We start from the raw sequence: 142791 nt of genomic DNA, 5'->3' as shown, positions 1-142791 counted from the left end.
GGATCACGCTGGGACATGTGCTGCTATATTAAACCATGTGGATAGCATGTACCTTAGCAGCAACAGTGGTGAGGACCCTCCGCCATAGCCCGTAATGGAGGCAGCAAGTCTTCAGCTCTTACTGTAGCGGACCACAGCCCGACAATGGTGAAGGTTACTGATGTTTCCAGAGGCCTTGAGGCCTTTATTCATGTTCAACAATGAGTCTTATTGACGAACATAAATGTATACTTTACAACCAATCTCCAGAAATCACCGTAATATGGAACAAATAAGACATAAATGAGCTCTTACGAGTGTAAACATTAATTAGATGACATTCAGCTATACATGTGGACATTAATCACAACCTTTTATCTTTCTTAAAAGGCACAAATAAAGGCTTAAATCTAGCATTAAAATAACCTTACTGCGTGGCAGTTTAACCATTCCCATTTTTAGCTAACATTAGCATCTTTTTACAATACATTGAATCACACATTTACAGGTTAATTAAGATAAAGTCACTAAACATATAGCCAAAGCCCAACAAAACACAAAGTACCTTGTTCCCCTTCCAGCTAGGTGCTTAGCCGTTCATAAAGTGACTCTTGTACTTCCGAGAAATACCTTCTGAACACCGTTACCTTCAGTCAATTAACATACTTTTAATGCAAAGTCGTGTTAAGAGATGTGCATCTACTATCTAGGTCTCGCCGGAAGGGCTTCAAAATAAAGTACCCAAAATATACAAAGGTACTTACAAAATAAAGGCACCCTATTAACATAACATTTTCAGGGTAATTTAAAGCAGCAAACAACTCTTTATAATGTGAAGATATGGTGAAGTAAAGGCTATCTGAGCAGTGAGTAAAGGCGCTCTCTCTCTGTGTGTGTTCCTCTGGGGTACAAGAGCGGGTACAAGGTAAGCCTCAACAGCACCACCAGGACCCAGTATGTGGTGGAGAGGAGAGGTAAGGAAAAACAACTAAAAAAGGAAGCACGGATAAATTATAAAATAAGAAAAACATAACTTAGGAGACAGGACGAGACGTGACAGTTTGTTTACTTAGCTGGTCCAGTTGTGCGTGCATGTTAGTGGATGTGAGTCTCTCTGTCATGTCCCACTGGCTAGCTATTTGCCGCCTCTCTGCACAGCACTCATACTGCTGATAGCGCCATCCCAAAGCGTCGTCACAGAAGAGCAACGACCCCCCCGGTTAATGCCGTTAGCCCTGTCAGTCTGTCACTGCTCGTCCTGTTTGCGACGTTAGCTGCTAGCCACCAGCTCAGCCGTCGCCATGTTGAGAGCCGTGTGGAGTCAATCCCCCAATCATAGATTTGCTCTGAAATATTAATTCATCACCTTCAAACTCACATTTACTAGAAAAGATAACCACAAAATAACAAAAACAAAGATACATTTTAATACAACTTCTTACAAACAGTTTTCTGCCAACAACTAACAATACAATGCAATACAGAAACATGAAATTCTATTTGAAACAACTCTCCAGTGCTGAGGGTGAAATGAGTGGGTGGATCCTGTGATTAATGCTGCGATGAGACGGTACAGAGAGTGGAAATTTCAAAGCAATTTCAATAACTCATTGACAGGCATTGAAACCAGCCTTGAGTTGTGCTTCCTTCGGCTCATGCACAGCTTCAAATCTTTGTCCCTTTCTCATCATCACTGTAGGACAGCAGCATCTGATTAATATGCAGCTGAAATGAACAGCTATCTTCGTCAGAGAGTTAATAATAAAATCGTCACACCTACATTATATGTCCTGTTTTAGGGCAAATACGCTATTAGCGCAGAACGTGAATACACTGGATACGTATGTATATTACGGTGAGATAACACAGTAATTATCACTTTTGTTACGTTTATTTCATTTCTTGCTCCGCAGTGTATTTACATCATCCCAAAATTGGCATACAATTAGATAAATCAGCCATTACGAAACCAAGTGAACAACATTTCAGCACCTTTCAGAGGGAGAGAGAGCTGCATTAATCAAGATACACTTAATTATGTCGGGCTTAGCCTCACTTTAAGTGCTGCTATGAGTAATGCGGACAGATAATGCATAAACCCCTCAACGCATTTTACCTCTCAGAGTGCCTGTTGTCAGGAAATGAGGCCCCAGATCTGTACGTAGCAACGTGTTGACGCGGTCTCGTCACGGCAGGAGATGGAGTCGTCTGGTTTTACACTGTATGTGCCGTCAGAGGGTGAAACCGGCATGAAATCCAGCCGTGTGAAGCAGGACAAATAGCAGGAGTCACACCTTCACTTCAAAAGGCAAAGAGTCAAATCTCACCCGGCAAACTTCGCTCAGGTGCCTCTGACTGTGGTGACAATTTGGCTGCAAATCACCCACTTTACCTTGTCGTATTTCAAATAAACCTTCACCAAACAGGTGTGTTAAGGCACAGGTGACAATAAATAAAGAAAATAGTGACATGAAGGGCGCCAGTTTCCTACATTTGGTCATGTAGGTTTCCAATATGACCAAACACGATTTTCATGTATTTAAAAAAAACGTCTTCAAAGTCCATAGAAATATATGGCGACACAAACTAACCTGTTTCGTAGCACAGGAGTCGTTAGACGTGTTCATTCAGAAGGCCGGGGAAAAGCCCACATGCTCTTGAAAGAATCAGCCGAGAGAACAACAGAGAATGTCCAGTGGCTTGACTATTTTTTCCCATCTCATCATCAAAGCAGAGGAGACCCCCCTAGTTGCCCATCACATCATGATTGCTGCAGAAAAGTGAACTAGAAATAGAGAGAACATGATATGGAGCTAAATGGGCTCCACCTGATTAAACTGAGTTGCAAATTTCCAGTGGAGATAAGGACATAAGTGAAGCCTAGAGAGCCCCATTCGAGGGCAATCTCAGTGTGAAATAGAACAGTAAAGTGTCTTATTATCCCAAAACATATTACAGTTAATGTGTCCATGATAAAGATGTTCAATATACTTCAAACAACTTTATCATGGACACATTAATTCTAATAGATCCCACTCTGCGTTGCATTAACGCAGTCGTTATAGTGCTCGGCATTGATCACCAAAATTCCTTTGAATTGGGTATCCATGCCATATTTTATAGGAATTAAAACACAATATGTCATCTGCATTGTCTGTTAGATGGTGTATTTCACTTGTTTTCTTTCTTGCGAGTGTTTAGTGAGAAATTGATATCACTCTCATGTTAGTGACATAAATATACAACTGCAGAGAGCAGACAGTTAGCTTAGCTTAGCATAAAGACTGGAAACAGGGAGAAACAACTAGACCTGGTCTGTTGAAAGTTACAGACCAACATCTCTAAATCTTGGGCGGTTTTCACAACATGTTATGGTCTGACAGGTTGTTTTTTTGCAACTATTTTCTTGATTCCCTGTTTCCAGTCTTTGCCCTAAGCTAGGCTAACATTTAACGCACAGATATGAGTGTGGCGTCAATCTTTTCATCTAACTCTCAGCAAAGGAAGCACAAAAGCGCATTTTTCTCCAAAATGTTGTCCTATTCCTTTAAGACTGGCATGTTTACTGTGGCTGAATCTCTGTGTAGCTGCTCATTATTTTCCTGGCTGACAGTGCCTATTCAAACCATGCCATCACAAAACAGTCTTTTGCAATCGCGGATTAAAATACATGGCAGGCTTTTTAAAAAATCATCTGCAATAGAAATAAAAAAGGAGCTGTGGCAGCATAGAGGCCAAACGGGGGGCGCACAAACCGCTCAAAGGGCAAAGATGTGCTCCAAAGCCTTTGCACAGTAGACAACCAACTAAAGTTAAATGTGTGCTTAAAATAGTAAAAAATAGATAATGATTATTATATTGCAATAGAATAACCCGCCATGTGTGCATGTACCAGCTACATTATCACACTGGTGCCAACAGACAACAGATAGCAAGACTAACTCATCAGGGCAGAAAGAATAAAAAAGTATTTACTTTCTAACAAATTGAACTGTTCCCTGGTCGTTTGACTGGTAAGAAAATGGAGGTGACAACTCACATTCGCGGAGCTGTAAAGAGAACGGATGCGACTCCGGAGCTGCAGGGGAGTGAGGCAGAGGAACCATTGACCACCAGCCCACCGGGCGGTCGTTTCCTTTAACCAGCGCAGCATTAAAGAAGGGTGGAAGTAGCACGATAGCAAACTAGCCATCCGTCCCGCTAGTTAGCTAGCAAGCTAGATAATCCCATCCTTCTTTGATGTTGCGCTGCTTACAGAATACGAGACGAACAAAGTTGTCACTCGTTTGGCAATAGCAATGTGCGCCATGACAAGAATATGTGGAAGAACCATTATGTTTACATTTAACCCACTTACTCTGGCTCTCTGTGCATTGTAACGTGAGCACTCCACTAATCCTTTCAGATGTCACAGTCGGTTTAGTTCATACGGAGGTTAGCCCGCTACGAGGTCGCAATGGAAAAGATACAAATAAACATGGCCGCCGCTACCTTGATTTGAATGGGGATGTCCGTTTACTATTCTATTTCCACGTGGAACACAAGGGCAGGAAGTGAAGTATCTGAAACGAGGGACAGAGTTGAGTATACCGAAACAAACACAACCTTGATCAGGAGGCAGTAACACACACAACCTTCTTTCTGGCCACCTGTATGCCTCCTCTCCGGCTGCAGGTCCTCCCCAGATGCAGTCAGCAGTGGAAGGTTGTTACCTTCACCTAACACATTTTTGTGTTTCAACGAAATGCGGTTTGTTTATTAAAGTCGGTCATTTGTTATGTGATTGGGTGTTTTGTAGTTTGCCGTGTCATTTGTTTCAAATGTTTTATGTATTTCATGATTTTCTCATTTGTTTCATGAAGTGCACTTCCAGCTCCTCCTAGCCATAATATTGTGGAGACGACTTTCATCCAAAATTGGAGAAATAAGAAATGTTCTTTACGAGCCTTACACCAATAGGAGGCAGATGACGAAAAAAAAAAAAGAAGGATTTTTTCTGTTTTTACAGAGCGTCTTTTCATCCAAACTCAATTCCTCCCAATAATGACCAGGTTCGTACTATCATGACAGCAGCATCATATTCATCAAATGAGCATCACTCAGCCAGTTCATCGTTGCACCGAGTCGAACAGAGGAGGAAGAGAAAAACAATAATGTTTCTGAGCTCTAAATTGTGTTTGCTGATAGCGCTGCTGCTTGGCTGGCTGTTGATGGATATTACTTTCCACGCCGTTCCCCAGGCCGCTGTGTGGAGCAGTGCCTTTTTGAAATGAGCGATTGGGTGATGCTCCTCTTAAACTAGTTCAGCGTGGCATCATTCATCATCCGCGGCACAGCCAGCGGGGAGCGGCGGCGTCCTCGCGTCTGCCAGTCACAATGGGGTTACAGGGAGAATTGCTGTCTGCAACCTCACCATGCTGCTCTTTGCACGGGGGGGGGGGCGCACCGAGATAGCGCTGCTTTCACGTTTCACATACATCCGAAAACCGCTGAACCGCAACGGTAGCTATTTTAGGAGCTGTTTTCAAAAAGTACTGCCACCGAGCATAATGACACCAAAAGATTTGCTCAAGAAATGTCTGCTGACGGCGGAGAACAGTGCAACAGCCATGAATCACCAACGCATTAAAAGTGGGACTTTAAACACCTTTAACATCATCGTGCTGTTCTTGAACGCACCTGCTATTTCCCAGTTATTTCTATACATGTTGAATGCCGTGAAAGTCAATCTTTCCAGTGGGCATGATGACGTTTTTTTTTTTTTTTCCTCCTTCGCACCTGCTGTTTACCTTCTCGGTTAGTTTATTCGCGCTCCAGTTTCAGGCCGCTCTTACTTTTTCTGCAGCGCACGTATAATCCACACCTGCCGACTCTTCAGTTTGTGCGAGTGTTGGAGAGGAAATGATTTGCATGGGGAGAAAACATATTGTTTCCAGGCTGTCTTGGGATGCGCTGCTTTTTGGGAAGCGTTGCCCACGGTGTGGAGGGCAAAGCTGACCTCGGCGCCTCTCAGGCACATCAGAATTCTGATTTACAAAAAGCTTTTCGTGTGACTTTTCACCCCGTAATTGTCTTTGAATTAATGGACTCAACTTGAAGTGCTTTCTGAAGTGCAGCTGCTGCCTGCGCCCACCGCTTTCTACCTGCTGCATCCATGGAGCTGCAGCTATGTGGGTAGATAGAGAGCAGTTGTTGGCCACGATAGACCGGCAAAAAAGAAAAGATAAAACTGGATGCAATACGAATGTAACACAGTTTCAGGGTAGTTAAAAAGGAGCCTCCTCAGTGTGTGTGTAATGGTACAAAACACTCAAGGCCTAGTTACACCTGCATTTAAATTTGATTTCAGTGGAGTTGACGTGACCAGTAAACCATCTTCACTGACCTCTGTGAAAGCAGACAGCCTGAGAGTCCAAAACAGAAAAATCAATTATTTAACGGCACAGAAGATAAATACTTTACAGGCTGTGAGACTGAGTCAATGGTGCAACTACGTGTGAAGAAATGTGTGAACTTATTGGCCTGTTAACTGAGTTAATAGCTTTCTAAATGGGAGTTAGCGAGCTTCCTACCTCAGAGAGCTATTGTGACTGATTTACTCCCAGCTGGCTTGCACAAAAGCGGTTAGCTCGCCAGCTCCAGCTGTTTGCACCCAGCTCTGCAAGTATATAGTCACCACATCCCATAGCTTCTAGAGATCACTGTAAACTGGGATCTAGAAGGGAAGGAACATAATATAATAATATTATATATATATATATATATATATATATATATATATATATTCATTAGGAGGTTTTCATCGGAGTATAATCCTCTGAAACTATAGAATCTTTATGTTTTCGTCCACTTAGAATGAGCTCTTTATATCTATTTATATAATAGGTAGTGAGTCCTCTTCACATGGTTTCCAGTAGTTATGTTCTGTCCACACAGTTGAACATTGTCACATGAATTGCCCACAGTAAATATTAAGCTGTGGTACTTTGTTGAGCAGTTATTCCTAAGGGTGATAAACAACACAGACGGAAAGTGGTTTCTTTTATTCATGATTCATTTACTCCTATTTCCATTTATGAACCACCGATAAATACGCTTGTTGTGGTGTTCAATTATATTTAGCGGCATAATACTTTTTGTTTGTTGTAAAAAAAGAAAAAGACAAGTTGCTGGCACAGACTTATCCTAACTTGATTATGGTGCATTCAGCTCAGTGTCTTCAGTTATTAGGCACAGTTAGTCATGACGTCCTGTGCCTCGTGGGATGAGCCTCTATCCAAGTGGAGACTCACTGGCTTGCAAGAACATCTTGGACGTGTGTTTTTTTCTTTCTTCTTTGTATAGATGTATGACTCAGATGTCTTGGAAGTAGAACTACCATACAGTATTTACATATACTTTAGTGCCCAAAAAAAAGAGTAAAAGATGGATTTTACTGCAATAACACTGCAATACTTGGGAGGAGTCTGCCCCCATGTTTCGAAAGATATACGCAGCAAAGAAAATGCACTCGCGTGTGATGAAGCGCCCTCTAGGGTGCCCTACCAGTGGAGAAAACTACATGCAGTGCACTAACGGGTGCCCTCAAATGGAGAAAGCGTGATGCACTGCCACAGGCTGCCATACAGTAAGATTTCTGCACGCCGGTGCCTTTATTATTTATTTGTTTGCCCCTGCCACTCCGACAGCCTGAGTCCGCTACTGATGCATAATAATGTGAAATAATATAACTTTTGGCAAAATAACCCAAACATGAGGTGTAGGCAGCGGATTGCCTAAATAGCTCATACGACCATCTGCAAGTCGTTTTTCATAGTCCACACACACCGTAACCAAGGTGCAAAAACCGTCTTGTGATTATATGTATATATGCAGCACCTGGTGTAAATCTGCGGGATAAAAGCCAACAACAAGGGCTGCATTTAGCTCGCAGCGCTGCTGCTGAAGGTTGTTAGCACACACCTTTCGTAACCCTCAGCTGGCACTGGTGAGCAGGAAGCATTAGATCAAAAGACATAAGTGGTGTTCAGCATCTCTTGCCATTAAATTCTATAAGGAAAGTGTGTCGTTTTTTTTTCTGATGCGCAGTTAAACACTAAATCTGTGAGATGGAAAAGCAGCAGGAATGTAGCAAAGGCACCTCAACCTGCCTGTAAAACGGCTTTACAGCTTAGTCCACGTTTATGTGGCCTGTCTAATTTTCAGAATGGGATCGTGATTCTGGCTAAGATATTAAAATGCAGTTTAAAATTATTTTTTTTTACCATAAATAAATCTGCTGTGCATTTCTTGTCCTTCTTGTAGATGTGATGTGAATTCCCGACAAAGAAATCTCAAAACCAGTGTTGCTTGGCATTGATTCGTGAGAGCAGGAACAGCAGGTAAATAGCTGCAGCCCGCAAAAGGTCATTCACAGCCATTCAGTTTGATTTGCCATCTCTTTTTGCATGGGCATATTGTAATTGAAATGAATAGAAAACACACACACACACACTCAATCAGGGGTTATATGTGGTAACGTCCAGCGTAATTGACACACTGCATTAAAGAGCCGCAGATAAAACTTTTATGACGCGCTGTCATTGAAAAGGGTTTGATGTCGTACTGCGTTTCGTTTCACTGCGGCTTCAAACTTGATTACATCAAGTCTGAAGTTCAATTGCTTGTAAGAGCCGCCATCTGACAGCTGTTCTGTAGAGAAAACCACACACACACACACACACACACACAATACATTCCCTAAACACCACAGAAGTAAACAAGAACTGAGGAAAGACTGGTCTACTGATAGTGGAATTGCCAGAAAAACAGACTTTAATCACTGTCAACATCTCTTTGCAAAGCTAGACCCAAGTGAAGGAACAAAGACTATTGATACGGCGCCTTCCATTAGCAGATATCGAAAAAGCGCTCCGCGGCTACGAGGTGAAAGTGCACACGACGTAGTGAGACAATGAGATTTAAAACCACCACAGAGTGTTCTTCAACGAGCTATAAAATTGAACAAAAGCCAGTCTGCACAGGCTGAGAGTCTGTGAGTTACGATCTCAAAAGAACGATTGCCCCTGACGCTCTTAATGTCTGGAGTCTGATACACGGAAACAAGTCGTGGCCGGGTGACCTCGGTGAACCGCTGACGAGACGCACACGAACCGCCGCGCGTCGATTCTAGAGCGATAAAGAGGATTTCTTTTGTCGCAATTTCTGAATTTAACAGCGGAGCCGTTTGCTTTGGAGATCAAGAGATGACCTGCGGAGTCCCGTAAACAGAGCCGATAATGACATTGCCTTTCCGCAGACGGTCAAGCGGACGCAAAAAAAAAAAAAAACGTCTGTGCTGCTGGCGTGATAGACGTATGGTTGATATCAGGCGGCGTCTACGCATTCTGATGCTGATGGACTCCAACAGAGAGAGAGACGCTCCTTTTTAATCACCTCTCCGAGGAATACACAGCTCCGCTGAGCCAGGTTAGCTGCAGGTGACACACACACACACACACACACTGCAACTTCAGTAACAGAACCTTCAGCTACAGAACACAGCAGTAAGCAGGATATTCTGCAAAGCAATAGGGATGAACATTAGTGGAAGTTTCCCCCGTTGCTTTGCTGCGTTGACAGATAACGACACATTTGAATTAAAAGAAACCGCGGTCAACATAAACGAGGCGAAGCCTGTGAGCTTGTTCAGGCGGTCGACTGGAGTTCACCATTGCATTATTCTTTTAAATGTCCACTGTAATATAACACGTAATGTAACATTCCTGACTATGTTTTCACGAGTGCATTAGTGAATTAGGTGAAACTGGGAATCGGTTGTGTTTCCGTGAGCTTAGAATGAGCCCTTCGTGTAGGGAGTTGGTCCTCTTCAGGAAGTCCGCCATGTTGCACCGCCCCGGTTTCTCTCAGTCCAATATTCTCTCTCTCTCTTTTCCCTCTGTTTCTCCTTCAGTGGTTGAAATGCTGCGTTAGTTGATGGCTGCCGTTTGTTGCTGTGCAGGTAGTAACTCACAGCGAGTTACCAAGATCGGTTGCCCAAAAAAAAGGTGGCGGCTGCTACTGAAATGACGCTGCTTTGCATCACAAATTGCATTTCCAATTGCACCCAAAATTGCCCCCCCCCCCCCCCAATGATAATATGAACATATTACAGCTTTCATTTGGAATATCTTTGTTCACACGCGGGGTTTTAGATTCTGTCACAATGAAGAATATGGTCCAGGTGTGGAGCAGCTCCCTAAAATCAACAAAAGGAGTGATTGACAGTCATTGTAATTATTTTTTTTTTGGAGTTGTGTTTTTTTTATGGCCATCCAATATTCACTCTCTGTTCCTTTCATTTTTGTTGGTCTCTGCCAACTCCTGAGGGAAATACCTGGCTCTGTAGCCGCTGAATGCTGCGCTACTCTCAGTGTGCGTCTGCGGTTCGGCGATGAGCAGGTCGTGCACGAGGTAGAGAATGGACAGAGAACGGGAAACCAATGAACTGAAACGCACTCTAAAGCTGCTTAAAGGAGAGCCTCTGATTCTCTGTAGGTTTATTACCCTTAACATATTCATGCATTATGATAATGATTGCTTACAGCGGCTTGAAACAGACGCACGTGGCCTCAACAGTCTGTCTGGAGCTAAACTGGAGAAACACAAGCAGCTCAGCACTCGATCAACTCAACGGTGATCACCTGCGTGACATCCGAACGCATCAAGATGAGGGATTGATTCAAAGTCGAGGATGCTTAGCGGAAGTTGGATCATAAAGACGGTCTTCGTGCTCCTCTATTTATTTGCATTCTCTCGCTTTTCTTTTCCAACTCAATCAGCTGACTGAGGGCGGTCACTCTTGCACCTCGCTCACCTCCAGATCTCGTCTTTCATATTTTTATTAATTAATTGGTTTACTCTTAAAGCCTTTTTTCAATGAATTCCCTCCTGATCGAACCACGTTAGCCGTACAACTCCATGTAAACATGTAGGCCTATTAAGAATTTATTTAAATCAAAAGGGATTTTTACACTTATTATAATTCAAAACATTCAGTTAATACGCTCTCCTCGGCAAAGAAAGCTGTAATTTACAGAGTTAGATGTGAATGTGCTTGCTTGTCTCTCTCGGGTGTGTCGCTGTGCGACAAAAGTCTGGACAAACTTCTGAATAATTAGCCTTTTAGATCTAACATGAGTGAAAAATCAGCAACTTTCTCATCTCAAATTTGATGTTGGCAGACTGCTGTGGTGAAATAATTGAAAGTTTAACCATATATTTCGCCTGTTTCCAAATCGAGGGACAGGAAACGCATCGTACGCATTGGATTGTGGGTGTTTTAAGAGGGAACACATATGCATCCGTGAAAATCCTCTGAACAAAGGACTCCATACTGGAACATCCTTGAAATTCAGCCAGTAAAGGATCCTTCTTTGACTTTGACTATTTCTTGACTACTATTTCACTGTTGAAGTTAGCCGTCGCCATGTTGAGAGCCGTGTGGAGGCAATCCTTCATTTATAGATATGGTCAGAATTTGGAATCGGCACCTTTTTTAAACAACACATGTCATGTTATAGGATTTTGGGTAGAAGATAGAATAATTCACAAGTTATAATCAAGTTATAAGTCCTCGGTGGCCTTAAATCTGATGATGTTTGTCGCTCTCGATGCCGCGCTAGCTAATCAAAAGGCTGCGAAGAGACAAAACCAGAACCGAGGCATGCTTGCATTTCTTTGGTGTTTCAAAGTGTAAGATGTTTTTGTTTTTTTATGTCTTAACGACTTGCACCTGCTGAACAACTGGTGTTGCGTGTGTGTTCTGAATAGCAATTATGTGGAGTGTCAAAGGAGCTACTATATAATAAGTATTTTTCCATAACAATCAGCTTCTCCGTATTGTTTACCCCTGACACGTTTACACATTCCTGTCTGTGGTTACAGCAGATAATAGCCGGGCACTGACCTTGTGCTGAACAAGACCTGATTCTTATTCTAACTCCAACACCTCCTCCACCAGACGACACGAGTTAGTGTCAAATTCAAGTGTCATTATGCAAAACCTTTTTTTTTTAAATGATGTCTGAGCCACACATTTTAAAAACACAAAGTCAGCATCCTCACCCTAAATTACAAGATCTCAGCTTTCTTGAGTTTCTCGCGAGCTCGTCCATATTCTCGTTAGAGAGAGAGAGAGAGAGAGAGTGACTCGGAGGATCTCTGCAGGTGGCGGAGCTGTTTGGGGACGATGACCGATGGTGTGTCTCGGGCCCATCTTTAATTCAGATGCCTCATGGTTCTGTGGCGGAGAGAAAACAAGAGACTTAAGATACAAGATTGATGCTCAAGTGGGAGGCGTGCCCAGCCAGTGTGAGTCACACAGCTGAGGCATCATGCAACAGAGCAAGCGGTGGATTTGCAGTTCATGTGTCATTCCGAATCGATCGCCCGGGCTGTCTGGTTTGGTTGTTTTATTCCTAAATCACATCAGACAGCTGTCTTCTGTTATGTGTTTTATTTGTGCTGAATTGTGGTTGACTTATCAACGTAAAATGCAGGTGAAATTAATATTAGAGAAGTTGTCGAGTGAAGGACGCTTTCGATAAATAATAAACATGGCTCGTAACACACGAGAGAGCCCCTGGGGCAAAAAAAGAGCCTCGGCTGACTCCTCTTTCCTCTCGCTCTCGGTGCATTGGGTCAGCTTCAAGGACCTGTCTGGGTCGAGTAAAGTGCAGGAAAACAGAATAAATCGGAGCCCCAGAAACCACCCAGTTCTGTGTCAGTTTGTTGAAGAAGCATAACAACGGTATTTTAATTGAGTGGCATGGGGACCAAGACAAATGCTACATCCTAGCATATTAATATGAACAGGGGAACTACCTTTAACTTTAGTTCCTGCGCAAATTACTAATTCATGCAGGCACATTTAAAAGGGAATGATCCCGATGCCTGCCTGGTAGTGTTATTTCAAATTCAGAAAGTAATCCTGCCAGAAGAAAAGGGGTTAGAAGTCATATAAATCAAAGGAGTTCTATTCCTTGGAGAAAGAAATGTGCGTAAAGTCAATGGTGATCTGATTATTTTATTTTGGGATATCTGTTGACGTGTTGACCTTATGGTGGTGATAGAGGAAATCAGAGGGTGACCAAAACCAACCAAGAATAATCTCTTGGGGATTTGAACAATCATCCATAATTGCCATTCTTTGGCTCGTCATATAAAAAGACCATAATACACTACCAAGACCTCATAGTACACCATAAAACACTACCAAGACGAGTCCTCATAGTACACCATAAAACACTACCAAGACCTCATAGTACAACATAATACACTACCAAGACCTCATAGTACACCATAAAACACTACCAAGACAAGTCCTCAAAATATACATAATACACTACCAAGACCTCATAGTACAACATAATACACTACCAAGACCTCATAGTACACCATAATGCACTACCAAGACCTCATAGTACAACATAATACACTACCAATACCTCATAGTACACCATAAAACACTACCAAGACCTCATAGTACACCATAATACACTACCAAGACCTCATAGTACAACATAATACACTACCAAGACCTCATAGTACAACATAATACACTACCAAGACCTCATAGTACACCATAAAACACTACCAAGACAACTCCTCATAGTACACCATAATACACTACGAAGACCTCATAGTACACCATAAAACACTACCAAGACAACTCCTCATAATATACATAATACACTACCAAGACCTCATAGTACACCATAATACACTACCAAGACAAGTCCTCATAATATACATAATACACTACCAAGACCTCATAGTACACCATAATACACTACCAAGACAAGTCCTCATAATATACATAATACACTACCAAGACCTCATAGTACACCATAATACACTACCAAGACAAGTCCTCATAATATACATAATACACTACCAAGACCTCATAGTACACCATAATACACTACCAAGACCTCATAGTACACCATAATACACTACCAAGACCTCATAGTACAACATAATACACTACCAAGACCTCATAGTACACCATAATACACTACCAAGCCCTCATAGTACACCATAATACACTACCAAGACCTCATAATACACCATAATAGACTACCAATACTAGACCTCATAGTACACCATAATACACTACCAAGCCCTCATAGTACACCATAATACACTACCAAGTCCTCATAGTACACCATAATAGACTACCAATACTAGACCTCATAGTACACCATAATACACTACCAAGACCTCATAGTACACCATAATACACTACCAAGACCTCATAGTACAACATAATACACTACCAAGACCTCATAGTACACCATAATACACTACCAAGACAACTCCTCATAGTACACCATAATACACTACCAAGACAACTCCTCATAGTACACCATAATACACTACCAAGACCTCATAGTACAACATAATACACTACCAAGACCTCATAGTACACCATAATACACTACCAAGACAACTCCTCATAGTACACCATAATACACTACCAAGACAACTCCTCATAGTACACCATAATACACTACCAAGACAAGTCCTCAAAGTACACTATAATACACTACCAATACCTCAGAGTACACCATAATACACTACCATTACAAGACCTCATAGTACACTATAATACACTACCATTACAAGTCCTCATAGTACACTATAATACACTACCATTACAAGACCTCATAGTACACCATAATACACTACCAAGACAAGTCCTCATAGTACACTATAATACACTACCAAGACAAGTCCTCATAGTACACTATAATACACTACCAATACCTCATAGTACACCATAATACACTACCATTACAAGTCCTCATAGTACACCATAATACACTACCAATACAAGTCATCATAGTACATCATAATACACTACCATTACAAGTCCTCATAGTACACCATAATACACTACCAAGACCTCATAGTACACCATAATACACTACCAAGACCTCATAGTACACCATAATACACTACCAAGACCTCATAGTACACCATAATACACTACCATTACAAGTCCTCATAGTACACCATAATACACTACCAAGACCTCATAGTACACCATAATACACTACCATTACAAGTCCTCATAGTACACCATAATACACTACCAAGACCTCATAGTACACCATAATACACTACCATTACAAGTCCTCATAGTACACCATAATACACTACCAAGACCTCATAGTACACCATAATACACTACCATTACAAGTCCTCATAGTACACCATAATACACTACCAATACAAGTCCTCATTGCCACAGTAAACACATAAACTGTACAAGGCTGGATCCCATGTTGTGTAAGTCTTTATCTTTTTTTATTTTAAATCTTTCTTGCCAAAAGCAGCACCTCTGGAGCTCATAGGAATTCAGTGCACGTGGACACGTACCAACACGGTGTCTTGTATTCTGGTCTTCCAGCTCAGGTGTGTGTGTGTGTGTGGCCATCATCCAGCACTCCCTCACCGGCAAAACAAAGACATCCTTTAGGGGGTTATAGGGAACCGCGAGGAGTGGTATGAATGGAGCGAGACTGCAGGTGCTTGAATGTACGTATGTACAGCGGTTCCCATGTTCCCCCCAGAGACGGCACACCTCAGAGCATGAAACACAAAGGGAGCGCATGAAAGAAACACAAATCAGAATGAAGCGTTGTGTCCTGCTCATCTTATTACTCCCAGTGCCACATATATTCTCATGTTGGCAATCCCATTTAAATCCTGCTGGTCCATGTCCACTTAAAAAACTATTATAAAAAAATGAATTGAAATCTGAACACCATGAACTGGTGTTTTTCTCTGGATTTCCTTCAACATAACTAATCACAATACCCTCGTGTTCATTCTGCCTCTTTTTTCTCCCCCTAGTTCCACCACAGTTCTTTTATTTGACGTAAACCACTGACGCTGATCATCCAAAGATAAACGCTTCCATTAACTGGAACTCCAACTGTGGTCAAGAATTAAATAACAAACAAAACACCCACATATTACTATGAATGAGTGGGACAGGTTATGGACTCCTCAGAACCTGACATTAATTTCTGTACTTTTCATACCAGCAATATTATGACAATACGTTAAGATAGGAAGGGCCTTTAACTGACATAATATACCATATGAGAGGCAATTAAATAAAGTTATTACTGTATATACTGCATGTTCCCGTCTAATTAACAACAATAACAAGAACCTACGAGTGATCTGTCGGTATGTGTTGAATGGCAGCGTAGACGAGGTGCTAAACACTGACATTTGGAAATGTGAAAAATGTCATGACGGTGTCTAATATTATCTTATGTGTGAGAGTTTTCTATTTCGGCCCTGCAGTGGCGACACTTTGCAAACAGACGATGGTTACAGCTGTGGTTTGGGTGAATATCTGAGGCGTGTGGTCTTCATGAATATGTGTAACCACTTAACACGCCCTTATCACGTGCCATATGCTGAGATCATCTGTGACGGACAACAACCGTGTTGTTTGTTTGGCTTTCGCTATCCAAACTTCCGCAGCCAAAAAAACAAATTCACCGCCGCCACCAGCACTCTTCATAGTTGCCTTGGAAACGAAAACTTGCGGTAGCTTTGTCTGTTTAGTGAAAGTGAAGTAATTGATGCATTATATGCTAATCGGAAATAACAGTGTGTGTAGGATGGTCTGGATGTTCACTCAGTTGGCATACCAAGCAGATGCAGATGAGTGTAAAACTGTCGGTTTTTCCCGGGCAGACCTTTGATGATGAATGCCAGACGCAGCTCTGCTGATGGAAACGTCTGCTTCCTGCTCAGCAGACCAGCAAAGGCGCAGTCAATGGAATATTAAAATCATTATATCAGAAAATAAAGAAGGAGGAGAAGATAATCGAGTGTTGCCAGATGTTGGAAACGGCAGAGCGATAAACGGCAGCGATTGTTTCAAGAGGAACTGTTTCATCCGACACCCCCCCCCCCCCTCGGATGCTGCTCGTGGTCAACGCTGCTCCTCTCGGTGCAGGTGGAACGCATTTGGTTCTGGACGGACAATTGAATGTTCTGCTGGAAATTGTGAGATCACTTTAATTGACCGCGACGCTCACAAAGATCCTAACAGAGGAGCACGAGCATGAGCACAGAAGCTGTCACAGTTAAACTTAATCACTTTTATGTCCGTTGTGGACGGCGACTCAAAAGATTATCCCTCTCATCATTGTTTCTCTTTAATGTCATCATTCCCGAAAAGGATGCCCCCCTAATAAGCACGGCTCCATATGGAGGAAAAACATATACAGCAGCGAGTTTTAGGCTCCTTGACAGTTGACGGCGGAGAAAGAAAAGAAGATGAAAATGGAATAAAACTGAAGTGCAGTATTGTGAATTATTTAGTGCCGTAGCGAAGATCTGACTACTTGCTCATTTAGGAAGATTAACAGATGTGGCAAATCACTTTGCTGTCAATCTTTTACAGTTCCGAGCTGAAGAACTATGAATAAATCAGATTTCATATCTCCAGTGGGAACTAATCTTCATGAGGGGTCCCTCTCTTTCCTGCACAGTGGGTCTAAAAATATATTTTTTAAAAGGATGCATTTGTTATCCTAATCGACTGAGGGCCATTGTGTCGCATTTTTTTCTCTGTGGCCTTATCTCACTCATTCCAATTTTGCCCCGACAGCAACTTTTGAATCCTACTGATTACAGGAGGAAACACATTCGTGCACGTTCCACATAGAGCGTGCACATAATGAGAAAAGCATGGCGCTGCTGCCGGACAGCAGATAAGTGTGACCTGTGACGACAATAGGAGGATAACCGGCCTCAGATTCAGCAGAATAGAAAGCCGTCCCCGTCTCGCCGCGACGTATCTCTTTAAACTCGCCATCCGTGCAGTTTAACTTTGCCGAGACTCTCGTGCACCTTTTCCTGTCGCGATAAGACGTTGTCCCGCCTCGCATCTTTGAAACCTGTCCTCCAACCTCGAGGGGGGCACTCGAAACCCCAATGGAGACGCTTTCACGCGGACATCAATCTTCCACCGGCTAGCTGGCGCCATGGCCGCAGATGTATATGCTGTCTGAGGAGAGACATATCCTCCTATCGCTCTCTTTCCTCCCATCTCCCCCTCCGTCTCAGAGCCACTGTTTGAACAGGAAGCCGTGCGCTCAGAGAAGCTGATGTCTTGTTAAATGGGGCAACTGAGGAGGAAATGGATAACAGCCAACCTCGGTAATTGTTCAGACTCAATCACTGGGAATGACTTGGCTCAAAGGCCACCCTCCTTTTAGGCGTCTTTATTAGTGAGCGCTGTCCTGCCTCCTACAGCTTTACCTGGAGCTCCTCAGTGTGTGACAAACAAGAGTCCAGAGCCCCGCTAGTTGCTGTGTGAGGTCAGAATGCCGACATCGGCACGTTAACATTGACTGCTAACCGGCTGATGTATTGTTTACCATGTTCCCCATCTTAGTTTCACCTGTTAGCATGCTAACGTTGGCTTTCTAATGAATTATAGATGGGCGTGCTAGTGTCATTAGTTTCAAAGGTATTTGTCGATGAACCAAAGTATTGGACAAATGTCAATTCTGACCTGAGGATTGCGCTCGAGGAGGCGTTAAGGAATCACCAAAGTCTTTGCATTTCATCTTGAGGGGTGCTTGAATATACGGAGCAAAGCTTCCGTCAATCCATCCGATAAATGTCAAGTCATTTCCCTTTGAGCCCTAGACGTTAGGAAGTGGAGGTGGTGGCGTCACCCATGGTCGTGGACGACAGTTGTGAAGCCTTGGGTTTGGCATTTAGGCCGTCTTGGGTTTTTTGTAAGAGATAAGTACAAAAGATAAGATTCTTTTTAGGTGACACACATGTTACAAATAACTTTCATAAACTGAAGACTATTTTACTGTAAATGGGACCAATGTTGACTAAATGCTTTATTGAAGACTACTTAAGACCATAACCTCATGTTTACGATGTTTACTTATAAAGCAAGTGCAAATTTTCTCATAGAATCTGTCTTCTTTTTTTTCGCAAACCAGAGGAGTCGCACCCTGCTGGCCAGAAGAAGGACTGCAAGTTCAAGGCATTGAACACATCAGACCGCAGACAGTTCTGCCCGCCTGCTCTAAACCACAAATGTCAACATCAGGGTAGCGCTAGAAGAAGAATCATTGATCAACAAAAGGCTTCATCTTCTGGGCATCGTGAATGGCTCTGCGAAAAATTCTGTTACGATAAATCCAACAGTCGTTTCAGTCTGGACCAAACATACGTGTGAAAACACCTCAGCTTCTCTAGGACATAAAGTCAGCGTGGCATTTTGCATTAAAATGGAAAGACGAGGAAGTGTTTGACAGTGTCTTGTTTGACCAGTAAGTCAAACACCCAGAGCACATTAATGTGGCTCGGGTCTGCTAGCCGGGAGGTGACATGGACATTATGAACAAACACAGAGGGTGGTTTTATTCACTTTACTTATGATAACTGTTCTCAAATGTCGATGTCATTATTGCAGAGATGTAGGCCCATCATTTAGCCGTCTCCTTTATAAATATATATATTATGCTAATTTGAACTGCAAGTGATCGAGCAGCGTGATCCTTTTGACACATAATGTCAAAGACACACAGTTTCCAACCCGGCGTCTGATTGGAGGAGACAACCACGGAGTAAAAACAGCCTTTATTACGCTGTTCGACACAAGCAGCAAATTGGCTGGAAATTGAAACTAATGAGCAATTACCCAACCAATGAACTCCTATTAATGTCTGTTTTCTCAATGCTCTCCAACTGAATCCTAATTCCTACTTATTTAATCAATCCCAATAAATACGACACTTGTTTTTAGTTCCTTAATCTTTCATTGTTTTCACTGTGAGCCGCGCAGAGTCTGCGTTTGCATACTGATAAACATCCGAGAAAGCAATCTCAGAGCTCCTCTTGAACGACTGTGAATGCAGTGCACACAAACACATTTCTCCATAATCAAAACATGGCACCCGTTATTGGTTCAGTTTATTTATACATTCATGAATACTTAATTTGCACGCGGCTTGTATTATGAACGTCCCTGCCCTTATTTATGCCATATGAAATGTATTATTTACCCTTTACAAAGAGAAGAGTTGCACTCCGCTTGAACCAACGGCTTGTTTCCCATTTAATCTGATACCCCTGACCACGCAAAGGTCCTTCAACACGGGACGGTAATGACTTAACAGGGTGTGTTCACAAAGGGAAATCTCTAAAAAATATAATCAATCATTCACCTACTCTCTCGGCCCTGAACAGCGACGATACAGCAGAGGATAAACATGCGTTGCTTTGGTGATGAATTCAACACCGTAATCAATGAACACTAAGTTCAACTGAAGGTTATTGTTGTTTTTCTAATGAACTCGAGCATTGCTGTGTGGGCTTTTTACCATTTTGAATTACAAGTTTATAGATTTTTATTTATTTTTTTTGCCAACAGCATAATGTTCGGCAACCTCAGCAGAGCTTACTGGGGAACCCGTGTGAAGATTCATCATTAAAGAAGACAAAGAAATGATTTCAATGTGATCAGATGGTTGTGTGTGTGTGTATGGAAACTGAACTCACCACAGGATGTGGCTACTTTAAAAAAAAAAAGAAAAGAAGATCACTACCACCACCCTCAGCTCACCACCTGTAACAACACGGACAAAGTGAAGCCACTCATTCTGCACGTGCAACTCATTGTACACCAGCATAGGCCTCTTCTGTGTTGGGGGTCTGTGTGCACACTTTCCGAGGCTTTCGGGCCCAGAGTGCCGGTGCTGCAACAGTCACAGATATGATGAGGCCTCTTAGGCATCACAACAGAATAAAGTGAAGCACCATCTGCAATATTAATGGGGGTAATTATGCAAATTAGACAGCAGCTTTCATCGCTCACAAAAATAGTGATCTTTGTGTTCATTGTTCAGACATTTCCTTTCTGGGGGGGGGCTCATATGTATCTGTACGCTCGACTGCTGAAAGGCGTGTGCTCGCGTATATAGCATCCGAACATCTCATAAGTCATAGTTCCTGCTGTCGTGCTTTAATTCCATAACAACGCTAACAGTCACATCTCCTGTGCGCTGACACACACACACACACACACACACACACACACACATATATATATATATATATATATATATATATATATATATATATATATATATATATATGGTGTATTTACATCACTGCTATCCTTGTGGTTTCATACATTTTTGTGTTTCAGAAGTCTTCCTGGCGTTTACGTAGACCAATGCTGCCCCCTAGTGTCGGAAATGGGAACAAGAGGAAGTGAAACACTGGTGGGTTACCACTCGAGTTTTCGGTTAATAATGTAATAAAATGCAAAACTTAAGTGATCCTCAAGTTGACCCTCCACAGGGAGGTCAAAGTACAGGTTGAATACATATTCCTGAAATATTAACAGGAGGATTTGATAAATGCAAATGAAGCCATCTTGGGGAGCGTTTCTGATTTTAAAATGAGCCACAGAGCAGCCTCCCTGCCTGCTTAATTAATGCCCACATTTCCCCATCTCCAGTTTGCAACGCAGGCTTTTCTGTTATAAATGTTCAATTACCGAGCCCAATTCAAGTCAACCGTAATGATGTCATCGCCTGATGACGTCATCATGTTTTCAGACTCTATTCTAAGCTCCTCCAAGGCCACAGAGTCGTACTCATCATGACCTGTGAACTGACTTCTGTGTAAAATCAGTGCCCTTTGAAGTACATTTTGAGGAAATGCCTTATTGTACACAATAAGGCATTTCATGTATACATTAAACTGTGCAGGGGGAAAGACCATTTATTTGTCTCATGCTTGGATTAAGAACCCAGTGTGAATAATAGCACTGTGTTATTCAAACACACATCAGAAAAAAGGCAATTAAACACTCCTTTGGAGACATTTCTAATTTGCGACTTTTCAGTGCAACTGCTCGTATATCCATCCTTTGTTGACACACTCATTCATCACGGAGAACGCGCTCTGGACTGGATGCTGCCTTCAGATAATCAGCGCTCACTGTACTGTACGTGTCTGTCCCCAGTTTTCCACCGCAGTGAGCAATGAGGATGGAAATGTAACCAAGGGAACCGACCACAGCGACGGAGTGTACGTTCCTACTGGAAGACACTGATAATGACCGAGTGGAAATAACTGAAGGTCACAGGTGACAACGCTGCAGAAAGTGTGACACTTAAAATATTAATGCAGATAACCGAGCCTTTTCCCGGGCACATTTACACACATTTCTTGCAGAACACCTTTTTTCACAACACACACAGTATATTGGGTCAGTAATTGGGGGGAAACATGGGTATCACATACTTTAATACGTTTTTTTTTTTTTTTTTTAAACACATTTCTCTTTTGCAGTAATATTTATTGTGAAAAAATATATTCTAAACTGAAAATGGATTTTAACGACATGCTACATTCATGAAAGCCACGCAGCAGAAGATCAGAGGCCTGTGGTGTGCATGAAAAGTCAAGAAACAAAAGCCAATACGTCAAAGGGGTCAGGGAGTTATAACGACTTCCTCCTGGCGTGGGGATCGTTCTCGCCCAGAAAGGGGGAGGCCTGTGACGACGCGTTGCAGGAGCTGCAGGAGGCGTGATCCACCCTGTAGGAGATGGAGTTATAAAAGACGGGGTTGCTGTGGCCGCCGTGGGCCGGGCTCTCGTAAATGTCCGGGCCACAGCACATGCAGGAGAACAAGGCCCCGAGTGCGCAGGGCTCCGAGAGCTTCGGCCGCTCGGAGGAAACAAGTCTGCGCTCCTCTCGGGGAGAGGCGAGCAGATTGGTGCAGCTGCTGCCCCCCTCCATGGGAAGGAGGCTCAGGTTGCTGCTGTGTCCGTCTTCGCGGCCTTTATAGCCGACGGCAGCAGTTTCCGCCTCCGCCCCCGACAGCTCCCCGTCCCCCTGCTCCTCCAACCCCGCGTCAGCCCTTCCGCCTGCAGGCTCCTCGGTGTTGACAGTGAGAAACCTCAGGACCACCAGGTTAAGAAAAGCCCCGATGACTGTCAGCCCCACCAAAATGTACATGAAGCTGAAGGCCACGTAGGGAGGTCGCTTCTGGAGGGCATTTGTCTTCTGCAGGGCCACGAAGTCCCCAAACCCGATGGTGGTGAGGGTGACGAAGCAGTAGTAGTAGGCATTAAAGAAGGTCCAGTCCTCAAAGTGGGAGAAAGCCGCGGCTCCGACGCACAAGGTGCCCATGCACAGCAGCAGACCCACCAGGACCATGTTCCCCATGGACACCTCCGTCTTCCGTAAACCCAGGCCCTGCTTGGCTCTGCGCAGGAGGTAGCGGACAGCGGTGTTGATCCTCTCGCCCAGGCTCTGGAACATGACCAGGGTGAGAGGGATGCCCAAGACTGCGTAAAACATACAGAAGGCCTTGCCAGCATCAGTGCGTGGAGCAGCGTGGCCATAACCTACAAAGTCACAGTATATCGCAGGTCACACAATGTCACGGGCTACGGTTTCACGTCTAGAAAGAGTCTTCAGCGAGTGTCGAGTCTCTGCTTCTCAGTTAAAAGCAGGTCTTAAACACTGATTCAAACACAACAGGTTTGATTTAGTGAATGGATTTATAGTTTGAGCCTTCGTGAATCAATATTTTCACATCATCACGGAATCATACGCTTAATGTAAACCTGCTCATCGTGACACAATCACTAAGAGTTATCATCAACCCCAGAGGACCACCGACATGTAGCTGGGGAAGAAGGTCTAAGGCCCGATCCCAGTGTCCCCCCTAAGGCCGTAAACCCTGAACCCTCAAATATACATTTATATAATACTACTAAATAGTAAAGACAAACGGGACAGCAATTTGCTGCAACATATCACGTTTCCATGAAAACATCAAAAAATATGATGTACAATTGTGTGTATTTATTTTATACTTTTTAATCCCCGATTTGAAAGTCTTCCAGTCTCCTCACGAGATGAGAGGTCATTTCATGTAATCTATTTACTCGTTTTTTGACAAATGAGCTTCAATAAATAAATCGGTGTAATAAAATCTCTGTTTACACTCCTCTGATTTCATGTGTTTTGATGTTTCATCTTTAATACTTAATGTTTCTGAGCACCAGTCCTCTTTGTTTACTTCTTTTTTTTTTTTTTGCGTCTCCATGCTTTCACTGGTAACCCCGAGTTTAACGTCGCATTGCTATGAATTGTGGGTAATTCCCATGGGCAAAGTCTACAGAAATGCGTTTTTAGATCTTCTTCTGCCCCCTACTGGCCAAAACGTGATACATGCAGCTTTAAAAAAGAGTGCAAGTTGGGTAGACAGAGAGAAAACGTGCTAATACAAATGTGTAATACAAGACAATTAATCTTGTATTACAACTTTATATCATCAACACCTTTTCGTCACCAACACCCCTGCGCACGCACACAGGTGTAGCCCCTCCCACCCTAAAGGTGCGGCGACGGTACACTTCTGTCCGACGATGTTGGCTCCGCCCCCTCATTCACCTCTCGCGTTGCCCGTCTCGGGTGCGATCTCCAGTCGGCTCCAGTCGGCTCAGAGTTCACCTGTTCAACTTTTACTGACCGGAAGTGGTCAATCAGCCAATAGGAACACTGATTGGAGAGGCGTCATGTTTTAACACCATGTCTACGTCATCACACTGCCAAACTACGAGCTGTTGCATTCTCACACACTGGTTACATTTGATTGAATCCCCATCAGAACATCAAGTCCCTTTTGCACACGGTACATTGTGAGTGAAACTAAAATTGAAATGTATTTTGGGGGGGGGTATTTTTTGCCATGTATTTCAAAAGGGAAATTCAGCTGCTCTTGTGCCATCGTGCTGTTTAAATAACGAAAATATATTGAACATTCTAAAAAGTCCATTATACTCTCTCCATATGCTCAATATGTCCCGGAGATATTTTCATCAAAATGTGGCTTCAGGTCTAAATTAAATTGTCCTCCCACATCAATGCTCACTCAGGACCCTGTCCCACTGAAACATATAATGTCACAAGTTTGAACCCTGCATGAGGTTTTAAGATGGGAACAGTGTATTTTACAGAGAAACATATTGTATGAGGAGATATGAGACGTTTTAAACAACAAGTTTTCTTAATGTTTTGATAATTTCTTTTATTAGAAATCATTGTAACCCCTGTGAATCTTTCTTTACGTGTTTACTATCAGTCCTACTGGGGGGGGGGACTATGTTAAGTCAACATAGTTATTGTTTACAAGGTGCAAATCAATGGGAATAGATACACGGCATGGGGAAACTTCAGTTATATTTGAGCTGCTTGTCCTGTAAGGGTCTTTTTTAGAAGTGGGTATAGGGAGAAATCGTAAAGCATATACTTACCAATTGTTGTGATCACAGTGATGGCAAAATAAAAAGAGCCGCCGAACTTCCACTGCCTCCCGGCGCGGTGCGGCTCGGACTGGAGGACCACCCTCTCCACGTCCCCGTAGTCCTCCTCCGTGAAGCCGTACTTCTGCTTCAGCTCGTGCAGCTTCTGCTCCAGCGCCCTCTTCCTTGAACTCTCGCTGTCCGACTCCAGCGCGTCGAACACGGCGGCTCCGACGAGCAGGTAGCAAAGGATGGAGAGGATGAGAGAGAGGGTCCTGATGTTCTGCGTCTTCATCCTCAACTCCGGAGTGCGCGCGGAGGAAGGGAAGGAAGGAGGAAAGGACGGAAGGAAGGAAGGAGCACGCCCTGCTCGGACGTACAGAGAAAGTTATAAACTGAACAGGGGTGCGTGCACGCGCATGTTTTCATCCCTTGAGATCTGGAGCTACAGCAATTACCATCAGAAGTCCCATCATTGGTTAAATAATCCCTATAGCAGACTTTATCTTTGTTTTTAGGCACAACAACAACAACAAATGACATTGCATGAGCATCTAAAAGTATCTTGGTGTCCTTGATATTATATTATTGGTATTCACAAGTGGTTATGTTGTGTGAATGTTCATTTGTGGAGAGCTTTACGGAAATAACTAAAGCAGAAAGAAATATTATAATTAATCCCTGTCTGTAAATGTAGTTAATTAAAATGTGTTAATCATCCCCCTTTCTGTAACCCTTTATATAAATATTGGGCAAATTTTGCTGCAAACTTTTTCAGACCGACTCTCCCAACTGTTAATCACTGATCCTGAGTGTGTGCGTGTGTGTGTGTGTGTGTGTGTGTGTGTGTGTGTGTGTGTGTGTGTGTGTGTGTGCGTGTGCGAAACAGCTGTGCTTTTCCAGACTTCTACTCTCTTGATTATTTTGCCCTGTGAAGCGTTCATGTGCGGAGCGTTCACAACATACGCTCGGCTAAAGTATTTCTCTGAGCGATGAAGCATTAGCCGGTGGCGCCGCTGACCTTTATCGAGCACACTTAGTCCCTGAGTCATTAACCAAGTCCACCGCACAGACGGAGGAGGAGAGGGGCAGGACAGGGCGATCTGTGCGTCTGCAGGGTTGCCGTGTCGGTGCAGACGGGTTGGTGGAGGCCCTCAGTGGCGTCCGCTGGGCCAACGGGCCTGACTGCTGGAGCTCCATGGACAGTTATTTCATATCCTGTGTGAAGTTCCCATCTATTTCGGAGAAGACGTTCCAATTTGCAGGGAACCCATTCATGCACTAAACCAGGCCATAAAAAAGAAGCCTGAGATCTGTCTTTTGAATCCACGTGCATTGCCTCCATTCCATATAAAACATATGGCTATCTCTACACTGTGTTTTTATCTTCCGGAGACAGCGCAGGACCTCATCCTGCTTTGGTAAGCACAAATGAATCTATAGCCCAGCAGATGTTAACAGCGTATAGCACGCAGACAAGTCTCGATTCTTTTCCTCCCACTGGCGGTAAGAGCAATTATCTCCTTTTGAAAGCAGTTCCCTGGGAGATAATAGACTTGCCAGAGTCCACTTAATGAGAGCGCGCGGTGCTTACAGCAGTATTATTCAACAGCAGTTCTTTATGTAGATTTCACATCGTTTGCAGGAAACAAATGGACCCGCAGAAGAAAGGGTCAATAGAATTGGCGATAGTGTATTTAGTGTAACCCAGAAGTTTGCATTGCATTGGTCGCCTTGACAGAACGCCAATGGCTTTTTCTATAAGAATATGGATGTGAGCCTTTTTTGCATAAATGTAATCACCAGAAAGTAAAAAAGCTACGGGCTATAAACATACTCGACCACGGCGTGATGGTGTTTTGTAATCTCGTTTAGCTACTTGTTAGCAACCGCCTTTTTTTAAAGACACGTAAAAGCTTCGAAATGCACAAGAGGGGTATTATACTATAAGACATTTTTATTTTGTAGAACAAAACATTCAAATCTCTTAAAGGTACAGTTCACCAAAAAATCAAAAATACATATTTTTCCTCTACTTGTGCTATTGATGAATCTAGATCATTTGGATGTGAGTTGCCTATAGTTTTGGAGATATTGTCCATAGACAGGTCTTCATACCAAATGCCCTCGGTCTGGGGGGGTCGGGGGGGCTTTGATCAAGCCGATGTTCGAGGCAGACATCTCTATGGCGGCGATAGCACTACGGCTAAGAGGAAAGATGTATTTTGATGTGTGCGCTGTCCCTTTAAGCCTGTGAGCTGTCCCTTTAAGCCTGTGTTTACCACATAATGTCAGCCATCAAAAGCCCATTGCCTTTGAGACGAGGGAACAGGAAGTGCTAAAACGCTCATTTCCGTGTTGCAGGACTCATTAGCACCCCATCCAGCAGTAAACATGTGCAATCACTGCGAAGGACAAGTGACTATTTTGTAATAAATCCCGAAAGGTAAACAACTCTCCGGCCGTGAAGTAATGATGGCGCATTATCTGATGTGCTCATCTCATATCTCTCGGGACATTTCATACATCCCTTTATCTTCCACAGGAAGACATTAAGAGCAGGATGTCCACTCGCTGCCGTCGAGACACTCATCTGTCCACGTGCCATTCCCGTAGAAAAGGCCGGGGAATATACTGCAAACACGATGCTATCTTTACACCGATAACAGCGGGTTGATAACGGCCGTTATGATGACCGTATGTTACAGAGAAACGGTCGATTTCGGTCTCAAAAAACAAAAAAACGCAGCATCTTTTCAAAGCCTGTTGAATAATAAAAGATTTTTTTTTTTAAACAAGGCTTTATATGAGCTTGCAGGCGAGTATCTTTTTTGATGACAAGTCATCCGTGTCACAGAGGGAAACAGGCTTGAACTTTGCAGCTATAATGTGAACAGTCCTTTGAGCCTTATTAGCCAAAAGGGCACGGACGTGGTCTTCCATCACTCTACGCCACCTTCAGGGAGAGGTGCGACATTCAGGTCGAGGAACCCGGTGCGACGATGGAGTGTTGTATTTCTTCTTCTTTTCTTTTTTTTTTATGCGGATCACTGTTTCCTCAAATGACAGTAAATCGACGCTGACTGCAGTCTTTTTGTGTTTCTTTAATTACTGTCATAGAGATATTTGCGGTTTGAGAGCACCGAGTTGAAACTAAATCGGGTCTATATGTTTCTTCCTGTGAATGTCCTGGTGAGTAGACTACCTCTGCTTTGGGGTTCTGGGTAGGTAAAAAGCAAAGAAACAACCCAAAACAATAACGGTAAACAGATGTATTATTTTGATATCGTGGCTGGAACATTGAAAAGAGGCCACGGTATACAGATCCCTTGCAGTGTTATGTTTAATTAATAAATGATAAGCACCTGTAGGTCAGAAGACTCACAAAAACATGTTCAGACTCAAATACAATTAGAGTGGCCAGAGTCTTTTTCACTGTGTTCATATTTGAGTCGCTCTGTTTATTGTTGTTAGGTGAAGGTGGCTGAACCAGACAGATGTCTAACGTTAAGGAAAGTCTAAGAGGATGGAGGACCACAGGACCAGATGAGAAGAGGATGGAGGACCACAGGACCAGATGAGAAGAGGATGGAGGACCACAGGACCAGAAGAGAAGGATGGAGGACCACAGGACCAGATGAGAAGAGGATGAAGGACCACAGGACCAGATGAGAAGAGGATGGAGGACCACAGGACCAGATGAGAAGAGGATGGAGGACCACAGGACCAGATGAGAAGAGGATGGAGGACCACAGGACCAGATGAGAAGGATGGAGGACCACAGGACCAGATGAGAAGAGGATGGAGGACCACAGGACCAGATGAGAAGGATGGAGGACCACAGGACCAGATGAGAAGAGGATGGAGGACCACAGGACCAGATGAGAAGAGGATGTAGGACCACAGGACCAGCTGAGAAGGATGGAGGACCACAGGACCATATGAGAAGAGGATGGAGGACCACAGGACCAGATGAGAAGAGGATGGAGGACCACAGGACCAGATGAGAAGAGGATGGAGGACCACAGGACCAGATGAGAAGGATGGAGGACCACAGGACCAGATGAGAAGAGGATGGAGGACCACAGGACCAGATGAGAAGGATGGAGGACCACAGGACCAGATGAGAAGAGGATGGAGGACCACAGGACCAGATGAGAAGAGGATGTAGGACCACAGGACCAGCTGAGAAGGATGGAGGACCACAGGACCATATGAGAAGAGGATGGAGGACCACAGGACCAGATGAGACGGATGGAGGACCACAGGACCAGATGAGAAGGATGGAGGACCACAGGACCAGATGAGAAGAGGATGGAGGACCACAGGACCAGATGAGACGGATGGAGGACCACAGGACCAGATGAGAAGAGGATGTAGGACCACAGGACCAGCTGAGAAGGATGGAGGACCACAGGACCAGATGAGAAGAGGATGGAGGACCACAGGACCAGATGAGAAGGATGGAGGACCACAGGACCAGATGAGACGGATGGAGGACCACAGGACCACAGGACCAGATGAGAAGAGGATGTAGGACCACAGGACCAGCTGAGAAGGATGGAGGACCACAGGACCAGATGAGAAGAGGATGGAGGACCACAGGACCAGATGAGAAGGATGGAGGACCACAGGACCAGATGAGAAGAGGATGGAGGACCACAGGACCAAATGAGATGGATGGAGAACCACAGGACCAGATGAGAAGAGGATGGAGGACCACAGGACCAGATGAGAAGGATGGAGGACCACAGGACCAGATGAGAAGAGGATGTAGGACCACAGGACCAGATGAGAAGAGGATGGAGGACCACAGGACCAGATGAGAAGGATGGAGGACCACAGGACCAGATGAGAAGAGGATGGAGGACCACAGGACCAAATGAGATGGATGGAGAACCACAGGACCAGATGAGAAGAGGATGTAGGACCACAGGACCAGATGAGAAGAGGATGTAGGACCACAGGAACATGAGTTCAATAGTATTCATCTCTTGTGTTTGTGTCTCACAGGGCAGGACTCCTCTGGGCTTTTGTCTCACTCTTGGGGCAGCTGAGGGTGGACATCCACCAACCTGTCATCCCAGGACAACGCAGACCCAGCAGACCTCTGAACCTCTCTCAGCACCCCAGAGTCCGAGACCCAGTGAGGACGGTCCTCCCTGTATCTCCACCCCAACACCACACGCCCCATCCGTCGGGACAATGAGGAGGGCCCGTCCCCACCAGCACGGAGGACGTAGTTTGTTTCCATCTGCTTTTTCTGTCCTGATGGTTCAGGAAGCTCCTCACACACACACACACACACACACACACACACACACACACGCACAGCTGTTTGTATCTGCTCAGAAATCAAGGAAACAGGCGGTTCAGGCTGAACGAGAAATAATTTAATTTGTCAAATAGAATACAATATGTTCATGTAACCTGTATGTAGTGTATTTATAGAGTTTATTTACTGAGTAGCACAATTAATAAATGTTCAACAAACCTTCTAAGCATGTATTTATATTAGAAACAATATCATAATATGTATTATGTATGAAACTTTATATACAATAAATATTCACGTTGCTGCTTCAGTTCAGATGTGTAGTAACTGACTTTGTTGTTAAATAACTTTTTTGTGTCGCATCACTGTTCAAATAGATTCTGTTGGACCACCATGGCACCTCAACGGTGAGGCCAATAACTATTTGATTCCATTTGAATTGAAACGTTGCATTTTGTCATAAAACTGTGGAAGTATAAGATTGTGAAGGTATGTAATTCATAAATTTAAAAAACAAACAAAAAGTTAGTAAATTCGTGTTTTGGTATATTATACACTGTTGTAACAATGCTTCTTGGCAATACATGTTATACTGTCGGTATATTATTATTATTAATATTTATTTCCCTTTTAAACAGTGGCCCACAAGGAACATTTATGTGATGAGCAGCACAGCTGAGTGACAGCGTCCATTCAAAATGTGCAAAATCTTGCAACTCTTATTCCGCCGTTGCTATCGGCTCTTGTCTGGCGTCGTTTAGGGGATTGAAGTCTATCAGTAACCAGACATATTGGCAATTTTACAATTTATTAATTTAAACAGGCTTTCCAACGGCATAACATGTGTTGCCAAGAAGCACAGCTACAGAGAAATAATCTACCAAAACACTCCTTTCTGAACTTCACTGAAAAAAAGGTTGAGCACTACTAATATATATATATATATATATATATATATATATATGAATGAATATATAGGGAAGGTAGCACCGTAGTAGCACTTTGGTGGCACTTAAATGTCTCTTAGCACTTTGTAGTTTAACTTTATTGAGGAAATTGTACTTGCTTGATTCTTGTTGTGGGGCTGCACGGTGGTGTAGTGGCTAGCACTGTCGCCTCACAGCAAGAGGGCCGCGGGTTCAAGTCGGAGCGGTCCTTCTGTGTGGAGTTTGCATGTTCTCCCCGTGGCAGCGTGGGTTCTCTCCGGGCTCTCCGGCTTCCTCCCACAGTCCAAAGACATGCTGCAGGTTAATTGATCTCTAAATGTCCCATAGGTGTGAATGTGAGAGTGAATGGTTGTATGTCCCTACATGTGCCCTCGATGGACTGGCGGCCTGTCCAGGGTGTCCCCTGCCTTCGCCCTATGTCAGCTGGGATAGGCTCCAGCGCCCCCGCGACCCTAATGAGGATAAGCGGTATTGAAAATGGATGGATGGATGGATTGATTCTTGTTGTTCTGAGTTTGGACTCATGGTTTAATGCAATTATTGTATTGGATAAAAACGTCAGCTAAATGTAATAATGTATATATATGTAATAATGTATATATATATATATATATATATATATATATATATATATGTAATAATGTATATATATATATATATATATATATATATATATATATATATATATATATAGCCTCCAAATTGTTTTGCTCAGTTGCGAGTGTGTAACCCCCCCTCCCCGTGTGACACTTGTGAAAGTGAAAGTATTGACCTCTCGGTTACGTAAAGGCCGTTTTAACCTTTCACTCCTCCACGGAGGCGTGCCGTCTCTCTCTTTATTTTCACTCCAGACATTCGGCTGAAGCTTCTGAGTTCCGAGGAAATGAAAGTGAAACAGACGCTTCAGCTCCGCGGCGTTCCGGCCGATACGCAGATGATCGTGTCACAGCTGCGTCGACTCGACGACGCGCTCGTGTTGCTCTTCATGGCCGCGTTCAACTTAACCCGACTTCACTCCGCCTTTCAATGGTGCGGGCGCAACGCGTGTTTGTTGTGGCGCTGCGCGAAACGAGCGCTCGTTCTCATAGGCCCGTACGTCTTTCCGCTACACCGGCTCGCGCGCAGCGGCGGCCCAAGTGAGCTCGAGCGCAGCGGCGGCCCAGGTGAGCTCGAGCGCAGCGGCGGCCCAGGTGAGCTCGAAGGTAACGCCGGAGACCCGCCGGAGGTCGAGGAGTCTCGCCCCGAGGGTCAACATGAGGCCGCCGCCGCCGCCGCCGGGAAGAGGACTGCGGACTCTGACCGAGATTTTGCCCTCAAGCGGCCGAGGTTTGAGGAAGAAGAGGGCGAGTTTGACGGCGAGGAGTATCGAGTTGACCCCACGGACGACCTGTACTGCGACTATGACTCAACGTGGGAGGCAGAGGAGCCTCAGTGGGGCGCGCACCCGAGGCCCAGGCGACCAGCGGCGCGTAATGTGAGAGAGGGCTGCACTGGAATGTTTCATAGTGTCTTTATTCATATATTCATATTTCAAAATATATATATAAAATCAGTTGTTTGCTCATGTGGGGAATTACTTTTAATTTATTTTCTGTGTACCAGTTCAAGTTCGGCAGGTATGAAAGTGCCGCAAGAGACATGCAGAACTACAGACATGGCTACCCTGTAAGTTATACACACACACACACACACACACACACACACACACACGCACACACACACAGTCCTGTGTATGAATGTTAACCAAGCACACATTTTTCCCTTTTTAGAATTCCTCACAATACCAGATCAGGCGGCAGCAACGCTTGAACCGAGTATCTGTAAGTACACAAAATGATGACTGTGTGTCTTTGTGACTTTATATTATATGACATGGTTATTTAATATATTTAAAAAATTGAGGTGCAACTCTCCTCTGTCGACCAGGACGACAAGCCCAATCTGCAGTTCTACCTCGGAAAGAAGTGCTCAGAACCTGACGGTAGGCCCACAGTTGCAAACGCGAGTCTTAAACGAGCTCTAAGTTTATCGGATCAGCGTACGTATCCATCTGCATTTGTAAAAAACAACGGTTTGAATCAAGAATAAGGAAAAAAGAAGGAGAGGATGAAGTCCGGATTAATCTTGATCTGTGAAACTATCCTAACATCGATCTACACATTGATTTCCTCCTGATATTTTGTATTTCAGGTGTCTATATAAACAGTTTCCACCACGAATGGTTTGGAGATTATTCCTCACTGGAGTCTGTCCACTCCTACATTCAGTGGTGAGTTACTCTATAATCACAGGTGTCATGTTAAACGTGTAGTTCCCGTTCATAGAAGGCGTTTGTCTCTCTTCAAGGTTGTTCCCACTGCAAGAACCAGGGATGAACTCCGAGGCCCGCACTCTGACAAAAGCAGAAATACAGGTAAACTGCTTAAAAGCTAGCGAGTTTAAAATCCTCAAAAATAAATTCTTCACGCGTTCTGACTCGAGGTTCTACTTCAGGAGTTTTGTCAAAACGACGCGGCGAAGGCTAATCTGTTGACGTCGTACAAGCTCATGTTGGACTTCTACGGTATCGAGTTGCGGGATGAGAAAACCGGCGAGGTCACGAGAGCGTCCAACTGGAAAGACCGATTCCACAACCTGAACTGGTAACTATTTTTCTTTTAAATCAAACCAGTTGTTCACGGGAAGTGAAATCATCAAAGTAATGTCTTTTTGTGTGTGTGTGTGTGTGTGTGTGTGTGTGTCCTTGGACAGTCGAACCCATAACAACCTGCGCATCACCCGCATCCTTAAGTGCCTTGGAACCCTGGGGTACCCTCACTACCAAGCCCCCCTGGTCCACTTCTTCCTGGAGGAGACTCTCGTCCACGGAGAACTCCCGGCCGTCAAGGACAGCGTTCTCAGCTACTTCCTGTTCGCCGTCCTCGACAAGAAAGAACGCAGGAGGCTCCTCAAGTTTGCCTATTCGAGCTATTCCCGTAAAGAGGAGTTTGTGTGGTGCCCCGGCAAGATCCAGAGGATGTGGTCACGGGGAGTTCAAGGCAGGAACGAGCTCAACCCGAACCCGTTGAGTCAATACAGCGAGGACGAGGAAACTTGAGCGCCGCCCGAAACCCATTCTATACTAATGTATACTCTACTGTACCGTACGGCACCCTCAGAGATACAACACGATATTGGTCGTCGTTCAGGATGCTTCGCAAATGGACGTGACCGTGGTTTCTTTCCCCCGGTATGCGGTCCGGTTTTGGGAATGGAGAGAATGTTACAGAGATGCAAAGATGGGAGTAGACTAGAGGGCGGCGGTTGGTGTATTATTATCCAATGATGTAGAGGCAGATGCTACTAATCCTGGCTGATGTTCCCAAGTCCTGCATTGGTTTATCGTGCAGTTATTATGCAAGTGCTTTTGTTTACTTTAATTCTCACACTTAGGTTTCTGGACTTATATTCTTGTTTGTTTTTATGCTCACTTTCACAAACCAAAAGATGCAATATATTCCAACCTGTAAACAAAGCCGTAGTGTAATAAAAGTGGGTGTGGTGTGGATATAAGTATGCCAAATTGCTCACTAGTTTGACTGGTTAATAAATAAATGTCATATTCAGTATGTTCACATCCGGTTGTTTTCTTGATCACTGATCTCTCACCCTGGCATGTATTCATATTATAGTAGAAGCATGAAGCAGAATAATGTGATTAGATTCACAGTAGAAGAAAACTACATTTAAGGCCTAAACATGGAGCAGAATGTTAAACAATAACACAAGGAAAAGGTTTAGGATCAGACTCCTGCTCAGCTCTTTAAACATCACAGCTGACCACTGAAGCAGTTTAGAAGTGAACATGTCTGATTCTGCTAAACTGCAGTAAAGTGACCTCATTAAAGAGAAACAAAGTTTTGATTCATGTTCTAAACCTGTTGATTAGAAATTGGGTTCTACAAAAATATATCATGTCCTCCTCTATGCAAATAATCGGCAGCTACTACCTCATCATTGCACCTCGAATTGAACTTTGACCCTCTTCCTCATATCTGCTGTGCAAAGCATTGTGGGTCCAACGCGATTGGAAACACCCCGTTGTCTTTAGGTGATGAAACGTAAGGAAATATTGAAGTTTTCTCTCCAATTTAAACTCATTACTTCTTTGATTTAGTTTTACTGTAGAAACTGCAGTTTTGTTCCATAACTGAAGACAATAATTGTCGTTAATTGTCTCCATCTTTCCTTCTTCAACCTCTACTCATCTATTTAAGATTTAGGGATTCTGTCCTTTGTTTTAGAACGTGAATATTACATTATTTATTTTACCCTTTGTTGACCCAACTTTCACATACCATCAGGACACACAATAGTATAGCTATTGTCAACCCAATTTAAGACCAAAACTTAATACACATTTAACCATTATGACGACAGAAACACGGATTTCATAAACCGGGTTTAATTGGTCGAGCTCAAACAAAAATCAGGACACGTCATGAACAACCATAGATGGGATGTATACTGTAGATAGTTGGAGCCTTTAAGTTCAATGCTGCCGGACATATAAACTCACGTGTGTGTGTGTGTGTCAACAGTGTTTCCTTAACCTTCACATTATCCATCTCAGATATATGGCTTTTATTTTTCTCTACTTAGAAAAGTATGATTAAAATCATCAGTATATACACAAATACATTCATATTTACATATTGCAAATGGTGTGTTACTCAGTTACATTATTTTTTCTTTAAAAAAAAAACCTCGCTTGGACAGGAGAACGGTACGTGTGATAGGATTCGGTAACCTACTCAATACATCTTGTAAACGAGCAACTTAGACGACCCTCGTCTTCTTCTTCTTCTTTTCAAATGTGATAAAAAAGAAAGAAAGTTAGAAACCTTTTCGTGACAAAAAGAATACAAACATTGTCAAACCATTTTTTTTTTCTTCTAGAACGAACACAAGTGTGGAAATATAACGAAATACTGCTCATTTACATTTACAGTGATACAACTGGATTTCAACCGGCGATGGATTGAAGTGTCTCAAAGCCGTCAAGTGTCAATAAAACAGGCACTAGGAAATGTTCTTGTCATTTTCTGCACTTTTCTCTCCCTTCCTGGTTGTGTCATTTTTACTGTCTTTTTTCTCCTCTCTCTTTTCTCTGCTTCTGCTCCTGTCCCGACGATCTCGGTCTTTGTCCTTGTCCTTGTCTCTGTCCTTCTCCCGGTCTTTGCCCCGGTCTTTGCCACGGTCCCGGTCCCGGCTTCGGGATCTGTCCCGTCTCCGGTCTCGATCGCGTTCTCGATCCCGGTTTCTCCCTTTATCACGGTCTGAATCCCTCCTGTCAGAATCCCGGGCTCGGTCTCTCCTCTTATCCGTGTCTTGATCCCGATGGCGCTCTCCCTGCGTCTCCCTGTGCCTCTCGCCCTCCTTCGCTCTGCTGCGGTCTCTCTCCCGGACCCGCTCCGGATCGCGGTCTTTCTCCCGGACCCGCTCCGGATCGGGATCTCTTCCTCGAGTACGCTCCGGATCGCGGTCTTTCTCTCGGACACGCTCCGGATCACGTTCTTTCTCTCGGACACGCTCCGGATCGGGATCTCTTCCTCGAGTGCGCTCCGGATCGGGATCTCTTCCTCGAGTGCGCTCCGGATCGGGATCTCTTTCTCGAGTGCGCTCCGGATCGGGATCTCTTTCTCGAGTGCGCTCCGGATCGGGATCTCTTGCTCGAGTGTGCTCCGGATCGGGATCACTTGCTCGAGTGTGCTCCGGATCGGGATCTCTTGCTCGAGTGCGCTCCGGATCGGGATCTCTTTCTCGAGTGCGCTCCGGATCGGGATCTCTTCCTCGAGTGCGCTCCGGATCGGGATCTCTTTCTCGAGTGCGCTCCGAATCGGGATCTCTTCCTCGAGTGCGATCGGGATCTCTTCCTCGAGTGCGCTCCGGATCCCTTTCTCGAGTGCGCTCCGGATCGCGGTCTCTTTCTCGAATGCGCTCTGGATCGGGATCTCTTTCTCGAGTGCGCTCTGGATCGGGATCTCTTTCTCGAGTGCGCTCCGGATCGCGGTCCCTTTCTCGGACGCGCGCTGGATTGCGGTCTCTCTCCCGGCTACGCTCCAAATTGTGATCTCTTTCTTGAGGACGCTCCGAGTCGTGATCTCTTTCTCGAGGACGCTCCGGATCACGTTCTCTTTCTCGAGGACGCTCCGGATCACGTTCTCGAGGACGCTCCGGATCACGTTCTCGAGGACGCTCCGGTTCGCGTTCTCTTTCTCGAGGACGCTCCGGATCGCGGTCTCTTTCTCGAGGACGCTCCGGATCGCGGTCTTTTTCTCGGCTGCGCTCCGGATCGCGGTCTCTTTCTCGGACACGCTCCGGATCGCGGTCTCTTTCTCGGACTCGCTCCGGATCGCGGTCTCTTTCTCGGATTCGCTCCGGATCACGTTCCCTTTCTCTGGCTCTATCCCACTCTCGCTCTCTGCTCCACCGCTTGCCCGGTCCTCTGTCCCACGATGGCCTTCCATCGTGGGGGACTTCCCGCTCTCTTTCCCTCCGGCAGTCCTCAGACAGCTCCCGCTGTCTCTCTTCAGAGGGTTGTGAAGGACCAGGAGCAAGGTCTCTGTGCCCTCCTTCAAAGTGACTGAAGCGATCTCCGATGCGTGGGTCAGATTCCTCTCGGGCGGTGCTGCTCCTCCTCCTCATTTCGGGAGAGTGGCGGCGCCAGGGGTCGTCCCGGAGCATATCAGGACTGTGAGCTGCCATGCGACTTGGGGGACCTATGGGCGCCTCTGGAGGAGTTGGCAGTAGTGGCCCACTGTGGCGAACAGGTCTAGCCTCATCAGAGTGCCTATCTAAGCGGTACCGCTCAGATCCTCCAAAACACTGAGATGGGTGGGGTCTATTCTCCTGAGGGAGAGGACCTCGGTGCTCATCAAACGATCCTCGATGTGGTGGTGAGGCAAGTGGTCTGGAGCTTTCATACTGGTTATGTGGATTGAAGTGCTGTCCGCTCATCTCGCTGCTGGAAGGTGGGCCTCTTCTGTCCTCATACTGGTTAGGTGGAGGTCCTCGGTATGCTGGACCTGGCGGGGGACCATGATTGTCTTTAAAAATATGGAGAGGGTTTGGATTCTGGTCCACACTTAGCTTGAAAGAGTTAGAATGGTCTCTGTTGTAGTGCTCTGCAGGGCCTCTAGGTTGGTCTACAATCGGGGGTTGAGCCCCATGGTCCCCATACTGAGAAGGCGGAGGACCCCTGGGCCCTGGGAAGTGGGACGGAGGAGGGAGCCTGTTTTCAAAGTGACTGGGAGGTGGCCCCGTGAAAGGTGGAGGAGGACCTCTGTTTGCAGGGAAATTAAATGGTGGTGGAGGACCAGTGAATCTTGGTGGAGGTAAACTGTTCTGTCCATCAAAAGAAGGAGGTGGGGGAAGGCCTGGGGGGAGGCCTTGCTGTCCAATGTGCTGTGGGGGAATGGAGGGATTAAACATTTGAGGAGCAGGACCTCTCTGTGCCATTGGAGGGAATGGTGGTGGTCCTCTGAGTGGCATGATATTCTGAGGAGGTGGGCCAGAAAGAGGAGGCTGCTGCTGCTGCTGCTGCTGCTGCGGTGGTTGGGAGCCTGGCCACTGATTCTGATAGGGAGGGCGGTATGCAGTCGGAGGCGGTCCATATTGCTGGCTGTTGTCAACCTGCATGGGGAGAGGACCACGTACAAGGGGAGGAACATGCATGGGTGGAGGGGGTCCCTGCATGTGAGGGGGGCCCGACATTGGAGGAAGACCTTGCATGGGTGGAGGCATAGACATCGGAAGAGGCCTTGCTGTCAGGTTCTGTCCCTGCATCGGATGGGGCGGGGGGAAGTTGGATATTTGGGGAAGGTCAGCTGGAGGTCTATACTCGCTGTCATAGCCTGACGCTGACATGTGACGCGGCATGTGATAAGGCTCAAGCGATTTGGAAGTGTCAACCATTGTTGTGCTTTGAGTGAGTACTGGGATTGTCAACGGTATTGTGGAGGTGTTGGTAGGCTCATCGTAATAACTCATGTTTGATGCATCTTGGCTATTCTCCTCATAATCCGAGTCCTCATTAGCTTTTAAAATACTCGCAGCATTTGGCCAAATACTATACATGTCCAGCTCGGTTTCTGTCTCGATTGGCTCAGCTTCCACAGTTTTCACTTCTGTGTCATCCATGTAGTTGAAATCCATATCAGGTTCCACGTCCTCTCCTAATAATGGAATCGCTACCTCCGATTCATCCGACTGCATGAAGGGTAGCGTCTCACTCTTCACTTCCTCGGGAGGCAGCGGTGTATCCGGGCCTTGTGAGGAGTCTGGGAGTTCAGTAACATCAGACAGCGGAGGTTCTTGAACCACAGCTTGTGAGAAAAGAGTCGAATCCACCAACGGAGCAGACGTCTCCTCTTGATCCTCAGGTTCGTCGGTCAGCTTCTGGCCGGACGCCGCCTGGCGAGGATCCCTGCTCTGTCGGGGATCTCTCTTCTGGTTGATCAAGGGAGAAATTGATGAAGATTTCACGAGTTCCTCAACCTTTTTGCCAAGCTGCATGAGCTGAGTATTGGCCAAAAGAGCTTGGGTAGTTTGAGTTAAGAGTGCGTCTGGAAGTGTCAATGAGGCACTAGGTGTCCCTATAGAAGACATTGGCTGTTCTGCCTTTTTCTGGAATGCCTGCTCCCCGATCTGTTTGAGGCTCTCTAAGATCTTTTGTGGATCAGCTATCAATTCAGTTGCAACCTTAACTTTACTTGGTACGACAGGTTTGACATCTTCAAATATCGAGTCATCCTCTGGGTCATACGCCACATCATCAACTTCATTTGTAACCGTATCGGACTGTTTAGAGATTTCAGGCGTGCTTACTACCTCAACAGGTTTCTTAGGCACACTGTAGCCTCGACTGGGGTCATATTCCTCTTCTGGATCATACGGTCTGTCATCTTCGTCCTCCTGCACTTGTTTCTCTTTAGAAATATGTGCAAACTGCTGCACGATAGGGTCTAGCATTGTAGAGGTCTGGACAGAGAGTTCACCAGCCTGATCAGACGGAGAGTTGGACGCTTCAGAGTCATGCTTTTTCTTCCCAAAGAGAGTTTTGAGAATGGTCTGAAGAGGAGTAGTAGTTGCTGCAGAGGAAGCAATAGAGCTGGATGAGGATGGGGAGTCCCTGCCGGCGGTTGTGCTCGTAGCTTTGACAGAGGACAGAAAAGAAAAGATGGAGGAGGTGGCCACACTGCTGCTTGAGGTCTCAGACGGGTTAAGTGGAGGTGACCCTGGAGGAGTTGTGCTGAAGGGGATTTCAAGACTCTGCCGTGAGCTTCTTTCTGTTCTGACTGGAGGAGATGGCCTTGGGAGGCCAGCGTCATCTGCATCTTTGGTTTGAGCCTTGAAGCGTTTTTCCTCCGTTTCCAATGGAGCGCCGGCACGCTTCCTGTCCTTCTGGCAGATCAGCAGCCCCAAGAGGAGGTTGGGACGAGCGGGTTCGAGCCCTGCAAAATGGACAAATCACACAAGAATCTTTGAAAACATTTGCATGTGAACCAACAGATACAAAACAGAGGGACATTCTTTCTATAAACTACTGAAACAAAAGTTTTGTTTAAGTATTTTTGACGTATTAGACAGTAAACCGGGTGAAATGAGAGCCTGTAAAATATGTTCCTCAATCCATACATAAATAACTAATAGGACAAAGAGCATTATCAAATATAAAGTTCTCAAGTATATCCTATAAGACAAATGGTAGAAATGTGCTGTATAGTTAGTAGTCATTAAACTTGTTTAACTAAAAAACTAAAGTAAAGAAACATCCACGTAAATGAGCTGCTAAGAAACATTTGTCATCATTAGGTTTGTGTTTCAAGTCATTATTAAAGATGGCCTGCCAGATATAACCAAGAGTTAAAATAAACAAATAGAAATCCCTCTAAATCATTCACTGACATTGCTAGATTGCACCAGGAAATTGCCAAAACATGATTGTAAGAAAGACCCCAACATGCAAACTGCAACATAATTCTGGTTCATCAACAGGTGCATACAATAAATTTGATATAGGATCATAACCAGCCTGGTCACAGAAACAGACAAAATCAAGTTGTCTTATTTTATTTTTTAAGCTTTGCAATTAATGAAAAAGGGAAGAGAAAAAAACTCTTCTTTCTGGGGCACAATCTGCAGCTGCAGATGTAAAACCTTTCGACTCACCACAGCTGCAATGGCATTGTGGGTAGTGTTCACTCTGTTGCACAATCCCTGGTTTCTAAGTTTACATTAAGCACTTATGCTTCATTTAGGAGGACATCTTAAGCACCAGTGGTTAAAACCAGTGGTGCAGCATGCTACCAAATTATTGATGTTACGTCATGTAAATGTATTGATTACACAGCGGTTCACGTATGTTTATGTAGGAGTCTTAACAAACAACAGGCTGAGACTGGACCGCACCAACCTGCGATGCAAACTTCCTTTATTAGAAATGTGTGATACAAAGTTAGATACACAGCAGCTGTTATTTGCACAGAAGTGTGTCACTCAACATGGACTATCAGTGCCCCCTGCAGTACAAACCCATGAATGAACACAGGCTCTCATTTCAACCCGGAGTCCAACAACAGGTATTACACTAACTAAAAAGGGGTATATTTGTGTTTTCTTGTAAACGCTTACCTGGCCCATCAAACGGTAAGAGTTTGGAGGGTAAGGGGTCCTTTGAGCTCAGTGGGATGAGATAGAGGTCTTTGATACGACGGTTGTTGTTCGCCACCACACCGAATCGTTTCCTGCTGCTAAAGTAAGAGAACAGAGAGACATACGCCACCTCCTCCTCCTCGGTGGCTGGGTGGAAACGGATCAGACACAGTTCCTGCAAAAAGACAAAGAGAGCAAAAACTAGAGTGTGAGGGATGCAAGGCCTTTAAAGAAAGCTCTTTCAATACGAATTATTGTTTCCCCACCGAACGAACCTTGGAGAGCGAGGTTTTGAGCTTCCCGACGTAATCCCACACCATGCTCGGCAATATCCGTCCTCCAACATGAATGATGTCTGGCAAATCCTGCACAACATTGGCAACACTGAGTAAGACAACTCTTGCCTTTACGTATGAATTAAGAGTTTGACATGAAGTATGAGCCGGATCGGCGGGCTAAATTTGCTAACCTCCTTCAGGTGCTCGAAGGATCCCGACACCAGGTAAGCCTTGGTCACAAACTTGGCCACGGACGGCATGTGGATTAACCCTTTCCAAATCTTCTCTTGACCGTGGAGGAAGATGGCCGTCTCACCATCAGGAGGAGGCGCAGATGTACTGTAAAAAAACAAAACGCTCTTCTTTTTAGAGAAAACCCAAAATCCAAATCTACGACCCGTATCCCATTTATTGTCTACAGGGCTTTCCTCAAAGGTTAGCACAATGACGCTGCCCTATCAAGCGCTACTTTAGCACCACTCATCCTGTACAACAATGAGAGTTGTACGTACAGTATATTCATGCAATTTTAGTAAACAATGTAAAAAAATAAATAATTTTTAATGTTAATTCTTTAAATTGTGATGAGTGAGCACCTTGTTTTTGCCGTTTTGGATGGCGCTACCGACGATGGTGGTGCTGGGGGCATTGGCAGCGGCGCCTTGGGTGCCACTTCCCCCAGGGCACTGATGGGAGCTGGGAGGGGTTCTGCAGAGTTGTTGATGGCTTTTTCTGGAGCCGGGTAGCTGACCGTTACAGCGGCGCTGTGCCTCGCCATGCGGGGGTCTCTGCGGGTGATGCTGACGGAGGACACGGTGGGGTTGATGGGTGTGGGGGCCTGGGCCAGGGGCGCCAGCAAACTGAGGTCCAGCTGCTGCTGCAGCGATTCGGGGACAGCCGGCTCCATGTTAGTCGGGTAGGATGGAGGGTTTGGGTAGGCTGAGGGGTCTTGGTGCTGGTGACCCGGGGTGACCTGTGAGTGGCCGGCAGGAGAGACGTCTCCAGACTTTGACAAATGCTGCTCTTGTCTGGCGGGCCGAGCTTCAGGCTTCTTGTTCAGTTTGGCTTTCTTAGCTGCGGGCTCATCTTCGGACTTCTGACCTACAGGGAAAGATTTAAAAGAGTCATCCGTTACATCTGTCCAACAAACGCCATCAAATTCACCGGCTGAATGTGAACCACTGACGTTTTCTCGTCTCGCATGGCCTATCCTTTACCTGTGCATATTTTACAGTTGAGGTCGAATAGGTGAGTCCTGTGTTGAGAAGTGGTGTCTTTGAGCATGGTACCGAAAATATCCAGCATGCCGCTGCTCCCCTCCGCAGCGGAGGGCTGAGCCGGAGCTGAAGGAGGGACGCAAGACTCATCCTGGTCCTGTGGACACAGTAAAGATGGACCTCCGTCAACACTCGGGTGAACTAGAACAGACGACAGTCACTCCCACAACGCACAGAACTCGGGGATTACTATCATGTACAATATTGGAGACGCGGGTATGTTTTAATGCCAAACAGTGAAGACGAAAGCCACAGCTTCAATGAGAAAGTAACAGCATCGGGGGAAAAACAGGACAGTTGTCAAGCTGACCGACCGGAGATGTCGTGGCTATGCTCTTTACTTTGTCAGACATGTCTAACAGTTGTGTTCCCAAGCACCTCATGCAAAGAGGAAAAGGAAAGTGTGAAAGCTAGAAAAAGACAGCATGCCACCACTTACTGCAGCGGAAGCCATGCGAGAAGAAGTGGTGGCAGAGATACATACATCTGTATCAGACGTGGGCGGAGCGTCCTCCATATCCAGGCTGTGTGAGCTTGCGTCGTGCCTGCTGCTGCTCTTGGAATGCCCCGAATGGGCCCTCGCACCAGGAGACTGGGCCTGCAGGGGACAAGCGCATATGCTGGAGCAATTGTATACATCCTGGAGTAGTTTCTCTCTTTAAAAAAAAAAACAACTCTCGACAGTGAGCCCTTTGAGCTTGAAGTTGACCTGCGTTTCAGTTCAAGGGACGTGACAATTACCTCTGCGGCGTCTGGCTTCTTCCACTCGGATATCTCTTTGGAGAGCAGCTCTTCCGCACTTAGTCTCACCAGTCTGAAGGGACTCACCTCCCCACCCACCACCCTGTAGAACAAGCCCTGAGGCAAACACAACACACAGGGAATTTAACATCTCCACAGGAGGGGACATCAAACAAACCGAAGCTGCTCAGCTCCATACAAAACACTGTGTGTGTGTGTGTGTGTGTGTGTGTGTGTGTGTGTGTGTGTGTGAGTGCGTGCGTGTGCACGACAGAAAAGACAAGAGCAGGCATGTTTACGTGGACTCACTTTGTTTTTGGGGTCCTTCAGGTTGAACATGAGGGACCTGTACTTGTTCTTGTACCTGCTGTCGGTGTTAAGACAGAGGTTGAACATTTCCTTCTCAATGGCGACCGACAACCTCGCCACCTCAGTCTCAGTCTTTTTCAGATCGTCACTGTCGTTCACCCTGGAGGGACCAAAAACAAATATTTTAGTTTGACCGTTTCGCTAAAGATTTACAGAGTAATTCTCATTTATTTTTTAAAGGTTTTGCGGGACTCGTACCTCTTGTAGATGATGTCTGTCAGCGAGCGGCGGATGTTCGTCCTCATCTGGTTGTTGGGCGGCAGCGGCGGCACCAGGGACGCCGGAGTGGCCGAAGGCGCCGAATGTGGGGGCCTGGAGGACGAGGAGTGGCTGGAGGGAGCGGTAGGAACCGGAGTGGACGGGACTCTGGAGGATGAGGAGGACTTGCCCGAGGATGGAACCTCCTTTTGTTGAGGAGCCTTCTTGGGAATGGTAAAGTTGGACTTGGTGACTCTCAGCGCTCCCGTGACGTGGATCGGACCAGAAGGGAAGCGAGACGGAGCGTGGGCCGCCGCCTGGCCTTGTTTCTTGGACTTGGCCGCTGTTTTACTCGGGGGTGCCGCGGGTTTCCTGGACACCTTCGAGCTGGCGGTCTGAGGGGACGGCTTCTTGCCCTTCGGGGTGACCTTTGCTGCTTTCGTGGCCGGGGACTTCTTGTTTCCTTTGACCGGCGCTGCGGACGCCAGTGGAGGAGTCTCAGCAGCCGGGACCGGGACCTTCTCCTTCTCACTCGGCTTCTCTTCTTTCGGGGGGGCTGAAAACCAAAGAAGACACACCAAACATCATTCTCAACACGACATGCAGAGGGACGGTATTGTAACGCTGCAGGTTATCAAGAAGCGGGGTCCTGTAATGGAAGAGACTGCATTGTTTATGAAATGACACCAAATTCATAGAAAAAAAAAACACACAAAAGTACACATTAGTAACCGTGTACAAGCTGAACACTGCAATACACATTCTGAAATAAACACAATGTTGACAACTGGGCAGTTAAAAAGCCCTTGTTTATTTGTAGCAGTGGATGGCAGGTACATTGTACTGTTTAAGCAGGTATATTTAATAAGGAAGAGATATATTCTTCCCGATCATTTAACTGCAGTAGTTTGTATATCGCTCAGCTCAGCTAAAGCTACGTCTCAGAGAGGTTACTCATGAATCTGGGAGCAAACTCATCTAGACCAGCTAGATATTCATAACTTCCTCCATCTCAAACTTAACATATAAAAAAAATATATATATTCATTCCCATCAACTACAAACCTCAATGGGGCTGATGACCCAAACTAGATCCAAATCTTATTTATGGTTCTTTCATGTCAGGTACAAATGTATAATACATTTCTCCAAACTACATAAAAGAGAAGTATATCAACCAAGTTGCACCAAGACCTGTATGACAATACACCCTCATCAAATCCTTCATCCTCCATTATGTTACAGCCGCCCTTGGAACCAGCGTGAACCCGACCAGAACACAAACTAGACGCCGACTCAAATGCATGAAACACAATGTGCAGAGCAACAGAACGGTGACCCGAAGCAACCGAAAAACCATCTTCTGAAGACGGTCGCAACACACAGAGCAGATCAATGCGCCATCATCTCCTCCCTCCTGATCAACCAGTGGTCTCACTGATCTCCTGACACGAGGCGTTGGATAAACATTAACCCTTTCTATCTCATCCATTAAGATCCAGAGAATGCCTTCAATGAGCCTATTTAACAAAAAATAAAATAAAGAGAGGTGAAACCAAACTATCCACATTTCATTGCAACAAAACGTTCCTCTCAATACACATCAGATGTCATCAGGTGCAAAATGTGTGTGGTAAAAACTTGAGCCCGGGTCTCCTCCCTCTTCTGAATCTGTGTGATCAGCCCGGGTCTTCGGCCTCTATCTTCTGCCGCGGCCCTCCTGAACTTCACTGCAGTGTCTCCAGGCGGTCTGGTTCCCGGGGGTTTCGTTCTTTTGGGCTGTTGGCCATCTGGGGGGGGGCGTGGGGGGCTCGAGTGTCATGTCTCCAAAGTGTAAGTAGATTTATCAGTTGTGTGTTGGGAGCTGAATCGCTCAGGATATCCTACAGCAAGCCAACATAATCAATCAAGGCATCCTAAAATCTGTTATATCACCTTTTATTTTAAAGCCAGTTTCCCACGAGTAGTTCTGCAATATGAATAGTTAATTCAATATGAATCAAAAACTTTGAAGTCAGCCTGTTACCCACAGAATTAAGGGGTGGAGGGGGAGAAGAAAAACACAAAGTTGAGCTCAATATGAACTGGTAACTGGCTTCTGGTGCACCTACCTGCTGGAGAAAAGGAGGACCTTTTTAATGACACAACAGCTGCGGTGATGAACCCAGGAAGAGGAGAGACTTATGTGGGTCGTCACTCAAAAAGACCACACGGCACACCATTCATCACATCTAGACATCTCATGGTGGAGATCACGGCTCTCCTATCATTGCTACCGTGTGATCCTCTAAATGGTTTCATCTACAGTGCTGCATTATGACGGAGGAATTTGATGCAGCAGAGGTGTCCTTACTTTTAGTCTATAGCATGGGACACGATCCAAAAAGGGTTAAAGCTGGATCCGTATGACCCATAATACTTAATCGTGTTAGACGCTCCTTGCCTGATAAATGCCTTCAGTTTTCACGCTGCTGTCTTTAGTTTAAAATCGCAGGCTTTCTGTCAAAGAATTCCCCAAGCTGAGATAATCCTGGTGACATCACAGCCGTAGAGGACCGCTGTGTTCACGTGCCTAATAAAAGTAATAATGAAAGGATCTGGATGAGTGCAACCCGAGTGCCCCTTTCAAAATAAATGTTCTGGATTATTGAATACTTACCCAAAGCCACAAATAGCACTTACCTTCTTTTTTTTTTTTTTTCACAGCTGCCAACATTTCATTGAGTGACAAAAACCTTTTTTACATTATCAAAATCACAACACTTTGCAAAAGGTTTTTTGATCTAGCGTAAAAAAAAAAAACCAGCGCAGATCACCTCCAGAGCACTCGTGTCTGTCCCCCAATATGTACGGATCACTTCGACATTACGTTAGCGCCACATGGACCACATTTATAATGGAGCAATAACAACGTGGTGTCGACAACAGCCCCCAGGCCTTCAAAGAGATACATACACTTTTTGTTTAACACTGTTGGTGATATGGGTGTAGTCTTTTCTGGTGTTACTGCAATGTAATTATGGTCGCTGGACCAGGACGCAGTGGCCGGCGGGGGCGGGTGTTCCTCGGCATTCTCGTCGTCGCAGTCATCCTCCATTTCATCGTCGTCATCCTCTTCCTCATCGTCATCATAATCATCTGGATCAGCGCTGTGGTCTTCCTCGCTGTCCGACTCCTGCTGGGCTTTCTTCTGCGTCTTCCTCCCACCAGTTACTCTCCTCTGGGGGGGGGGGGAAAAAAACACACACACATTCAGCCCTTTTAGTAAAAGTAAACATGTAAACGGTGACTGCCAAAATACAGACTTGATAGATTCCCCCACAAGATGCCAGGAAAATACATCCGTGGTAAACAAACAGCAACGAACTCGCACGGTCTTCAGTTCGCCTGCTCAGCGTTTGTCCGTCCTAACCGCTGATCACAGTGTGCGTGCAGAGTAAAAATCAGAGTAAATTCAGAGTAAATTCAGAGTAAATTCATAGCATTACTGCTTACAACACTCTGCGTTGGCGGCATCTATATTGCGCTGCATGTAGCATCTAAGCTTCTGTAGATCTGGACATATTTCTATGAAAAATAGTAATAAAAAATAATCATTTTTTAAAACTACATTTTTCGAAGCAGGTCCATTTTAAAATGGTCAAAGCCAGCGACTCAGACATTGACTTTAGGGACCTAAGCTCAACACCGTCAGCCAAATAGCAGTTCATTAAATTTACGCCGTATGGATCTTTCCCTGAATGTACACATGACTTGAAGTAATTAAAAGGTTGCAATGCATGCAGGGTAAGATATGTTCGCTTAGAGCACATCGTTTCTTGAAGGTTCAATCCCATTTGGGCTTTCAAAGAACTGAAACCACACGGTTTTTAATCCAGCTCCGACTGCACAGGGAACCGGTGACTCCTGCGGAGATTTGATGTTGTTGCAGGGGCCAAAATTAGGTCAACACTAGGCTAAGAGCAGAAGCACAACATTAAACTATACACAACAGTAAATGGGCAACAACATTGTTTATCTCATCACTCGGATAGTATAACAATTAGGTCATTGGGATCTAATCACATTCCTCGACACCTTGAAATGCTTTGGACCATTTCACGATCCAGTGGAAATGATCACGGTTCAGTTAAATGGGCCACTTGCTCATTTGGATCTGATCCACTGGACTTGACCTGCTCCACTGCCAGGTCCCAGCACATCCAGGTTACCATTGTGAGCCGATCGCCAACAGGGAGTCCGGCTTCTTATTATGAAAGAGCCGATAAACACCAAAAGTAGGTCGCTGAGCCACAAAATGTGCTTCTTAACCATCAAGATGAAATTAGGACGCAGCAGCTGTCGGTTAACTTTAGCTCCGCAATTTCACTTCCAGGATGCATTTTTAGAGCAACAGTAAATCTTTCTGAACCACTTTAATCAGACTCGGATATAGACTCTCATCAAACATTATCAAAAATGCAGAGGGTGCAGCCATATGCCACAAAAATGCATATGACTAATAACTGTGGGAGTGTTAAAATTAAACAGTGAAACCAGCCACCATGACATCAAAATACAAGTCTAACAAAAACCCAGTGAGGAAAGTCTCAAACGGTGATACATAAGATCAGGAAGTCTAATATCTACACCACTATGACACAGGCCGTCACGGCTACCCTGCACAGCCCCTCTCATCGGGTAGAAGGACGTGAACGAGAGGCAAAAAGCAACATTTCAAGTGGTCCGAGTTACCTTTGGCGCGGACTTGGTTCTCTGAGCCGCGTCCTTCTGCTTGGGCTCTTTGACGTCAGTGATGGACTTCATGGCTGCAGCCGCGTGTCTCAGGATGCAGCCGTTGCCACAGTAGACCGAGTCCGGCTGGGCGTTATTCTCACAGCCGGGCCCGATGCACTTGGGGAGCGAGGAGTCCTCGCTAGTCTTCTCCTTCGGCGCCTCCGCCGTCGGCGTCGTTTTCACCTCCACGTTCGACGCCACTTTCTCCTCCGTGTCCGCCGGCGCTTTGGGCTCTGCCGGCTTCTTGTCCGCGGTCGGAGCTGATTTCTGGTCTGCTTTTGGCTGGGCTGGCTGCTGTAGGGCCTGCTTCAAGTCGGTACACAATAAAAGTAACAGCTAATAACAATGCCGTTTTGCATAGTTTGACAATACCAGCTTACTGAATTTACGATTCATTCTTCTGATAACAGGGATTTGCATAACGGTTTCAAGTTGCGATAGGCTGCCATCACCAAACCTTTCACCATTCATGCGTCCACAAAAGAGATTTAGAATATGGTCTTTGGGACCTGAGCTGTATTCCCTAAACACAGTAAAAACATGCGCAGACTCAAATCGCACAACCAAAATCACAACATAGCCCCACTGCAATTTTAAAAATCACACAAATCAAAATATCTTATAAAAAAAAAAGGCAAAATGTGTCATATACCATTTTACATTAAATGTTATTGTGCCGAAGAAATGATCTTGCTTACACATCTTATTCTACAGACTTAAGAAAGCATATTTGTTTGGTACAGATCCCACATAAAAAACAACTTTAAAAAACATACCATAATCATTTTTATTTGTTCTTCAATGAAAATGGGGATGTATAAATGATCCTGCCCTCTAATATCCCCCCAAAAAATTACCAAATGGTTTAGCCACACTCAATAACAGCTGGAGTCACGAAGCACTGGACTGCGAGTCAGAGATTGGGGAATAATTAAAATGTACTTTAAAAGACTTCAAATCGGTTCAAGTATGAACCGTTTACAGCATCAAATATTTAACAATGGCATCATATTAACTTTGAAATTACACAGCATTGACATGCCACCGACCACATGACTAAAACGTCATTGCCTTCGTGGACTCCCGATCCTTCCTTGAAGTTATGAATTCAATGATAAATTGAAATGTATATGGGCTGTAGTGATACTATACATCCTTGTGTTTGACCGTACTTTATGTCAGACTGTACCATTTTAACTGTCTCATGTATTGTATGCATTGTGTTTTGTCTGTTCTTTGGACCCCAGGAAGCTCAGCAGCCACCGGAGCATCTAATAGGGATCAAGTTAATGAACAATAAACATGCACTGGCAAAACAAAAAGCAGAGCAAATAAGACAATGATTGAATAGCTCGACTCAGAACACAGTTCAAAGCCTTTTAAGTTGTAACCTACCGGCTGAAAGATCTTTATCTTCTTTTTCCCAGTTGGATTCGTAGCTTTCTCTATCCTGCCTTTGATGCCCAGGTCCTCGGCTCCCTTCTCTTCGGTTCCAGCCGTGGAGGACGGCGAGGCCGCCACAGCCTGGAAAGCCGACAGACCGACGTCTACCCCGCCAGTGTTCGTTTTCTCTGCAGAGGTCCCAGCGTAAAAAGAGAGCGCCGAAGTCGTTGCTTTGAGCTTCCCGATATCTGTGCTCATTGATAGGATGGACGTGGCGGGTCTGACCACCTGGTTTTTCTTGGCGGTGCAATTAGGGCAGATGTAGTCTTCACCATTTCTCTCCATCAGGCGCCCGCGAGCCTCTGTGATGCCCACGCAGTCTCCGTGAAACCACTCCTCGCAGCGGTCGCAGCAGATCATGAACCTAGTGAGCACAAAACATTTATATAGTGCCACGTTTATTCAAAGTAAGTCGTAAATAAATAAACTGTCTGCCACACCTCGTGGAGTAGATTAGGGATGTAACATGTGGTTGCAGACCAAATACAAATTATTTAAAATCTCATTTCATTAATTACACTTTTTAAAAAAGGTGCAATGTAAAGGATTCAGAGCTGTAACATAGCAGCTAACAACTATTATACATGTTAAGCTAGCGGAGTAAAGGTGTCCGGAAATAAATGTAACCGTGTGTTGTAATGCAAGCTTCTCCTTACATTGTTGACAACGCTCTGCCGGCCGCGTGTTCTTTTAGTGCATGTGAGCGCGCCACACTGGCCAGCTCATGCTCTCTGCGCTAATACGACAGTTACAGGTAATAACGCCTGTCGCGCGGTGCACCGGCCCCCAGGTAAACAAGGTTAGCTCTGCCAGCACTTTTTGCTGCAGTTAGCACCGATAGCTGTGAGCCGCTGGCTCAGCCCGAGACATGTTAAGAGCTGTTGAGGCTAAAAATGCTCCAAATCTCTCATATAGCACCTTTAAAAAAAGGACCAACGCGTGAGATTTACGAGGCTCTACAGGCAGAAATGGAATACATGTTCATTATTACATTCTCATGTTTTCATTAGCGTACGACCAACTGAAACTAAGAACGGAACGCCATGTTGCATGGTCGTCTGTAACCGCCGTGCTAGACGCCACTTCATCCCACGCACACGTCCTTTAAAAACAGACACCGCGGTCATCGTGATCACATCCACACCAATAAGGGTTAAAAAAAACACACGATACGATACCTTTTGTTGTGTTTCTGGCGACAGATGCAGTAAAGGGCATTGGGGTCATAACCCCCCTCGTCCGAATCGATGGACGACGATGAGGAGGAGGATGAAGAAGATGTGGAGGAGTCATTCTCATCATCGTTGTCTTCTTGTGTCTGAGGCTTGTGTGCCAATCCAGCAGCTTGGGTAGCTTTAGGCATGGCGTCTCTCTTGACTAGAGGAGTGATTTTGTTTGCAGCAGTAGCGGTGGCAGTGTTAGCAGTGGCGGCGGCGGCAGTGTTAGCAGAAGTGGCGGCAGTGTTAGCAGCGGCGGCGTTAGCAGCAGCGGCGGGGCCTTTAATGGGGGTAGTGCTCTTATTGGCGGCCTTCTTTTTATTGACGTATGTTCTTATTGGCCCACGTTTGACCAACACTGCTGCAGGCTTGTCAGTGCTTTCCTCGTCAGTCTCATCATAGTCACTCTCCTCTGTTTCCACTTTGTCATTTTCATCTGCGTGTTCGCTCTTCTCAACATCCCCTTTCCTTTCAGAGTCCTGCTCTGGCTGAGGCGGTTCTGTATTGGTGCTCCCTAAATCTTCTGGACTGGGAGAACTCTCTTCGTCTTTTTTCTCCACATCTTTATCCGCTAACTGGTCTTTCTTAGCAGCATCTCGGCTGTCCTCCTCATTCTCAGAGCTCCCCTCATTTTTGACTTCCGCTCCACCGCCTCCTCCCCGGGTCGGTCTGCCGCCTCGACTTTTCCTTTGGACCTGCTTCCTCGTGCCACTTCTCGTCCTCCTCTCTGGGGACTCGGCCTTGTCCTCTGCAGCCCTGGCGTCAGCGTTACCGTCAAAGCTGGCCTCCGAGGCAGTCTCTGCATCAGTTGGGGTTTGGGAAGGAGGATCTCCGCTTTCCAGACTGGGAGGGGCACTCTTCCTTTGCCCTCTTTTGGCAGTCGAGAGGAATTCCTCTAGTTTGTCAGTGCGCTTCGGCTGCCTGCCACTCCGACGTACGGGACAGCGGTTATCATGGCTGTCGGTTGCTGCCTCCACTGGCATCTCTCGCTTTGCAACAGTAGACCGTCGGAAACACCAAGTCTTCTTTACTTCACTGTTGGCCTTGGAGGATTTGTTATCGGGCTCCTCTAATGTCTCTTTGGCCACATTCTCGCTTTCTGTTGGAATCTGCTCTCTCGTCCCTTCTCCAAACCCTGTGAACAAACAATCAAAAGGCGGCTGTGGGCAAAAACAGATAGCATGCAATGTAGCATAGCCAAGAAACTAGTGATTGTTTTGTGAAGCAATGTCAAGCATACAAAATAATCAAAACAAATTCAAAAGTGATTCTTGGCTTGGATAAGACCCTTACTTGCCCTACATTGTCCCCCAAATTTAAAATAATGTAAAATTGTGCCCAGTATTACTACAACACCCAGACCCCTTTATTGTGAGGGGAAAAGAAGCTCAGCCAAGGTACCTTGAGAGCAGGTATCCATAGGGTCCTGGCTCTGCTCTGGCTCAGGAGCTAGAGAGAGCTCAAGGCTTGCATTCTCCTCCATAGATGATGGAGTCAATCACTACTTTCAAACAGATAGTCTACAGTTAAAAGAAGAGCACAAAAGACCAGCTATGAGTCACTCTTTTCATTTTATAATATGGAAAATACTGAGGGCTGCCACATTTTCATCAACTAGACAGTGCTGGGATTGCGCCACTTAACACAAATGTAAATATACTTGTTCCGCTTACATTCTGAACCCAAAGTTGTGACAAAGATAAACACTAAAAGTTGGAATGGAAGCATTCAGCACGAGTTCAACAGATATTTTGGAACGGCAGCTCTATTGAGGGCATGCAATGATGTCACCACTATCAAGGAGCTGAACAACTTTGTTACGGCTGCTTTCATTGGGGAGGAAGGCTGTAATAGTATTGTGTAACCAAATTAAAGTGCACACGCGGTTCCAAGCATTAGCGACAAATGCTGAGGCTAGCACGACAGAACATAAATATAGCCACAGTGGAACTAAGTGAAATACCTCCTTTTTGTTAATTCCGATTTCATAGGAGAATAAATGCTTTACAGTTTAATAACCTCTGGTGACTTGTTGCCTTTTGAGAAAAATGTGAGTGCAGTGTGATGCAGGAATATTTTAAAGTCGCCAGCAAGAGGATGTGTGTCTGTTTTTGACATCTGCACTACTGTTTGTTCTATACAAATGAAAAGATGCGTATCCTTATGCATTTGTTATTGCAGATATATTGTATCCGTGTATATCTTGGCAGATAAGTAACTATTTCAGTGCAGAAACGTTAAATTAGGGTTGAGTTACTTTAATAATGAAGAGTAGTTTGCTTGCCCTACTTCACATTTGTCCGCCTATTCAAATGTACAAGCACATTGTAGGATATTCAGTCTGTTGTCGGACCTTCTGCAGGCTATAAAAGTGTGTGCCGTTAAATCTTTAACCTGTAAATTAGCTATTTATAGATATGGCAGTATTGTGCATGTGAGGGCAGATGCTGAGTGTAGCATGATAGAATACTGAAAAAATAAAAATATTGCAATTGCATTTGTTTTACTGCACATCAAAAGGCGTTTGCCATTTGAACATTTTGATTTTATAGACCAAAAATCGGGCTGAGAACCAGAACGCCATCGTAATAGTAAAGTCTAAAAACTAATTAATTGTGGCACAACACAACTTAAAAAGTGTTACGTGTTGATTGTTTAATTCATTCCGTTTAGTGTCATTGAAAAGGAGAATTAATCAATTAAGTTAACTGTACTTCACTCAATATTGTCCAGGGCCAAAATTGTTATTCTTTCCTTTAAGGAGCAGATAATAAAAATAGACAATGACGTTACCTGTAGCAGTGATAAGCAACAGTTGTTTTTCAAACAAAACAAAGCCCTTGCACCAGTAATCATCGGTCTTGGTACAAGGCGAAAGGATCTACCAAAGAGGAAAACACAAGTTAATACTTCAGCCACGAAGTCTTGTTTACATGATAAAAACAACAAGTTGTGATCTTCATTTATCTGGGATATTTATCAATTCCACATCGGCTTGTTGACATATTAACTTTATATGATCAACATAAAAGACACAAACGCGATTGGAATTTTTTGCATAAATCGCAGTGTTATTCAAAGTTACTGCAAACGGATAACAGGACCAGCACGTACAACAATAATTAAGAAAAACATTATTTATTTATTTGTTTGCAATTATGACGTCATATCCGCTTTCAAATGATCATCGCACCATCCATCAACATGGAATAAAATCCAACCCGGTGATTAATCAGGATTCTCCCGGTGATGGTGTGCCTCTTGGTCACGACGCCGTGCCACGTGAATGGCAGGAGAACTGTTGCCATGAGGTGGGAGGGGCGCGGGGACGACGACCAAGTGTTGTATATCAGACATGGGGGGGGGGTCGCTTTCTAAAACACGAACAGAATCAGCGATGTCGCACGTTAACACGGCGATGCCATGTTCGCAAGTGGCGTACTACGGGTCCGGTAATTGCGGCTCCACACCGAAAGGCTGCACCGGGGGGGGGGGGGGCACGCGCGCCTTGTTGCGCATGCTGTAACGTCAGTAACAACACCGCCTTAATGCCAACCCCAATCTTAATACTATGCGTGAAACAATCTGGAATAGATCGGTTACGTTACCTCCTGCACACACGAAACAGCCACCGGTGGACGCACAACCCACCTTCCGCTCAATAACACTCGACCGTTAGCTAGCTAACGTCCCGTTAAAACCATGAACACGGTGGCCTATATTGTGTTGCATTATTTATACACTCCGCGTATAAAGATTAAACACGTTTTAATGCATCTACCATCTAACTTAAAACGGAGCGTTGCAGAACGTGCACTCCTAGCCAGCTAACGCTATTAGCCACCACGAGCATGTGCAAGCTAACGGACAACTCAACCTGTAGGTTAGCTATGTGCGCTAACTATTGAGCTATGCAAGAAATACGCACTTAACATCAACTACTAAACCCGTACAAGGACATGCATGTGTTTAGTAGCCAGAGTCAAATTAAATGGCGTAACTTATCCAAGTTAACGTTACAGCTAACGCTAATGTCAGGCGCAGCGGAGCCTCGAAAACCCGGAGCGGGACAACGCCTGCATTTAGCACCGATACCGCGTTGTTATCCAGGAAAAAGAAATCGCTAGCACACTAAACATTGCGGTTTTATTAGATTGTTGCATTCTACCCACCTACACGCTCGAAATACCGATAATATGCCCTCGCTCTTCGGTCAGTCCTCCATTTTCCATTCCCGCTGGATCTAGCTAGCTAACTGACTGCGGCAGATGGCTGACGGCTTAGAGAACGCGCACGGTGCGTCTGCAGCGCCCCCAGTGGTCAGGAGGGCAACTGAGCATTCACGGGACACAATGCTCAGTTAACCAAACACAAGTTAATCAATATTAGGTTCATCTTAAGGTATGTCGCGCATTTTAAATACCCTAATATATAGATGTACTTCACTTTATTGGAAACAACCTCGAATTGGGTTTCATTTGAATGAATAGTTACCTACAGCAGACAATATACATAATATAATACATTTTAACATACTATGGGTCAGGTCTTTTTTAATGTGTCTATTAGGTAACAACGAGTAAGAAGTTGAAATTGCAAAGATTAAATTAGAAGTTTCAGAAATTAAGCTCTCTGTTTAAAACCAATTTACCTACTAAACCTATAGTTAAGACTTTACTAATTTAACCCCCGTGTTACCTTCAAATGTACTAACATCTTTTACCCTGAGGTCAATTTGACCCCAGCAATTTAAACCTCCAGAAAATGATTATAATTCAAATTGTTTCCCAAGTTTAAGCGGCAGGTAGTTTGTGTTTGTTTGTGGACTAAATAGCCCTTTTAATAAAACAACTTGTTTCTCTGTCATCAAAGCATGCGACGACACGGGAGAGAAAACATGGAATGTGTTTAGGGACATGGTGGCTGGAAATATTTCCCTTCCAGTGTCAGCAGCCCGAAGGCCTTTTGACTTGGACACTCCGGCCAGCATGAGCAACCCAATGTAGGCTTGCATGTCACATCCAGTCACATCCAAGTCTTTCCAACTATTCCCCATACACACCCCTCTAAATTTGTCATCTCCAGTATATCCTTTTGGATTGATGGTGTTATGAAGAGTTAAAATGCTGATGTTATGTACTACAGCTATGGTAACAACCAAAACAAATGTGTGTAAAATGTTGATATGTCTTATATGATTTATACAGCTATAACAGCCTGGGGTGAAATTCACCCCAAATAACACAGACGTTGTGTACAGGACATTGAAAACATCTCATTGTGTTAATTTTATGTTTACCCAATTAAATGATGTCGATCATATATTTAGAGTCGTTAAACATTGAATGGGGTCAAATTGAACCCAAAGGGAGGAGGGTTAATGCCGACTGCTCGATAACTAATTAGACCACAGTGTAACAATAGAAACAGCTTGTTTAAAATGTTTGTATTTGTTATTTTCTTTGCAGTATACAGCAGGCAACATTAGAATAACAAATAAATTAACATAGAATACAAAATAAGGAATTTACAGACATCTCTGTCAACAGTCTAATCTAAATCTGGGTGGTCCATTAGCACGGGTTACATGTTTGCAGTGTTAAACTGTTTAACTGTTGTCCTTTACACTAGGTGTATGTTTCGAGACACTCAGGCATGCTTTTAAGATACTGACAGCTCTCTATAGACTGCAAAGCAGTGCGTGAATATGCAGTGTACACTTTTTAAACTGCCCCCTCTAGTGGTTGCTAACTACCTGCCTGTCAGTCTTGAGTCCACATTTAAAATGTAAAGACCACTGTGCACTGGGGGCCAGTATGTGAGCCCTGAAAGGCAGCAAAAATATATAAATAAAAATAATTTAGATTGCTCCCTCGACAGCTGCTCAATCAGAACAATTTACATAGACATATCCTTATATAGTGCAAAAAAAACAAACTATACACATTTACATTTTCAAGTACAGATAAACTTGTTCAGGACAGAGTGACAGCAACGTTGTTCGAGCTCTTCTCCGCGTCACAGTCTTTGTCTGGCGGTGCGGAGACCGCCGTGTCTCTCAGAGAGTTCGGGCCGCCGCCGGGCGGCCCTAAACCTTTGTTTGGGAGGTCTGCGGTCGACTCGGCCTCGGGCTCTTGCTGTGGGGCCGTGGCTACAGATAGAAGAAAAGGGGGAAAAAATACACGTCACATCTATGAACATGTCAGGCGTCATGTGGGCGGGGATTACGCAGGCAAGAAAAGGACTTAAAGGGTTTACGAGCTGCCGTAAGAATTAGAAAACGAATAACCCCGAGCATGTGTGAATGTCATCAACAGCATGCGGATGCTAGCCCGTGCTGTTACCTGACTGAGTGCAGGACTTCATGTGTTCTGGCCAGTGGGCCTGCTGACACGGGTAGTCGCAGTAGCTGGTGTTCCAGCAGCAGTAGAAAATGGCCTCTTTTCTGCAGTTGGCACACCACTGTTTCTTCTTCGTCTCATCCGCCGCTTGCTGCTTCTCCAGCTCCATCTGTTTCTTCACCTCGCTCACCAACCTCTCTCGCTCCTGCTCCAGACTTTGCCTCATCTCCGCCATTGTCAGCTCTACAGTGAAGTGCACAGACACGTGATCAAAAATTCAGGACACAGGTTTTTTTTTGGGGGGGGTGTGTGAAGTATTTTGCCGATCGGCGAAGTTCTCACCGAGATTGTGCTTCATTTCCGACAGCTCTTGTTGATGCAGCCACTGTAATTTTTCTATTTCGATTCTCAGTCGTCTTATCTGAATTAAAAAAATCCATTGGGTTAAGTAAAGGGTCCCATGCAACACCACTACTGTGGTCTGAATAGCATTTCCTCTCTCCGGAGCAGAGCAAACACTTACCTCTGCTATTGTATTTCCTGAAGTACTCTTCGAGAGGTCGTTGTAGATTTCAGACATTGTACCTTTGATTGCATCCATTATCTGAAAAAAAGTAGAACATAATATTCAGAGTTAAGAAAAAGGTATTTTATGGACGTCCGATTAACATGGGAACCACCGACACTTATTTGGTTTCTTTCACTCGCCATCTTCACGTTTTATATATTTTATTTTATGTAAAATATGCACTTACAAAGCAAATGCAAACAGGCTTTTATACTAACTTTGTTTGTGTACTTGGCAATGTCTGCAGCTACATCCGCGGAGGCTGTGGGGATATACAGGTCGGTCGCCACGGGCGACGACGTAGCTGCTGTGCCTAAACTTGATGCCGCGATCATGGCAACAGAAGACGGGCTACTGGACACCAGAGTGACAGCCGACGTGGATGTGCTGAGTGGAGGGTCTTTTTGTTGAACGGCTGGAATTAGAAAACACGATTGATATATATATATATATATATATATATATATATATATATACTGGACATACTTGATACTAGTTCTCTACCTTTAACAGCCTGCCTGGTCTGATAGCGAGTGCTTTGAGAAGACTGCTGTGCCGAAGAGGAGGACACTGCTGTGGAGCCGTTCCCGGTGGCCTGCGCCTGGGTCAGAACCTGAGCCTCGCCTTCCCTGGGAGACGACGCCTGCGTCTGGGCGGTGCCCGCGGGTTGCTGGTTCTGTTGCTGCCGCTGCACCTTCTGCATGTGCCACTTCTGAGAGGAGGTCTGAAACTTGGACGTGGGACTCCACACCACGGCTCTCTGCACCACCGGCACCGTCTCTCGGGGCAGCAGAGGACGCTGTTTCTTCAAAGCCGGTGTGGTCGAGGCTGAGGAGGAGGAGGAGGAGGAGGAGGAGGAAGAAGAGGAGGAGGAGGAGGAAGGGGGGGGTGTTGCGGTGGCACCGGACACGGTTGCGAGGCTTATGGTTGCGGGTGAGGGAGTAGTGAAGGAGACCATGGTGACAGGAACTGCCATGGAGGACTGTGTGGAAAGGCTGGAGGGAGTGGAGGGAGCTGTACTGTTTTGAGACGGGAGTGTCGATGAGGTCGGGGCTTTCCCTACAAGGGAAAGTACATTATTTTAACCACTTCCATCTGTACAAAGTCCTTTCCACTTTTACATAGGCTAAAAATAGACATGCCGTTCTGTTTGATTATTTCTTGGGGGGGGGGGGATCAACACAAAAACGTACAACTCTCACCTTCAGTTTTACCAGCAGAAGACTCTTTAACGGCGGTGTTGTCTTTCCTGCTCCTCTTCCTGTCCTTGCCTCCCTGTTCCTCTCCGAGGTCAATAACCAGCTCTCTCTCTGAGTCAGAGTCCTCCACGGGAACGGGCTGCTTTGCCCCTTCTTTCGCCTGACCCTTCCCCCTGAGAACAGGTGATGCCGGAGGCGCTTTGGTCTTTTCCGGGCTCTCTTTTACAGACTCTGTGTTTATTTGCTCTTTAGTTGGAGCATCGGATGCTGTTGCAGTGGCGTCGTCCGCTGTCGTCTCGGACGACACGTACGAATCAGCTTCACCCTCCTCTTGGCTCGGGGAAGGTTGGTCTTTGGTAGAATCCTGCTGGGCCTCATCGCTGGGTGCCTCATCCGGACCATCTCTTGTCTTTTGCTCCTCATCACTGGCATACTCACTGTCACTGGAGTCAGATTTATCAGAGTCCTCCGTGTCACTGTGTTCCACACCTTTGTACACATCAACAGATATCTCATCTATGCCTGCAAAACAAAGTAAACGGAGGGATATATCACACATCATCACATATTCACATCCCAAGATTCTGCTGACTATCCTGAACAGAAATACTTGAGACATTATTTTTGTATATGCATCCTCCACTGACCCAACTGTGCCTTGCAACTCTCAATGGTTTTGTCCAAGTTGAGCTGAAAACGGCTCTTGATCTGTCTCTTTGGAGAGGTGAGGGCTGGTGGGGCTCCTTGTTTCTGCTGAACCGTCTCACTGAGCTCCTTTAGGTCCATTTCTGCTTTACTGCGATCTGGAAGAATACAATGTAAAGTAGTTCCTAACAGCCACATCTGCACAAGAGAAAGACTTTATTTTGAGCAGGAAACGTGTCCAACGGTGACCTGTGTCAGCTCACAGAGAATGGACATTATTATTACTCTTGCCAGAAGAGATTCACCTAGATTGAGGTTTAGTATGCTTCCTGTCGGCGGCGTCTTCTCCTGCTTGGCAGCGCCGGGAGCTTGAGAGTGGAATGGTTTAGGGCTGTCTAAGGAACTGCCTGCGGGACAAGGTCGAGGCTGGGCAGGTGATGCTGTCAAGAGAGATTCACTGTTAGATTAGACACAACATACTCGTCGCTACACTAAAGTGCACCTGGTGAAATACCTGTACAGTCCATGGACTCTTCTCCTGTACTGTACTGGCTGTTTGGAGCCTTTGCCTGGGACTTGTCCGCTGTCTCCGTTTCCCCATCCGAACCAGTATGGGCAGAGGAGTTGGTGCTCATGGGGGAGCGAGGCATATCACTGAGGGGGAGCCGCCGGCCCGCTGAGCTCCCTCCCACCCCGGGCCCAGACAGCATGGTCCTGGCCAGAGAGATCTTGGGCGAAGCCGTCATATCAAAGCTCAGCTTGATCTTCTCCTGTTTCTCCGGTTTGATCGGGGTGGACGACGGGTTGGAGGGATCCAGCAGCATCTGGAAGTTGTTGTCAGGACTGTAAGGCGTCCTGAAGGAGGCGTAGTTAAACACTCCAAACTTCTTCCTCACGTTCTCCACATAGACCTCCATCTCTTGCATGGCGCTGTTGAAGATGCTCTTGGTCTTCTTCACAGAGAACGGAATCTCTTTGGACATGAGGTAGCAGTTGTTTAAAGGCACCCAAGCCCTACGGGATATAAAGATTCACATCGTGAAACAAAGTGCGACGTGTGCCGACGTAACCGAGCGACGGAAGCACGGAGCGCTGATTGATTGATACCTGTCGTGCTGACCGAAAAAGCGAGCGTCCACTTGTCCATCTTTGTCCCGCAGAGCTTTAGCGGGCCAGAATGGAAATCCTTTCAGTTTGGCCCACACTAGAGGGTGTGGGTTACTCTGCAGACAGACAGTAAGGTCATATATTAAGTGATCTATGCTAAAAAAAAAAAAAAAAAGAAAGCGGTAAACAATCGGAAGGAAATCATCAACAGAAACTTCAAGTCACTCAACTAGCTTACACAAGGCTCACAGAACCAGTTGTCCCTCTTTTGGCAAGCGGACAGATAACACTCAGGACACACTTCAATCTCATTCATCTGCAATTAAAGAATCAGAAGACACGTGAAATTAAGTTTCGGTTGTCACGTCTCGTGGTTCAAACCAATCAGCATATCGATATATCAATCATAAATGTATTTTCTGACCCAAACCACATACCTACCTCATGTTCACAGATCTTTACAATCACTTTAGCTGTAGCCGTGAGTTTGTGGTTGCCTGAAACAAGGACATACATTTATGTTAAACTATTTAAATACACACGAGATGTGTTGATAATCCAATATTGTGTTATATATATATATATTGATAAAAAAATGTTTATCCAAATGAATCATTCTGAGAATATTGTCATTAAAAACTAACAAAATAAGAGAATCAAAAGGTGGAACATAGTTGATTTCATTGATCAATTAGAGTATTCATGACATTGTATGTATTATTCATAAAGGTTGTCTCCTCACAATTAAACATACCTCCGTTGTATATAATACAGTTGTGCAAAATCCATTTTGCATCTGCCAAGAAGGCCTCTGTGCAGCCATACATTTTCTTTTTAATATTCTGCGGTGCGAAAAGGAAAGATGGTGCCCGACTGACAAACCTTTAAACATTGTTACAGTCGTACGATCAGAGGAAAGTGTGCGATAGCTCGTGGTTTACCTTCTCAAGCGTGCAAAGGTCCATGGGGTGAAAGATGTACTCTGCGTAATCTGGATGCTGCTCGAGAGAGACCGGTTTCTGGAAGGGTTCGGTCTGTGGAATCGAGCGCACGGAAGAGAAAGTGAAGGAAAATAAACTCTCGGGCCCAAAAAAAAAAGCCCCACTGCACAGCCTTCCCCTCTACAGCACATGCTACCAACATGCTACTACCAAAAATAAATCTAACAGCCACTTCAAACAAAAGCTGGAAAACCAGCCGAGAAAGAAATCATGATGGGGTCTTGTTAGTGTTGTAATTGATTACCCAATTAAAAGTCTTTCTCTGCGTGGAAGCTGCATGGGGGGAGCGAGATGACAAGCGGGGATGATCCTGAAAGAGAGTGAGAGGGGCAGCTGTATCCTCACCACCAGCTAGCATGTTCACCTGCATGGTTCTTCAGCCACGACAGGCCCATTACAGCACAGTGACTACGATTGTTAGTTCTGTTGTTAGAGACAATTTGCACATGCAAATCAATAACTCATCATGCTGGACTGAGAGGCAGATCTTCGTGGGTGCAGATCTTAACATCTGGCACGACCGATGGGGAACATGATGGTTGCATAAGCAATCTAAGAAAAAAATTAAAGACTGGCCAGAAAAGAGCACATGCCAACGTCTATGCGATACATCTGAATGTACAGTTAGCAGCAATGGGAATAAACAGTGTGCCCCATCTGCCATTAGACCGTCTGCCACAGCACAATGTAATCGGTTTGGTAGAGAAAGACAGAGGGACCAGAGTACTTACACCTGGCTGCTTCATCTTCTGGAGGGCAAACTTTAGTAGGTAAGACAGCTGCTCTATAGTTAGCATCATCATGGCTTTGCTCTGAGTCTCTATACACTCTGCAACGGTTATTTTCTGAAAGACATCAAGAGGGGAAAAATAGTTGAAAACGTTGTTCTTATCTCATTGTTGCACAGAATGTATGTGGTCTCTTCTTTCACTTGTCCAAACTTACTGAGAGAGGCCCGCCGTAATTAAACAAATCTCACTACAAGGTTTTTAAAATAACAACCCTACGCTGTGCATATTCCTGGGTGAGAGTACCTCACACTCCGGACAGAACCAGTCGCCCTCGGGCTCGGCTGGTAGTTTGAGGCACTTGGCGTGGTACACCCTGGGGCAGAGCTCACAGCAGAGCACCTGGCCCTCGCGGTGGCACAGCCAGCAGTAGAAGTCGTTCCTGCCGTCCTGCGGTACGACATCGACGGGGTCTGTGGTGAGCGCCGGCTGCTTCACATAGTAAAAGGGGCCGTGTCTGAGCTCGGACTGGAATGCGGGCAAAAGAAAAGACAAAAGTTGGGTGAAGGTCAAAAGAAATCAGGCCAGAGATTAAAAGAAGCCGGGCAGACATTGCACAGCGTCACAAAAAGAAGACACACTTGTTGCACAATAGCTGGTTTCAGAACACAACCACCGCCAATGTAAACAGCGTGGCCAGCCTTGATTAAACTGGCAAGGGTTCAGATAGTTTCAGTCGCTACCAATCATTTACAAAGGTCAACTTAATGCGTCGAGTGTAAGATACTAGCAATCATTTACAGATGTTTGTGAGCCGCTTTGCACACAAAGGGAGCGCCGCATTCACTTAGCACGTTCTCAGATTGCAGGGAACTTAAATACTGTCGACTTAAAACAGAATAACATTGTTAAAATGAGAGATTCATATGAGCAGATTATTCTAAACACTGTCAAATTCACTGGCATAACACGCTAGGTAAAGGAAATACTTCAATATGCAGATCTCAATGGAGCAGACGAGGTGGAAGTCATAACGATATTTTGTAACATCATCACAACATTTTGCCACTGATAAGAGTCAATAAACTACCAAGAAATCCAACCGATCACGGCGAGTAAAAAGGGCAAAAATATGTCGAGCAGCTGGTCATCCCTACAAAAGAGTGTGCTCAGTGAACCTACCCTGAATAAAAATATATACAGTATATGTGTAGCGTATGAATTACTGATCACACATTACTTATCACCACCTACACCCGCGCTATGGATCGCATCAATGCACCGACAATTGTGATTCACTGCATTTGAATGGCTGAACGAGACCGATTCTTTTTGTGATGAGTGACAATATAAAAGCAGATTGTTTTAAACTGATTTGAACAGGATGTCCAACATATATACTAAAACAAGACAGCATTCATCGTAGTTTAAAGTTAAGAAAACTAAAGCTCAGAAAACACTTCCGGTGTAACAAAGTGTAGACGACTTCAAAGGAAATGAACACCAGCAGCAAAGTAAGTTTAAAAAAAAAAAACTACTTTAAATATATATAATAAATTCATGGGCTGCACGGTGGTGTAGTGGCTAGCACTGTCGCCTCACAGCAAGAGGGCCGCGGGTTCAATTCCCGGTCGGAGCGGTCCTTCTGTGTGGAGTTTGCATGTTCTCCCCGTGGCAGCGTGGGTTCTCTCCGGGCTCTCCGGCTTCCTCCCACAGTCCAAAGACATGCTGCAGGTTAATTGATCTCTAAATGTCCCATAGGTGTGAATGTGAGAGTGAATGGTTGTATGTCCCTACATGTGCCCTCGATGGACTGGCGGCCTGTCCAGGGTGTCCCCTGCCTTCGCCCTATGTCAGCTGGGATAGGCTCCAGCGCCCCCGCGACCCTAATGAGGATAAGCGGTATTGAAAATGGATGGATGGATAAATTCATATTACTTCATATGATTCCGTTGGCAGATAAAACCTAAACTATCCAAAATAAGACACGGTGTGCATTTGAGCTTTACCTCAAATGGTGATTGGAAAACGTTAAGAAGCGGTTGTCTAGTGTGAGTCTTGACTACCGAAAGGCAATCGATCAATGTGGTTGGGAGTGAGACCTCTCTGTTGGTGACTGGGTACCTGGTCTTTGCTGCTGCTCACAGCACCTGGCTTCTTCTTCTTTTTCACAGGGCAGGGGGACGTCTCGGCCGAGGAGTGACCGTTAGACGAGGGAGAGGGACTCGGCATCTTTCGTTTTTGGGTCATCCGCTCCGTCGGCCCCGCGTCCGAAACTGAAAGAAGAAAGAAAGAAAGAAAAACGCAGCGATGACTCACGACACATTTCCTGCACTCTCTTTGGCGAGTTGATACAAAAAACAAACAGAACCACAAGAGAGAGAACAGAGCGCGTTGCCAAACTATTCACAAACAACGCTGGTGAGCACTGGATGTTCTTACCCTTGGATCGCGTCGAGATCTCCATGCCTCCTGTCGTAATCTCCGTTTTCTCCTCTTCCTCTGACACACTGACGCAAGAAAAAGAGCATCGTCAGAGCGTTGCCAGTCAAACACAACCTAGAGCGGAAGATTTATCATATCGCTGGTATTATCATAAAGTTAAGGACGCTGCTTAGAACGTTCTTCAGAACAACACATTCTTTAGAGGTCCGCGCCAACATCACAGTCGACAGCCGATCGGCATCGCGGCCGTTGAAGGCCAACTGACAGATCCAGGAACATGATCAATATGTTCTGCACACAAATCCAGTTTCCAAGTCGCAAATAATGTTACGTTTCCTCGTCGGAGGCCAAATCTGAGCATTTAACATCACCTAACACAATCTTGATCATTGGTGACCTCCACGTCGGCTTTTCACTGTTTACGTTTCTTCAAAAGCTCGTTAATGAACCGGCTCACCCCGATTCTTAATACATCTCCCCGATCCTACGACAACAGGGTTGTTCTGGTTGGATTTTGGCGCTTAGTCGGAAACAGAAGCGTCATAAAGTCATAAAGCCTCGGTAAGAAACGCTGACTGATCACTGCTTCTGACAAAGTGCTGTGCTTATAGCGTAGGTTTAATTATAAAGACGGTACATTAAGTTATTACCAGTTCCGGGGCTGGTGGATGGTCACATTTTGGGATGGGGACACGTTGAACAACGCTGAGTGCGTTGACAAGAGCACAGTTTTCAACGTTTTCTACTCGGCTGAAGGTTTTCGCGATTTCAATAAACACAACCCGAAAAAAACAACACATCACAAAATAAAAGAACTGGGCAGGTCCCAAACCCGTAACCAGCAGGTCCCAAACCGTAACCAGCAGGTCCCAACCCGTAACCAGCAGGTCCCAAACCGTAACCACCAGGTCCCAAACCGTAACGTCCCAAACCGTAACCAGCAGGTCCCAAACCGTAACGTCCCAAACCGTAACCAGCAGGTCCCAAAACCGTAACCAGCAGGTCCCAAACCGTAACCAGCAGGTCCCAAACCGTAACCAGCAGGTCCCAAACCCGTAACCAGCAGGTCCCAAACCGTAACCAGCAGGTCCCAAACCCGTAACCAGCAGGTCCCAAACCGTAACCAGCAGGTCCCAAACCGTAACCAGCAGGTCCCAACCCGTAACCAGCAGGTCCCAAAACCGTAACCAGCAGGTCCCAAACCGTAACCAGCAGGTCCCAAAACCGTAACCACCAGGTCCCAAACCGTAACCAGCAGGTCCCAAACCGTAACCAGCAGGTCCCAAAACCGTAACCAGCAGGTCCCAAACCGTAACCAGCAGGTCCCAAAACCGTAACCACCAGGTCCCAAACCGTAACCAGCAGGTCCAAAACCCGTAACCAGCAGGTCCCAAACCGTAACCAGCAGGTCCCAAACCGTAACGTCCCAAACCGTAACCAGCAGGTCCAAACCCGTAACCAGCAGGTCCCAAACCGTAACCAGCAGGTCCCAAAACCGTAACCACCAGGTCCCAAACCGTAACCAGCAGGTCCAAAACCCGTAACCAGCAGGTCCCAAACCGTAACCAGCAGGTCCCAAACCGTAACCACCAGGCACCCTTTCTCCCGCGGCCACAGATCTATAAATAGTTAACAAGACAACGCGGAACAAAAGAATTCAGGCCGGTGGCCAAAACCTCCTGACAGCCAGAGAAAAGTGATACGCGTGTAGTTCCCTGCTGTTCTTGAACAACCACGCCATATTCACTGATCACGTGACCCAACAACACACGGCATATCGGAGTGGATTGCACAATCACAGTCCCGAGTCCTGGCCAGCAGCATCCTTGAAAACGCAGGCTGCGAACCACCTTCCTACGTTCTGAATCCGCCCAACAGGTTTTTTCTTCTTCTCAGTATCAGTTCAACATGATTCACCTTGGTTTGCAGGTTCCCTGTTGTCGATGCTATTATTATTATTATTATTATTATTATTTCCGTTTTCTCTGATGCCACAGCAGATGCGCTGGCCTTGTCGTTCTGATGGCTTTCGATTCTGCCAATTTTGATTTCACTTACTGCCGAGGGAAAGCCCCATTTAAACGTTTTGTGTGAAGAACAGAAATACATGCTTACATTTCAATAATCTCGCTCCCCACCCCCATACCTCCTGCTCCTCTGTCACTAAAGAAGGGTGAAATATCAGACAGGAACACTGCACATCTGCAGACGCAGACAGGAGTGTGCAGTGAAGTGGCTTTACTGGCCTCCTCGTCTAACCTGTCTGGACAGCCTCATACAATTTACCCCAGCAACATCCTGTCATGTCCAGGGCAGGAAACACAGCAACAGAAGACAAAGAGAGAGAGAGAGAGAGAGAGAGAGAGAGAGAGAGAGAGAGAGAGAGAGAGACAGGCACAAGGACAAAAATCAATACTACTCAATCCTGACAACGACATTTCTAAATCAAAGACCACAGAGCACACAAACGGCCCTTTTGTAACCTACATACAAGCCTCTCCACACCCACCATTGCCACAACACCCATGCTTCAACGTAGGAAATCAACAAGCATACCTTTTTCTTCCCCCCCCCCACCCCCTTCCTTACTCACATACAAGATTCTTCAGCCTATTCTTTAATCTTTTTTTTTTTCAATTATTGAGGGCGTAGGGGGGGATGAGGGAAAAGATGAGTCCAGGTTTCCCAGAAGGCCTTCTCTCCCTGCTGCTCTCTCCTGCAATTGTCAATCTTTAACCTCGGCTGCAGGCTGCCGATTGGCTCGAGCACCACACGGAGGTGGCTGATTGGGCGTTGGGCTCGGTGTGCCACACACGGGCTCTCTTCTCCCCGCTCTCCTCAGCCACAGTGCTGCAATGCAGAGAGGAGACTGCTCCTCACTGTTGCTTAAAAATTTTTTAAAAAAAGAATACAAAAAAAAAAGCCAGAAAAACCAAGTGTGTCACTCTCCTCAAACCCCATGCAGACATATGCCGCCCGTGCGCCTTTTATCAGACATGTAAGATGCAGCTCTTGACAGAGAGAGGATCAGATTCCCTCCCTCGCTGTGCTCTCAGCCAGTGTATGTGTATGGCATCCATTTTGAACACACTCTCTCTCTCTCTCTCTCTCTCTCTCTCTCTCTCTCTCTCTCTCTCTCTCCCTCACTCACTCACTCTGACCACTGTGCACACCGCACACACACGGCACCAGGAGAATCTGCTGTAAAAGACCACATGCAGCTTATTATGTGCCCCAGCATGTTGATATGCAGCTTGGGCCTAATACTGGACACAAAGAAAGGACTGAAAATGTCACAGGCCTCCCAGACAGCATTAACCCCCTCCCTCCCTCCCTCTCTCCCTCCCTCCCTCTCTGCAATGCTTCTTTAATGTATACTGTCTCATAATCAATATCTGCCTGGAGATTTAAGTGTGAGCAACAGTAAGCCGCCAAAAACACGAATAAACAAACTGAGGGCATCGCAAAAAAACATACATTTTCGCCATCTTCCCGTGGAAGTTGAATCACTGAATCACTGTAGAACTCGTGAACGCACACAATGGGAACACCAGGCCAAAAATATCATCAAGGCCAACTACATTATCCACGCAGGTCCAAGAAGGTCAACTGGTGGATATTTGTCAAAGACAGACAGACACCCAAACTGGAGGTCTACACCAATCCCCACACCATAGTGGAATGAAGGGATTAGACAAATTACCAAGCACCCTTCACAAAACAGTGAGGAGGGGGGGGGGAGGGGTCTGTGTCAGTCCTGAACTCTGGTCAAGCAGCAGTCTGTGCGCCATTATCCAGACCATAGTTCTCCTGCTTATATTCAAGCCTTTATCTGACACCCTCCAGTAATAATGGCAAAACATCACGTCACATATTCCACTTGATTAAGTGGCAGAAATAGACAGAAACTGGAACTAAATTGAAAAGAAAATGTTGATCTGATTCTTGCATACAGAAAACCAACACCAACATATATATATATATATATATATATATATATATATATATATATATATATATATATATATATATATAAACAGAATTCTAACCTTGTCGACTTCAAACAGGCTGTCAAGCCTCTCTGGATGAGATGAGGTTTCTATGCAGAGCCTTTTCAGAGGAAGTCCTTCCCCTCTTCTTTCCTTCTCTCTCACATACAAATACTCAGTGTGCTTGGAGCAGAGGGACAGAAAGGGGAAGCTCTCTAAAATGGCTGACACTCGGCAGCAGAGAACAACACTGGGAGGCAGTGCACACCATTAGGCTCAGGCGATTCCTCCAACCGTGGGATAAATAAGCCGCTCCGTCATATTTAGTACGCACGTAATTGGTATTTTAGAAAAACTGGTGAGCAGCTTACAGGTTTTATTTTATTGTATTCACCCGGTAAAAAAAGAAAAAGAAAAAAGAAAGGTAATCATGGTCAGGTGAAGTGGGTTTTTGGGTTGAAGCGTGTACAAATGAGACAACTAGATAACCCCTCCTGCCTGTCTTTCATTGCACTGTTGGTCTAGGTAAACCATTACCAACAGTGCAATGCTGCCTTGCATTTCGTTCCAGTTTGAGGCCTAAATTAAACTTGCTGCGCTGTCAGTTTACCATCTGCTAATTCCTCGGGGGACTCCCCTCTGCACTGCTCCCCGTCTCTCCCATCCTGCCCGGATCCCTCACCAGGCCTGCCATCTTGACAGCCTAGGCCAGGAGCAGCCACACAAACTCAATCCTCTTTTGATCTTGAGAAGAGAAAAGCAGGTTATAGTTAGTACCCTACGCACACAAAATGACCTTGCACTTGACCTGTGGCCTCCCCCTGCTGTCTGTGACCAGACGGCCCACCAGTTAGCAGAGGCAGTGTGTTGGACTGTGCCATGCATGCTATGCTCTCCTTCCAAGCTCCACTCCTCTGCTGTTGGGTGACAAACACTCTTCCCCCTCCCCCAGCCTGTCAGACAAACCTGTGTTATTACTCAGGCACGGACCACACACAGTGGCTGGTGCCTTATCAACAGTGTTGTGTGTGTAAAAGAATGAAAATAGGGCTTACCTCTGTGGATGCATGGCTACAAACTCTGTGTGATATGTCAATGCTTGTTAAAACATGGAGGACAGCCCTGTCAGCCCTCACCCTGCTTCAGAGCACAGCCACGGCTCTCCAAGCTGTCCGACTCACTGCTCCGATGTAAGGCTCACTGAGACTGGCCACGCACGCTGACAGAATGTAAGGTAGCTGCTGATTGGCCGGTGCATTTCCTGGTTGCTTTGTCTTTTGTTTAACACGGGTGAGCTAAAAAACGCAGTACTCTGAGCATGAGGAGCTCATCCCGGATCACAACAGTCAGCCTCTGCATACCTATCGGCTCCAAGAAGACCGAATACAGCTGTTATTGTTCCATGACCTTGCTTTAAGGTAGCTACAGCTATGAAGGGTAGTCAGCAGATGTGCAACACAAAGGAACAGGCCTGTGGCTGTGTTCCTAAGGAGGAATTTAACTCACTCAGTTCCCACCCTCAAATTCAAGCATCCATCGAAATGGGCAAAACACAAACTGCTATATAAATAAAAGCAAAGAGCAAGCAGGCAATACATGAAATGTATTCCTATAAAAGGTTTAACGACAATGATAACCATGCAGACTAAATTACAGGGATGTGATTTGCTGTGTGATCATATGTTAGTTAACAAGGTGTTTCCACACAGGCCACAGTTTTTTTTATATATATATATATATATATATATATGTATATATATATATATATATATAAAGAAACAGTGACTTTCAGTGTGTGTTACATTGTTTCACCACGGGGCCATTGTTCAAGAAGATGTTCAAGATGTATGGTAATGGTTGCAATCATTGTTTTCTTACGTATATCTTTAGACAACGTGGTCTCGTATCAACAATATTACAGATCAGAACTTTGCTTTTGAAAAAAAGAGTCAAGGAGGAAGTGTCATGTTGGCAAATGCTCGCTGAGCTTTTGCAATATTTTCTCACCAAATCATTTTGTTAACAAATTAGCTATTTAAAAAAAAGATCACATTTTAACAGATTGAATATACACATACATATATATATATATATATATATATATATATATATATATATATATTTGTGACTTTAGTTACACCCTTAACAAATAGGTTAAAGGTCACACAAAGTGAACCCACGATTAATAGGTAAACTAGCAAAGACAATTCCATAGCAATAGCAAGACTAGTTTAAATCATATTTGCACACTGTAAGAGTGTTTAAAAGGCATATCTTTTACTTTTGTGTTGGTACTCGTGTTTCGATATTTTTTTTGGCACCATTTTTTGTTTGGTTTGGTTTGTTCTTGTGCTGCTGTTGCGACATGACTTTCCCCTCGAGGATGAATAAAGTGTCTATCCAAACGGATAATAATATAATAACAAGCAAAATCACCCACTGATCTATTTCATATTTCCTAAGATCCATATAATACATTTGTAACCACTTGGGTGCCTACTTGTTTCCAGAAAACGGTCCCTGTCATTGATAGGATCGATGTGCTCATTGTCAAAACTAAAACGTAATTGGCTAATTAAAATATGATTTGATTCACTTGTTGCTGTTTCTAAGATTGGGCTGTTGAGAGGCACCTGCCTGCACCGCCTCTCCTTCTACAGGAACAAGGACAGCAGCGACCTCTTGTGGCAGAACTCCGTAAGAGCCCCGTGACACACTTAACACGGAGGTTCTCCACCGTTTTCGCGTCAAGAACCACCGAATAAATAAGTGTACCGTTAACGTTCAAAAGAACACGCGTTCAAAAGAACCGAACAGATTGACACACGAGGGGGGGGGGGGAATACACGGGAATACTCAATGTAAGGGTGGATTATAATGGAGGGAAGCCCGGATCGATGGAGACCATCATAACTGTTTGAACTCACCTGTTAAATATTTAAAATCCTCATTTAATTGGAGTGAAATGTCGCGTGTGCAGTCTGTGTAAGGACACCAAATGTATTTATATTGTAAACAACGTCTATAGCGGTTAAAACGACAAAAGGGTGCGATGGGTTTACAGTTAGCTTCTCTCTCTCTCTCTCTCTGCTGCTAGCTAAATTGTAGCTAAAGTAATACAACATAATGTAATTTAATGTTTTAACGAGACATTTTAACGACTCTGTTGGCGCCGCGCACGAACACGAGGCCGTCGGGTTGTCCCGTCGCATATCGGGGTCACCTTTGTCCGACCCGCAGACCCCGGGGAGCTGAAGAAGACGAAGAAGAAGAAGCCGGCTCGCAACGAGCCCCGCAGTCCCCAAGATGGCGCCCTGTAGCGAGACTCTGGCTGCTGCGGCCAGAGCTTCAAACGGCTCGAGGTCTCCCTTGGATTCAAGGCCTTGATTACGATACATGAACACACACACACACACACACAGGCCTTAATTAATCAGTATTAATATGTCACTATTTTCACTAAAGGTCGAGACATTCATCAGAGCTGCCGTTGAGGAAGGAATACAGTTCACCTGCAGAAAGTTATGTATTCAGCATAAATGAGAATAAGACACGAGCATGTTGCCAGTCATGCGTTTTTAAAAGAGACAAAGACACGTTTTTTTTTTTTCAATTACCACAATCAAACAATTTATCACATGATGCGGATCAGAATCTGAATATATCCGGTTACCAACCATGCTTTAAGACAACTCTGTGTTGTCATCTGAGTTTTTGAATCACTTGATTTGAAAAGGTATTAAAGTTCATGCAATAGAGAGAAAAAAATCAACGATTTGCATATATAAAATATACCCATTTCATGCTTTTTTTTTTAAAAAGAAAAGAACAATTGCAGCTGATGAGACAATCAATCTGTCTTACAGGAGTTTTTTGTTTTTTTACATGTGGACATCTTTAGACCCATGAGGATCATGGGATGTGCACTTATTGTCAACCTGGATTTTATATCTCACACTCATCCATCATTTAGTTATAACGTGTGTTATAGCTGGTAGGTGTGCAAGATGTGTTTGTGCTTCATGCATCTGCACAGGGTTGCGGATTTGGGGGATGGGGGGTGGGCTTGGAGAAAAGAAAGGCATGCTGTTAGCTGTTTGCAGGTAAACTAATCTGAATGCATTAATGATTATGGGGCTATCTCCTGTCCTTTCAAACTGTTATCTCCTGTCCTTTCAAAGTAGAGAGGCTGAGTGTGTGTGTGTGTGTGGGGGGGGGGGGGGGGGGGGTAAAGTGTCTCACACTCATTGAGGGGGAAGGTCAGTTTGCCGTGTTTTGTGGGGGAAGGGGCACAAACACAGGGCCAATGGGCCCCTCTTTGGGTTTCCATGGAATGTGATTGAGGTTCCCTCAAGAAGACAGACAAACAGACCAAAAACACCCAACAAACAATGCACAAGGGATTTTTATTTTTACATGCATTTTTGTAGATTTCATTACGTCATGAGCCGAGAATATATATAATATGGCAAGCAATCTACGTGAGTTGGATTAACCTATATATGTAAACATGTTTTGCATCCAATTTTGTGGAAATGCATGTATGGTTCGCTGTCCTTCTGTTGTGTAACACTTCTGGGAGTAGTCCTGCACTACGTCAGTCGTGCAGCAATAGCTTTGTCCGATTACATTTGAATCGGTTGTACATAAAATGCTGTGACTTTGGTAATGAACCTCCTCAGCAGCAGCAACACTGAATCCAAATCAACACACCCTTTTATTTCGTTTTTTGATGATTGCAGAAAAGTTCAGGCAGGAATAAACAAGTAAGGAGCTAATTTGAACTCTGCCTTTTCTCTTCTTTACTTTGCTTAACCCCCCCCCCCTCACTCCCTCCTTAGTAGTAGATGATTTCTTCCATCCTCTGTTGCTACTCAAGTCCGATTAATATAACTGACACTGGACCCAGAATCAGTGGCAGTTACTTTATAACTGACATGTCGAGGTATAAAAGGGTATATAATCCATTCTGATTAACATATATAGAGAGACCATATATTATGAATGCAAATTCATATTTGGTAAATATATTAGTTCCTGCTTAATGCGAGGACATATTACATAGCAAACACCCTGTCAAAATGCCTCGTACCCTCCATACGATATGCACATGCCTCTGTTCAATTAATTTCCCAATGCCCACACCAAGTGTGTAGTTTTTGTGAAACATATCTTAATTGTGTGTAACGTGAGTAACATAATAATGTAACGCTCTAGGGGTCGTGATTCACATTTGCATAAAGCTGCTGTTCCGCCAGCCTATAAATAAGTTTTTTAAATTCTCTCCCCTTAATAATATCACACCGCCGACGGGTATTGGGTGCGCGTGTAGTTCGTCGGCGTGACTGCCGCGTGCAGTCCGGTGCGCCTCGCCAAAGGAGAGCGACGACATTACCCAGAAGGCACCGCGCTCTACTACAAGCTGGCTCCCTCCGCTTTGGGAGTGTTTCGCATTTAAACAAACACGGTCCTAGCCGAAGATGGCGGAGAGTTTGTAGAGGCTGAAAAAGAAAGAAAAAAAAAAACTGCTCCTACTCAATGAAAGCATCGAAGCCGGTGAGTTGTTTTTTTTTGTTTGTTTTTTCTCCTGCGATTATTTCGGTTGTTCCTTTTTCCGAGTTTTTAAAAGAAACACCGGCGGCCCCGCGCGTGTGTTTCGAAACGTGCACATTTTGTCACGGGAAGACAGTCGGTGTTGCTCCGCTTGTGAGCAGGCTGTGTGTGGGGTTTTCTTTGAGCTACGGCGGCACAACGAGCCCCGGTACCCTCCGTTTGTTATGGCATGTCTCCCCGGTGAAAGCGACCCCCCCGCCCCCCCAAAAAAAGATTAATATTCGCGTCAAGTCTCGCTTGTTATTGGGTCGGTTGCGGTGGGTTTTTTTTATTTTCTTATTATGTCGTCCCCCCCCCCCACACACACACACACTCCTCTGTATATGCTAGCTACAAAGTTTACGAGGTACAAGAGGCTCTCTCTCGGTTAGCCGTTAAATACTCATCACCGTGTTAACGGTCGTCGGTGTTTCGTAACGCAACGTGAACTTTGTAGTGTTCGTTCTCCCGCAAACAGCCCGGTGGCTCTGGTGCTGGTTTCTCTTGTTGTGTGCGTGTGCGTGTGTGTGAGAGAGACTTGCTTCACAGTTTCGGTACAAACGGGGCTGCGGGAATCTCCGGTGTTCACGGCTAACGTTAGTCACACCGCAGTAGTAGTCTGGTGTCACAATATTTTAATTGTTGTAATAATACAAAGGTTTTGTCGAGCGTCCACCGTGAACGTGGTAAACGCGGTATGTCGTACCTGCATATTGTTTTACCCTTTAAAAAAAAAAAAAAAAAAAAAAAAAGATTAATTCTCACGGCGTGTAATGGCAACACTAATGTAGTCACGTGACATGAGAGGTGCATGAAATTGTCTTCTTTTAATTTTTTTCTCTAACAAAATAAGACAAGATTTTCTTGTTGTTTTTATGTGTTTATGACGTCAACCAGCTGCAGGACACCTTGTATGCCCACTGTACAACCAAACTTCAGCGTGGCTGCTCCGGAGCATCCACAGCATCTGTTATGTGTTTGCATGGCTGTAGTAGAGATGATTGTAATGGATGGTATAAGGGCCAATCACAATATTCCCCCCCCCCCCCCCCCCCCCAAAAAAAAATGTGGTTGTTTCACCGCTGATAAATCACATTTAGGTGTGTAGGTGCGAGAGAGGGACAGACTGGCAGAGGGAGATGGATGTGTGCAGGGAGGAGGACTCGCAGGGTTCAGGTAGAGGTTTGCTTTCTCTGTGCTGAGCACTCAGTTTTGTGAGGTGGCAAAGGGGGGACCATCCTTGGAGAGCACGCGCTCGTGTGGAGGCTGAACAATGAAACTGTTGAGGTTCGAGGTGTGCTGTCGCTCTCTGTCTCGCTCTCTCTCTCTCTCTCTCTCCTCGCCCGGGGCCATCCCTGCCAATACTTGCAGGCGTTAGCGGCGCCCAATGCACATTTCCACGAGAGTTTCTGCAAATCACTTGGGTGTATGTGTCGCATCACCTGGCTGCTGTTGGGTGCCTGCTGAGTGACGTAAAACGGCAAACATCGGTTCGAGGACGATGCTGCCGGCAGAGAAGCCAACGTGTCTTTATTTTGAGTCTGGTGGAATACCATTACTCAAGCCCACGGATGTGGTGTGTGTTGTTTTTTTTGTGAGTAGTAGCACGACCACTGTGGGAACCTGTCCAATGAACTGCTTCTGCTCATATTCTTGGCAAATGGAGCCCCCTGTCCCCCATTCTCTGTCCCTTTATCTGCCACTTTCTTTCTCCCCCACACAGGGTGTCAGGCTGCGTTAACAATGAATCAATCTTTGAGGGGGATTCTTTGACTGCAGATGGGGCGAAGAAGTGACCGGGACGCATGGCTTTCGCTCTTTGTCTGTCGGCCCCCGTGCTCTCAATAATTCATTAACTTATCACTTTTTCTCATGGGACGGGGAGACGTCTCTCTCTGGTGGCAGATTCTGTGGTTGTATCAGATTACCTGATGGATGAGGATACATTTAGTGCCAACGCTGATATTTAGTTATTACTCGTAGAGGTGGTTATCATCCTGTCAACAATACAATAAAAGTGTAAAGCCCTGGAGTCTGTACGCTGAATTAGAAATCGTGTCACTCAATGAAGTTCTTCTGAATTTGGATCTGTGGTTTGAAGTTAGATGCATTTTTTTTTTAATGATTAATAAAAACTTTGAGGCACCAGTCCAATTTTTGCTGCGTGATCTTGGGTAAAGGTTGCTGCTATGTGGTTCCATGGAGTTAATTGGTGTCATCAAAGAAGGCGAGTAAGGAGAATAAGCGGAGAGAGTGCCACTCTTGGGTAACTGTCTCCAATCTGTCTTTGTCTAGCTGCATTTTTGCGTCACTGAAGTCTGAATACATGGCATTCTTTGAGCGTTTCGTCAGTCTGTGTGTCTAAAGAGAGGCAGAGAGACTGAGATAATGGGTTTCATTTTGAGTAACTGAGAATCGGTCATGTGATGGGCCTGTGCGTTAAATATATGATTAATGCCTGCGTGGGTGAGCGGTAGCTCTGAGAGGACTCTTGATGACACACCGAGTAAAGCCTGTTTGTTTCCCCTTAATTAAAACTCTGTAGTACCTTTTTTGTTCGACAGCAATACAGGTAATTGGAGTTTAGTCAAGTTGCTAGTTCTGATAACTCGTTACTGGGATTTTCCTTTTTCCATGCGTCATCAGTGTATTCCGCGTCGGTACGGGGATTCTCTGACGCGCTGCTGTGTACCATTTGCACTCGGCTCCAGGGCCGAGGTTTAAGAAAGTCTCCCCCCGCGGTCAGCTCGGGCTGTTTAAAACATCCTGCCCAGCCCCCGCCGTCTCAAGGTCACTCACGTAGGGACGGCGACCCCCGTCTTTGTGTTTGTCAAAGTGAGCCTGCCCTTGCTGGTGTGGCGCTACTCAACCTGTAGGGCTCTGAATGCCTCTTGTATGGAGCTAAATATAGAAACCGCTGCTCGACAAGACTGTCGTGTTTCCACTGCTAAAATATTTACAGCTACTTCCCCCCCAAACAAGTGAGAGTGAGAATATGAGATGAGCGCTCCCGAAGCCGGGTCGCTGTTCACTAGTCGGAGGAAGCCAGACAGCCGGCCCGCCGAGTCCAAAGTCAAGCGGTGAGGTTTGCACCCTGACTCCATTTGAAGTCCCATCTCATTCGTCCCCTCTTCAACTCTGAGGTACCCAAGTGTCGGGCTAGCTCAGCCATATGGGAGCCATGCACACTTCTGAAAGCCAAACGGGCAGCCTGAAGCAATCATTGCACCCAATTCCTCTTTATAACCAGCAAGGGTTTGGAACATTTCACTCTCTGCAGTCCTCGTTGATTGGACGAAGGCACGGGTTTATTAGGGAAGGGGGTGCCAAGAGCTTTGTCTCTCTCCTCCCCCCCCTTGCCCTTCCTCTTTAACTTCAACTCCCCCTTTAATTTTTGCTCCCCCAGCTGAAGAATGCTCGTAAAAGGGGTTCACCTGAACAAGCCAGTGGGAGGGTAGCTCCCTGGCCGAGTTTTGTTACCATTGTAAATTGTTAGCAAGACCGTGTTTGTTTGTTTTTTTACATTTATTTTTTAGGGCCCCCCTTTTTTTTATAAAAAAAAAAAAAAAAATGCTTTGGGGGAGAGACGAGGGTGAAAAAAAGTTTGGTTTGTGAGATAACTGCTACCAGATGCTCTCTCTGTCTGTTATTCAGCAGAAAGGGAGGCGGGCGAAGAGAAAAGACACACTGTTGTTTCTGTATGAACTTCTCAACTTGTTACATGGACTCTCTCCCTGTCTACAATTGTCCTGTGTGTACTCTAAATGGTTACTTTGAAACCAAAATGACACAGGGCTTTGGCCTCAATCTCTGAAAAGTGCACAGGTTTCCCAAAGCTTTGTAACATCGAGGGGCTCGGTGCTCTCGTCCCCTGTAATTTCGCACCGTAAGATGGTCGGTTGCGTTCACCCCCTTTTTTTGGGGGGGGGGTTTACGTCGTCTTCCTCCCCCTCTGTGCATCGCCGGGATGAAACGGTTCGATGTTGGATTCATGTGGCAGTGAGGTGTGGTTTCTTGGGAGGCAGCTGTGGCTGGCATGGCGCTGCAGTTTGCAAGTTGTAAGGGGAGACGTGCGCGAGCAGCGGGGACCGAAGTCGGGGCGCAGCGTGGAGCTCACCTGCAATTTAAAAAAATGCCTTTCATTAAACAAAAGTACCACAAATGGCAGTGAGCGTGCAGGCGTCCTGCTCGCAGCACCGAGGTCGACAGCATTTTTTTTTGGATTTTTTCCACATGCGAATTCTCCTTTTTTTATTGCAGCCTTAAGTTCAATGAAAAGTCAAGTTGTGAATGGCGGACCTCCACACCATCGTTAAAGGCTCCAGACTTACTACGGCATTTCAACAGTGGCCGGGCATGTGTCAGATAATTTATTACCATCTTGTTTCTTTTTATAACATTTCTTTCTTAATTGGACAGTTTTTTTTTCTTCTTTTTTTCCCTCTCTTTTTTTTCGGCTCTTGGGTAAAGTGGAAAATGTTCCTCTTCCCTTCACCGCCTGCTGACTTCACCCCTTGTGTATGCGGCTTGTCGAACCCTCCAGTCAAAAAAAAGGTGGTGGCCTCCTTACATTGCCACATCGCATCAGGCTTTGCACCGTTGCAATACTTCGTATACCAAAACAAAAGTCACAAAAGTTGGCCATTACTAGTCCGAGAACCAGTATTCTGTACGGAGGTAGGCTCTACTTTTTGGCAAAAGGTCCCCATGTTTCCATGGGGCTCATTTCTTGTGGCACTCGTATATGCTCATCTAATTGCTCCACTGGAACGAGTGACTCTACACGACTGCGCTATGACTTAATGGGAGAAGTGGAGGCCCCTGATGCCACCCAGTTCCACGGGGCCACACTCGAAATGGGATTAAACCGAATTTAGAGGACTTTTGTGAGTTTTGACGCAAATACAGTCAAGTGAAGATCAAAGCGGTCGTTTTTTTAAATTTAAGCCTATCCTCAAAATATGAACTTTTAAATAAGATCCAATGCATGTTTCAAGTTGCAGTCAGATTTATGAGATGCTGTGTTGTTGGTACAGGTTGAGCAGTGCAGCCTACACGCTGTACTAACTTCATAGGTAGGCACGGTGATGCACAATCAACGGCAAGGGGGTCCACACGAGTTGTAAAATGTGCCGTATTCCCCCACGTCCTGCGGAAAGGATCGTTTACATGTTTTTTTGTGTGTTCAGTGTAATGGAATGATGTACAGTATGTATACAGCTACTCTGGGGAGAGTGTGTTCGCGCTTCCACAGCAAGGCTACGAGCAACATGTGCCGACACGTTACCGTTAAGCTTTAAGACCAGTTCTGAGTTCTTCTTCTGACTGAGAGAGGCTGCACACTTTTGTCCTGTAATCACTGTAATCAAGATAATATTTTTCCTTCACAATTAAACCGTGATCAGGTCCAGCATTAATGCTTTCTGTGTACTCCGTGTTCAAGTTCAGTTTCACAACTTATACACGCAATAGGCTAAATAATAGCGATAGTTATTGTCCGTCATTTCATTATTCAGCCTCCTGAACACACCAGTAACAGAACATAACACACCATGAGCTGCAATATGGTGTTAAGCGGTAATGCAGCGTTATCGAAGACTCTTTAAGCAGAAACCACTAGAAAAAGCTGACCGACTTTAACGCCCAAGAACAACGAGGAAGGAGTTTCCTGGTGGGAACGTTGCTGCTGCTGCTTTACTCCAAATAAATTAAACTTAAATGAGGCTTTATGAAGAGCTAGCAAGGATCCCAGCAGCTGGGAGCCGTTTAGCTTTGCGACCGCGTGAGGTGCCAACATCAGTTTGGCAAGATTCTTCACTTTAAAACAAAAAAAAAGAATAAAAAGGTCGGCCTTCGAACAAGTACGGTATCCGTTTTTGATTTGACAAAAGTTGAGTCCAATTCAAGGCTCCTACCATGAAGACGCCTGTGTTTTCTTTTGGCGTGACGGTTTGAAAGCCCCTCTGCAGCGTCTCATTTGGAACGTGGGGCTGCGAGAACATTGAACTTTGGGGGGTGGGGGGAGTTTTTTGTTGTTGTTGTCTGTGGCTGAAAACCAAGAAAGAGGTTTGAAGCAAAGAGCAGCGTGTGTCTGCTTCGGTCGCCGTGAGTCGTCCTCTGCCCGCCGCCTTCAGAACGAGAGACTTGATTAGCAGTGCTGGCTTAATCACTCAGCAGATGGTAACAGAGTGCAGTGTCACAGGACGAAAACAAACCCACTGTTAGATTATAGCTCAGCGTGTGTGTGTGTGTGTGTGTGTGTGTTTGTGTGTGTGTGTGTATGTGTCCTGTCGGACAGAGCAACTCTTGACTTGATTCCTAAATGGATTGCTGCATGTTTTTGTACAAGCCCAGCAGTGCTCCTTTTTCTTTCTTTCTTTCTTTTTATTATTATTAAAGTCTACTGACTTGTGAGTCAGACTGTAAAATGATCCTTGTGATTCTCCCGATTTTTTTTATTATTTTTTTTTAAGGGTAAATTCTGTAATTCCCGATTAGTCGTTTGTCAAAACGGGAGATAAAAGAAAGCAAGCATTGATAGTTTTCTAGCAAAGCATTGGCTGGGAGGACTGGAGGATTAAAGCCCCCCCTCCCCCGCCCCTCTGCCCCCAGTTCCGCTCCTGCTCTGGAATCTTTTTCACCTAGGCTCTGTCAACACATGAAACTGGCCAGTTGAAAGAAAGGAAAAGGAGTAGTAAAGGGAACATTTTGAAGGGATGGGGGGGGGGGCGGTTTGCAGTTGTGAAACTGGCGTCAGACCTTCTTTTGAGAGGAATTCTTTGCAGGGGTCAGAGTTCAGGCGCTGCAGCGTGGCGCTGTGATTGGCTGAGGAGAGGTGAAATGAAAACCACAGTAAACTTTTGACCCCGGCGCAGGAGCTGTGGAGGAACGCCCAGCCCCAGCTCTGGCGTGGTGGAACAGAGCCCGCTCTCTTCCTGTGTTTACTCCACCAATCCAACAGGGACGGTGGGGGGGAGGAGGAGGGGGAGGAGGGGGGAGCACAGAGGGGGAGGAGAGAAAGGCATGCAAGAGGGAGGAAGGAAGGGAAGCGAGAAAATCGTCAGAGCCTGGCTGTGGTCTGAAAATGAATATCTGCAACGGCACAGTTGAAACGTGAACGCAAACACGCACTGCTCCTGAAAAGAAAAGGTAAAACCACCTTAATAAACAACAACAACAACATTACATAATGGTGGACAAATCATGTAGCCTCACACTGAATTATGTGAGGCTACATGAGATTTCTCTTTACGCCGTCCATCACGTGCACGCGCGTGTGTTATCAGACTGGCCAGTGTGGCGGCCGATCAGGCTCTGGCTCTCCAGATAAAAGGCTGCGTAGCTATTGATTGATGAACTCATTTCCATAATATTAGCCTTGCGTGATGGCAGCCGCCTGCTGGGATGTCTCTCCTGGATTTGGCCGCCAGCCTCGGCCTCGTCGTCGCACTTCTCACTCCGAGACGAGCTTAAAGAAAACCAAGAGGTTGTCAGAGTTGGTGCGGTGCCCGTGTGGTCCTTTTTGTCCGCATTAATGATGGATAGTTGTAGGAGATGCATGCGGGACACAATCTCTCTCACAGACACAGACACACACACATACACACACACACACACGCACACACACAGTGGAATCTGCCATCTCTTTGTTTCCACCTTCATTTATTTCCCCTGGTTTTTCTACTTGATGCAGTTTGTGTGAGAAAAAAATGTGGAGATGCACACACAGCCTGTGTGTGTGTGTGTGTATGGGTTGGGGATGTTTGGGTATGTTTTTTTTCTTCTTCAGTCACGAGAAACGAGTCGCAGTGTTTAATTGATTCGTAATCAACCCCCACATTTTGTTTTCATCGACGGAGGTCGTGTGTGTGTGTGTGTGTGACTTGGAACGAGTTGTGGAAACTTTTTTTATAGCGCATAGCAGACCGCGTTTGTGTTCGTCGCCTATTTTAGGCCCTGATTGGTCAATCGGATTGAGCCTCGAAGGCTCCCTGAAACACTGAGGCTTCTTTCTGACGCTCGTCCGAAATGCTCCTCCAATAAGCTTCCAGTCTGCTCTCCCGACTCCTCGTCCTCTTCGCTCACATCTGCGTCACCGCCATGGGTTTTGAAAGGTGTGCTTTATTCCAGTGTGAACCCCCCCCCCCCCCTCTCTGTGGGAATTTTAATCTCTAAATCAGTCAAACTTGTTGATGCTTTTTCATTTGGAAAAACGTATCCGAGAGAGTGAATGCGGTCGGAAATTGTATTCATTTGGATTTGTTTTATTCATTTATTTTTTTGCAACACGGACATGGTTTGAATGGCTCATCGCATTTAAAAGTTAAATTTAAAACATCTTCTTCTACCAGACACACTGCAGATAAACAAGTATTTATCCGAACAATTTACAATTTTTTTTTTATCCACACTTGTCGTGCACACATGCTCGACATGTGTCCTCCTCGCCCCGAACTCACAGTGTGTGGTGACACATTAAACCCTACGGGGCTCCAGTTTAATGGCACTGGCCCACATTTGATTAAAATCATGTGTAATGTTGGCAGGAAAACTGCAAAAAAAAAAAACAAGAGTGCATTTGTGTCTATGAAAAGTAGTTCCTCTGGAAGTGATCTTCCCTCAAAAAATTTAAGGGGGAATCCCCAAAACTTCGAGATGATAGATTGCTGAAAACAAGTGAAATGTGGTTCTGAATTATACAAACCAAGAGCAGCAATGTCGCCCATGGTTCCCTGGATTTGTCCTGCGATCTAGCAGTAAAATAACATTTAAATATAGAGGTTCCAGCGTGGAGCGCCCAGCATTGAAAGTTCCAAGACGCGTTCCTAAATTATCTTCTCATTAAAAAATGGAAAGTTAAGTTTATAAAATTGCATTCATTGCAAGCAGAACTAATTAAGGATCTTTTAAAAAGTGCCAAGAGGGTATTTTTTTATTTTTTATTTCACTGACATTACTTCCAGTCTTGACCTTTTTTTTTCTTCTTCTAAAACCATTTAAATGATATTCACTTTTTCAAGGTGGCGTTCATTCACTCAATGGAAGTTCATTGTGGGAGCACCTTTTTATTTTTTATTGGTGGTAATGACGATTTGATTTCCTCCTCCTTTATTCCTTGATGAGGCCCATTGGAGCGGAGTACATATCAGTCGTGTATATCTCACCATAAAGGCATAAAGACATAAAAAAAGAGTATTTATTAATTAGCCTTTGCTTAACCCCTTCCCCTGAATATGTATGGTTGTTTCCCCAGAATCTATTTAATGCCTTTCAGGGAGCGCAGCGGTGCAAGGAACATATTTAAGCGTAAAGGCCCCTTTCACAATACGCCACGTCCTCATAAATCCATCATGAACACGTGATTGGCTAATTAGGTATTTCAACAGGTGGGTTGTAATAGACGACACGCGTCCTATACGTCAAACCCGTTCCAAAGGCAGCCCGTCGTCCTGCAATTTGGACCCAGAGCACATTGTTTAAATTTACTACACAATGTGTTTCTCTGGAAGGGAGGGGTTTTTTAAGTATGCAGTATAATATAGACGAAAACGATAAACAATCATTTTTAATTTGTATAATTTTATTCAGCGCCGTAGTCCGAGAGGGGGAAGAGTGGTCGTCCCTCAACCATAAGGTACCCCGGTTCGATTCCCGCCCGCCCCATAGTGGCATGTCGAAGTGTCCTTGAGCAAGACCCTTAATGAGTAAGGATGGGTCAAAGGCAGAGATCCCCACTGTGGGATCAATAACGTGTACATTAAATTACATTTTAAAACAAAAACATGGCTTCCTAGTTACCCAGGAGTCAGTCTTGAACAAAGTGTGTGTGTGTGTGTGTGTGTGTGTGTGTGTGTGTGTGTGTGTGTGTGTGTGTGTGTGTGTGTGTGTGTGTGTGTGTGTGTGTGTGTGTGTGTGTGTGTGTGTGTGTGTGTGTGTGTGTGTGTGTGTGTGTGTGTGTGTGTGTGTGTGTGTGTGTGTGTGTGTGTGTGTGTGGTGTGTGTGTGTGTGTGTGTGTGTGTGTGTGTGTGTGTGTGTGTGTGTGTGTGTGTGTGTGTGTGTGTGTGTGTGTGTGTGTGTGTGTGTGTGTGTGTGTGTGTGTGTGTGTGTGTGTGTGTGTGTGTGTGTGTGTGTGTGTGTGTGTGTGTGTGTGTGTGTGTGTGTGTGTGTGTGTGTGTGTGTGTGTGTGTGTGTGTGTGTGTGTGTGTGTGTGTGTGTGTGTGTGTGTGTGTGTGTGTGTGTGTGTGTGTGTGTGTGTGTGTGTGTGAGAGAGAGAGAGAGAGAGAGAGTGTGAGAACTCCAGTTGCTCTTCATCCAGTAGCTGGTTTAATGCTCAGCAGGAGGAGGAGAAGCTCTTTGAAGCAAAACAGGAAGTAATTCGGCCCTCTTGTTTCTTTTTTACTCTTGATGTCCCAAACTGGACACCTTTTGTTGCTTTATTACCGTCTGTGTGTTTGAGTACAGGAAAGTAATGGGTGTAAATGCCATGAGAAAAAGACAAGCTCAGAAGAATATATTTTGCTGTCTTTCCACATCCCCTGGGCTGTTTAACCACACACACACACAGTTCTAATACAGACTTGGGCTCATGTGCTTTTCGGGGGTCTGTAACTGTATCTTTGTGTTGGGTGGGCCTCTGTTTATTGTTGGGCCTGCCACTCATTGTCTCAGGGAGCTCCGATTGCAGGCTTTATTTCAGGCCGAGCAGGAATTTCCTCCTCACTATTCTGGTCCCATTCTGGCCTTTAGCCCCGTGCATCGCAATAATGCTCTTTTTATAACACTGACTGAAGTGCTTTGATACAACAGACTGCATTTAATTAGCAGCATATCTGTAAGAGAAGAGGCATTTTTGCAGTGCGCATCTACAAGGGTGTTCCTTGAAGGCACACGGGAGAAGAAGAAATAAATAAATACGAGTGTAAGATCTTACCCACTCAATCAGGGGACAGAAAGCCCCATGTCTTTGGAGATGATACCTTTTTATTTACTCCGTATGAGTGCAGCAGTGCGCAATACTGTCGCCGATGAACCCCAAAACCCACCGCCGGGATGGAAAAGCAATAGCCAACTCTGCGGCGACAGTCTTTCCGACAGTCCTTGAACACATCGCGTGTGACGGAACGCTTCCATCATAAAAAGCAACCATTAAACTAAGCTCAAAATTGTGCCGATTCATCGAAAACAGTTTATCCTACATGTCTCATTTTCAAATTTAGCCCCAAATGAACTATTTAGTCTTAACACAGAAAACAGAAGATTCTGGGTCCTTTTGTAGTACAAGAGATTGCGTGTATAAACGAGATAAAGTATATCTTTTTAAATTAGCAATTTAATTGATCTTCTGCAGTATTCTTGCCCCCGCTGCTGTAAACCCTTCAGAGCAGAGCCCCCCCCCCCCCCCCCCTCAATGATAGTCTCCATGCTTTTTAAAATCTGACTTGATTAACAATAACAACCCGTGACTTGAGGTCTTATCCATGCAGTCAACATGCGCCTCACTGTTTTGCACCAATTTACTGTGGCTTTTATATTTGTGATCCTTTGCAGTCCGACTTGTTGTTGTTGTTGTTTTCATAGGCACTCTTATTACAAAGCAGTAAATGATATATTCTAGCAGTAAAGGAGTTTGGCCGAGGATCTGCTTCGATGTGCGACCAGCAGATCTACATTTCTTCTAATGGATGCACGGCCCATTTATGTCTGTGCCTGTGTTGCCTCTCTTCTCCCCTCCCCCTCCCTGCTCTCCCTGCCTCCTCCCCCTCTTTATTCTACCCAATCTGCCCCTCCTCCCCCTCCTGCTGCTGCTGCTGCTGCTGCTGCCATATTCATACCAGTGCTCATATCTTCTGGTCTGAATTACATTTCAGTGTGCTGCTGACAGACATCTGAGGGATTAACAAAGTTGAACAGTCGCAGTTCGAACGAGAGTCGAGGGTCCAACTACAACAACGAAAATGAATCCTCAGAATTATTCATGCGTCGCTCTCCAGCTCTCTATATTTATTTCAGTGAATTGTTTTGTTGTTCGGAAAAGAGTCGACTCGGAATTATTAAACTGTGTTTGGACAGCTGACAGAAAGGGAACGCTTTTCTCTCTTTCTCTGTGCTAAATTATTCAGCTGCAGCATTAGCTCAGTAGCAGCCCTGCGTTTAGGACTGATGTGATCAGTGGTCTGTGGTGGAGGATCACACACACGCACACACACACACACACACACACACGCACACACACACTCTCTGTGGGCATGGTAGGTTGCAGGCTTGCAACTACTAGCTGTGTGTGGCCGTGGCGACTGTGAGTTGTGACTCAAGAATAAACCTGATTGGAAACATCATAATATTAGGATTTTCTTTTTTTTCAGGAGTAGAAATATTTACAAAATCTATCTTTTGTTTTATGTTTTAAAACTGTAATTGTCGTTTTAATACGTCCTTGTAGAACACCAGCTGTTGACTGATTATTTGTTTGTTTTTTTGGGTGAATCTTAAGAGTCACATGCTTTTCGGTATTGTGAAGACTTTGTTTTTAGAGCAGTGTGATTATTATTAGATTTGATGAAGGAAAGGACATCTGCTTATCTTTGGCAGTAGGATGATGGTGCTAAAGGTCACTGGTTTTGGGAGCAGTTTGTACCCAAACACTGACGGTCAGGCCCTCCCAGTTTAGTGACATTATTTATTTAAACTGTGTTCACTTTGTTACAGTTAAAAATGTGTCAACACTTGCTGCGCCGTACTAAAGTCAACCTTTTTTTTAAAGCTAATTTGCATCTGTAGTCCCAAGACACGCTACACGCATCATCATAGCAGATCTCTTGAAGTGAAAATGATGCATGGAATAAAATCCTAACAAAGTAATTATTGATGAGTACGATATTGTAACTTTGAATAGGCGTCAGCTCGAGAGGGATTCCTCTCTGTTGCCCCCAATGTGAGCTTATCCATGAGATGAGAAAACCCCAGAGGGTCTTCTTCACTGTGGCTGTGAATAGGATTGCACTAAAGTATTGATGGTTATGAAGGTTTTGACATGACTGGTCACTAGCACGTGTGTCGTGTTGGGTATACAAGCACAAAAAGGTGACTCGGCTTCCTGGTTTCCATAAACGATGACGCGGCAACAACTGCGTGCACCGCGAGGGAAGCTGTGTCGTCGAGCAGAGTTTAAATGTAGTTTTCTGACCTTTTTTAAAAAAGCTTTTGCACGTCCTGTGATGGCCAGCAGTGTTCAGGTGCGAGTGGGAACCGGGACCAACGGGGTCCCCGCCTGATAAGCAGAACATGTAAATAGGGTGGATGAGTGGCCACATTTCCAGGAAAGGGAAGTGATGACGCAGTGGCGCGGTCTGAGGGGAGGACGCAAACAGGATGCTATCTTCTGTGACTTCCTCTGCAATTTTAGAAATCTGTTGTTGGTTTTTTATCTCTTCCCCCCCCCCCATGAATTTCTGTGAAAGAAAAAAAACATATAAAAGGGCTCATGCTACTTTTCACAGGCAGCGGTGCCGTTATAGACCCTGAATGGAGCTTGTCTGGGGCTTGTACTGTGCGAGGTGAGCATGTGGGAGATGTAGAAAAACAAACACACACACACACACACACACACTCCAGGTGGACAATCTGGTTCAGACCATTTTATTTTTAACTGAGCTGTCGTATTGCTGGCGTCGGCAGCTGCCGTTTGTGCGCCCGGTGCTTTTGTGCAGCACACCTCGTCCCCGTGCAGGTTTCACACTGTCAAACGGAGCTGATTCAGGTCAGTGGCACGCTGCCAGGCCTGTTGAGACTCAGCTGTGGTTTTTGGTGGGCTGCTGCTCAATCTCTCACTCTGCTGTGGAAGTGCTGCGTGTGTCAGTTCTCAGATTTCCGTCGTGCCAAACTTTTAGAACGTGCAAAATGTCAACACGGGTGAACTAATGAGCCGTTCGGCTATGAAATGTTTTTTGAGACGGCTGCTGTTTCGGTGAAGTTGCATGTCGCAAAAAAGACATGGAAGGTTTTGAACATTGTTTTCCCACATGCATAGCGGCCCAAGTAGAGACCGTGCCGCTATGCATTGCCCGTCCTCGGATGTGAGGCTGACCGAGGGCTGATGTCATCTTTCTCCACTGCTGCAGAGGTGAGCCTTAGGACAGAAACCACGAAGGAAGGAAGGAAGGAAGGAAGGGAGGAAGGGAGGGAGGGAGGGAGGGAGGGAGGGAGGAAGAGAGGAAGAGAGGAAGAGAGGAAGAGAGGAAGAAAGGCGAAAGGCGAAAGGGAGTGAGAGTCACTGCCGGAGCGGGACGGGCAGATTTAGGATGCGCGCTGAAAGGCAGGCAGACCGACGAGAAGCATGCGATGCAGATTTATGGCACAGAGACTTGTGGCCGTCTGAGACTGGGTGCGCTCCTCCTGTCGGAGTGGTGGCGGTGGGTGGCGGGGCTGCGTGTCCCAGCATGCAGTGGCGGAGCAGAGGTTGCGTAACGGCTCCCATCCATTCTATAGTTTTCCACTGTGTGTGTGTGTGTGTGTGTGTGTGTTTCTGTTTCTGTTTCTGGGTGGAGATAGGAAAGAGCAATGACCTTAGAGGCCGGCTTCAGAGGTTTCCTCTCAGGTGAACTCTGAGGGGGTCAGACACGGGGCAATGCCAGAGCAAGAAAACAAGGGCAGGGTCCACAGCCCAGTGCTGCTACACCCAGGGAGGGGAGGGGAAAGCAGGGAGGGGTTGTCTTAGGATGGGAGGGCGGGGGGGGGCCGGCGGTTAAAAGCTATTGAAAGAAAGAACGGATGTAGCCTAGTATGGAGAATGCGGAAGAGGGATAATTTTTTACTAGACCCTGAAAAGCAATGCGGAGCCTCGTCTGGATTGTCTGCGGGCTCCACAAGCCCGAGCAGTGTGTATTTATTATTCCCCCCCCCCCCCCCCCCCCTCTCTCCAGTGCTGTCCCAAGCAGTGAGACAAAGAGGCAGGCTAGTGAACATGTGCCTTGCTGGGACAGTAGCTCCACACACAGACTGTGCCACGACATGCCTGCACATGCACGCACACTGGGAAACGGTTCGTATGCACCGAGTGTGTACGTGTGCTGCTGCTAGCGGAGTGGTATGGTTCCAGCGGGCAGGCTGGCTGAACGCAGGATGACCCGTCTCCCCCGAGGCTCCACATCACTACATCATCATCAGACGCTCCGTGCAGTGGAACAGATGAGGTTTCACTCCCATCGAGCACTAAGCAGGAACCGAGGCTGCTTCACTAACTGGATAGTCCACCCTCATAAATCTGTGTGAATACACAATCTACTCTTCCCCTGGAAGAATCACTTCCCTTATAACCTCAATAGCGTAACGGTTTGGGGGGGGGGATTTATTATTTATTTATTTGCCCCGTCTCAATAACTTGACACTAAGCTTTTATGGTTTTGGTATTTGGCGTGAACTTTTCATAAAAGATCAACAGCTGAGGGCAATTTCCAATCCACAACTTATCCTTTGATTAGATTGGAGCACAAACACATGAGCATCTCTCGGTTCATTCCCTCTGACCATGCTGTGTGTGTGTGTGTGTTTACATGTATATGTGATGTGCAGCTTTGTGCTTTCAGGTGCTGATATGCGCTGAAGATGAGTGGCGTAGGAGACAACTTGTTGGAGCCGCTGTGCGCCGACCGCAAGCGTAAACTGTCCACCTGCGACACACCGGGCTTAGGGTGAGTGCTGTGACTTCTGTTGAGTGTTCATCATATCGCAGTCCACTTTGTCTGCTGCTGTTTTTGGTGTGAATGTCAACATCTGCATGCTTTCCCCCTCACCACCTCCCCTCCATGGTTCACATGTGTGTCTGCTGCTAGCAAAGCATCTGAACCAAGGCCGTACGGGCATGGGGAGGTGAGGTTGTCATAGGAACATATCTAATTCCCCCTTGGTGCCCCGGCAGGTGTGACAAGCGTCGGAGGGAACAGGAGAGCAAGTACATCGAGGAGCTGGCCGAGCTCATCTCGGCGAACCTCTCCAACATCGACAGCTTCAACGTCAAGCCTGACAAATGTGCCATCCTCAAGGAGACCGTGAGGCAGATCAGACAGATCAAAGAGCAAGGTACTGCCACTCTGCAGAGTGCACCCCCGCACTCCTGGTCATGAACAAAGCCACATATCATTATTATTATTATTATTATTATTATTATTCATCTTATTGTTGTTACTATTATTGCTCTGGTCGTGTTTGTGTTTGGGTTTTTGTTAAACGGTGAATTGGACTCTTGTGAAGCGCCGTGCTGCAGGACGAGCGGCGCCAGTGACAGAGTGGTGTGTTTGGTTCATGGCCAGGCTGCTTCGCACTGACAGCCACTTTGGCTGTTTGTGATGCTGGGGGTAAACGAACACCAGTAATCGAGACCAGTCCTTGGTGGTCGCTGCTCAAGGCTGTCAGTGACTATCTGTTAGAGCCAGACTGAGCTTCTCTCTGGGAGACGAATAACACTGGTGACTCAGAAATCAGACCTTTTATCGCTCCTACTCTTTGCTCATCTGCCAATTGATTTGCAGATTTGACACGATTGGATACTGCTCCACCTGTTTTCAGCTCGGGTTGAGAGTAGATCTGTGAGGTTAAGTGGGTAAGGAAGAGAAAGAGAGCAATCATATTGGAATCTACCCACGGGGTCACAGCTGGCTACTGCTGGCCCTGGTGTTATGCAGCTAGGTTGCCATAGTTACAGGATGGGAATGATGGAGGGCCTCTGTTTTTTTTTCTTCTTCTTCTTTTTCCTCTGTCTGTTGTCTTTTTCTTTTCTTTTTTTTATAACACATCTTTTTCCACCCCCTGTCTACACATCTTTGCTCTTTGCAATCAGTTCCCCCTCTGTCTCATTTCTTATGTCAATCACTGCTTCACTCCACTCCAACAGCTAGTTTGGTTAGAAATTATATTAAATCCAGTGTCATATCTTTTTGTCATCTTGCTCAGTGTCTCGCGCCACAGATGGTTCCGCTATATCAGTGGTATCTAACAAAGCCTCTGACACATGCTGATTTTAAAAATAGAAAGGCATGCTAGTCATTCATCTGTGACTCATGCTGCCACCTGCTGGCCTGGAACAAATACATGTTTCCTAGTATTAGGGAATCGGCTCCCATAGCTAACTGGACATCACATTCTGACCAACAGTGTGATGAGGAAACAAAAAAGGAAAAAAAACTCTTTTGTGCACACAAAATGAAGGTCTTCTGAACAGCAGCTGTTGTACCCGAGTTACCAACTAGCGCATAAAACAATCCAAAGACATGGAAAGCCTTTTTGTAAAGTGACAATTCTCTTCATCAGGAGTGTGATGTGCTTCCTCTGTCCTCAGGAAAGAGCTCTTGCAGTGATGACGATGTCCAGAAGGCGGACGTGTCTTCCACCGGTCAAGGGGTCATTGACAAGGACCATCTGGGACCACTGCTCCTTCAGGTCAGCTTGGGGACAATCGTTGTGGTGAACCACGCGTATTAGCTACCCTTCCTTATGCTGGACCAGTGCTCCCCTGTCATTGCTCACTTGTAGTTGGTAGAAATGTCTAAGAAGGGCAAACAGTAAACCAAATATGGTAAATATGATGTTATTTTCATTGATACTTTGTCTATCGTTCAACACTTTTGTGTGGCCCTGCTGTCTTCAGGCATTGGACGGCTTTCTGTTTGTGGTTAACCGAGAGGGCAGCATCGTCTTTGTGTCGGACAACGTGACGCAGTACCTGCAGTACAAGCAGGAAGAGCTCATCAACACCAGTGTGTACAACATCATCCATGACGAGGACCGGGAGGAGTTCCACAAGAACCTACCCAAGTCTAACGGTGAGTCATGGGTCTAAATGCGTGGGTGCAAACGGCTTCAAGATCACACATACTGAGACGTACTCTCAAACACAGTCAATCTCTCTGACACACACACACACACACACACACACACTCACACTGTTGTGTGACTGAACTTATGTTCACTTGTTTCCTATTTCTCTTCATAGCACCAAATGGAGCATCGTGGGGTGGAGAGGCACCCCGACAGAAGAGCCACACCTTCAACTGTCGAATGCTGGTGAACTTCGGTCATGGGTTGTCAGAAGAGAGGCCGGGGGGCCGGCGCTATGAGACCATGCAGTGTTTTGCCCTCACTCAGCCCCGGGCCATGATTGAGGAGGGAGAAGGTAAAAGTCTTGGCTGTAGCGATGCTTTCTACCGCATTTATTGGCCAATGTGTGCTTAAATGTTTCAAATAATGCCATAAGCACAAGATGTTCCATGTCCAGTTTGTTCCCCCGGCATCGTCAAACGCTGCGTTGTCTCTTTCCATTTCCTTTTAGATTTGCAGTCGTGTATGATCTGTGTGGCGCGACGCATCATTGCAGTAGAGAGGACGGAGCGGTTTAGCACGCGCCATGAACTGTCTGGTAAGTTTCCACTGCGTTGTATCTAATTAATGCAAGTACATTCCCACCGTGTGTTCATTTTTGTCGAAAATCTACACAAAGATTCAAATTCCCCACTTTGCTTAATATGACAACGTGACCTTTCAGTGTCATTCTAGATATTGAGAGCCGTGCACCGTAGATTCTTAATTCCCTTCGGCTCACACACTGCATCTAAAGTTCACTAGCCATCACACTTTGTGTAATCCCAAATGGTGCGTCTTCTGTTGCAGGTAAGCTGATTGGAATTGAGCAGGAAACCTCTCTGAGCACCACGATGCGTCCAGGCTGGGAGGACCTGGTGAGGCGCTGCATGCAGATGTTCCTCCATCGAAGTGAGGGACAACCGTGGTCCTACAAACGGCACTACCAAGACGGTGTGTGTGTGTGACTCTCAACCTCCCTCGTCGCTTCGACAAAAGGAACTAGTATCTGCTACATTAGCAGGTGTCTGCCAGCGCCAGAGGCTCAAAGCATCAATGAGTCGTCTCTAGTGCAACAGGAAACGTTACCGCATTCCTAAGACGGATTTAAAATGTGGGGTGGCAGGAAGAAAACACAATATTTTAAATCTCTAAACTTAAAGTGTAGTACTTGTGTAACTCCTGTGTAATGTACGAGTCTCTGGTTTGGAGTTTTGTTCCGCACCTTTTTTTTTTTTTTTTCTTTCTTACTAGACAGCAGCCTCTGATCCACTTTGTCAAACTGTAATTGCTGTGCTGATTCAGTGGGCTTCACATTAACTGCTTTCAGACAGCAGTCACTGGAGGCTACATGTTTTGATTTGTTACCGTCATTAGCGACTATAGGTTGCGCAACAGCTCGTACGGTGCCGTTGTGTTGCGTGAAAAAAAAAAACATGTCTGACAGTTCCCAGCGCTGTTCCCATACTGGGACAGCGGATTATAAGCGTCTTTTTTTAAAATGTTATGCACGCTTTTTAATTCTATTTTTTAATGCTCTAGCTTTCCATAATGGCCACGCGGAGACGCCACTCTACCGCTTCTCACTGTGCGACGGCACCCCAGTCACCGCCCAGACCAGAAGCGACCTCTGCAGAAATCCCAGCACCAATGAACCGCACTCTTTCCTCTCCACACACTTGCTACAAAGGTGCAACAGGAATGACTTCTCTTAAATTGGGTGATTTTTCTCATTGTGTTGCATGCGCTTAAACTTTGTTCTGTTTTCATTTTATTTGTAGAGAGCAGAATAGTTACCGTGGAAACCAGGGTGGAGGTATGAGGCCTCAAAACATAGGTGTGAACAACCCCAACCAACCGGCGAACATGGGCCCAGGAGGGGGCATGAACAGGGGCTACGGCGTGGCCGAGCAGGGCAACATGCCGCAAAGAGGAGTGCCTCCGTACACCGGGGGCAACCGCATGAATCCCATGAGCCAGATGAGCCCCATGCATCAGATGAATCAAATGAACTCCATGCATCAGATGAACAACATGGGTCAAATGAATCCCATGAATCAAATGAGTTCCATGCATCCAATGAGCTCCTCGATGAACCAGATGGGGCCCATGAATCAGATGGGCCATCATGGCATGCAGCAACAACAACAACAGCAACAACAACAGCAGCAGCAGCAGCACCAACATCAGCAGATGGGTCAGTTCCATGGAGGTGGAGGTGGACCTGGCGGTGGAGCGTATGGGATGGGAATGACCAGCCCCCCACAGGCCAGTCCAGGCATGAATGGCCCCCCACACAACGTCATGGGTTCACCCAGAGTCCGAGGCAGCCCCAAGATGGGTGCCAGCCCCTTCTCTCCCGGAGGTATGACCCGAACATTTTTCTAGAACTATTAGTTCTGTAGAAAATCACAACTTCCTAAATCCCACATTTTGTAACTCTCGTGTTACGACAGTGGATAGATGACACGTATCTGTTTGTCTTTTGCAGGTATGAACTCTCCCATGAGCTCCAGTCACCCTGGTAACTCTGGAGGAGGGACCACCTTCTCCAGCAGCTCCTTGAATGCCCTCCAAGCCATTAGTGAGGGAGTGGGCAATCCGATGCCCTCCCCGCTCACCTCTCCTCCCCCTCACAAGCCTGACAGCTCCCCGAGCATCAACTCCACCAACCATGCAGCAGGGGGACCCTGTAAGCCAAGCCTCCCAGTCTACTCTGACTCCAAGAGCCCAGGCAGCTCCCTGGGAGCTGGAGGAGAGCAGCAGTCTCAGCAGAACCCTCACACCCCCACCAGCGAGAGCCCTCCTGACAAGCCAGACAGCCAGGCCAGCAGAGAGGCGGGTCCGGCCGGGGGAGAATCGAACCGACGGGCCCCTGACGCAAAGTCCCACAAGAAGCTTATGCAGCTCCTCATCTCCCCAACCGATGAGCTGGTGCCATCTAATCACACGCAGGGCTCCGGGCCCGGCTCCACGCCCGAGGCTAAAGACGGAACCGCCGGGGTCACCAGCCCCTCCTCAACAGGAGTGTCCTCCTCTACGGGCGGGAATCACGGCGCTGTGTCTTCCTCAGGCGCCACAGGACATTTAACAAATCAGTCGCTGCAGGAGAAGCACAAGATCCTCCACAAGCTTCTGCAGAACGGCAACACTCCCGACGAGGTGGCTCGCATCACAGCCGAGGCCACCGGGAAGAGCAGCCTGGATTCAGGGGCGCCGGAGCCTGGGCCTGCAGCCGCCGGAGGGGTCAGGGGATCGGAATCAAAGCAGGAGCAGCACAGCCCGAAGAAGGAGAAGCCCCACGCCCTCCTTCACTACCTCCTCAATAAGGACGACTCTAAGGAAGGCGGTGATATCAAGCCAAAGCAGGAGGAGCTGGAGGGGAGAGGAGCTCAGGGTACAGGGGTCACCAGCTCTGACCCCCACTGCATGGATGGGAAGGTCAAGTTGGAGCCGTCGGACGAGGTAAAGCTTTAGCCTAGAATAAACGTTTGTTAGCTGTAGTTTGAAACGCCCACTGGAACATCGTTTGTCTGATCATTTGTGTCTCGATGGTTCAGGCGGAAACCCTGGAGACCATTCTGGGTGTCCCGAGGAACAACCCTGGCTTCTACCCTGAACCAGACTCCAGAGCAGGGAAGGAAGGGGGCAACAAACAGGCAAATGTGCCCGACAGTTTACACGGTAAGTCAGTCTATTGGAGTGTCGTGATCAAATCTGGCTTACTGTGGAAAAACACAGGGGAGTATGCATTTCAGCCTTGATTGACACAGATTGTTATGTCAAGTCTCGCATGAGGTGTTGCAGGGTTGATGATTCTTGGTCTGAGAACCTAAATGTTTGAGCGTGTGTAATCCAACGTTGTTGGTATTGTGTGTGTGTTTCAGATGGGGAGAGAGGCCCCATGCCTCCAGCGCAGCGCGCCGCCTATCAAAGAGCCTTGTCCGTGGACGCCAAGCCCATCGGTGGAGAGGGAGCAGTAGGAGGAGGGCTGGCCGGGAGACGGAATGTCCCCTGTCCCACGTTGGTCAAACAAGAGAAGATGGATGCTCCGATTCGACCGGGGCCCGTTCCCAACGGCTTTCCCGGGGGCATGGGTGTGTGTCCACCACGGGGCAACCCAACAAGTAACTTAAACACTTATTTCTTGGCGTGCCCACGACAGCCTGGCTGTACTTCCCAGAGAGTAGACAGCGTGGGGGATATTTGTTCCTTTTCATCTTGTAGCTAAACCCACCATATTTTTGAACGTACAGAAGCTCGGGTGCTAAACTCACGGCTGAAAACACTCAATGTTCACGGCGTTTGTGTTGATCAGGAGGAATGGGCAGAGGAATGGGAATGCCTCAGCGGCCTCCCATGTCAGCGCCAGGGGACTGGGGGATGCCGCGGTCCGGCGGCAGCCCCGTGGCCGGACCAGGACACCCTGGCATGGGTCGCGCCGGTCCAATGGGAGGACCCATGATCAACCGGTCCCACAGCGTACCCGGGAAAACCAGGTCCATGCTGCAGCAGCAGCTCATGGATATGGGTACGTCTCATGTGGGGTGTGATGAGTAATGCAATTGTCTGAATTGCAGTACTTTTCTGGGAATTGACTGCTGGATAATTTGACTCATTGTTCATACACAACCCTTTTTCATCTCTGCAGGTACCAATGAAGCCAATATGGGTATGAGCCCGTTCGGTGGACATGGGCACCCACCTCAGTCCCCGTCCTGGCCAGACTCTGCTATGGGACTGGACAGGCCAAAGACCAACACAAAAAGGTAAACCTTCCGCACTGGTCCCAACGCCATTCCTCTGAATGTTTGCCAACTTAGTCTTTAAAGGGAGAGTTTGGATGTTTGAGTATGGTTGTCCCTAAACTAAACCCACAAGCTGGTGTTAATGGTGTTTGTGATAATTTTCCCTTTTCATTCATTTGTCACGTTAGGGACCAGTTTGGGCACCCCCTGGAGGAGCTGCTGGGGCCCCGGGTCAACAGCGAGGGCCCGAGTGACGAACGAGCACTTCTCGACCAGCTGGACTCTCTGCTCAATACCACGGATGTCATTGCTCTGCAGGAGATAGACCGAGCCCTAGGCATCCCTGAAATAGTAGGCCAGGTATAGCACTCACTACAGTAGACATAATATATTGCATATACTCATTTTGTAGAGAAAATAGTAACACATTATCAGCCCAAATTCACTTCCCTAACCCTAAAAGTAATTCCAATTCATGCAGAAAGTGTTAAAGGAATTTTAATGTAAAATAGGAATTCATAAATGCGATTTGTTTACACAAAAGGAACAGGTTGCTGCTGTCTGGATTTTTAAGTGTACATTGAGTTGAAGACGACTGTGTATTGTTCTCCCTGCTGTTCTAATTAGACGACTGCGTTTGATGTGATTTGTATGTGGGGTCCTAATCCACAACTTAATGTTGCAGTAAAAGTGTTTAAGTTCCAGATGTTTTTTTACTGTCAGTAGTTTAATTAAATAGCTACTTTCATCCAGCTTTATGTGGGGTATTGCAGTAAAGTTTACTTGTCCAAACTAGCGTGACATGGAGCTTCTCTGTATCCTAGAACCATAGACCCGAAGGCCACCAGCAGGGCCCGGATCGAGGCCCGGGGCGGTGCCCACCATCGGAACCTTTCCCGGGGCCAGACTCCTCCTTAGGCATGGACCAAAAACCCATGTATAACCAAGGTTACCCCGGGCCCCCAGGGCCCGCCTCTCGGGGCATGCAGCCGGGTTATGGTAGCAACGCGATGCCAGGCCAGTCTCCTGGAGGCTTCAACCCCATGATGAATCAAGTGGGCCAGACGGGGAGCTTCCCTGGCATGGGGGGCATGGGCAACCCCCGCGCAAACATGATGCGACCTCGCATGATGACTGCCACCAAGCCTCTCCGACTGCAGCTGCAGCAGAGACTGCAAGGACAACAGGTGATCCCACAGACCCACACGGCCGTCCTGTTGTATCAAAGATTGAGCCGCTCGGCATATTTAACTCTTCATCTCGTCTCACAGTTTATGAACCAGACCCGACAAGGCTTGAAGATGGAACATGCCCCGGGAGGAAACCCCGCAATGCATTCAGGCATGCAGCCCGGCATGCAAGCTGGAATGCAGCCCGGCATGCAAGCTGGCATGCAAGCTGGAATGCAGTCAGGCATGCAGTCCGGCATGCAGCCTGGCATGCAGCCCGGCATGCAAGCTGGAATGCAGCCAGGCATGCAGTCCGCCATGCAGTCCGGGATGCAGCCTGGCATGCAAGCTGGCATGCAGCCCGGAATGCAAGCTGGTCAGGTACGTGATCAGCACCTCCTCACATCTAATGTAGTGTGCATTTGCCTTTTAGCAATGTCTGCCAGGTCATCATTTGTAGAATTGCAGTCAACATGTTGATGTTTGTCTGCAGCCTGGTTTCCTGAACGCCCAGATGATGGCTCAGCGCAGCAGGGAGATGATGACCATGCAGATGAGAAGGCAGCGGATGATGATGCTGATGCAACAGCAGCAGGGGCAAGGCCAGGGGCAAGGCCAGGGGGCAACGAGAGGCTTCAGCCCGCCTCCAAATGTCACCGCACCAGGAGGCATGGAAGGCGCCATCGGGGGCGCCCCCATGAACCAGCCTGGACAGCAGGGATTCAACTATGGTGAGAGGGCTGAGACGGAGCTGTGTGTCATTTCCTCCTCGATATTCAAGTTTCACACTGGTGGTGACTCTCTGTTCTCTTGTTGTTGTTGTTGTTGTTGCAGCAGGGGTGAACCCGCAGGGGGACCCATCATTCATGGCTCCAGGAAGCAGTCCCCCAGCAAACATGATGCAAGGACGTATGGGGGGGCCTCCACAGACCACCATAATGCCAGGGATGCAGGGCAATCCCCAGGGAGGGCCAATGTATCAGTCAGGAGACATGAAAGGCTGGCCACAGGGCGGCATGCCCCGCAGCAAGTATGTCGCTTCCTGAAACCAAATAATTTAGTCACTTATTATTAAAGTGCTTCTAGTTCAGCATGACCATTTTAGCACAATGCTCAAAAAATTGCTTCCTTGTGCGACAATACAGTCAATTAATTTTTCTGGTTTTCCAGCACATACCCCCAGCAACAGTTTCCCCAGCATGGCAACCAAGGTCAGTTTGGACCCATGATGATGAACAACTCCATGGGTGGACCCGGGCCAGTCAGCGGGGCACCCGTTGCAGGTCAGATGGGCCAAATGCCAGGCCAGAGGCAGGGCCAGATGCAGGGCCAGATGCAGGGCCAGATGCAGGGCCAGATGCAGGGCCAAATGCAGGGCCAGATGCAGGGCCAGATGCAGGGCCAGATGCAACGCCAGACAGGCATGAACCCCATGGGAATGGGCAGAATGCCAATGGGACCTGATCAGGTAATGCACTGTCACAGGGCCGGCTGATGTTTTTTAAACACAGTTGAGATATTATGGGCATGGAAAGGGAAATGTTGGTTTTTCAACCCCATCTCACTCTCTTTTCTTTTTTTTTTCCTCTCCGCAGAAGTATTGCTGAGGACCTGTGGCTGTTGAGAGAATCTGGAGCCTTTCAGCTCTGGCGGAGTGGTCTGAGCCATCAGCAGAGCTGGACCTCCACACACACACACACACACACACACACATACACAGTAGGGGTCCTCCAGCATTAAACGTGACGCAGGAGACTCTGCACAACACACGGCTCATCCTGGAGGAGGCGGGCTCACACACACCGTACCCCGGTTAAGGTGACGCACGTGTGTGGGTGAGCGTGAACGACCTGGAGCTCGCCGCGGAACCGGACTATGGTACCAACCAGCTGCACTTTACCTGGAAGCTTCTGTGTAGAACAAAAAAGATCGATGCAATATTTCTTCATCATTACAGCCTTACTAGAGATTCAATGCCTTCACAACGATGGGTTTCTTTTTTCCTTTTTTTTAATTTCCCTTTGGATGCGCCTCATTCTTGAAGTCGTCGGAAGCTATAAGCACAGTTATTAACTATGTTATGCAGATCGGAGCAATAACTCTCGCCTCTATGCTTTTTAGGCTGTAACTGAGCGCCATGACACCTGTTATAAGCAAACAAATGGTACTGCAGTATTAGATGTCTCAAATGTCCTCTGTGAATATGAATTGTAAATATTCTACAAAATATATCAAACATGCTTTTTAAAGGCCCATTATTGCACAAAGTATGAGACCTGGTTGTATTTTTGTGTCCCATAGGTCAATGTTGAGTTGGTTGATTTTTGTTTTTATTTTATTTTTCAATGATTTTATTTTTTTCTTTCTTCAAATTCTCCTTGCAAATGTCGCAGGCGTGTTTTGGGGGTTTCTTTCCCTCGTTTGTCTTTTTTCTTTTTTTTTCGAATGCTGTATTTTCCCAGTTTTTCCCCCGAAAACAGTCGCGACGAGTATCTGATGAGCTTTCAGGTTTCTGAGCTTTCAGGTTTACAGGAAGTGAATTCTGTCTGGACGTGAAGCGACGTGGTCTTCGTTGGGCCCTCTGAGCCGTACGGTGGGTTTGGTCTGCAGTCCAGTGAAGACGGGACCTCTGCAAAGCCCGGGCCTTGCAGAGGTCCTGCCCCCCCCCCCCCCCCACAGCTCTGTCTGTCTGCTGAGTGTATTTTTAATTCACAGCATTTTCTTTTGACTGTTCTGAATCTACCTTTTTTTCAACATGCGCAATCCAAAGATATTTTTCCACATCTCTGTATAGTTTCTGGTGTACATTTGTAATGATATGTGTTCTTGTTAGTCTGATGGTAAATGGGTACATATCAAAGATCTTTTTAAAGCATTTGATGGGTTTTGTACTGCGAGTGTGAGGAACATGGGGGGGGGGGGTCGTTCCACAGGGGGCGGGGCTATCGGTGCGAAGAGGACCGGAAACTCAACCCAACGGCGGAACGTTTTTACATCGAGGAGAAAGAAATTAAGTTGAAATCGCAGCATGTTTTTGCTGTGAAAGAGAAATACCAATTGAATGATATCCACTTCAAGACATATCAATATCTATCTGTCAGGAAGCATCTTTTATGTCCCGCTTTTGTTACTTCAGGAGAAAAAAAAGAACTTTGTAGAGTTTGAATGAAGTGAAAAAAAACAAAGAGGCAAGATATCATTTGGTTTGTTTTGAGGTAAAATAAGCTGTCATTTTACAGGATGTATATTACAGATTTTGTCTGTTGTTGATATTGATGTAAATACAAATTTCTATTTAAACACCCTTGACTCCGGTTCTCCGATTGTCTTCTGATTCTTGGCTGCAGTTTATCCGTTCTGACCCTAGAAACAGTAAATACACACTGTGATGCACTGACCTCCAATAGATAAGGAAACAGATGTACACACATACTACCATTACAAGTCAAAACTCCACAGACATATTCAATCTGCAGAAAAGGGCCCCTGTGACTGCTTAAGACGTTACTGGATTGTTCATATTAATCTTCATCGGTAGCATTTTAAGCTGCTCGAGGTGGAGTTAGTTTAAGGTCAGGTCGCTCCTAAAGGTCACAGGGTACATAAACATGATTTATGGCGTTTTAAAGAAGAGAAACCTTAAGTGGTACAATCTGAAATATCTATTGATTAGAAGCTTTTATTTTTTTATGTAGAACCATAATCTAAAAGGAAACCAGTACTTGTAACTCTCTACATTAAAGTAAAGTTTGGGTACCTCAAAATTATACTTCAGAACAGTACTTGAGTAAAATGTGAAACACTGGGAGGCTCAATTGATGACGATGAATCATAAGTGTTTTAGTATTTTAATATCTGCACACAAGAAGAACCAACGCCAATCTTTTCCACAGCACTGTTACCACAAGGGGGCGCTGCTGTCTGATGTAGTGCTGCGATTCACGTCGTGACCGCCAGAGGGCGCTGCCTACAAGGGAGTTGAAAGGAAGGGAACGCGAGGTTTGATTCATTTGTATCGAACGGAGGGATTACAAAATAATAATGATAATTAAGCAAGCGAAACATCAAATCCAAGACGCGGTTCTTAATGCAAGACAATGCCGAGTGTCATGGCAACCACAATGGTATCCATTATCATCCCCAGCTCAGACAGATTAAGAAAAAAAAAAAGGGGATTTTGTAGATAATTGTGTGTGATTAGAAATGTTGAGCTGAACTTTATTTGTCGGTATTGTTTAAGCTAAATATTTCTGTTCAAGCACTTATGGACAGATCTCAAGCTGTGTATGTTTCTATATATAAATATATATATTTTTAAACAAAGAGGAGGGGGGAAACAAATAAGTATATAAATGCATATATTAATAGCACATTTAGAACATGTGACTGTACTGTGGGAATCTCTCCCCGAGAGCCCCCCCCCCCCCCCCCCCCCCTTCCCTTCCCTCTCTGAGTGTTGGCGTGGTTCCCGGCCCATCTGCGGCCTGGCCCGTGGATTACTGTTTGTTAATGTTTCAATCAGCTGTGTGTTGAGGAATGTGGAGCTATTTAACCTGAACTTCCCCAGGTGTGCCGAGGCGCCGCTCAGTCTGGGCCCCGCCGCCCTCCCCTGCCCTTGGCACAAAGCTATCACACAAACACAATCACACACTGGCCACGCCGGGGCTGCAGCTGTGCGCATCGCACCGCAGGGAAATGGGAAAAACATTGCACCAGGGAGACAGAATAAATCTTACGACGAGCCGCCTCGCCAAAGCCATTTTAACCCCCACGGTGCCGGGTGCAGAGGCCGAATGTGCTGATTTACACGATAACATATCGAAACAAACCATTTAAAAATATATATATATATATATAATGGATGTTTTATGGAGTGAAACTAACTTCTTTTTAAAAAAATCGCAATTATCTTAATGCCTAATAAACCACCTTTATATTTTCCATTTATTTAATTATTTAAAGCAATTATACAATCTCACATCCTCTTGGGAAGAAAGACTGCGATTATTTATTTATTTTTAATTGAATCCTAAGTTACATTTGAAAAAAACAAAAAAAAACTGCCTCAATTTGTCAAGATCTTTAGACTTGACGATTTAACACGAGACTTCCTCTTGTAATGTGATACGGTAATGACCCATAGAGAGGCAAATTACCAATTTAACTGGCTACCAGCCATTATGTTGACCTCCAGCTTTCGTTTCATGTTACCTGGAAGACTTAACAGCTTCTTCTGGGTGGAGCACTTTTTTCTTTTTCTTTTTATTGACAACCACTTCCCACTCCCTTAGTACTCAAGTCAGCATCAAGATAAGCAATTCAGATGAATACGAGTCGGCCTGCTATTAACAATAAGGCTATAACACCCCATAAAAACATCACCAGAGTGTCGTGTTTCACAACTTTGGTTCTAGTATTTAACAAGAAAAATCAAAACTTAGAATCTCCTACAGCACCTGATATTATCTTTATCTAACACACACACACACACACACACACACACAGTATGACACAGATGAGTTTTTGTTGAAAAATAGTTGTCTTGTTTTAATAAAAACACAAATAAGGTACATTGTAAGAAAACAATATCTTCACATACTGTGGCATTGTAATATACAATACAGTTTGTCGCTCAGGAATCTGAGAAATTTTACTTTTTTTTTTACATCTCTATATGATTTACACAAGATACAAAGAGCGTAACAGAAACATTAGCTTTCTTTAGAAACTCTACAAGCAACGAGCGATGCTGGTTGCACTGAACACGTCTTGGTCCACCCGGCTAACCCAGTCTATATCTGGACTCCGCCGGTCTTCTTCTCCTCTCAGGGCCCTCTGATGAATGGAGAGCCTTGAGTGACAGAGATCCTCGCCGCTGGAGGATGTCGACACAACGTCATTTGTCTAGCATTGGGAGTTTGAAACGTCCCTACACAGTTCAAGGTTTATTTTTTAATAGATGTGCTCGAGAAGTCACATCAGATAGCCTTGTTCGTTCTTCACGGTGCTCGCTATGGGGTGATGGCGCGATGCTCCACGAGCTCTTAGCGGCACATAATCCTGTCGTCTGAGCATCCATTCTGCAGAGGAGGGAGGGGGAAAACAGTGATTAGTACATCTTCTTGGATGTGAAGCAAACCGGTGCGCAAAAACAACTTTTACGCACGGTCTTGGCACATTTACGCACGCGAATACTGACTCTTAAAAACCACACACACACACACACACACGCTGCAGCTGCAGCTGTGTGACACCGAGCCCATCTGAAGGGGGTTATTCTGCCGTACACGTGAAGAGATATTTACCTCCACTGCGATGCTAGCGATCTCTGCGTTCAGGGTGGTGAGCGGCGTGCGCGTGATGCTGCCGGCGGAGTGATGGCGGCTCTTCTCCGGCTCGTCGAGCTCGACCTGCAGGTCCCAGATGTAGTCGATGACGTGCTGCAGGATCTCCACTTTGCTGGCCTTCTTGTTGGTGGGCAGCGTGGGCACGAGCTCCTTCAGCTTGCTGTAGCAGCTGTTCATGTCGTGGAGGAAAGCGCTCATCTGCTCGTCCAGCAGCGGAATCTTGCACTTGGCGATGCTCAAGCTCTGCTCGGACAGACAGCGGACCATGTCCTCGCCGCCGACCTTGCTCTTCAGGGCGCAGGTAGATCCGACAACCTTCATGATTAGTGTAGAAAGTGTAGTTTCCAAAGAGGGGATCGTAATAAAGTAGTTGAGCAATGAGGCTTCTCCTCCTCGTAAGAGATCTTGGCAAGTTTATGTTGACAGTTTGCAACATCCACATGGGCCAACCTCCTGGTCTTTATAGCAGAGCAGGGGTTCGGGGGCGTGCCAGATCCGTGCCGTTTGAAGACAGCAGGCCAATGAGACGGCAGCGTTTGTTTTGATGGGTCGGTCCACAGCAGCGCTCTCGGCCAATGACAGCTCTCGCCTGGTTATCGGGATTTACAATCTGTTTGAGGGATGGCGTTACAAATGGAAACAAATGTGTGTCTTTTATGGGTAATATGTGGGAATCCAGCTGTCCATGGCTTGGGGACTCTGCAGGTGTAGATAGCCCGGGGACAGTACGAGGGGCGGTGAATGCCTGGGGTATGCACTGTGGGAATGTGTGTGGGATGGGCCAGGATGAATGGGATGAATGGTTAATGATAATTAGGCTACCACCGTGCCCCAGATTTGCCTCTCAACAATCGCTGCAGATGTGGATGACAATAGTACAGTAACACAAATGAGACAATCGGTGGCGTAGAGGGGCCGAACAATTCTGGGAAAAAGGATTCCGTTTTTGTTAACTTTAATTAGTTCAGGATGATGAAGTTTGCCCTTCCCCCCCCCCCCCCCTCCTTTTTTTTTTTTTGCTGTAATAACTGTGGAATGCAGTCGCTAAAGAGATTAGCAGTTTATTCGATTTATTTGAGGACAGCTTGTTGACTGTTTTAGAAACATTCCCACAGCACTTCTCCCATGCAGGACGACATCTCCACGCTTTTTCTTTCTTTCTTTCTTTCTTTTTTTTTTTGGGTGTACAACTCAAAGCTCCCCTTTATGCTCACAAAGTGCACTTTTCCCCCCTCGCAGCACAGACTCTCTCTTTCCCTGCTGAAGGAAGCCCAGCGCTCCGCGGATTCCTTCACACGTCTCCGCGCTGTGTGCTCAGCCTTGTGCGCACACTCGGATCGCATCGCTCTGTTCCGAATCTTCCCCCCAGATTGTCCAAACAAGCCCGAGCAGACTGGCAGGCGCCAGCGCGGTGACGTCACCCATTCATCCGAGCCTTGACGCCTGTCAGCCTGGCGCCGCTCGGGCGGTCTCCATGGAGACGTCAAACAAGAGGGGCTCGCTCTCCTGTCGCTCCTTCCATTCACCTGCGTGGCGCGCGGAGCCCCATGAGAACAAACCGGCTCCGGAGCTTTTGTCGTCCATTTATCACTTGAAAGCAGCGGGGTGAGATTACCGGGCCGCGCACCTGCAGAGCTGAGGGGGGGGGGGATGTTACCCAACATGGCTGCTGCATTCCAGCACATGGCCCTAGGACTACTGTATGCCCCTGTGGTTACTTTACAACTGTTTATTTATTCTTTTTTTTTTTAAATAAAATGATTTGACTCCATGCATTTTATTTGCAGTTGTGTAGTTCAACAACCTTTGTCCACCGTGGTCATGTGTTATGTCAAATAGTGTGGACTACATCGTGCATTACAATTCATTTAGGTTATTTAAAGATACTTTAATATATATATATATATATTTTTAGGACAACAAAATGATTACAAGCAAATCCCATTTTTATGACTTCATTTACTGGCTGGCTGGCTTCAATTATCTGAAACAAAATAAAAGGTTTTTTTTTCTTCCTGTATAGCAGCTGATAAGTGGATATGTAGTCAAAATGCTCAAATTAAATAATTAAATAATAGTGAGTTGCGATCGTTCCAAAACTTTTTCCAGTAAAATTCTTAAATGTTATAAGCAAAATGTGCTAAAAGGGAAAAAAAGTTTCAGCCCTCATTAAGTAAGACTATGGCAGTGACAAATTATTAATTATTATTTATTAAATTATTTGTCTATTAAGTGTGCCACATACTTTAAATGTTTCTGCAGACCAATGTCAAATCTATTCTTTATATGTTGTACACTGTTGGCGAGTTTAATCTATAGAATATTTAAAGTTGCCAGTAATTTAAGTTGTGAAATACAGTTTTAAAATAACAGTATTTGCCCCGTGAAATGATATGAAGCTATAAAGTAGCATAACATAGAACTAATTAAGTAAAGTTTATGAACTTCAAAATTGTAACTACGCCCATTGAGTGAATTAGTAACATTCCACCACTTTATTATAGCATGTGTTGTACTTATGAGCCAAGTATTTAATTTGACTGGGATTAGTAACACATCATAGGTAATAAATGCATGTTTTTTTTGTTTAGAGTGTCATTAATATTCTATTGACTGCCGTGCTGCATTTTTCCATCACGTTTAAAAAAAATTAGCATATTGAAGGAATTAAAAACAGCTTGTTCTCTTCACATTTGAACATAAATGCCATTTAAAGGGCCCCCTTTTAAAAAAATATATATATCGGCACAGATGTTGCACCAGACCCCGAGATGGCATCAGCATCGCTTCGCTGTCTTGTAACCAAGTGAACTACCACCGGGCTCGTTTCTTCTCGCTGTCGCAGAAGCCTGCAAAAAAAAAAGAAAAGAAAAAAAAACTTTTTAAGAAACTTTCTTTTTTTCTCTCCTTTTCTTTTTTTGCCCTCTGTCCTAGGTCGCAGCTGACAGGGCGGAGAGGGAGGGCTGGAGGGGGGTGGGGGGGGGAGTCGGGGCAGAACAATGGGAGTGCGGTGCAGGGATTGTGGGAGAGAATCTAGGCTGGAGCCACAGTGTCTGGAGCGCCCCTCCACTCCCCTCATCCAGCTTTTGTTCAGCTGCAAAAGCTATCAGCACTTCCTACTGACACCAACAATAACTCCACACAGCTGGGCCCTTTTTAGCCTGTTTACAGCACATCGAGGCGAGAGGGGAGAGGGGAGACAGAGGGAAGAGGCAGAGGAGGGGACAGAAAAGTGAAACATATTAGCTCCTGATTTTAACTGACAGAATGGTGAACAGTGCCCTCTCCCAGCTCCCCTTCCCCTCCTCCATCGCCGACACACGATTCATTTCCCAGTGGGCTCGTTACATGCGAGCCGATTATCACTTGCTATTCCATTGCGGTGACGGTGGCTACTGTTTGTGACAAGGCCTTTTGCAACGTCCTGCATCCGTTAAACGGCCGAAAGGCAACACGTGTCTCTTTTCTTCTTCTTCTTCTTCTTCTTTTTGTTCAGGACATTGTGCTATATTTGTTCCAGCACACAGAACGTTTTTTTTCTTCCCAGTAGCGTTTTTCAGGATAGATTGTTTTCATTTGGCGGAGAGGAAACATATTATCTGGAACGCCCTCTTTATCGCCACAGCAAATAGATCTACAAAAGCACACTGCAGGAAGTTGGTGCAGGAATTAACTCAAGAGGAAATGGGACATTCCAGCAATGCTTTCACACTTTTGCTGCTATTATTATTATTATTGCTGCGCGGGACAATAAGTAGTGTGTTTACTACTTCCTGAAACATGAAAGTGACCAAAGCATGATATGGTAGGGGAGAATAAACGGTTCCTTAGGCCTTAGCGTGATTATTGAGATGCGCTGATGAAAAGAAATGGTGAGGAATTTGATTATGAGAGGAGATGCAAGCTTTCACACATTTGTACTCGCACAAACACTCACACTCACACGCGCACACACACAGGCCATCTCCCCGCAGCTGTGGGATTAGTTTCCAGTTCCCTGTCACGCTCTTCCTGTTTGCTTGATAATGATCACACCTGTGTGCAGGTGTGTGGAGAGGCTCACATGGGACTGGGAGGGGGTGGATTTCGGTGTCGGATACAATAACAACAAAAAAACTTTTGCCACACCACAACGTCACAACTCTTGTGGATTGACCGGTAGACATTCAGGACTCTTCAGCCACAGGTACAGGTGGAGGAGGTCTGTGCTCAATGTGAGGTTTCTGTATACTGCGTGTGTGTGTGTGTGTGTGTGTGTGTCACGGTTTCTGTGCGTTGTGTACGTTTCTGCCTGGATTCCTGGTATGTCCTGCCGTGGCCTGGCACCTCCCTGGGCAGCCCAGCCTCTGTAATGACTGAGGGACGTTGGTTGGGAGTCACTTCCTGTGGGAGCCCTGGTTCCGAGATGTGTCATCAGCAGCACAGACCGGCTGGAGCCTCGCGCGCCTGTTGGGTGTTTTTCCTGCAGACTGGGTGGGTGGATAGATGCCCTTCCCTGAGAGCCAGGGGCAAGTTACGGGAACATCTATCTCCATCTGCTAGTTGCCGTGCGGCGAAGCCTCACAGAGATCCTTGAAGCCCCACAGGTGTCCTCTACTCGGTGTCCTTGGCCCGGGAGAACTCGCAGGGACAGCTTGGTCTCTCTCTATCTCTTTCTCCCTCGTTTATGTGTTTGTGTGTGCATTCACCGGACCCAGCGCTCACCCCTCCTTTACACCCCTGTGGCCATCTCCCTCCGCCTGGTTCCCACACACACTATCAAAGCCCTTTAATGGCTTCTAATTAGCTCCCCATCTGCTGGTGACAGCGCACTGGTGGCATGCTAAAGCACCCATTGAGAGCATAGGCATTGTGCTCTGGAATACTTTCCACTCCAGTGGCAATTGCCTGGAGAGAGAGCTTTAGTTGGGGGTGTAGGAGGGGGGGGGGCTGTGCTGGGGTGAGGCTGGGTGAGGAGGGGGTGAGAGGGTGGAGGAGGAGGAGGGGATCCTCGGTAGTGTTCTTTACAGTCAGGAGATTGGGGGAGGGCAGGGGTGGAGGGATGCACAATGGGAGACAGTGTTACGGCTTGTTGCAAATCTAATAACGCCAGAGTTCCTTTTCCGTCCACTGGTCATTCCCCCCCCCCCCCCCCCCCCCACCCCCACCCCCCCCAAACAAAACACTACCACCAGCAACTATTTCCCAATCCCACCTCACCCCTCCCTCTACTTCTTTCACTTTAGCAACAGTTTGCCGCTGACATCACACACACGGGACAGTCGGGGAGTTACATCTGACTCTGCGTCGAGGCCGACGGTGAAACCGGCAACGCAACCTGATGAGGTAGTCCATTGTTCTGAGGAGCCCCATGGCTATTGCTCCCCTCTTGGACCGAACAATAGGTGCACCTCTATAGAAACTGTAAATGTGGCCTAATGAGGCCTCTTCATTAGCGGAACCTGTCTATGTGGGAATGCGGCCTGTTTGTCAGATCCTATGAAGGCCTTCTCCTTTCCAGGACTTCCAGCAGGGCCCTGGGTCCAGCGGTAGCAGAAGGGGGGACCAGCTGTTCCCAGCTGGTGGCCAGAGGCTGCCTATGGGGGACAGGCCTGAATGCTGCTGGCCAGCTGGCCCCTACTATAGGAGGGAGATGAAGGACAAACAAATAACTGCTTCTGGGGAACCATCAGATCAGCTCCAGCATTGTCTGTCACTAGCGTTGGCTTATTTACACCCCAGACAGCCTTGTTGGACTGGATTTATATACATATATACATACACCTATATATATTTATATATTTATATATACATACACCATATATATATATATATAATTTAATGAAGGTCGCTTGACTTAATCAAGTCTATGAAATCAAGCCCAGGTTGTCATCATCAACATCTAATATAAAAAGGTGAAAGGTCACCAATAAATTCCCCTGAGAATGTTCCTGTGATTTTTTCCAAATCGATAAAAAGAGCAGTGAAATTAAGAGCCATGGAGATCAATACATATCTTTCTAAACACATTGGTTTTTTTTAATACATCCCAATAGAAGTCGTATTTAAGAAACTGAAACTGAAAAGACAGAGACTCACTCTGGTTGTTTTAAGATTCCATGGCAACAGAAAGCACTACTTTGAAATGACCACGTCGTGCCAGAGAGGAATGGTCTGTCACCTAACCTCTCTGTCCATCCCACACACACACACACACACACACACACACACACACACACAAACCCGCACATCCCCACAGCTGCACAGAGGCGTCCAGTCAGCACGGCCAGGGGACATGGGAGCCAAAGCCCAAAGATGCAGCATGGACAGTGGCAGCTGGGGAGCTGACAAAGCCCCATTCAGAGGGCCCAGGCCTGGGGACAATGGCTGGGCCAGGCTGAGCCCTCTCCTCCACTCTTCCACCCAAAGATTAATACTTCAGATGGGCTTCCCGGTGGCAGGCAGGGCTAAAAGGAGAGCCCTCCTGTTTGTCACTGGGCATTGTGCGAGTCGCCTGAGAACCAACCTCTTGGATGGGCTTGACAAATGAGAGCCGCCATTGACAGTGAACAGATTGGGCCTGCCACTTTTGTTTTGATTGTGGAGCGGGTATAATCAAGTTATTTGGGCCTCGGGGAGTTTTTGTTTCTCTCTCCTGACGCTCTTGACACTAAAGTCCCACCTTAACGGCCTCTGCTGGTTCAGCTGTGATCTGAGCCCGCTCGAGTTTCGCCTCCTGTTTGTTGTTTTTCTTTTTATGAAAGCGGTATCGGGGGGAGGGGGGGGGGGGGGATTGCACAACGGCGAGAGGAAGTTAATTTTCTTGGGTGTGGGAGTCTGGCTGTCCATTCATGTGCCCTACAGAAGGCAGTGCAGGTGCAACAGGTGTAGGTGTGTGTGTTCTTGTCACTGTCAATGGGGCTGCAGTGCCGACTTATTGTGATGTTTTCTATGCAGGATGTCCCCCGTACACCTGACCTGAATAATGTGCTAAAAGAAGTCTGAGAACAGACTACAGTAACCAGAGACCCTATAAGGTAAGGGTTTGGGGTAAACACAGGCATCTCAGGTGTAACACCCCCCCCCCCCCCCCCCCTCTTACCTTTTCTCTCTTTCACCATGAGTGCAGCGCAGGTGTTTAGCCCCCAGCAAGGTAGCATTTCAGGTTAAACTGTTGGAACGCTGCCCCGCCTATAACACCGCGAACTAGAGCTGGCAGCGTCACATCTGCACACCTGTGCACCCGGTGTGTGTGTGTGTGTGTGTGTGTGTGTGTGTGTTTCGCTTCTGTGATCACATCAAATGATTTCACAACAGAAAATATTCTTCCAGAAATTCGTGTCAGATTAGAGAGCCCTCGTTCACACAGCGGGGTTATATGTTGAATGTCATATTAAGCCCCGTAGCTAAATTAAACATTTATGTTCCTCCACCGATCAACCTTTTGGTTGTTTGACAAAGCAACCGAACAAGTTGTTTTCATGTGCTGTGGCTACAGTAGAAGGAGGCCGGGGGCCATCTGCCCCGTCTTGTGTTCCGGTGTTATTGCTGTGCATCGACCAGCCATTCTCACGATAAAGGAATGTGCCCGTCTTGTAAACATGCATCGACCCCCCGCGAGAGCTGCAAGCTCCATTCCCTGTTCCCTCCTCTCATCCACCCCAGTCTCCATCAGCCTCTTATCCCCCCCCCCCCCACAGGTCCCTCTACTACCAGTCCCCTCAGCCGCCCGGGATGGACCCTCCCCTGGTTCCCATGTAGAATCGAGAGACAAACATCTAAGACAAGTGCCCTGCTTTTAACCCAGGGCCCACTTCCAGGAATCTGTTTGTGTGAAACTTGGATGCAGCAGAAGGTGCCCTACTTTTAAACGTCATTCTTCTCCCTGGGATTGTTTCAGGGGGCTTTAACAAAAGGCGAAAGAGCCTGTGTGCGGGTCAGCAGGGGTGTGTGCGTATGTGCATCTAGGTTATACTCGGGGTGCACGCCTGTGTCTATGCAACAGTGTGTATGCGTGTGTGCACGTGAGGGGAGGGCTGGAGGATTATAAAGAGGAAGTGAATGGGAAGTACACACTCAGTGACAAAATAAGAGGGAGACATTCCTTTGCTGCCCCTCCCCTCCGCCTCCCTGCTCCCTCTTTCTCTCCCTCCGCTGTGGCAGGGCCCTGGGAAAATCAAACAGGTGGTTTGGGCCTGGCAGGAAAGCTGGCTGGGCCCGGGGTGGGCAGGCCTACAGGCTGCTGGGGGCTATCAAAAGCTCTTAGGCCCAGCTTTAGGCCAGCACTCTGAATGGCCCCGGGCTTCATTATCATGTGAATTCTGGGAACTGCCCCGGGCCCCCAGTAACACCAGTGAGCTGCCCATATGGCGTTCGCTTGGCAACTAGGAAGACCCCCCCCCCCCACCACATCCCCCTCTCCCTTCCAGTGCTACTCCTCCATTCCAGCACTCCTGATATCAAAGGAGGACAAGGAGGAGAGGGAGGCAGAGGCCCGAAGCCCCCCAGCCCCGGCCCTCTCCTGGGGGGGCTGGACCACACAGAGCAGCACTGGACAGTCCTTAGGGACCCTGGATAACACCGATGCCCTACAGGGCACTACAGCTAGCCCGGCCCCGGGTAGATTTAGCCATTGAATTACCATTAAAGACACATTCTAAACCTGTCAATTTAGCATCAGAGCCAAAGCTTTGACAGATAAAGATGTCGGCAGCCCCTCCACTTCATACGGTCACTCCTCCTTCCACCGTACCGTTTCTCACCCAGGACTTTGGAGGCCATACAATCCCTCTTAAGGCCCAGTCACACTAGGGAGTGACGCAGCGAAATTCATAAGGAATATGTTTCTTATGAATTTTAGTGACATGGTGACTTTTGGCGGGGCTAGCTGGTGAACTACTGTAGCCCGCAAGCTAACTTCTAAGATAGCTAGCAAGTAACATGCTAGCACAGCTCAGTCTGTACATGAGGATGTACATCAGGATGTACATCAGACTGTACATGAGGATATACACGAGGCTGTGCATGAGGATGTGCATGAGGATGTGCATGAGGCTGTGCATGGGGATGTACATGAGGATGTGCATGAGGCTGTACATGAGGATGTGCATGAGGATGTGCATGAGGATGTGCATGAGGATGTACATGAGGATGTGCATGAGGCTGTGCATGAGGATGTACATGAGGATGTGCATGAGGCTGTGCATGAGGATGTACATGAGGATGTGCATGAGGCTGTACATGAGGATGTGCATGAGGATGTGCATGAGGATGTACATGAGGATGTGCATGAGGATGTGCATGAGGCTGTGCATGAGGATGTGCATGAGGCTGTACATGAGGCTGTGCATGAGGCTGTGCATGAGGATGTGCATGAGGCTGTGCATGAGGATGTGCATGAGGCTGTACATGAGGATGTGCATGAGGCTATACATGAGGATGTGCATGAGGCTGTGCATGAGGATGTGCATGAGGATGTGCATGAGGCTGTGCATGAGGATGTGCATGAGGCTGTGCATGAGGCTGTACATGAGGATGTGCATGAGGCTGTGCATGAGGATGTGCATGAGGCTGTGCATGAGGATGTGCATGAGGATGTGCATGAGGATGTACATGAGGATGTGCATGAGGATGTGCATGAGGCTGTGCATGAGGATGTGCATGAGGATGTGCATGAGCCTGTGCATGAGGATGTGCATGAGGATGTACATGAGGATGTGCATGAGGATGTGCATGAGGCTGTGCATGAGGATGTGCATGAGGCTGTGCATGAGGCTGTGCATGAGGATGTGCATGAGGATGTGCATGAGGCTTTGCATGAGGTTATCGTCGGGGGACTAAAGCCCCTCAAGCTTGTTAGCATGGTTGCTAACGGGACAACGCATTGAAAGAAAGAAATGTACACTTTTATTGATCTCCGTGGGGAAATTCTTCTCCGCTTTTGACCCATCCTTAGTTACTAAGGAGCAGTGGGCTGCAGTGTGTGTGTGTGTGTGTGTGTGTGTGGGGGGGGGGGGGGGGGGGGGGGGGGGGGGGGGGGGGGGGGGGGTCAGTGTCTTGCTCAAGGACACTTCAACATGCAACTAATGGGGAGAGCGGGGATCAAACCGAGCTACAGCCAACACAAATTATTCAAAAGATGTATTTGCACGACTGACTCCTGTTTCACATCTGTCTTTTTTTGTGGAGAAGTTTATGACACAAAGGAAAAAGTAGGTGTTGAAACACAGCTAATAGTAAACGATAGCTTACTCCTTTTTGGACCATCTAGCCCTCCGTTTCCTCAAAGGTCAGCCCTGTCAGGGTGGCTTTCTACTGGTCAACGGCATAAAGTTACACACATATAAATGATGTTGATTTACTTTTCCGAGATGAATTGATTTTGCCCTCGAAAAAAGTTGCCATTTCAATGCTGACGTGACCGGGCCTTTTGTGAGTCGCAGCAGCCAAAGCCAAAACGCTCGCAGTAACATATGGAGCACTGACCCCCATAAGCATTCCACACATTAAAAAAGTAAATCGCAATGAGATCCATGTGAGGTAAAAAAAAAAAAAAAAAAGCTTGTGAATCTACTGATCTTCCTGGATGAGGATGAGGACACTTCTACAGAGGAGATGTCACTTAACAACCGAGCAGGAATGCTGCTCCGGCTGCTGCAGTCAGCCACCTGCGTTAGAGTGCAGGGGGGGTGGAGGAGGAAGTGTGTGAGCGATGTGGGTTATATGTGTTACATGATCTCATGCTGATGAAGAGACTTTGGATGCCTCGTGCATTGTTCATTGTGATACTGAGGTGTGTGTTTTTCTGTGTGTGTGTGTGTGTGTGTGTGTGTGCGCACGGCTGTGAGATTGGGGTGTGATCATAGATTGCAAATGTGGATAATCTAGTCAGCTTACTTCACCGCTTGCACCTGTGATAAACAAGGCGAGGTATGGAAAACAGAAGAGAGGGAGGAGTGTGTGAGAGGGAGTGAGAGGTACAGGGAGAGAGAGAGAGAGAGAGAGAGAGAGAGAGAGAGAAAGCTGAACGCATGAGCAGACTTCTGAGGAACTTTTTTCTGGTGATTCATGCTGTTACACATGAAGCGATTCACTCCCTCTGCAGCTGTGCGGGCCACATGCGCAATAATATGATTTCACAACATCTTGCCTGTCCTTGGAAATTCCTTTTTTTTTTTTCCCCTTCCAGCCCTCTCGCCCCCTTCCCCTCCTGTCAGTGTGCTGGCTGCGTTGCCCTGAAAGAGAGGCAGGTGCACGACTTAGTCATTCTTTTCTTCGCCGAATGGTTTTTGTGCCTCGCTGAGACTTTAGATGGCTAGAAGGGCTTGACCGAAAAGAAGAAGAAGAAAAAAACAACCCCGTCAGAGTCATGTGTTTATCAGGCAGACAGTAGGCCTCACAGTGCTGCTGGTGACGGTGTTGTAACCACTCAGCTCATCACTCCTCCCTTTCGATGTCAACACCGATCTGGGAACATAACAGTCCGCAGAACTCCGGTGACTCAGCGTTTCTAGGTTTTCGGTTCCTGCCTTTTGCCCTACAGTGTGTTTGTTTATCCCCTTTATCTTTACAGTATCACTCTCGTTCTACAGTTCGGTCAACTCCATATCCAGTGTGTGTGTGTGTGTGTGTGTGTGCTGCCCCCTCCCCGCCCCCCCCACCCTGACCGACTCCAGTTCTGCAGGAGCAACACGGCTAGCGTTCAGGCTGTTTACCAAAAAAAAAAAAAAAAAAAAAAGCCCCGGCTCACAGCAGTAAAGAAACTAAAGCCGCTTTCGCACTTGGATGCCGCAATGATGCCATGTTCAATTATCCAGGTAACGGGATTGTTCCGGGCAGATTAGGCTGCGCTCACGTGAGACTCGGCATCAGCGAGGCTTTGGTTTTGTCAAAGCTTTGTTGTCGTTCCATGGTAATGCACTTCAATGCAGAAACTAAATGCCATAGAGATTGGATATTCAACTGCCCCCGCTCGCAGCTAAACTCAAATTCATAGCAAATTAACTTCTTTTTTTTGGTGGTGTTTATGTGTTTTTGCTGTGAATAGTCGTTATGCACCAATCCAATGCGACCGTGACGTGACCGTTCCAAATTAAGTATATATATATTATTTTTTTTTGTCATTAGTGACATTCATTCAGCCACAGCAACCGACCTGGACTCATGTTACCTGAAATAAATAATAAAATACTGAGCGCCTTGAAGGGACACATACCAAAAAACAGGTATCGGATCCGTACTCGCGGTACCGCGGGCATCAGAATCCTGTTCTCCAGCCGCCTCCCACCGACACGCGACGTTTTTTTTAAAGTTTCTCTTTAACCGACTCGCTCGTAACAAAAGAGAAAACGTGGAACCAAAGAACATCGTAAGCTTTCTGACGGTGTCGTCAGTGTGGTTCCAGTGACCACGTGACAACAACAATGGAGAACAAAGTTAAGTTGTAGCCAGAAGTTATAACCCAAAAAGTGAGTTTCCCACATTTGATTATGGGATTTGGGGCGGTTGATTAGCATTGAACTGTAGTCACACACAGTGGTGATACTGAAGTGATGTACGATAGAAATGAAAGAGAAAGTTGAACAATATCAGTACTTTTTTTTTGCCGTTGCCTTGAATGCATCCATGTCACTGAGAATCAAAAGCTGGCATCAAATGTCAAAAAAAGAATCCTGTTTAATCTTTCACTAATCTGTTGCCAATTGTGCACGCATTTTAGTATTTTTTTAAAATAATAATACATTTTAAAAAGCATTCTGTAGCAACAGGTTTGTATCTGTAAAGTTTTGGTTTCGATATTGGCTCAAATATTGCAATTTAAAAAATAATAACCAGCGCCAGTTAAGACATTAACTTTGAGAGGATTTTCAAAAAATATGGTCAATTTTGTACATTTTAATCTTCAAGTAAGCTCACATTCTCCTGGGTACGTCAGTTAAGTAAGTGGTGTCTTTAATAATAGACCTTTAATGAATATAGCCTGTTTGATATAGATGCATAGTATCTGGTGAGCGCTATATTCATTGATTCATGAAGCATTTCAATGCCTAATCCCCCTCTCCACCCACCCACACACACACACACACACACACACATATATATATATACACCTCTTATCCCGCCAAAAGAGCCAGCAGGAGAAACTGAAAGAAAAAAGGAGAGAATGGGCCTTCGAATGGCGAGGAATGAGAGTTGAGTTGAGGAACAAGTGAGTGAGTTAGAGAATGAGAAAATGAGAGGGAGAGACAGCATGGATTCTTTTCTTTGGGGGCCTTAAAGACATGTTTCCCTCAGATGTTGGCTCTTCTTCAGATGCTAATGGTTCACTCTTATTCCCAAGCTGGCCCTTAGCATAACAATGCAGTGGAAGTGAAAGAGCTAAACCTCTGCTTTCTTTAAGAAGCCAAAGCTGGGCTTTTCTTGTGGACTAACGCCCCTCTCTCTCTTTGTGCTCCCAGTGAAAGGCCTGTGGAACGCAGAGGCAAGGTGATCACAGAGTTTACTGAAAATGAGACTGAAACAACACATGGGCCCCGGCTGAAATTGCATCGGTGAAGTCATTTTAAGCCAGTAGAAAAATGACCAAATATAGAGCAGTGAGTCGGCTGGCCCTGAGCCAGAGCGCTCTCTCTCTCTCTCTCTCTCTCTCTCTCTCTTTCTCTCTCTCGTGTGATGACAGCGGTCATTTTGAATATTATCAGCTTTTTTTTTTTTTTTTTGCTTTCAAAGCTGTGCTGAATTATGTCTGTTGGAAGACTTGGACGCAAATGTTATGACTGTGTGTCTCGTGCTGACTCCGAGACGCCAGAGTCCCATCTGAAAAGCAGTTGCGAGCCCTTTTTTGGGGGATGAACTGCGGCCTGACCTTGATGGGGCCCTCGTAGATAGCGTTGGAAGGCCCCGATAGCCTCTGATAGCAAAACGGACAACATGTATACGTATTCGGCTTTTATCGTACATCGCGGGGGGAAAACGAACAGGATGGATTTAAAGGACACGCAGGAGGACGCAAACGCATGCGTCACACCGGCAAGAGACGTCGGCGACTTATCCGCGGTCGAGCTGGAGTCAAACTGTTCTTTCTTATTGTTCGTGATTCGATTCCAGAAAATCTGGAGAGATCTAAAAAAAAAAAGAAAGTGGTTTCAAGACTGGCTGGAATTTTACAACTGCATGTTTATGGCATGGACACTCGTAAAAAAAAATATATATATATATCGTACGCTGAAAATATACCCGCACGGCATCCACTGGGAGTTCACGCGTTTCATGGAACAGTCTGTTCATAATGGGAGAGAGGTATGATGAAGGGGTAAGAGCGACTGTATTGATCCCGTGTCACAGCAGCCAATGGAAGCTCAAAAACAGATATGTAACACTGGACTGCCAAATATAATGTGAAGAGCAAATAGTTCAAACGTGCTGCGTTGGGATGAGGTCAAAAGAATACTGATACGAGTTAAAAGGTATCGGCGCTCCAAGTGGCACGTGAACTCTAAGAAATCCAAATGAGGCTTCATCTGTTGTCCCTCAGGCATCAGGATGACAATAGTCGACTAAGTACCCCCCAATTACCAGGTTTCAACCCATTAACACCTCTGATGTTCCCCCCTCTTTCTCCCTCTGTCCTTGCTGCCCCCCAACCCCCCCCCCCCCCCCCCACTCTTCATGCAGATGAGCAGTCGGCCAGGTGCAACACAGAGGAAGTTAGCACCTCCTCAGCACAGGACACACTATTTACATGCAAAACACCGGGCTTAGGCGGAAGATGTGTGAACACAGGTGGGCATGTGAGCGGTGGGGGCGAGCCACTAATCTGTTTGTCCTGACGCACTCGGCTTCGCCCGGGATAGTGTTGAATCACAGCGTTGTGTAATCAGATGACTTGTGGAACACACATTAAAATGGTCTATTGTAGGAGATTGCAGGGGATATCAAGGAGCTGAAAATACGCCTCTCACACATACACAAGCCTGCATTTACTTGTGCTCAATTGGGCTTTTGGGGCTCTTTCATTTGTGTGCGTATACATACGTGTGTGTGTGTGTGTGTGTGTGTGTGTGTGTGTGCAGGTTGAGAGGAAGTGGTGGTGGCACCCAGTGTCATTTGAAGCGGAGCGCCTGGCGCCACAGCATCAGGGACATCACTCCCTGGTGCCAGGCTCATTTTTTATAAGCACTCACTAAATGACACACAGCTGGCGGCATGGAGGCAGCTGTCACTGCCGTCACTACGCCCTCCGTGTGTCTTTCCCTCTCTTTTTCCTCCTCTCTCACACTCTGGTGTTCAGCTGGGCGGCCTCCCTTCCTCCCCCCCCCCCCCCCCCCCCCCCCCCCCCTCCCTTCGGGGGTCCAGACTTCGTGGAGCCGAAGCTGCAAAAACTCACTTCCTGTAGCTGTGGTGCTCACTTCCTCTTCTTTTAGTGGGACTTCCTGTGCTGCCACTGTGATCAGGCCGGTCCGAGCTGACTCTCTGGGAGAGACTTCCTGATGCACAGACAGCTGGGGAGATAATCCCCTCTTTCTGCTTTTGTCAGGACTTCTGTGTCTCCAGAGGTCTTCTTTTCCCTCTGTACTGTTTTTCCCATTTACTCTGCTAAGCTGCAGGTTTATTTTTTGATATGAAGCAAAGCAAATCAGATCCCCCAGAGATGGATCATCTTCTGAAAGGGCAGACCTGCGAAGGACATCACAGGAAAACGAGCCTAACAGATATCACACCGCCTCATGATATCAAGGCCCAGGCACACAGCGCAGTTCATACCTGCTCATCTGGAAGAAAAAATATATATCCTGCAATATTACGCCAGGCCCAGTCCCATCCATTAGGACTGATGTTCACCTCGCCTTCCCCTCTGGCTGCGGGTGGAGGAATGTAGTGGGTGTGGTTGTGTGGGCCCTGGTAGCGAGCAGAGACTGGCTCCGGTCGGTACGCCGAGCCTGAGAACAGGCTCCTGAGATGGGGCAGGAAGGGCAGAGCACAGACAGCCGGCGAAGCGTGGGCGCCTCAGTGGGTGAGCAAGGACAGGCCTGCAGGGAGAAAGGGGTGAACAAGAGAGGGAAGGAGTGTGTAGAGGAAATAATTTGTTTCAGACGCCTCTCAATCTGAGCTCTTGGTGTATCCCACACTGCAAAACATCACCCATCATTCATCGAAACGTTCTCACATCGTGCGTGTTGTCAACGACTTTAGTTGCGGCAAAAGCGTCCTCTTCACCTTAGCCTGGACCTCTGGTGGCAGCAGGTCTGGGGTCAGGCCAGAGGGGGGACGGCAGCAGGGAACAGCACTAGCCCGGGGATAGAAGGGAAGGTCCTGGGGGTGCCGGCCAACCCAACCTGAAGAGAGGCCATGGGCTGCTGAGAGCCAGTATGCCACCTCAGCCCCCCCCCCCCCCCCCCCCCCCCCCCCCCCCCCCCCCCCCCCAAGACCAAATTGTGAGAGCCTCCTTTGAGGGACGGGGCTCACACATGAGCTCCTTGCAGACAGAACACGGTGTGTGTCGGCAGGCTCTATGCTTTGTGAAACAGACACATGGGTTTAGTGTGTTGCTCCTCTGTTTGCACGACTGCTCTCGCGTGTTGGAGGTCCTCCGAGGGGAATCGACCTGGCGGGGGCAATAAATAGCCGGACAGGATAACTAGTGTTGTTTCACCTGAACACTCAAATCTGTAGCCAAATAAGCCCAAAGCCTACCGGTTGGAGTGTACAGCTGCTTATGGTTTTAATGGCCTCAATTGACCTACGCAGAGAGTATCAAGGTGTCTAAAATGTGAACTATTCAAAGTGATACTGATAGTGTGTGAGGCCTCGGAGACATGTCAGTGTGTTGGTGCAATCTCTGGCAGATTCACTTTCCTCACTCAAAGTAACGGCAGCGGAGATGCAATCTCATTCTCAATCCATCATAGTTAGGTTGACGTCGTTTTCAGGGACTCATCCTCAGGGAAGTAGGTGTGGAGGGAGAGGGGGGGGGGGGGGCTGGGGGTAGGGGGGGTGGCTGAGGAGTGGCTCCTGCCCAGGACGCGGCCTGCTGCTCAGGGCATGTTTCGACTTGGATCCCTCCCCCCCCACGCTCTGGCCCAGGTCCGCCCGGCTCGGCCCGGCCGGCTGCTGAGTGACAGGAGAACACGGTGGCCTCTCCACACGTCCTCCGCTTCCTGAGCTACTGCTGGGCTCGACAACCCTCGGGAGCTCCACATGGCGGCGGGCTAAGTACACACACAGGAAGAGGTGACATCTGAAACAGCAGATGCTGCAACAGTTTGTTTGTCGTCTCTTTAAACCGGCGAGCGTTGCGAGAGCGTGCACTGGATCCCGAGGCCGTCTCATCACGCTGGAGCATCTGCCAAATCACAATATAGAACAAACTGAAACATTGACTCAACGTTATATTGCATTGCAGAAAAACACTTTCTTTGTTTTCTTTCAGACCGAGTTAACATATTGCTGTCTATGAAAAACATGTTTTTTTTTTATAAAAAGGAATATTAAGTATTACCAGTATTACCAGCTGGCCTAATTTTCTGGAAAAATGCAAAGAATTCCACATTTAAGTCTCATTTTCAGTCGTGAAAACAACCGTGTCAAAAACTGTGCTTACGATATGGTACATTTATCTCAAAAAGAGAGCTGCAATTTAATTATCCGCTATGCAAGATTTTTTTTTGTTTGCTTCCAATCATTTAAACATGTTTGATAATTCCATGAAAAAAAAAATCCAATAATGACTTGCAACACCTCCAAGGTATTAACCATCTTAATTCAGAATGATTTTTTTTTCGTATAAAGGGAGATGCTTTAGGAGAGCTCAGGGATGAATGTGTAATGAGCTTGAAATAACCTAAAGCCCTTTTTTCTCTCTTTTTCTCTTCTCTGTGTCCTCCCTCCCTCCTCCCCTCCCTGTCTTTTTTTTCTTCTCCTCTTTTGGGAAACATGCCTTTCCCAGCTGCACAGCCCCCACAGTGCGAGGCCAGGCCAGGAGCACAGCTGGCCAGACTTGGTGGAGCCAGTCGACAGGCGCATGGAGCGCAGCCCGCCCAGGGCCCGCTTCCTTCGCAAACATGCCCAGGTGTGGGGCCTCTGAGCTGGGCTTCTGATCTCAACCAAACAGCACTGTGTGTGTGTGTGTGTGTGTGTGTGTAGGGAGGGACGGTGGGATGAGGGATCAAGAAGGCAAAAGGGAGGAGGAGGGGAGGAGAAGGAGGAGGAGGAGGGGGGTGTCATGGTGTAGAAGGGGGTGTCCCCGGCTGAAGCTGTGTCAACATTGTGTGTTAATGTGTGTGAGTGTGTGCATCTGTATCTGCATGTGTTTGTGTTTCGGGAAGTGAGGGGTCACCCCCGGGGGAGACAGTGGGCAACAACAATTACTGCAGCATTGTGGCTAAATTGTGTCTGAATTGTTCGTCCCTGCCCACAGCCAGCCGGTGCCAAGAGAGAAAAGCTCAGCGTGGGTACGTAATTACTGCGCAGAGGCTCATTTGAAAGAGACAACACTGCTTATTAGCATATAATGGAAAATAAATGATCGCCTGCAGGATGAGTGCATACTCATTGCAAAGCTCGGAGGGCTGTTTGAAGAATTTGATTTTGTACAGATTATTGATTACCTTCCTCGATGTGGGACTTCTTTCTGTAAACCCTGGGTTTCTGCGAGTTGTGCTGTCTTAACACACTTAAACAGAAACACACTCCTGAACATATCCAGCTCAGGCCACAGAGCTCGCCGGGGCAACTTTCCCATAAATCACTTCATAAATCACTGCACAAACGTGCCCTTAAATGATTTCAGATTGCCTCGTAACAATGACATTACCTGTGGTTGATTTGATATGCAGCCTCGTTCCTCTACCCACAGCCCCCTTTTCTTTTCTTTTACTGTGTTATGACTGATGGTGACCTCACACTGGCCTGGTTGACATCCAATCCAAGCATTTAACATTATAACCAGATTCCAAGACACACAGGGCCTTCAGTTGCACACACACACACGGGAACACCTTCCACGCTCTGCACCAGATGAAACATAGTGTAACAGGAGGCGTATGAGCTGGGGTCAGATCAGATAAGGCGAGGCCAGACAGCCTCAGATAAGCTCTTTGAACGGCTCTATCTGCAGCGTCAGGGAGACGTTCTCCCCTCCAGCCGTTTCACATGATGACTGTGGGCCAGGCGGCTGCTGCTGGCCCGTTTGTGGCCTAGCCCTGCTACTAATTAACTGGGAGAGCCCTGGGCCCACTGACTGACTGCCTTGTCTCCTGCAATCCCCCCACTCAGGATTGCTCATGCATGCATACTAACAGACACTCTGGAAAAACACACACATATACACACACACAGACTCCTATCTGTTGTGGACCCCAGGAGGATCTTAGACGGTGAAGTGGGCCCTCTTGTGGTTCAAAGCAGAGGCTGAGGAGGATAATAAGTCAGTCGTGAGTAATCCTCTCAGTTGCTGCCTGACTAAATAAGATTCCTAAAAAGTATGGAATAAAAACATCCCCTTTGGTTTACATGTGGGTATTTCTACATCCAATATAAGGCTGCAACTAACTTCTAGCCTACTTTCATAATAAAATATCTTTACCGTAATTAGGATATGCAATTAATTGTCTCGTCCAGTGATCCCAGCCAGGGTTTCGTGTAGGCTACCTTAGCACGACGGGTTGCAATTGAGATTTCCAGTTTGCGAGCAGAGAAGCCTAAACTGTTACACAAAATGAAATAAACAGTTCAAATTGGCATGATTAACAGCTGAAACAGATAGCTGATAGTGGCCTACTGATGAAAGGAAAAAGCTGAAAGCCATTTCAGCAGTTAGCTTCCGGTTAGCTTAAGATAGCAAAACATATTGTTAGCTTAAAGTAATGAAACAAAATGAATAGCCAGGAGCATGCATGAATGGTTGAAAATAGCTGAAAGTGATGGTTAATGGATAAACGGTTGAAATATACTTAAATACTAAAAGTACTGGCTAAATGAATAAGTGAAGCTATTTCAACGGTTGAAATGGTTAGCGAGTTAGCAGGTGTTAGCTAAAAGTAACGCCGCTCCAAGTGGAGTGCAAACTGTACCAAACTGACCTACAGATTGACGTTCCAGTTGTTTGAAAACATATTGTAAAAATATCATTTTATTCTTCATCAACAGTGTAAATAACATCCAGCTTCAAGTCAATGCTATTGGGAGTTTTTCTGGTCACCTGACAAAAAAGGTTGGGAACCACTGGTTTAGCCGATCGTGTTTTTTCAGAGCGGACGACTTCAAATGGCTGCAAACATAACGATATCTCCGAAAGCTACACGAGCATCTTGATAAATGACTCAATGAATCACTTTGGTACCGCTACTAATTCATAAACATCCCCCATCCCCACCTCTCTGTGTTCCATCATCTCCAAGGCATACTGTAGGTTTTAACCAAACTTCAGTCGTGTCTTTGAGCCTTGTACAATTCATTGGGTAATGTAAGCTTCTGATGACAGTCCAGTCGGAGGCCTGCGTTGTGTTTCAGCAGGGTACCCCCCCCCCCCCGTCCCCCCCCCGAGGTGCAGAGGTTAAAGCCCAGTTAACCTCATGTGTCCAGAAGCATTCCAACGGCTGTCAGCTGTTTTATCCTGCAGCGGCCCGGACGGGGTCTGGGCCCCGATGCTGGGAAACCTCCCACCGAATCCCAACGACAAGCAACAACACAATCAAGATGTTTGAACAACTGCAAAGTGCACACACACAGTCACACACACACACACACACACACACACACACACATGGGGATGCAGGAGGAGGCTGTGTGAGTGCTGCTGCTACTCGCCATGAGCAAGCATAGGTATGTTTGAGGGGATCAGCTGGGATGTGTGTGTGTGTGTGTTTGTGTGTGTGTGTGTGTGTGAATAAGTGTATTTGTGTGTTTCAGTTCCTGTTTGTGTCTACTGGTTAGACCGAAAATGGTGGCTTGCTCACCTGTTCACACAGAGTAGAAAGAAGGGGAGGTCACCTCTTTTCACAGGGCCACAGTCACGGCTGAGTGTACACGTACACACACACACACACACGCACACACACATTGACATCCACATTTTTTCTCACCTGTTTGTTCAGAGGATGTCTGCAGCCGGATCAACTTAAACACCGCTCCAATGTTTCCACGCTACCTGTTTGAACAGCTGAGTGAAGCGTTGACTTTAGCACTTTTGCACAATAGCACGGGATTGGTTTGGAAACACACACACACACACACACACACACACACACAGGCCTCCACCACCATGGGCTCGCATGGACTAGGATGTGTTCAACGCTGCACGGTGACCCACTGAAAGACTCCCTCCCCTTTAAAATAGCTCACTCCGGTCTGATGGATCACAATAAGAAATCTGGTTTTAAGTGCATGTTTGTGGTCTGCATTACTTACTATATATGGGACGGGCCTCCCAGTCCAACATCTAATTATGTGTTGAGCACTGATGGGAGAGGATCACACACACACACACACACACACACACACACACACATCCATAAGTGAGTGAATGTTCTCTGGCTGGGAAGCAGTGTGCTATTGAAGGCATGCCCTGGTGCCAGTGAGACTAGGGAGCGGAGCAGCCGACGAGCTGCGGTGGATCTAAATGAGGAGAGAAGGCAGCATTTATGACACCGAGCTGCATTCCTCTCGCATCCATAGGCAGCCGAACCCCGACGCTGTGCCTCATTTGCATTCATAGGAAACACTTACACGTGCATGCAAACACGCACTTGAGAAAACAAGAAGGAAAAAATTGAAGCTCCAAAAAAAAAAAAGAAGGTGTGCAAGGGGAATTATGGTAATTCTTAAAAAAGCGGAGCCCACTCTATCTCATATAGTGAGCGAGACTATTACAGGCTTAACGCGGCGCAGTGGGCTCGTCGGCGTCCGTCTGTCGCTGGCCGGGCCCGTTTTGGGGGTCCGGGGCGGAGGGGTTTTTGTGGCTGCGGTGCTGCCTGAGGCCTGGCGGGGCTGATTTACAGGCGGCGTGGGGACGTGCGCCGGGGATACTCCCAGAGCAGCCTGGTGGGGGCCAAAACAGCCACACTGCTGCTGCCTGCACATCTGGAGTCTAGACTCAGTGGCTCTGCCGAGCGCCTCGCTCCCTCCCTTCTTCCACATCCATCCATCCATCCCTCGGCCTCAGCTGCTGTGTCCTCCCCCCCCCCCCCCCCCCCCCCCCCCTCTCCATCCACTGTTTGCGTAGCTGCCGGGGCTCAATTGAAATTTAAGATCGGCTCTCACTTTTTCCTCTCTCCCACTCACTTTCCTTCACCCTCTTTCTCTTTCTCTTCCCTCTCCTTCTCGCCCAACCTACCGACCCATCTGATGAAGGACAAAGTAGTCAGAAGAAGAAGAAGAAGAAGAAGGAAAAAAAGAGTGCGCGTCATGGAGCATGTGGAAGACATCATGGAGGGGATTGTTATTCCTCTCCCTCTGAAAGCCAGAGTCTAAGTGTTCACAGGGGGACCCTCCAGTGATCTTTCAAGAAAATGGTGGATCGGGCTCCTGAGCCAGAGAGCGGTCGTATAAACATATTGGCTCTGACATTCATAATAAACAGCGCTGCGATAAACATGATACCTCACATACTCGCACACAGTTTTAATAGTGGCTCCTGTTGGTTGCTGTCAAGGAACATGTTCCTCTCTCCGCTGAAGACTCCTGCTCTTCATCCTCCATCCATCTTCTCCCACCATCAATCTCTCCTCTCTCTATCGCACAGACAGTGAGATAAAGCTACTAATGCTGATGTGGATTTAATTTTTTCTTCTTCTTCTTCTTCTTCTTCTTCTCCCCCCTCCGCTTTCTCACATATACATCACGTAAGGGAGAACTCATTACCCTTGTATGGCAGCCCCTTAATTTGTAAACAGAGACATGTGTGTTATCTCTCATTACACCGACGTGATGGATGAAGCACTCGGCTCCATGAGATAAATATGTTCCGGTGGGTCAGATGGTCTTGGGAAGCAGTTGGAAACTTCTACTTTCTGGCTGAGACATGAATTGTTATGCAAATCGTCCATTGTGCCTGACAGTGGCCGCTTTCAATTTTATAACTGCTCCCCTCAGTAAACAGCATGCATCAGGGTTTCCCCTTTGCACTCGCACAATAGTGTCTCCCTCTTGAGCAGTGGAAACAACTTCTGTCAGCGTCAGTTTAACCGTAGACAAACAGGGGCCTTTGCTTTTTTTGTTGTTGCTTTTTCCATGTTGCCTGATTTCCTCTCTCCCTGTAATGAACTTCTTTTTTTTTTCTTTCTTTTTTTTTTACTGCCGTGTTCACCCTATCACATTCACACCGTGTCATACTCTGCGGGATAAATGGCCGCGTTCAACTTTCTGGTGTTAAACAGGTCGTAAAAAGGCGGCTACATGATACCCTTCCAACAAGGCCTGAACCTGTGAGGGTGCTCGCCTGCCTGTCGCCTGCACCCCCCCACCCCCCCCACCCCCCTCACCCCTCCACCTCAAATGGAACACATTATCCAGCTACTTGGGTAAAACAAAATGTTCATTTAAGAGAGAAAGAAGTAAAGAAGGACAGCGAACATCTGGACAGCGGTGGTTGCTGTTTGCCTTCTCTGGGAGCCATTAGGACAAACAGTTTTTCCTGCTCCTCCTCTCACGTTTCACCTTCCACGTCCTCTCACCATCTGTGTCAGCTCTGGTTCCCACCCTTGTTTTTCCGTCACAGGGCAGATACTGAAGGGGTGAGAGAGGGGAGAAAGACACCAGATACAACAGAGAGGGAGGGAGTTCTTTTTTTGTGAAAGTCAAAAGAGAACAAGTAGTCCCGAGTGATAGAGGTGACCTATCACTCAGGGGCTTCCGATTACAGGTGCAGACCGTCTGCGAGGCTCTCACCTGCGTGGAGGCCCCCGTGTGTGTGTGTGTGTGTGTGTGGGGGGGGGGGGGGGGGGGGGGGGGGTGTATCACGCAGGGCAAAGGTCGCGGCGACCGTTTTTTTTCCACGCCGCTCCAAGGTTCTCCTCAAGCACCAACAAAAACTTTCTCTCCACTGACGCAATAAAATACCGAAAGCCTCGTTCGACTTTTCCAAACAACAGAGTTTTTTTTCCTATTGACAAATGCAAATGAAGCTTAATGCCAAGCAATTTACTGCAAACCAGACCTTTTTAAAAAAAATTATTTTCCAAGAAAGAAGAGTGTGTTCTACCCGTGAGTCAAGTACACTTTTGGTGTCCTGCTATTGCAACAAGAGACCCGGCTGGCCGGCTAGGCGTGGTGCGTTATGTGTGTGTGTGTACCGATGGGGTGTGTTGAGAAGTGCAGATTGGCACAATATTGTGTGTGAATCATCAGGGCTTACTAGGGCAACACCACTGTCAACAAACGCCTGCCAAGCGCCCCGCTGGGAGAGGCTCAGCAGCCGAGGTGGTGCGCCCGCGCTGGTATTAGCTGTGCTTGAGAGTAAGGTAAACACCGGCTTAGCGTGTTATCAGGAGGCTTAGAATAAACTCTTGACTGGTGATAAAGTCGGGCAGGAAGAAAAGCAATCAGGCCGCCGCAGTAGGTGAGAAGTGCTGTGTATATGATCTGGCTGCTGATAAAGTGGTGCCGGCGAAGTTATTAAGAAAAAGGCGTGAGGAAAAAATACAGATTCACGGGAAAGACTTCCTTTTACGTGTTCATCATCGCATCCTTAAAGGATCCTCGTAAAGGATCAAATGCAATGATGAATTAAAAAGCGATTCAACGCACTCACTGGTTTACTACACGGCCTCGGTTGTTCTGGTGTCTTATGGGGGGGCCGAACATAAGCAAACTTTATATACATATTGCTGAGTTCAAATTGTTGCATCATAAAACACTCACCATATCTCACCATTAGACATGATTATTTTTTCAATGGATGACTCAAAAGAACTGGTTATCAAACTCAAAAGGGAAGGGGCATTCAAAGCACTCTGAGATTATTTTTGCTTTATTAAATAAAATGCATTATTATTATTGTTATTATTACAATCTTTTCCAATCAAAGTTGCTCGCCCAGTACATATGTTCACTCCCTTCTCAGTTTGCCTCTGCTGTTCCTGCTGCACGTCATAATATGCACAGTTCTCTCTCTCTCTCTCTCTCTGTTTCCCATTCTGGTTCACTTTAAATTGACGTAACGTCACATTCTTAAAGAATAGCTGTTTTTCAAAGGCTCGACCATTCAGAGGTTCAAATGTAATGATACAAAGAGTAATGCTCGGCTTAATTTGCAGTTTGGCTTGGTATTGTGAACAGTTTTACAGTCTTTTTTTTAATGATGATGGACTACAGGGGGAAAACACTGCTGGGCCATAGGGGAAATTCACAGTTGCAGTACTGCGAGTGACCACTGGGGCAGGTTTGACAACGAGGCCTTCAGCTCTCTTCGTGCATCCAGGGTTGTTTCCTGCTCGTGGTCCAGTAGTCCTGCAGTCTTCCATCCAGTGGAAAATTCCACTGGTGAACTGAGCTTTGCACAAGTACAGATGGACTGGCAGTTCCTACCAAAATTCCACCATCTGTGGGGTGAAAATTAATAATTGAGTACAGCTTTTTTAAAGGCTGTGTTGGGACCGAACGTGTTGTCAGCCCTGTCAGACCAGAACAGTCTCAAAACAAAGATACTTGTTCAATAAAGCTGTTCAGGGAGCGTCTTTGCATGTGTGTGTGTGTGTGTGTGTGTGTGTGTCGGCCAAACCAGTCAGTCACAGTGACTGTGTAAAGTGCTTTATTGTGCCTCACCTCCAGTTGTAAACGTCTCCAGTGTGTTAACCTGGTTTGTAACCGACTGCCTAGAGAGTTTTATTTTAGTTTTTTTTAACGACTGTGTTGTGGCGTCATGAACGCTCCCGCTGTCTGCGGGTGGCACTTACCCTTTCACTCAAATTCTTTTTTTTTTCTCTCCGGGGCTGCAATTTTTTTCGCTTTCACTCATGGCCCGTGGGTCTCTCGTTACTGTTGATTCTCTCGTTTTCAATGCTTGAACTGAAACGATGCATCCATGTGTGTATCATCATGTCCTCCAGCTGTTGTTGTCGTCAGTGATCTCGACGTGCCCGTGCACTGAAACCATTGCTAGGAGACACTTAACAAGCTCACAGTAAGGCCGCTAATAACAGCTCTGCAGGTAATCACACCAACATTTCTCAGAGACATATTTAAACAGATTATGGGCTCCTCTCCCATGGGGGTTGTAGGCGGTTGTGTCATCTCTCCGCCATGAGATCGAGACACAAATGGTGAAGCCATCATGTTGGTCCCCATGGATACGGTCGTTTTTTTCGAGACTTGAAAAAGCACGGTTGATGTTGAGCATGTATAGTTGAGATGAGACACTGTTCATGTGCACGAGGCCTCTCTCTCTCTCTCTCTCTCTCTCTCTCTCTCTCTCTCTCTCTCTCTCTTTCTCCCAGGAGCTCCGGGCCTCTGGGAAATAATGAAAAATAAACACAGAGCCTTGATGTTGACTCAGAGAGAAGTGATCCACAGGTTATTACTGCACTCCTTTCTCTCCTGCTCTCCCATGGCTCTTGGATGAGTTTATGTAATCTAACCCCCCCGGCCTCCTGGGCAATAGCTGTCCGATGCTGCTGTCATGTCTCATTTACACCTATTGCGTTGCAGCTGTAATGGATAGACGGGATGGTTGTTTATGATCCAAATCTTCTTGAGCATGAGATTCCTCACTTACGGTCGGGGGTCAATTTAGTTAATCTCATCAATACGTGTCATAAACGAAAGCAGCAATTCCCTCTCCGGTCATTGAGGTTGTGGACTGTTTATGTCCTCAATATGTATTTCACTACTTGTGTGCACGAAAATGCAAAATCAGGGAAATTGAAGGCATCAAATGACAACATTGCCCAGATAAAGGGATAATTAAAGATCTTATGTTGAGGGTGTATAAAAGATTAGTCATATATTAATACCCTACATAAATCTATACATATGACATTTGCAATTAAGGTATCCAGAAACTCACAGAGGCAGCAGCTCGATAAGGAAAGCCACTAAAAGTTATTATTCACATCCATTACATCAAACCCAGAATCAGTCAACTCAGCACAAACAAGCTGTCACATTCTTCAGAAAAAAGACATATTTCCCTCAGTCCTGAAATGAGAAACTAGAGCCAGTGTGCCTGCCTGCCTGGACTACTTGTGAAAATAACCCAAACCGGTGGCGCCCTCTTGTGTCTCAAACGGGCAGGTGACAATAATAAAAAGTGTTTCATTTTATTCGACATGTCTATTATTTTGTACACATAATATGCTCATCTCCACGCATAACAAACTGCTCGTGTACATCGACGACAGTGAGCTGCAAAAACAACCCCTCAAAAGTAGACCCGGCTCCACCTGCGACCGGATAACAACTCGCATATCAATGCGCCGACTGAAACGTTCGCCTTGGCCCTGCTTTCTGCTCGACGAGGAAACAAACACTGAGTAAACTACTCGTGAATAATCATCAATATAACTGTCATATCTTACTGCGGTTTCTTTTGGCTTCATTAACTCATGAGAGTTGTTGCAGGCATCGTTAACTGCCGGTAGAGGTCGCTGCCAATCAACGCCGTGGGGGGGAGAAGACACGCGCAGTGAGTTAGCGTTGGATATAATTGGTGTTTATTAATTAGTTGCCGAGCCCCTTGTGTGTCGTGGGTTTTATATGTGAAACAGTTTCAAAATGTCCACAAAGTCGAAGCAAAGGGACCAAACGTGTATCTATCGGCCGGCTTTGTGGCCCTAAGACACCTGTAGGCTAAAGCAATGTGTCGGTGTCTTTATTATAATCACACTCCTTACCACCATATTCATGCAACTTTCGAAAGGTGTAGTATATTGAAAAAGAAAGCATTCACTTGTAACAGATGCATACCGGTATAATATATATATATATAATGTACTATGGGCCTCTTCCTATAGGCGGTCTGCTACACTCACACTGAATTCAAGTGTTTGCAGTTACAGTGTCAAGAATGCAGAGGCACTTACATCAGACTGCAAGTCTGTGGACCTGATATTAATAGACCGTGAGTGATGTTTTGCCGATTTCAATAGACGGAATGAATTATAGATGATTATGTGCTGGAAAAAAAAAAATGTTCTCTAATCTCTGAACAAAACATTAAGAGACCTCAAGAGCTGAAGTAGCCCGAGCTTCTTCCAGTCTGCCCAGAGACATCCAGCCAGGAAGAAGGAGACGGGCTGTCTGTCTGTGTGTCTGTCTGTGTGTGTGTCTGTCTGTGTGTCTGTGTGTGTGTCTGTCTGTGTGTGTGTCTGTCTGTGTGTCTGTGTGTGTGTCTGTGTGTGTGTGTGTCTGTGTGTCTGTCTGTCTGTCTGTCTGTCTGTCTGTCTGTGTCTGTCTGTCTGTCTCACTCACTCACTCACTCACTCACTCACTCACACACACACACACATGCACACACACTCGGGCCAGTTGTCTTTGGGACATCTGTGTCTCACTGTAAGGTCATTCCCTCACTGAATTATACTCTGTTATTCTTTTCCTTTTTATTACAGATATATAGCCACGGAAAGCTGCGCTGCAGAGGTCACCCACGTGCAAGGTAGGCACTGATTGCTGGAGGCCATACTGGCAGTTCACTTAAATAACGTAACAGTTGCAACACATCGCTATAAAAGATGCTGCCTGTTCCCAGTCCTGTATCCAAATTGTGTACTTAAGAAAAAGTGAAAAAGTAGAGGTGTAAAGCATTCATTGTGAGTAGTGAGCCTTTCAGAAGCAGCGGTTCAATGATATTGCTGATCCAGGTGGCTGTATTGCATCACATTTTAGTTTTCACATTTATATATATATATATATATATATATATATTGAGAGTCTTCTGCAAATGTACCTTTAACCACAAAATGTCAGATTTTGTGCTGTAATTGGTTCAGTACACAATGTACCATCCCCTGCACTGTCAACATGTTCACAATCCTTACTACGTATTATTTGTATACAGTATGTACAAAATACTACTAAAAAACAAATGTACTGAAAGCAACATTTAAAAAGACGCACCATTCGGCCTTTCATGAAAACAAAATTATTTGCATTATGGACATTATTAGTGACAACTACTTTGTTTCGCTTTATTTATTATTATTACAAAAATAAAAAAATAAAACGAAGTAAAGAAATCATAATAAAAGATATAAAGAACAGTGAACATAGCAAACTGTCAATGAACTAATTCTCTACTACACTACACTACCTACTAAATCTACAATCAACACAAATGCATTTTTTATATCCCAAAAAGGAGTTGGAAGAAGTATACATATATATGGTCCTACCCCGTCTCCAGAATTCAAACAATTAACACAATATTTATCATGTCAACCGTTGTGACTGATAGCCTAGATCCGTTTTTTTTCAATTCCAACTTTTGGTAATGAAGTAACATTTCTCAACGCGTTGTCCACGTTTGAGATAAGATAATTCTTTATTAGTCCCTCGGAGGGGAAATGAGCAGCGTTGGAGCCGCTGAGGGGATGGTGCGATAACAACGGTGCGTTAAAGACAAGAAAAAAGGAATTAGCTAATTAAACTGTAAAAAAAAATTTAAAAAAGTAGACAGGCTGAACTGTCGAATTCACATTGCTGCACATAGGAACTGTTGATATTGAACAGTGTAATTGATATTGCACATGAGTTGTTACTTGTTGGTGAGGCCGGTCTCCTGGGAGCAGTGTTGATTGTTGCAGGAAGGAAGGAGCGACGCTATCTCTCCTCCACACACTGTCTGTCACTGAGGGAGCTGTTTATATAACCTGCATGAAGCAGCACAATAAGTGTAAAATGGGCTTTTTGGAGGCCATCTTTGGAGCATTGACATTTCACCGTGTTATTTTCTGTTACTTCAAAATTAGGTAGCCTATATATTATTAAGTAGTGCGGTTGGATTATCGGAGCGCCGCAGCTGTCGCTTCCTAAATGCTTTTACATTTTCCTTCACTTCGTTCCTTGACCTTGTGACATTTCGCGGTTGAGTTTTGCTTTATTTTGTAACTTTTTCCAGTGTGAACACATCTAGATGCTCAGAATCTGCCTATATAATTAGTATGTAACGTGGACTTGGACATTCCATGTAACTATAAATCACAAGTCGTGTTAATTAAATTAAATTCAGTTCAATTGCTTTTATTTTGTACAGCCCAACATCACACATTTCAAATGTGCGTACACACACAGTCTATGGGTGTAAATAATAAGAGGAACAATGGCTGAATCCTCTGTGGCTTACTGGGAAACTTGAAACGAAGGTATTGTTCATTATATCAATAAAAGTGTTTTTCCCTTATTCAACATTACTGTGGAAAAGTTGAAATTACTATAACCACACTGTGAAAATACTCCCCGACAAGTAAAAATCCAATTATATATGATGTCATGATGTCTACGGCAATGCATCGAAAAGGCCATCACATGTTTGTGGTCAACGTTTCATGAGCTCAGAAAAAAAAAGCCTGATATTAAGCTTTGTGACGACGCATTTTCCAGCTGATCCTAAAGTTTGGGTTTTTGTTATAGTTTTTTTTTAGCTTAAGAAGTAGCAGAATTTGATCAACCCATAAAGGAACACACCATCAGCAGATTTGGAGAGTCATGCTTTTCACTCGACAGGAGGGGGATGAAAAGTAATAAGAGCTGTCGGTTTAATGGAGTGGAGTACGATATTTGTCTCTGAGATGTAGTGGAGCCCAAATTATAAAGTAGTGTACGGAAAGACTCTAGAACACGTTCATGTGAATGAGTGTGGAACAAACCATCAGACGGTCGTGTGGAACAAACCATCAGACGGTCGTTTGGAACAAACCATCAGACGGTCGTTTGGAGCAAACCATCGGACGGTCGTGTGTCACAAACCATCAAACGGTCGTGTGTCACAAACCATCAAACGGTCGTGTGTCACAAACCATCAAACGGTCGTGTGTCACAAACCATCAAACGGTCGTGTGTCACAAACCATCAAACGGTCGTGTGGAACAAACCATCAGACGGTCGTGTGGAACAAACCATCAGACGGTCGTGTGGAACAAACCATCAAACGGTCGTGTGTCACAAACCATCAAACGGTCGTGTGTCACAAACCATCAAACGGTCGTGTGTCACAAACCATCAAACGGTCGTGTGGAACAAACCATCAGACGGTCGTGTGGAACAAACCATCAGACGGTCGTGTGGAACAAACCATCAAACGGTCGTGTGTCACAAACCATCAGACGGTCGTGTGTCACAAACCATCAAACGGTCGTGTGTCACAAACCATCAAACGGTCGTGTGGAACAAACCATCAGACGGTCGTGTGTCACAAACCATCAGACGGTCGTGTGGAACAAACCATCAGACGGTCGTGTGTCACAAACCATCAGACGGTCGTGTGGAACAAACCATCAGACGGTCGTGTGTCACAAACCATCAGACGGTCGTGTGGAACAAACCATCAGACGGTCGTGTGGAACAAACCATCAAACGGTCGTGTGTCACAAACCATCACACGGTCGTGTGTCACAAACCATCAGACGGTCGTGTGGAACAAACCATCAGACGGTCGTGTGGAACAAACCATCAAACGGTCGTGTGGAACAAACCATCAAACGGTCGTGTGTCACAAACCATCAAACGGTCGTGTGGAACAAACCATCAAACGGTCGTGTGGAACAAACCATCAAACGGTCGTGTGTCACAAACCATCAAACGGTCGTGTGTCACAAACCATCAAACGGTCGTGTGGAACAAACCATCAGACGGTCGTGTGGAACAAACCATCAGACGGTCGTGTGGAACAAACCATCAGACGGTCGTGTGGAACAAACCATCAGACGGTCGTGTGGAACAAACCATCAGACGGTCGTGTGGAACAAACCATCAAACGGTCGTGTGTCACAAACCATCAGACGGTCGTGTGGAACAAACCATCAGACGGTCGTGTGGAACAAACCATCAAACGGTCGTGTGTCACAAACCATCAAACGGTCGTGTGTCACAAACCATCAGACGGTCGTGTGGAACAAACCATCAGACGGTCGTGTGGAACAAACCATCAAACGGTCGTGTGGAACAAACCAACAAACGGTCGTGTGTCACAAACCATCAAACGGTCGTGTGGAACAAACCATCAAACGGTCGTGTGGAACAAACCATCAAACGGTCGTGTGTCACAAACCATCAAACGGTCGTGTGTCACAAACCATCAAACGGTCGTGTGGAACAAACCATCAGACGGTCGTGTGGAACAAACCATCAGACGGTCGTGTGGAACAAACCATCAGACGGTCGTGTGGAACAAACCATCAGACGGTCGTGTGGAACAAACCATCAGACGGTCGTGTGGAACAAACCATCAGACGGTCGTGTGGAACAAACCATCAAACGGTCGTGTGTCACAAACCATCAGACGGTCGTGTGGAACAAACCATCAGACGGTCGTGTGGAACAAACCATCAAACGGTCGTGTGTCACAAACCATCAGACGGTCGTGTGGAACAAACCATCAGACGGTCGTGTGGAACAAACCATCAAACGGTCGTGTGGAACAAACCATCTGGCGGTCGTGTGGAACAAACCATCAAACGGTCATGTGGAACAAACCATCTGGCGGGTCAGGTTAACCTCCCTTCTCGCCAGAGGTTGCAAATGAATGGACGTTGGATGTCATTGAAATTGTTTGGTGTTAGAACACTTAGAACACTTCATATGTTTGTTTTAAAGGAAGAAAGTGTGGATATTGTATTTGATAATATATGAAGACATTTAAAAATGTCTTCATATATTATTAAATAGGTGCAAAATATGACCGAGCGTGATCTAAAAAGCCAAAAAAAGAAGACCAAAAGGACGTCTTTCCTCCATGTCATCCTGACTTGAGGTGGTATAGTCTTGCCACCTCCATCTCTCACTGTGTGTTGAACACAAGGTGGCTTCTCTCTGCTGGTGGGCCTTTGTCTCCCACCCAGGCCCCTCCTATCCATCCATCTGGGCTCTCCACTCGCTGACGTTGCCTCTCCTCTGAGTGCGTTCCAGCCATATCGTGGTTTGAAATGTTCCTGCCTCTAATGAGCCAATTGTTCTCCTGTTTTGTTTGTTCCCCTTCGGGGAGCGTTGTGTAGTTAACAACATTCGGCTCACAACCATTTTAAAACACATTCACTGGCACCGGGGAGGGATCGGGGCCAGCAAAACAATAATGCCTCGGAGCATGTACAAAATGAAAAATGTGTTAATGACAAGTCGTGCTCGCCGAAGTGACAGAGCATTCTTTTCTCGTCAATTAGATCTCGGTTATTCAAAAGCAATTTGCAACTCCCCGCAGAGTAAAAAGTGTGCCGTCTCTCAGGCCGCATGCGTATGATTGTTCAAGTGATGTATTCATTCCATTTCTTTGTGCGCGTCCTACTTTTGCAGGCGTAGGAATTGCATTACGGTTAGAGAGTCCACATGGTGTGTCTTCCGCAACAGAGAGAAAAGCGTAGTTCCTTTTTTTGAGTTGTGTGTGTGTTTCTTTCTGCACGCGCTCATGACCGTGAACGAGGGGGTATTGATACGGCTGGCATTCAAGACCCTGATTAATTGCCATGGCATTTGGCTGTTCTCTGTAAATGCCACATCCCATGCTGAGTGCTCGGTTAATAGATGGCTGCCCGTTGCAGGCCCGGCATCGGCCTTTTCCTTTCTTCCCTCTCCCTCTGTCCTTCTTTCCTCCTCTCTTTCCTCTGCCCTCTCCTCCTCGCGAAAAGGTTAGCGGCGCTTTTTTGAGTGGAATGATCCCGTACAGATCAGATGTCTCTGACGCTCTGGACAGTTTTGTCCGGAGACGGCTCGCCGGACAAAGAGTCCCCCCCCCCCCTCTCTCGCTTTCGCCGGCAGCACCGATTCAAAAGTATATCTTAAGATTCACTTTAATCTACAGTGTATGTGTTATGATGAGAGCTGGGGAAGCACTCCACCTTCAAGTGTGTATACCCCCGAAGACCCAATTTCAGCTTGCCTCTACATCTCTAAAAAGGGAGAGGAAAAAAAAAAAAGATATGAAGAATTAGCTTTCACCCCCGAGTGGATTAGTTTGCTCTATCTTAATGAGGTTTGCCATGTCAGAGGGAACAGTTCGGAGCCTGCATGCTAAACAGACTGAAATTGGAACGGAGTATTAGCTCCTTGACTGCAAAAAAAAATACCTTCTCTCTCTCCAGCTCTAACTCCAACACTGCCACGCAATAACCCTCATACGCAATTCAATCTTGTCACTTCCAAATGGGAATAGAAGACAAGCAGAGGAGAAATCATCTTCATGGAAAAGTCATTCTAAAATCTAATTAACTGAGGGGAGAAAAAAACAACAACAAAAAAACATGTCACCGGTTTGACTGGAAAGTGCGGTGGGATGTGATTTGACGGAATCTCATCGTGGACGGTGGATTACTCGGCCGTATCCGAGCGGAGGCAAACAGGAAGCGATGAGCCTGGTCATTTATTCATTTTGTCCCGTTTGACGTCAGACGGCTCATTAAGGGGCGAGGTGTCACCCGGCGGGACAGAAAGACGGACAGGAGCGTTCCTCTAATGGGCTTCTCCTTCTGCTTCGCCTGCATCAGCTCTTTTCTGCCTTTTGCGTTGCTGGCGTTTTAATCTCTTGTTTTAATATGCAGGTGCCAAACAAGATTTTTACACAGTTCATCATTTTTCTCCTCACAGGGGAGGGAGGGGGGGGGGGGGGGTGCTATTGCATCCTCCCACTTGTCTTTTAGTCTGCTTACAGTGCGGTTTCGGGGCGGGAGATGAGGAGAGGAGGCGTGACTGTTGTACAGGAGTCTTTCTGCTGTAGAGGGACCTGGTGTTACGTGGTGCCGACACGCCATTACCGTTTGTCTCACTCGATTAACTGACCCACATCTAATGCTCATCCCCAACCACCAGCCAAGCCTCCTCCTCACCGAAGAGAGCTGGGCCTCAAAATAGTAATCTCAGATTTCTTTAAATCACGTTAAATCACTGAAAAAGTATTCTGTCCTGGGCTTTCAATTCAATATATTTCATGTAATTCCATATCATAATGCATAGTCTTTAAATCCTCCCGTGACGCAGGCTGGTCTTGTCCAGCATTCACAGTTCATGTACACGCGTTGCTGACCTTTCGGAGGAGAAATGAGGAGTAATCTTTCCTAGGATGTTGTATGAGGACGCGTTGGTGATCTCATACACTGAGATAACGTGCAGCGCATGAACGTTGTCTACATTTATAATGATAAGCACACATTAAAGGTAATTAACATTTTTAATTGATGGGAATACCCCAGTGTCTTTAAACCAAACTATGTTCTTCTTCTGATGACTCTGTAGCATGCAATGTAAACACACACACACACACACACACACACACACACACACACACACACACACTAAAGACCCCCAAGTGGCACTTGAGATGGACCAGGTTTCATCAGCTGTGTGTTTCCATTCGCAACGCTGACGCTCCGTCCTCATCTACACCACTCTCTTCCTCCTCATCTACACCACTCTCTTCCTCCTCATCTACACCACTCTCTTCCTACTAGTCTACACCACTCTCTTCCTCCTCGTCTACACCACTCTCTTCCTCCTCGTCTACACCTCTCTTCCTCCTCGTCTCATACACCACTCTCTTCCTCCTCATCTACACCACTCTCTTCCTCCTCATCTACACCACTCTCTTCCTCCTCGTCTACACCACTCTCTTCCTACTAGTCTACACCACTCTCTTCCTCCTCGTCTACACCACTCTCTTCCTCCTCGTCTACACCTCTCTTCCTCCTCGTCTCATACACCACTCTCTTCCTCCTCGTCTACACCACTCTCTTCCTCCTCGTCTACACCACTCTCTTCCTCCTCGTCTCATACACCACTCTCTTCCTCCTCTTCTCATACACCACTCTCTTCCTCCTCGTCTACACCACTCTCTTCCTCCTAGTCTACACCACTCTCTTCCTCCTCGTCTCATACACCACTCTCTTCCTCCTCATCTACACCACTCTCTTCCTCCAGCAGGAGGCGTCTGGCGTTTTCATTTGTGCTCGCATGAGCTGATTCTGCTAATGTCCTCCTGCTTTTCAGCAGGCGTTTTAGGGCCGCCTGTGCAACTCGCAGTGCCCGCACACATTATGAGAATGGCGCCCTGCGGCGGTGGCCTTTCGCTCCTCAGGAGCCCTCCTCACACCCCGACAGCGAGTGTTTGTTTTGCAGACACAGAGAGCCCTAACCTAAAGAGAAGCGAAGTCCACTCTGGTACAAACAAGTAATTAATTATTGAGGACACCAAACTCGGCTGCTCACTAATCCTCATCGCCGCGTGAAGCTCCGTGATTTATAATTCAGGCCTTTCTTCTCTCACTCCGGTGACTGCTGACATTGGACGGCTGCACCTTGAGGGCACTTGAAGCTTCCAACTGGGTCAAGGTGGGTCTTCTCAGTGAGGGTCCTGTGAGCCGTCATGCATCCTTACGTGCCGGGTGTG

General features: G+C 46.1%; 6 protein-coding genes across 24 annotated transcripts; 2 read left to right on the top strand and 4 right to left on the bottom strand.

The window, feature by feature from the left end:
* Positions 1-22537: 22537 nt before the first annotated feature.
* Positions 22538-25648, bottom strand: LOC117731248 (potassium channel subfamily K member 15-like). The gene is made up of 3 exons (XM_034533470.1): positions 25366-25648; positions 22892-23448; positions 22538-22756 (listed from the first exon to the last, which is right to left on the bottom strand). The coding sequence occupies exons 1-3, from the start codon at positions 25646-25648 to the stop codon at positions 22538-22540; spliced, it is 1059 nt and encodes a 352-aa protein (XP_034389361.1).
* A 6716-nt stretch (positions 25649-32364) lies between these two features.
* On the top strand, positions 32365-35183 carry LOC117731507 (opioid growth factor receptor-like). The gene is made up of 8 exons (XM_034533906.1): positions 32365-33049; positions 33178-33240; positions 33345-33395; positions 33502-33556; positions 33766-33844; positions 33922-33988; positions 34069-34217; positions 34327-35183. Exons 1-8 carry the CDS (start codon positions 32459-32461, stop codon positions 34670-34672), a joined length of 1401 nt encoding a protein of 466 aa, XP_034389797.1. The 5' UTR covers positions 32365-32458; the 3' UTR covers positions 34673-35183.
* An 820-nt stretch (positions 35184-36003) lies between these two features.
* Positions 36004-56854, bottom strand: LOC117730299 (death-inducer obliterator 1-like). Of its 5 annotated transcripts, none has more exons than XM_034531880.1 (17): positions 56742-56854; positions 55363-55450; positions 53971-54089; positions 52531-53704; positions 51305-51716; positions 49868-50215; positions 48089-48353; positions 45134-45689; positions 44876-45035; positions 44567-44683; positions 44265-44423; positions 43766-43922; positions 43145-43649; positions 42740-42887; positions 42546-42635; positions 42250-42445; positions 36004-41069 (listed from the first exon to the last, which is right to left on the bottom strand). In XM_034531880.1, exons 3-17 carry the CDS (start codon positions 54050-54052, stop codon positions 36637-36639), a joined length of 8802 nt encoding a protein of 2933 aa, XP_034387771.1. In that variant the 5' UTR covers positions 54053-54089; positions 55363-55450; positions 56742-56854; the 3' UTR covers positions 36004-36636. The 5 variants fall into 5 exon arrangements, with proteins under 5 accessions (XP_034387771.1, XP_034387773.1, XP_034387772.1 ...); XM_034531882.1 differs by having other exon boundaries at positions 44310-44423; XM_034531881.1 differs by having other exon boundaries at positions 49868-50212.
* A 1146-nt stretch (positions 56855-58000) lies between these two features.
* zmynd8 (zinc finger, MYND-type containing 8) lies at positions 58001-73889 on the bottom strand. 13 transcript variants are annotated; one of them, XM_034532692.1, is made up of 22 exons: positions 71648-71773; positions 71203-71336; positions 66601-66668; positions 66283-66434; positions 64465-64686; positions 64162-64275; positions 63675-63740; positions 63371-63463; positions 63172-63271; positions 62871-62926; positions 62668-62745; positions 62430-62545; positions 61837-62336; positions 61628-61762; positions 61325-61480; positions 60681-61199; positions 59983-60537; positions 59697-59893; positions 59434-59514; positions 59253-59331; positions 58914-59153; positions 58001-58720 (listed from the first exon to the last, which is right to left on the bottom strand). In XM_034532692.1, the coding sequence occupies exons 3-22, from the start codon at positions 66623-66625 to the stop codon at positions 58545-58547; spliced, it is 3660 nt and encodes a 1219-aa protein (XP_034388583.1). In that variant the 5' UTR covers positions 66626-66668; positions 71203-71336; positions 71648-71773; the 3' UTR covers positions 58001-58544. The 13 variants fall into 13 exon arrangements, 11 of the variants coding, with proteins under 11 accessions (XP_034388583.1, XP_034388587.1, XP_034388585.1 ...); XM_034532696.1 differs by lacking the exons at positions 71203-71336; positions 71648-71773 and adding an exon at positions 73816-73889 and having other exon boundaries at positions 63184-63271; XM_034532694.1 differs by lacking the exons at positions 71203-71336; positions 71648-71773 and adding an exon at positions 73816-73875.
* Positions 73890-76011: 2122 nt separating this feature from the next.
* LOC117730618 (nuclear receptor coactivator 3-like) lies at positions 76012-103257 on the top strand. Of its 3 annotated transcripts, XM_034532443.1 has the most exons (22): positions 76013-76148; positions 91766-91870; positions 92098-92258; positions 93514-93614; positions 93823-93997; positions 94168-94347; positions 94504-94590; positions 94842-94985; positions 95574-95721; positions 95813-96396; positions 96523-97496; positions 97592-97715; positions 97919-98158; positions 98350-98562; positions 98683-98800; positions 98968-99139; positions 99604-99966; positions 100051-100329; positions 100442-100679; positions 100783-100978; positions 101119-101416; positions 101544-103257. In XM_034532443.1, exons 2-22 carry the CDS (start codon positions 91785-91787, stop codon positions 101553-101555), a joined length of 4893 nt encoding a protein of 1630 aa, XP_034388334.1. In that variant the 5' UTR covers positions 76013-76148; positions 91766-91784; the 3' UTR covers positions 101556-103257. The 3 variants fall into 3 exon arrangements, with proteins under 3 accessions (XP_034388333.1, XP_034388334.1, XP_034388332.1); XM_034532442.1 differs by having other exon boundaries at positions 76012-76148; positions 100786-100978; positions 101119-103257; XM_034532441.1 differs by having other exon boundaries at positions 101119-103257.
* Positions 103258-105474: 2217 nt separating this feature from the next.
* id1 (inhibitor of DNA binding 1, HLH protein) lies at positions 105475-106729 on the bottom strand. The gene is made up of 2 exons (XM_034532828.1): positions 106254-106729; positions 105475-106028 (listed from the first exon to the last, which is right to left on the bottom strand). The coding sequence occupies exons 1-2, from the start codon at positions 106614-106616 to the stop codon at positions 105993-105995; spliced, it is 399 nt and encodes a 132-aa protein (XP_034388719.1). The 5' UTR covers positions 106617-106729; the 3' UTR covers positions 105475-105992.
* Positions 106730-142791: the final 36062 nt, after the last annotated feature.

Source organism: Cyclopterus lumpus, chromosome 5, assembly GCF_009769545.1.
Source record: "Cyclopterus lumpus isolate fCycLum1 chromosome 5, fCycLum1.pri, whole genome shotgun sequence".
NCBI classification, from domain to species: Eukaryota; Metazoa; Chordata; class Actinopteri; order Perciformes; family Cyclopteridae; genus Cyclopterus; species Cyclopterus lumpus.
This window is presented reverse-complemented; position numbering and strand designations above follow the sequence as displayed.

Bases quoted from the DNA above. Each gene is read 5' to 3' on its own strand.
- zmynd8 (XM_034532690.1), bottom strand. The intron at 63,464-63,674 runs GTAATCAATTAC...TCGATTCCACAG, and splicing joins AGAGAAAGACTTTTAATTGG to ACCGAACCCTTCCAGAAACC. The intron at 60,538-60,680 runs GTGAGAGTTGTA...TTTCCCTTGTAG, and splicing joins TTCTGCTGGTAAAACTGAAG to GGAAAGCCCCGACCTCATCG.
- LOC117730618 (XM_034532441.1), top strand. From the start codon at position 91,785: ATGAGTGGCGTAGGAGACAACTTGTTGGAGCCGCTGTGCGCCGACCGC. The intron at 97,716-97,918 runs GTAAGTCAGTCT...TGTGTGTTTCAG, and splicing joins TGTGCCCGACAGTTTACACG to ATGGGGAGAGAGGCCCCATG. The intron at 99,140-99,603 runs GTATAGCACTCA...TCTGTATCCTAG, and splicing joins TCCCTGAAATAGTAGGCCAG to AACCATAGACCCGAAGGCCA.
- LOC117730299 (XM_034531880.1), bottom strand. From the start codon at position 54,052: ATGGAGGAGAATGCAAGCCTTGAGCTCTCTCTAGCTCCTGAGCCAGAG. The intron at 50,216-51,304 runs GTAGGTTACAAC...ACCGACTTGAAG, and splicing joins AGATAAAGATCTTTCAGCCG to CAGGCCCTACAGCAGCCAGC. The intron at 42,636-42,739 runs GTTAGCAAATTT...AATGTTGTGCAG, and splicing joins CCTTCGAGCACCTGAAGGAG to GATTTGCCAGACATCATTCA.
- LOC117731248 (XM_034533470.1), bottom strand. From the start codon at position 25,648: ATGAAGACGCAGAACATCAGGACCCTCTCTCTCATCCTCTCCATCCTT. The intron at 23,449-25,365 runs GTAAGTATATGC...GTGACTTTGTAG, and splicing joins CACTGTGATCACAACAATTG to GTTATGGCCACGCTGCTCCA. The intron at 22,757-22,891 runs GTCGGCTATAAA...GAGCGGCCGAAG, and splicing joins CGGAGGCGGAAACTGCTGCC to CTCTCGGAGCCCTGCGCACT.
- id1 (XM_034532828.1), bottom strand. From the start codon at position 106,616: ATGAAGGTTGTCGGATCTACCTGCGCCCTGAAGAGCAAGGTCGGCGGC. The intron at 106,029-106,253 runs GTAAATATCTCT...CCTCCTCTGCAG, and splicing joins TCGCTAGCATCGCAGTGGAG to AATGGATGCTCAGACGACAG.
- LOC117731507 (XM_034533906.1), top strand. From the start codon at position 32,459: ATGAAAGTGAAACAGACGCTTCAGCTCCGCGGCGTTCCGGCCGATACG. The intron at 33,050-33,177 runs GTGAGAGAGGGC...TCTGTGTACCAG, and splicing joins GGCGACCAGCGGCGCGTAAT to TTCAAGTTCGGCAGGTATGA. The intron at 33,396-33,501 runs GTAAGTACACAA...TCTGTCGACCAG, and splicing joins AACGCTTGAACCGAGTATCT to GACGACAAGCCCAATCTGCA.